The sequence below is a fragment of the Lithobates pipiens genome, unplaced genomic scaffold, assembly GCF_037356315.1.
Source record: "Lithobates pipiens isolate NorthernLeopardFrog02 unplaced genomic scaffold, aLitPip1_a1.2 Scaffold_18, whole genome shotgun sequence".
Classification (NCBI taxonomy): domain Eukaryota; kingdom Metazoa; phylum Chordata; class Amphibia; order Anura; family Ranidae; genus Lithobates; species Lithobates pipiens.
The window spans coordinates 103,877,457-104,021,512 of NW_027507758.1; the positions used below are offsets into that span (position 1 = coordinate 103,877,457).

Below are 144,056 nucleotides of genomic sequence, written 5' to 3' on the forward strand. Positions count from 1 at the left end.
CGTGTGGCTGTCAGCCGCAATGTCCACCAGTGACCACTCCACAGAGAGCCAGAACGGAGATTTGTCAATGAAAAAAAAAACAGATCTCAGTCCTTACCAGGAAGTATAGAGTGATCGTCTGTTCCTAGTGATTAGGAACAGCGATCTCTCTGTACTCCCAGTCAGTTCCCTCCCCCCACAATAAGAAACACCTCCTAGGGAACACATTTAACACCTTGATCACCACTAGTGTTAACCCCTTCCCTGCCAGAGCACTGATCGCTGTATAAATGTCACTGGTCCCAAAAAAGTGTCAAAAGTGTCCGATCTTCCCGCCGCAATGTCGCAGTCCGGCTATGCCATAAATCTATCCCCTATTTTGTAGACGCTATAACTTTTGCGCAAGCCAATCAATATATGCTTTTTGAGATTTTTGTTTTTTTTACCAAAAATATGTAGAACACATAATGGCCTAAACGGATGAAGACATTTGTTTTTTTTTTTGTTTTTTTTTGGGGGGGGGGGGATATTTATTAGAGCAAAAAATATTGTTTTTTTTTTTTCAAAATTGTTGGTCTTTTTTTTATAGCACAAAAAAAAAAATCTGCAGAGGTGATCAAATACCACCAAAAGAAAGCCCTATTTGTGGGAAAATTAAAAAAAGGACATACATTTTGTTAGGGTACAGTGTCGCACACAATTTTCAGTTAAAGCGACACAGTGCCGTAACGCAAAAAATGGCCTGGTCATTAAGGGGGAAAATCTTCCAGTTCTTAAGTGGTTAATGAACTGCTGTGTTGCTGTGCCTGCTACAGCTTTTATTAAATTGAATAGCCAATGTGTACAAAAGTATTGCAGCAAAGAAATAGGACTTTTGCTGACACAGATTTGGAAGACCACTCACATGATATTTCATTAACATTTTCTTCTGAATTGTGTCACTGTGACAGCCAAGAGTTTCTGCAGTGGAGTCATACTTATATTACATTATACCTATATTACATCTGATAGGTTGGGCAATGTCTTAGCAATAGGCAAAAACTGCTGTGCTGTGGTCTCCTAAGGCACTGCTTCCTTTTTTTTCTGAGATAATACAGCATGTGCAGATTCCTGATGTACAAGTTGTTCCTTTAAAAAGAATGCCAGTCCATGCATGTGCCACAGTTAAGCTGGCCATAGATGGTTCGAATTTCAGCCAGTTCAGCAGGGCAGACCGGCCTACTTACATTTTGGGTGTCCCATCAGCACCCCCTTACATCAGAGTGTCCCATCAGCACCCCCTTACATCAGAGTGTCCCATCAGCACCCCCTTACATCAGAGTGTCCCATCAGCACCCCCTTACATCAGAGTGTCCCACCAGCACCCGCCCCCAGTGGGGGGGGGGGAACTTTCAAAAAATGCCACCTCCATGCCCACTCTGATTGGTGTAGTTGTGGGATCTGAATCAGGAAATCGGACAGTGGCTCTTGCTTGAATGAAGCCTGTAATTCCTATAATAACCACTAACAAAAATTGCATGTAAAATCCGACAGGCTGGTTGTACCCAAGTTGATAGATCAATCAACTTGGGTGCTTCAGCGTGCTCATACATGGTTTGAATCTCATCTGTTTCCTACTGAACTGCAGGCATGTACTGGCCATCGGGACTACAGGGAGTTTCCCGGTGGGCCGATGGCTCAGTGGGCCACTCTGATGTAAGGGGGCTGCTGATGGGACACTCTGATGTAAGGGGGCTGCTGATGGGACACTCTGATGTAAGGGGGCTGCTGATGGGACACTCTGATGTAAGGGGGCTGCTGATGGGACACTCTGATGTAAGGGGGCTGCTGATGGGACACTCTGATGTAAGGGAGCTGCTGATGGGACACTCTGCTGTAAGGGGGCTGCTGATGGGACACTCTGATGTAAGGGGGCTGGTGATGGGACACTCTGATGTAAGGGGGCTGCTAATGGGACACTCTGATGTAAGGGGGCTGCTAATGGGACACTCTGATGTAAGGGGGCTGCTGATGGGACACTCTGATGTAAGGGGGCTGGTGATGGGACACTCTGATGTAAGGGGGCTCGTGGTGGGACACTCTGATGTAAGGGGGCTCGTGATGGGACACTCTGATGTAAGGGGGTGCTGATGGGACACTCTGATGTAAGGGGGCGGGTGCTGATGGGACACTCTGATGTAAGGGGGCGGGTGCTGATGGGACACTCTGATGTAAGGGGGCGGGTGCTGATGGGACACTCTGAAGTAAGGGGGTGCTGATGGGACACTCTGATGTAAGGGAGTGCTGATGGGACACTCTGATGTAAGGGAGTGCTGATGGGACACTCAAAATGTAAGTGGGCCGGTCTGGATGAAGTCCAGGGCCAAATTTCTGTCCCAGTCCAGCCCTGGCCTGCTCTGTATACACAACCAACCCATATGTTCAAACTCAGATAACATTCCTGATCTCAAGCACCATATGTTTTGAATGTTCACATGTTAAGTATATTACATGACCTTTTCCGAGTTAATAATCAATTAAACCTACATGTAATAGTATAGGTAATGTTCAAAAGCCATACTAAATGTAGTATGTCAGTAGTATGCCCTGCCACTGAGTAAGTATAGGAAAAAAAAAATCGACATATGCAAAGGGCAAGGCTTTCCAAGCATTGTGTCTGAACAGAGAAAACAAGGCATTTGCTTTTCTCTGGGTTAATAATCCCGGATCAGGGCCCAGAGTCTTCAAAGTGTCTTGGGTGGGATGAAGCCGGGTTCACAAATGTGCGGCCGCGGGTTTGTGCCTGGGGTCCAGTGCGTGTCTGTTCACTGGTTCAGGTGCGATTCAGGTCCAAATTTTTACCTGAATTTGCACCTGAACTGGACTCAAACACGCACAGGACCCTTTTGCAATACAATCCGCAGCCGCCCCCAGACCTGTGTGAACTGTCTCCATTGAGAGCCGGCCACACTCGCCTGTCATGCGAATTGGAAGCAAAGAAAGCAGCATCCAATTCTCACCTATGTGAACTCAGCCTAATTCCCCGTACACACGATTGGATTTTCCGACAACAAATGTTGGATGTGAGCTTGTTGGCAGAAAGTCTGACCGTGTGTATGCTCCATCGAACATTTGTTGTCAGACTTTCTGCCAACAAATGTTGGCTAGCAGATTCTCAAATTGTCCGCCAACAAATATTTGTTGTCGGACTTTCCGATCTTGTGTACACAAGTCCGTCGGACAAAAGTCAGCGCATGTTTGGAATAAATTACTAGCGTTCATAATGGAGATATCACATACGTCTTGTACGTCACTACGTTCATTGTTGGCCAACATTTGTGTGACCATGTGTATGCAAGACAAGTTGGAGCCAACATCCTTCGAACAAAAATCCACGGTTTAGTTGTCAGAAAGTCCAAATAGTGTGTATGGGGCATAAGGCGTCATTCACACTTGTACGACTCCGAAGTTGCTCCGACTTTGGAGTGCAGCTTTGATGCAACTTTGGATGGGTGCAACTTGGAAACGACTTTGGCTTTGACCAGTGATAATGGACAACTGTTGCACACAAGTTGCATCATATAACATTCAGGTACGACTTTAATGCAACTTCTGAGGGTTAACATTGATATCTATGGCCTTCAGGTTGCATGAGAGTCGGACAAATATAGTGCATGAACTACTTTGAAGTTGCTGCCACTTTAAGTCATGCATATATGAATGGGTATCATTGGAAAATATTGGGAAAAACTTGTCATGCAACTTTAATGTCCAAAGTTGCATGACAAGTCGCACAGCCTTAGGCTGAGAAGTTTTGGTGTTTTTGCCAAAAATCCTCAGCTCAACTCCATAAAAGCCTAGGTGTGGATGTACATAGGCTTTTAACAGAGTTTAGGAGCTTCCGCATTTAGATGAGATTAAACTTCCCTTTCCTAAATGCGGAAGAATCGTTTTCAGGATAGGAATGTTTTGACTCCCGGTCGTGGGAAAATGCAAAATGCGTCAAAAACACAGTTTACATTTTTGCTGCATTTTGCATTTTCCCGCAGCCACAATCAGGGTAGGCTACTGTACATGTAGCCCTAAAGTGGTTGTAAACCCTTATGCCGCGTACACATGGCCAGACTTTGCGGTAGAAAAGGTCCAACGGAATCATTTCATCGGATAATCCGATCGTGTGTATGCCTCATCTGACTTTTTTTTCCGAAAATTCTGACGGACTTAATAGAACATGTTTTAAATCTTTCCGACGGAATCAATTTCTATCGGGAAAACCGTTCATCTGTATGCTGGTCCGACGGACCAAAGACGACACATGCTCTGAAGCAAGTATGAGACGGAAGCGCTCGGTGTGCTAAAATTACCGTTCGCATTGGAGCTAGAACATTCCTCACGCTGCTAATTCTTTGATCTTTTAATGCAGCGCATTCTTTTCTTCTTTAGAATGTTAGAAGAATGAAGTTGTTTTGCTGGTCATATTCACACAGAGTTCTCACAAACTTCTTTCTTCATTATTTATCTTCATCTCATAAATAATATTCTATTTTTTAAAAGCCCAATCTCCATAATAATGTTCACAATTATTTTGTATACTCATCTTTTATAATTTTTTATTTCATCAAAATTTATTTTACGATTACTTTAAAATTATTTTCTATGGAAGAGCCCTGGGGCCATCAAAAAAAAATAAAAAATTCAGAATTCTGAGTTTGAAAGTCAGAATTCTGACTTTGAATCTCAGAATTCTGACTTTAAAACTCAGAATTCTGAGTTTGAAAGTCAGAATTCTGAGATTCAAAGTCAGAATTCTGAGTTTGAAAGTCAGAATTCTGAGATTAAAAGTCAGAATTCTGAGATTCAAAGTCAGAATTCTGAGTTTGAAAGTCAGAATTCTGAGTTTCAAAGTCAGAATTCTGAGATTAAAAGTCAGAATTCTGAGATTAAAAGTCAGAATTCTGAGATTAAAAGTCAGAATTCTGAGTTTGAAAGTCAGAATTCTGAGTTTCAAAGTCAGAATTATGACTTTGAATCTCAGAATTCTGAGATTCAAAGTCAGAATTCTGAGTTTCAAAGTCAGAATTCTGAGATTCAAAGTCAGAATTCTGAGTTTATAAATATAGTAGTCTCTATTAAGAAGATTTTAGGACCAATGAGCAATAATGTAGTAACACCCACAGACCATCATTCTGCAGACATACATGTCTGCTCTGTACATGGATATATAAACCTATCTTAGGTTATAGCACACAGTATAGGGAAGCAGTGCTGGGTTCTCTGGTTCTTCTACTGTATAAATAGTTTGCTGTCTTATCATTCCTCTCTGTCTTCTGCTCCAACAAGAAGAGCCATGCTGAAAACGTGTGTATTGTGTGTGTGGGGGGGGGGGACACAGCTTCTATACATAACAGAAAACAATGGCCAGCACAGCTCTGCACCCCAACTTGTAGGAAACATTGCACTATTGTCCCTAAATTGAGGCAATTGTGAATGGCTAGAAGGCAGCATGACAATGTGTTTTATGGCCCTAACGGATTGATCATGGCAATTACTTATCTGAACTAACAGTTGTTTCACAAACAATTAACCTCATATTAAACAAAAATGACAACAAATGTAAGTAATGAGAGTTAGTATAGTGGTTAGAGTAGCAAGCTTTTGTAGGTGAGGTCAAGGGTTCTAATCCAGATGACAATATATTTTTTATATATATTTTTTTTTTTAAATATGAGATAGTGAGGGTTTAAATTGTATTTTATCAATATATCCAAATTGATTTCAAGGTATATTAACAAAGACACACTGATATATTGAGCGCACAAAGTTGTAGTATATGCTGGCTACTATAAATTAGAGAGTAGAGATTTAGAAGAAAAAAATGTGTATATATTCGGGTGATCAAATGAGAGCATTAAGGTGTCATCTTCAGTTTCCCTGGGGGCGGTTCACAATTTCAGGAGACTGGTCATAACAGATCGATCATATCAATTACTTGTCTGGACTAGTACAGTGGTTTCACTGAGAATTAATCTCATATTAAACTTAAAAATCACTCATTAAAAGTCTTTAAGTGATAGCATAATGGTTAGAGCAACAGGCTTATATTGTTGAAGTTGTTGGTTCTAGTCCAGGTCAGAATTAGTTATATATATATATATATATATATATTGATTTTATATTAAACTTATTTTAAAGTATGAGTTAGTGAGGGCTTAAATTGTATTTTATTGATATATCTAAATTGATTTCAAGGTATATTAACAAAGACATATTGATAAAATTGTTCTATATGCTGACTACTATAAGACCCCTTTCACACTGGGGCGCTTTGCAGGCGCTAAGGCGCTAAAAATAGTGCCTGCAAAGCGCCCTGAAAGAGCCGCTGCTGTGTCTCCAATGTGAAAGCCCCGAGGGCTTTCACACTGGAGTGGTGCGCTGACAGGCCACTACAAAAAGTCCTGCTTTGGAACGGTGAAGGAGCGGTGAAGCTTTGTCAGCCTTTCTCAGCCTCTAGTGGGGGCAAAAGCTCCACGCTAATGACCGAATAGCGCCACAAAATTGGCAGTAAAGCACCGCTAAAAATAGCGGTGTTTTACCGCCAACACACCCACTGCGCCAATGTGAAAGGGGCTTAAATTAGAGTAGGGATTTTTTTTACAAATCTGTGTATATATTAGGATGATTTTGGTAACATGGGGCCAGTTCTCAATTTCAGAAGACTGTCCCTGGAAGCTTCATGATAACCACCATGTCTCACGACTCAGCCCTGGGCTCTGTACTATAAGGTAATCTGTGCGTGTGTACTACAATGCACATGCACACGCCGATATCTCCCCTTCACTGATTGGCTGTAGTTTATCCCCACTGACACTGAGGCAGCACCATTTTCCTCTTAGCTACAATGTTGACACAGGGAAATTTTTTTACAGCTAATGACACCACCGATGCAGGGTCATTTTTTCCATCCAGTGGCACCACCGATGCAGGTTCTTTTTTTCCATCCAGTGACACCACCAATGCAGGGTTATTTTTCTTCTTTACTACTGTTAGCCCCTTATGTGTGCGCCAGTTTTAAACTCATATTGCAAATATACTGTATATGCATATACAGGTACAGTATTTTGCTCTGTATGCCACTATTTTCTCAAAATCCCTACCTGAGGGGGGGGGGGGGGGAGCAGGCACAGTTGGGTACTGGATGACCTTGTCCTATCTCAGCTGGGGAGACTGAGGTGACAGTAGGCTACAGTTATCCTCACGGATACATTTTTGGGACTCAGTGCCATTACAATGATCAATGCTAGAGTCACTGAGAACTATAGTCATTGCTAGAGACAGAGCTGTCTTTCAAAATCATAGGGTCCTAACAACCCCCCTTCCCCGCTCAGTGTTATTGTTGGTGCTAATGTGTGTGCTAAGCAGCCATGATATGTAGTCTCCATGCAGAATAGTATGCAGAGATTGTGCAACTGGGGAGGCAATTAGTGACATGCAGTAAGTTTTAGTAGTAAAGATGTACAGGGCCATGCACAGTAACTAGTGTATGTAGTGGCCAGGGCCGTCTTTAGTGCAGGGCAAACAGGGCAGCTGCCCTGGGCCCATTTGCTGCAGGGGGGCCCAAAGTAGCTGCACTGAAACCCATGCTCCTGCCCGCTAGGTCTTTTTTTAAGCCAGAGTTCCACAACCTGCGCTGGTCATTTGCTGTCTGCTCTGCTTTGTTAGCGGCCGTTCAGAATCCTCTCTGCTCTCTACATCTCGACATGAGAGCAGACGAGGGAGAGGGGCAAAGAATCTACACGATCCTCGTGAAGCCAGCAACCTGCATGGACGTTCTGTGTAAGTTATGCTTTTTGTCACAACAGAATCGTGTGACTTCCTTTCCAGTCAGATCCTGCTGCTTTCCGCGACTGCATGTGGGTGGGATCGGCATGGGGGGGGGGGCAATGATGCCATTCTAACTGCACCTGCAAGTGCCCGGGAGAAAAGAAATTCCACATGCTGCTTAAGTACTGTGTGTAAATATGGATGGGGGAGTGATTGTGCACACTGTGACAGCCTGATCTGGGTAGGGGGGTTAGATTGTATTTATGCACACTGTGATCATCCAGTATGTCCTATAATATAACCCCCCCAAGTCAGTCTGTCCTCTAGTACAGTCCTCCCATTTCCCAGGTCAATCTGTCCCCCAGTGTAATCCCCCCACGTCGGTACATACCCCAGTATGATGGATGGGAGAGGAGAGAGCTGATATGCTCCTTTCCCTCTTGCCCCGCTCCACCTTTGTGCACCGTGGGAATTGTGAAGCCCAGCAGCTGAATTTGATCATTCCCACTTCCCAGGGTGCACACAGAGGGAGAGGGGCAGATCCGCTTAGTTCTCTCCAATCCGTGCAAGTAAGGAGGCAGGGGGAACTGTCATTGCAGGCTCTGGGCTCTATGAGAGAGATGCTTTCAGCTCAGAGTTGGCACTGATAGGTGGCATCCATGAGCACTGATAGGCAGCATTGAGAAGCACCGATAGGTGGCACTGATAGATGGTATTGATGAGCACTGAAAGGCGGCACAGGTGGGCACTTATAGGCAGAATTGATAAGCACTGATAGGCTGCACTGGGCATTGATAAGCCCTGACAGGTGGCACTGATAGGAGGCATTGAGGAACACTGATAGGTGGCATTGATGAGCACTGATAAGTGTCACTGATGAGCACTGATAAGGGGCGTTGATGAGCACTGATAGGTAGAATTGATGAGTACCGATAGGTGGCACTGATAGGCGGCATTGAGGAGCACTGATAGGTGGCATTGATGAGCAGTGAAAGGTGGCACTGATAGGCTGCACTGATGGACACTCACGTGCGGCATTGATGGGAACTGATAGGCAGCATTGATGGGCACTGATAGGCGGAATTGAGGAGCACTGATAGGCAGCACTGATGGGCACTAATGGTGATGCACTGATAATCAGGGCATTGATGATCAGTGCCCTGATTTTTTGTGTAAATAAGGTACTGACATTCTTGCCACTTAACGGCTCTCCTTTCCTCACACAGACACAGCATGGAAGGAAAGTACTGCCGATAACCAGCAAGTCTGTTTATATGTGATCAGCTGATCACCTGGTAAAGGGCCGCTGTGATTGGCCCATTACCGTGATCTGTGATCAGCTGTGTCTGAAGGACACAGCAGCTACAGAGTGTGCTGGTTGTGTGCCCCAGGGGGCACACAGGGGGCAGGGCTCTGGGAGTTTGTCCATGAATGCCCTCCCAGAACTGGAAGCCCCTTGGCTTTGGTGCAAAGGGGGGGTCAGGGGGGCCCTTCATGGTTTCTTTCTCCAGGGCCCTAATGTTTCTAGTTACGCCTCTGCCCTCAATCCTGAACTCTGCCCATAGCTGCCCTTCAACCCTGCACATAGAGAACCCCTCAACCCTGCACTCTTAACATAGCGCACCCCTTAAACCTGTACTCTGTACTAAAGGAATCCTCAACCCTGCACTTTGCATATAGTGCACCCCTCAACTATGCATATAGTGCACTCCTCAACTCTGCACTCTGTACGTAGCGCACTCCTCAACCCTGCACTCTGTATATAGTGCACTCCTAAAATCTTGGTATGTAACAATGCCTCACTGTTTAGTGCAGTTTAACCACACCCACAAGTTGATGCAGAGATAATGATGTGCAGTAACCTCTAGCAACCAATCAGTGAACAGCCATATGACAAGTGTAACCACGCCTGAAGTCTTAGGAAGGCAGTCGGATCCTCCGTCGGCTATAGTAGCAGTGAGCGGTAGGAGACGTTGTATCTATCTGGTTCTTCTGACATATTGTGAACAACGCTATGACATTATCCTTTGTTTGTGAGTGTACACTGTGAAGTTATATAAATAGCATTAAAGATGTTTTAAATTAGATTACGCTATGTCCGCTGTTCTTCTCTTTCACTGAATTTTGAGGGGGATGAGCGCAGAGGTGGATAAGAAAACGAAGATTGCTGCCACTTTTTGATTGTATATGTATACGCCAGATTGAACCTTTTTTCTGGTAAGGGTTGTATCAAGGGGGGTCTCTTCCACACGCCCCCTGTTTCAACCTGTGCACGTGTGAAGGTGGTGTTTGTCGGTGTCAGCATTCTGCATTCATTCCGCTTTATGAATCTGCAATAGAATTTTTTATACAGCGTCTGATAGTGATTTCCATGATCTGATATATGGACTATATGTTTAGCTACACAGAGCATGGATTACAAAAAAAGGACTGATGTTAAAATAATTGCTTTATTGTGGCAGTTATTTGTAATTAGCGCTGCTTGAATCTGTTTTTTTATAGATTTGTGTTAATTTAGTAATGAACTGCTGTAATCTCTAGCAACCCATCAGTGAGCAATAATGATGTGCAGTAACCTCTAGCAACCAATCAGTGAGTGTTAAGGATGTGCAGTAACCTCTAGCAACCACTCAGCAAGCAGAAATGATGTGCAGTAACCTCTAGCAACCATTTAATCAATTGCAATGATGTGCTGCAACCTCTGGTAACCAATCACAATCGCTACCTGATCTGCTGCAGTAAACTGATTCTTGAGTCTAGCTGCTATCTGTTGTATTTCTTAGGTGGGGAGGAGGGGGCCCAAGAAAATGTTTGCCTAGAGTCCAATGAATAGTAGAGACAGCCCTGGTAGTGGCAGTGCAGAGCAGGCCATGAGCTGCATGTACTGGCAGTGTCAGGGCAGTCATTAAACACAATGTAGTGACAGGGTAGTGAGCAGTGTGTAATAGCATTTCTGTTCAATCAGCATTATATGGCAATGCAGACATCCCAAGTCTCCCGCATTTGACGACGGGCTGACAGACACCCATGATCTCCAGACTGTCAACCGCAGCGGCCCGAGCCACCCCCTCCTCCAGGCCAGGGGTGCCAGCGGCATTGCGATGGGGATTGATTGTACGAAAGCAGGTGCAGCACGGTGATTTCCCATGTGTCCCAGACTGTTACTCTGCCCTCCTCTCGTAACCCACCCCAGCTCCCTCAATCACGAAGTGCCCGCCCTCTGCCAGTCCAGCTCAGAGAAAGTTAGGAAGCCAGGGCAGCCAATGGAAGGTGAGCAGCAGCTGTCTGAAAATAACCCTGCATCGGTGGTGTCACTGGATAGAAAAAATAACCCTGCAACGTTGGTGTCACTGGATGGAAAAAATGACCCTGCATCAGTGGTGTCATTGTATGGAAAACAATTACCCTGCATCAGTGGTATCATTGGATGGAAAAAAATTACCCTGCATCAGTGGTGTCATTGGATGGAAAAAAAATTACCCTGCATCGGTGGTGTCACTGGATGGAAAAAATTACCCTGTATTGGTGATGTCATTAGCTGGGAAAAAAATTCCCCGTGTCAACGGTGTAGCTAAGAGGAAAATGGCGCTGCCTCAGTGGGGATAAACTACAGCCAATCAGTGAAGGGGAGATATCGGCGGGTGCATGTGCATTGTAGTACACACACACAGATTACCTTATAGTACAGAGCCCAGGGCTGAGTCGTGAGACATGGTGGTTATCATGAAGCTTCCAGGGACAGTCTTCTGAAATTGAGAACTGGCCCCATGTTACCAAAATCATCCTAATATATACACAGATTTGTAAAAAAAATCCCTACTCTAATTTAAGCCCCTTTCACACTGGCGCGGTGGGTGTGTTGGCGGTAAAACACCGCTATTTTTAGCGGTGCTTTACTGCCAATTTTGTGGCGCTATTCGGTCATTAGCGTGGAGCTTTTGCCCCCACTAGAGGCTGAGAAAGGGTTAAAACCACCACAAAGCTTCACCGCTCCTTCACCGTTCCAAAGATGCTGCTAGCAGGACTTTTTGTAGTGGCCTGCCAGCGCACCACTCCAGTGTGAAAGCCCTCGGGGCTTTCACATTGGAGACACAGCAGCGGCTCTTTCAGGCCGCTTTGCAGGCACTATTTTTAGCGCTGTAGCGCCTGCAAAGCGCCCCAGTGTGAAAGGGGTCTTATAGTAGTCAGCATATAGAACAATTTTATCAATATGTCTTTGTTAATATACCTTGAAATCAATTTAGATATATCAATAAAATACAATTTAAGCCCTCACTAACTCATACTTTAAAATAAGTTTAATATAAAATCAATATATATATATAACAAGTTCTGACCTGGACTAGAACCAACAACTTCAACAATATAAGCCTGTCACTCTAACCATTATGCTATCACTCAAAGACTTTTAATGAGTGATTTTTAAGTTTAATATGAGATTAATTCTCAATGAAACCACTGTACTAGTCCAGACAAGTAATTGATATGATCGATCTGTTATGACCAGTCTCCTGAAATTGTGAACCGCCCCCAGGGAAACTGAAGATGACACCTTAATGCTCCCATCTGATCACCCTAATATATATACATTTTTTTCTTCTAAATCTCTACTCTCTAATTTATAGTAGCCAGCATATACTACAACTTTGTGTGCTCAATATATCAGTGTGTCTTTGTTAATATACCTTGAAATCAATTTGGATATATTGATAAAATACAATTTAAGCCCTCACTATCTCATATTTAAAAAAAAAATATATATAAATAAAACATATTGTCACCTGGATTAGAACCCTTGCCCTCACCTACTTAAGCCTGCTGCTCTAACCACTATACTAACTCTCATTACATACTTTTCTAGTCTTTTTTGTTTAATATGAGGTTAATTGTTTGTGAAACAACTGTTAGTTCAGATAAGTAATTGCCATGATCAATCCGTTAGGGCCATAAAACACATTGTCATGCTGCCTTCTAGCCATTCACAATTGCCTCAATTTAGGGACAATAGTGCAATGTTTCCTACAAGTTGGGGTGCTGAGCTGTGCTGGCCATTGTTTTCTGTTATGTATGGAAGCTGTGTCCCCCCCCCACACACACACACAATACACACGTTTTCAGCATGGCTCTTCTTGTTGGAGCAGATGACAGAGAGGAATGATAAGACAGCAAACCGAGGAACTATTTATACAGTAGAGGAACCAGAGAACCCAGCACTGCCTGATTCCCTATACTGTGTGCTATAACTAAGATAGGTTTACATATCCATGTACAGAGCAGACATGTATGTCTGCAGAATGATGGTCTGTGGGTGTTACTACATTATTGCTCATTGGTCCTAAAATCTTCTTAATAGAGACTACTATATTTATAAACTCAGAATTCTGACTTTGAATCTCAGAATTCTGACTTTGAAACTCAGAATTCTGACTTTGAAACTCAGAATTCTGAGATTAAAACTCAGAATTCTGACATTGAATCTCAGAATTCTGAGATTGAAAGTCAGAATTCTGAGATTAAAACTCAGAATTCTGACTTTCAAACTCAGAATTCTGAGATTAAAACTCAGAATTCTGACATTGAATCTCAGAATTCTGAGATTCAAAGTCAGAATTCTGAGATTAAAACTCAGAATTCTGAGTTTGAAAGTCAGAATTCTGACTTTTAATCTCAGAATTCTGACTTTCAATCTCAGAATTCTGACTTTCAATCTCAGAATTCTGACTTTCAATCTCAGAATTCTGACTTTTAATCTCAGAATTCTGACTTTCAATCTCAGAATTCTGACTTTTAATCTCAGAATTCTGACTTTTAATCTCAGAATTCTGACTTTCAAACTCAGAATTCTGACTTTCAAACTCAGAATTCTGACTTTCAAACTCAGAATTCTGTAAAAAAAAATTAAAAATTTAAATTTACAATTCTGACTTTGAAAGTCAGAATTCTGAGATTAAAAGTCAGAATTCTGAGTTTGAAAGTCAGAATTCTGAGATTCAAAGTCAGAATTCTGAGTTTTAAAGTCAGAATTCTGAGATTCAAAGTCAGAATTCTGACTTTCAAACTCAGAATTCTGAAAAAAAAAATGTTTTTGATGGCCCCAGGGCTCTTCCATAATTTTCTAGTGATCTCCATATAATTTTATTTTTTTTGAGTTTCAAGTTACCACAATACCATTATTATCTTGCATTTTTTCTTACCCTTAAGGAGGTTGGTGTCCCTTGTTAATTTGATATAGTCTTTTTGAAATGTACCTGTCTACTCACAAACAAACTGTCCTTTTTGAATAAAAACACATAAGAAAGTATTTTGTGAAAATAAAATATCCATTTATTCTGGGTAACAAAATAAAGAGCAAGGCAAGGCTGGACAAACTCCTAATTTGTGAAGCCTTTTGGCCCCCAGGGCACACATCAAGTCAGTGGAAATCAAAATTGGGATCTTGAGGAGTCCATATAATAGGGAGCACAATCTGGTCCAGGAATCCCAGAGATCAGGACAAGCAGCAGATGACATATCTGTCCCCAGGCTGTGGTACCACAACAGCCTGCGTCTTCTGTCAGACCAGACTGAACCCAGGCCATCGTTTTTTTCTCTCCACGCTGCCCTGCGGCCTTTCCTGCAGGCTGTGGCTCTGGTGGTGGACTTGTGGCAGGAGGAGTAGGAGGGTGGGCTTGCTCATATATGCGGCTGTTCTCAGTGAGCTGCCCCTCAACCCCTTCTGAAGGGCCTCGTAAAAGATTTTCTCACAGAGGAGGCGTTGGACCTTCTCCAATTCCAGCAACCTGGTGCCTAGATAGCAGCCATAGGCCTTTTCAGTATTGGGGGGGGGGGGCTCCTCATGAAATCACTGGCTTCCCTAATGAGGCCCTAATGAGGCCCAGTGCTGTGTCCTCCGTCATTGTCCCCTTCCTGGGCCTTTTGGTGGTAAGACAAAGGGGTGGCAACTGGGATTGGGTGAGGCTCCTACTGGGCCCAGCCACCTCCTGGCTGCCACTGGGCATGGCCTCCTCCTGGCTGCCACTAGGCATGGCCCCCTCCTGGTTGACGCTTTGCAGGCCCTCCTCCTGGCTGACCTCATCCTGTGTATAAAAAGGGGACATAGTTGTAGTTTTTGCTTCATCAATCCCACACAATTTTCAGCTCATGACTTGCAAATTGAATGTTAATAAATAGAAAAGAGTATCATTCTGACCCCATAATTTTTCAAGCTGGTCACCAACATTTTTGGAAATACAACAATGTGTGGCTTCTTCTTTCAATACCAGTTTTGTAAGTCATTTTGTGTTTACAGTGACAATGGGGCTTATTTACTAAAAGAAAATCCACTTGGCACTACAAGTGCACTAGGAGAACCTAGGAGACAGCCAAAAAGAAAAGCAAGCAATAAATCAAATTCTAGATTTTATCAGAAAAAATTTTTTTGTAGTCCGCCATATGGATTGCTGTCAGAAACAGGCGGAACTGGCTGGCCATTATCCTGAAGGTATTCTCAACGACTCTTCTCACTCTGGCCAGCCGGGAGTTAAAAACCCTCCTCTCCGGGTTGAGGGTCCTTTAGGGGAATGGTCTCATCAGGTGCTTGCCCAGACGAACGCTTCATCAGCAATGAAGATGAAGGGGAGTCCTACCACGTTGTCCGCATCAGGTGGTAATGCCAGGCCACGAGTCTGGAGACGCTGGTAAAACTCCGTCTGGGAAAAGACTCCTCCATTTGACCATTCTTCCCCACGTCCACATAGAGGAACTCATAGTTTGCAGACACCCCCTCCATTAACACTACACTATGAAACCTCTTATAATTATAATAGTAAGACCCCGAATGGGGTGGTGACACAATGTTGACATGCTTCCCATCTATCGCCCCTCCACAGTTGGGAAAGTCCCAACGGTCAGCAAAATGAGAGGCCACAGTCTGCCATTCCTGTGGCATTGAAGGAAACTGTGGAGTCAAATAAGGAAAAAAATCTAAGTACTTTTGCACATAACATTGCAAGCAGATTACACAAAAACATTCTTGCACAACAACAGTATAACATTTATTTGAAGGAGTATTTAAAAACACAAAAATATAAGGCCCACTTATCACATTCCTTACCCCCTCTGATGGCCCATTGATAAAATTGTATGGGGGGGGGGGGGGGGGGTTGAGGTGACGTTGGGAGCCCAAGAAAAAAGCCTCAGGATACACATAACATTTGGACACATTTTAGGGGGTGGGGGAGGGTTTTAAATAATTTAAGGACACACGTTACATTTGAACACATTTTAGGGGGTGGGGAGTGTTCTAAATTAATTTAAGCACCCACATTACATTTGGACACATATTAGGGGGTGTTTTGGGGAAAGCAGTACAATGGAGCTGACAATATACATTGTTAAGGGGACTAGGCAATAGGTGTATATGGGCCCAGGATAGCATGCTGGGGAGGTTAATGAAATCAAATATGCATGTAGGCCAAAAAAGGAGTATTAAAAAAGCTTCCAGCATGCATGAGGATAAAGGGGACATTCACAGCATATGCCAATCATGGTAATTAGGGAATGATGAAATAAATACAATACATTAGCAAACATTAAATACATATAATGTAATGTTAAAGGAGAAAATATACCTTAATATAGTCCTTCTGCAGGACCTGGATGATGGCAGAACAGGTCTCTGGAATAATGATCCCCAGAGCCTGGGAGGAGATGCCTGTCGAGAACTTGAGGTCCTGTAGACTTCTCCCAGTCGCCAAGTACCGCAAGGTGACGACTAGCCTCTGCTCCAGAGTGATGGCTTGCCACAGGCAGGTATCCTGCCTGCTGATATAAGGGGTCAGCAAAGTCGATTGACCGTGAAAAACGGGGTCAGTCATCCTGAGATAATTCATGAAATCTTCAGGATTATTTTCTTGGATCTCACTAAGCAAAAGCATGTGCGAGAATTGGTCATGCTGGAGTAACCAATTCTCGGTCCATGAACTCCTCCTCGCCCTGTTCATGGACTGGGCTCCGGTCAAAGTATGAACCCCAACACCAAGCCCCCACACAGCACAAACTGTACGACGAGTACGTACCCGCACCATGATTTCAAAACTGTTGGCTGGTCAGAACGAACCTAAACGAACGCACTGAAGAACAGCAAGGCCTGTGAAGAGCGAGCTGAAGATCAGTAACGAGCGGACCAGAACGCACTGGAACACAGATATGAACTGACCAACACGCACTGAAAGCAGATACAAACCCACAAGCACAAACTGAACAGCAGTAAAACTATCTGAATAAGCTGGAGCCTGCAAATCGTCTCTAACCAAACTTCTACTAACACAAGATAAACATGAGATTAGCAGAAGGAGCCCAAAGGATGGCGCACTGGGTCTTAAACTTCCTTTTTTCTCATACGTGCTGTACGTCACCGCGTTCTAAACGATTGGACTTTGGTGTGATCGTGTGTACGCACGACAGTTTCAGCAGAACTCTGTCGGGAAGTCCGTCAGAAAAAACTTCGGAGTTTATTCTGACGGGAAAACCGGTTGTGTGTACATGGCATTACATATACAGTGAAGGGACTATCCTCGGGTGATACAAAGAGATGAAACAAATCCTCCTACATAATGTGAGGGGTTAGCTCGGCAGCGGGTGTGTGTGACCCCCTGGATGGGTTCACAACACAAAATCAGGCACAGCAGACAGCGTTGTAGGTGCAAAAAAAAACAAAAGATGCGGTTTATTTATGCTACATGCAGTGAAACATATAACAGCCAAACAAAAATAAAACATGAAAATAAATCCTGGTCAGCTTGACCTCTAATTACACACTTAGATTCCCTATCTAACAACTGAGTGCAGCCTTGTGCTGCACCAGTCCCTGTCTCTGTTGTAGAGGTTTGCCACACAGGCGTTAACTCACCGCACAGAACAGGTGTCACACTCCCCAGTCTATACAACACAAAACTGGTTCCAGGATGGAGCATCTCCCTAAGCATGCTGGGGTTTTTTGTAGAGGTCTTAATGAGCCCACTTACTTCAGCTGGGCTCATTAACTCTTCCCCTCTAATTGTAAAAGTCTGCATAAAGCCTGAATCTAGGGCACACATATTTCCCATCCTGGATACAACCAGTTGACTTTACCTGCGTGCTGCCACATACCCCCCCCCCCCCCCTCTTGTTTCAACCTTGGGGTTGTAACACAAGCAGTCAGACACGCATGTATCCGAGACAAAGCATCCACATTCCCCATTTTAACACCAGGGCGATGCTTAACTGTAAAGTTAAATTCTTGTAGGGCCAGGAACCACCTATTTACCCTTCTATTGGTCTCCTTGTTCTGAGCCATCCACTTTAAAGGAGCGTGATCAGTCACCAGGTCAAAGTGCCTACCTAGCAGATAGTACCGAAGGGAATCTAGAGCCCACTTCACTGCTAAACATTCCTTCTCAATCGTGGCGTAATTTACCTCATGGGACTTCAACTTCCTGCTGAGGTAAATGACTGGGTGCTCTTCCCCGTTCCAGACCTGGGATAACACTGCTCCTAACCCAACGTCTGATGCATCAGTTTGTACAACAAAGTCCTTAGAGAAGTCTGGTGAGTACAACACTGGCTGGCTACATAAGGCTGTTTTTAACCACTTCCCGACCAGCGCACGACGATGTACGTCGACAGAATGGCACGGGCAGGCATATTGGCCTACATGTACGTCCAATATTCGTTGCCGCCGTGCCATCGGGAGCGCGCCGCCGGCGGCGCGCTCCCGCGCTGGTCGGGACCCCCGTGAGTCCGGTCGCGGGACCCGCGGACTCGATCACCGCGGGCATCCCCGCGATCGTCTCACGGAGCGGCCGAATGGAGGAAATGCTGTATAAACAACATTTTTCCATTCTGCCTAGCAACTAGTGACGCTGATCTCTGCTCCATGTGATTGGAGCAGAGATCAGTGTACACTAAATGAAAGCCCAACCCCCCCACAGTTAGTAACACACCCCTAGGAACACTTAACCCCTACACTGCCACCCACTGGTTAACCCTTTCACTGCCAGTGTCATTTACACAGGAATCACTGCATTTATATAGCAGTGATTACTGTATAAATGACAATGGTCCCAAAAATGTGTCAAAAATGTCCGATGGGTCCCCCACAATGTCGCAGTCACAATAAAAATCGCAGATCGCCGCCATTACTAGTAAAAAAAAAAAATAATAAAAAATTATTAATAAAAATGATATAAAACTATCCCTATTTTGTAAACGCTATAACTTTTGCGCAAACCAATCAATAATCGCTTATTGCGATTTTTTTTACCAAAAATATGTAGAAGAATACGTATCGGCCTAAACTGAGGGAAAAAATGTTTTTTTTATATATTTTTGGGGGATATTTATTATTACAAAAAGTAAAAAATAATGCGTTTTTTTCAAAATTATCGCTCTATTTTTGTTTATAGCGCAAAAAATAAAAACCGCAGGGGTGATCAAATACCACCAAAAGAAAGCTCTATTTGTGGGAAAAAAAGGACGCTAATTTTGTTTGGGAGCCACGTCGCACGACTGCGCAATTGTCAGTTAAAGCGACGCAGTGCCGAATCGCAAAAAGTGGTCTGGTCTTTGACCAGCAAATTGGTCCGGTCTGAAAGTGGTTAAGGACTGAAATGCTTCTTCAGCCTCTGGGGACCATTTAACCATAACAGACTCTTTCCCTTTTGTCAGGTTGGTGAGGGGCACAGCCTGAGAAGCAAAATGGGGAATGAATCGTCGATAATAGCCAGCGATTCCCAGAAAGGCTCGTACCTGTTTCTTGCTGTTGGGACGTGGCCAACTCTGTATGGCCTTGACTTTATTGACTTGGGGTTTTATCACCCCCCTCCCAATAGTGTACCCAAGATATTTGGCCTCCTCCTGTCCAATGGAACACTTCTTTGGATTGGCCGTAAACCCAGCTTCCCGGATAGAGTCTAGGACTGCTTGTACTTTTGGCAAATGTGAGACCCAGTCTGTGCTATGGATAATCACATCATCCAGGTAAGCTGCAGCATATTTCTGATGGGGCCTCAGAATCTTATCCATTTTCCGCTGGAATGTTGCCGGTGCATTCTGTAACCCAAACGGCATTCTCTTATATTGGAATGCCCCATCTGGGGTTACAAACGCAGTTTTCTCCTTGGCCGACTCGGCCAGGGGAATTTGCCAATACCCTTTGGTGAGATCAAGAGTTGTCATACATCGGGCTGTTCCCAGCCGGTCAATCAACTCATCTATACGCGGCATGAGGTAGGTGTCATATTTTGTAACTTTATTTAATTGTCGAAAATCGTTACAAAACTGCCAGCTCCCATCAGGTTTGGGCACTAGTACGATAGGACTGGACCAGTCACTCTGGGACTCCTCTATCACACCCAATTCCAGCATCCTTTGAACCTCCCCACGTATTGCCTCCCGTCGGGCCTCTGGTATTCTATAAGGTTTTAGTTTTACCCTTTCTCCTGGCGGGGTGATAATGTCATGCTCTACGCCAGATGTTTGTCCCGGCAGCTCAGAGAAAATCTCTTTGTTACGAAGTACAAACTCTTTAACCTCCTGTTGTTGGGCTTTCGATAAGGTGTCTGCTATTCCAACCTCAGGAACTAAGCAATCAGGCTGTACTTGTGACAAAGTCTCTGCGACTAGGGATTCCCTATCCCTCCAGGCTTTCAGCAGATTGACGTGATAGATCTGCTCCGGCTTTCGCCTTCCTGGCTGTCTAACCCTGTAGTTCACCTCACTAATTTTTTCAATTACTTCATATGGACCTTGCCATTTGGCCAGAAATTTGCTTTCAACCGTAGGGACTAGCACCAAGACCCTATCCCCCGGGGAAAAAGTATGTGTCTTGGCCCCACGGTTGTACACTCTCTGCTGTGCTAACTGCGCTTGGGTTAAATGTTCCTTTACAATTGGCATTACCTGTGCAATTCTATCTTGCATCAGGGCGACATGCTCAATCACACTCCTGTGAGGAGAACTCTCATTTTCCCAAGTTTCCTTGGCGATATCCAGCAGCCCTCTTGGGTGTCTCCCATAGAGCAACTCGAAGGGTGAGAAACCCGTAGAGGATTGGGGTACCTCCCTAATGGCAAACATCAGATAGGGTATTAGACAATCCCAATTCTTTCCATCTCTATCCACCACCTTCTTTAACATTTGTTTTAGGGTTTTGTTGAATCTTTCAACCAACCCATCTGTTTGGGGGTGATACACAGATGTACGCAATTGCTTCACTTTGTACAACTTGCATAATTCTTTCATAACCCGGGACATAAAGGGTGTACCTTGGTCCGTAAGCAGTTCCTTACAAATACCCACGCGGCTAAAAACAAGAGATAGCTCTTTGGCTATGGTTTTGGCCGAGGTGTTTCGAAGAGGAATTGCTTCCGGATATCGGGTGGCATAGTCCAATATAACCAAAATGTACTGATGCCCCCTAGCAGACTTCATTATCGGACCTACCAAATCCATTGCGATCCTTTCAAAGGGGACCTCAATGATAGGAAGAGGTACCAGCGGGTTACGGAAATGTGGCATAGGTGCCGACTTCTGACACACAGGGCAGGAGGAACAATAATTTTCTATTTCCTTCATGACCCCAGGCCAATAGAATCTCTGCAATATCCTCTCTCTGGTTTTCTCTGTCCCCAGATGACCTCCCAGAATGTGCCCATTAGCCAATTCTAACACCAACTTCCTGTAAGGTTTGGGCACTACAAGTTGCTCAATGGTTTCTTCTGCCCTTTGAGCCACTCGATACAGCAGGTCCCTTTCCATAGTGAAGTAAGGATAAGTGCAAGTCTTATCTGGGTTCACTAACTCGCCATCTATTTTCACCACATTTTCCCGTGCCTTTATTAGGGTGGGGTCTTTTAACTGTTCTGTGGCAAAATTTTCCCTGTGAACCTCAAGATCCGAAAACTCCACAGACGGCATGTTTTCATCTGAGGATGTTGGCTCCTCCCCAGTTTCTCGAGTTTCCCCCGCCAATACCGACAAGGGAAATTCAGGAGAGTCCTCACCACTCCCAGAGGAATTCTGGTCATCTTCCTGGTTTATAGGGGCACCAGTGGGGGGCTCAGGACAATCCCAGAGTTCCCAGAATTGTGGAAAATCCCTTCCCACAATAGCATCATGTGGTAAGTGAGACACTAACCCCACCTGATGAGAGAGGTTACCTTTGGGGGTCTCAAAAAACACTGAAGTTACAGGATACTCTCGGGTGTCCCCATGCACACAAATAACAGCCACCCTGTTCTTCCCAGAGACCTCTGTAGTAACTAATTCAGCTTTTATCAATGTTACCAGGCTACCTGAATCCAGCAACACATCAACATTTCTACCATCAATACACATTTTACATAAATGTTTCTCAGGTCCCCGAATGGCAGTGCATGCAACTGTCGCAAACAGCGACTGACGTCTTAGGGTAGAAAGTCCGTGAGTCCCTGGAAGAGGTGGTCAGGTTCTCTGTAGCCAAGTACCTCTCAACCAGATCCACAAGTTTATCTGCATTTTCTGGGTCTCCATGGCTTACCCATTTTTGGATGGCAGTAGGAAGAGCTCTCAGGAAACGATCCATAACAACACGTTCCACAATGTTTGGTGCAGTCAAAGTCTCTGGCTGCAGCCACTTCCTGCTCAGGTGAATGAGATCATACATTTGAGACCTGGGAGGTTTTCCAACCTGAAAAGTCCAGTTATGCACACGCTGAGCCCGGACGGCCAGGGTGACACCCAGCCGTGCCAATATTTCTGCTTTTAGCACCACATAGTCTTTTGCTTGGTCAGGCTCTAGGTCATAATAAGCTTTCTGCGATTCCCCAGTTAACAGAGGGGCCACCAGTCCAGCCCATTGCTCCTTAGGCCACTTTTCCCTTTCAGCAGTCCTTTCAAATGTGGTCAAAAACACCTCCGGATCATCCTCTCCAGTCATTTTTGTCAGTAAACGGCTCACACCAAAGGATGCGGTATTATTGTAACCACTTGCTTCATTGGTCTGCGGACGTTGCTGTATTAATGTCTCTATTTGCCATTGAAAACTCTGCTCTTGCTTCTGCAACAGGTCTATGAAGCGGGCTTCAGATTGCTGCTGGGCTTGTTGCTGAGCTTCCAAACTCTGCAGGTGAGCTTTCTGCTGAGCTTCCAGACTCTGCTGCAAAGTTGCATTTGTCTGCTGCTGGGCTGCAAGGCTCTGTTGTTGAGCTGCAAGGCTCTTTTGTAAACCTGCATTTGTTTGCTGCTGATTTGCATTTGCTTGCTGCTGGTTTGCATTTGCTAGAGCCAGCTGTCTCAGTATCTCCTCCATGCTGGCCTTAACAAAAAAACTAAAAAAAAACTGCCCGCATTCTCCACCAACTGTGAGGGGTTAGCTCGGCAGCGGGTGTGTGTGACCCCCTGGATGGGTTCACAACACAAAATTAGGCACAGCAGACAGCGTTGTAGGTGCAAAAAAAAAACAAAAGATGCGGTTTATTTATGCTACATGCAGTGAAACATATAACAGCCAAACAAAAATAAAACATGAAAATAAATCCTGGTCAGCTTGACCTCTAATTACACACTTAGATTCCCTATCTAACAACTGAGTGCAGCCTTGTGCTGCACCAGTCCCTGTTGTAGAGGTTTGCCACACAGGCGTTAACTCACCGCACAGAACAGGTGTCACACTCCCCAGTCTATACAACACAAAACTGGTTCTAGGATGGAGCATCTCCCTAAGCATGCTGTTTTTTTTTTGTAGAGGTCTTAATGAGCCCACTTACTTCAGCTGGGCTCATTAACTCTTCCCCTCTAATTGTAAAAGTCTGCATAAAGCCTGAATCTAGGGCACACATATTTCCCATCCTGGATACAACCAGGTGACTTTACCTGCGTGCTGCCACAATAAATTTTACCCGTCTATTTTCACCCCCACACACACACAACACACAGAAACAGAGTTGAGGCTGTCAATCAGGTGGAGGTCCTCCCGTCACCATTTTTCTCTTGGTGTCAGGAAAAATTGTCAGAAGTGATTCATGCTGATAGCAGAGGGTATGAAGCAGCAGACAGAAATTACACTTGCCACTTTTAATTGAGACAAGTACAATCTACTCGTCAATCTGGAGAAGATGAAAGGTAGATCAGCAATCCTGTTTTGCCCTCCCCCGGACTGCTCCTCCCACATTGCAGAGCAGCACAGGGAGACCCTACCGTGTATGCTGCGCTAATCGCAGCCGACCTTTCTTCCCCGTCCATCCCAGCCGCTTTTGTGTGACATCACAGATGATGAACCAGAGAGGAGAGCCAGCCAGGATCAGTAAAATGCATCTACTACTGAGCTAAACAACCCTCATATTACAATGCGTTTGCGGTGCGCTCACTTGTGTTTCAGTGCAAAAGAAAAAATGCAACATGCTGTGTTTTTTTTTTTTTTTTAAACACACATGAAAACGCAATCATGTAAACTACGCTTATTGAAAATGAATTCGTTTTTCATGCATATACATTTGTACTGCATTTAAAAACAATTCATGCAGCACTGTACCCAAACAATGTTATATCATTTTTTTTACAAAAATACAGCCTTTTGGTACTAGTAAGGAAAAAATACCACAACAATTCTGATGTATTAAATTTTTTTAGGCTATAATGCCTCCCAAACTGTTTAGGTTAGGACATAGAGTATACAGTGCAGTGCTTAGTGTGCTGTGGTCAGGACTATGTAATGCACAAAAGAGCTTGCAGATTGTAGTGGTCAAGAGTTAGAATCCCCTAATGCCACATACACACGGATTTTCCGATGGAAAGTGTTCGATGAGAGCTTTTTGACGGAAATTCTGACCACATGTAAGCTCCATCTGACATTTTCCATCGGAATTTCCGAACACAAAATTTGAGATCTGGATGTCAAATTCTCCGACAACAAAATCCGTTGTCAGAAATTCCGATCGTGTGTACACAATTCCAACGAACAAAGTTCTACGCATGCTCGGAATCAAGCAGAAGAGCCGCACTGGCTATTGAACTTCAATTTTCTCAGCATGTCATATGTCACCGCGTTCTTGACGTTCTGAATTTCCGACAACATTGTGTGACCATGTGTATGCAAGACAAGTTTGAGCCAACATCCAACGGAAAAAATCCCATTGTGTGTGTGCGGCATTAGTCTAAGTTTACACCTAGCATCTTGTGAAGACGTATTTTTGTGCACTTTTTTGTGCGTGTTTCTGTGTGATTTCTTGCTACACACATAAGGCAGCTCATTCATTTCAATGGGTTCCCTACGTTCACAAATGCGTCAAAGAGCATCATGTTCCTTTTTTAGGCATTGAGTTTTAATTAGTTTTTAATGCTTTTGATGCACATCTGCTTGCCGTGTTTGGGTTCCCATTAACAATGGCTAGCAATGCAAGTAATCCCTGTAATTGGCCATTACAAGGTACAGAGCCACTCAGATCATCTTTGTGCCTTTTGTCTGTGATGCAAACTGTTGGGCACACGAGCAGCCTGTGAGTTATTTCTGGAATGCTATTTATAAACGGTACTTCAGAAATAGACATTCACTTTGACTGACAATTACTTGGCAATTGAATTTAACTGAATTTTATTTAATTTTTCTTAATACAGATAAAACTTGCTTTGGTGTTATTTAAAGTGTAACTAAAGGCTGAAAAAAATTGTGAAAAGGGAAGGTACTTTATTACAAGTTTCTTCTGATTAAAATTTACTGACCTACCTGTTTGCCATCCTCTGCAAAATGTACCTGGAGCTGCACATGCACTGATTAGGTGAATAGCAGGCCCAAATATTAGATATACTGGAAAGACGTATAATGGAAAATTTATATCAAATACTTACCGTAATTTTCCTTTCCTGATGGGCTCCATGGCAGCATACGTGTGGGTTAGCCCCGCCTCCATAATTACCCAATAGGACCTCTACTCCCATAAATCTTTGCTCCAAGCTGCTATCCGTGTTCCATAACTAGCCTACTCCAACATTTGGGAGGGAACTCCTGCGATGGAGCCCATCAGGAAAGGAAAATTACGGTAAGTATTTGATATAAATTTTCCATTTTCCTGACAGGCTCCATGGCAGCATACGTGTGGGAAATAACTCGCCAAACACACCCGGGTGGGCTAAAAATGTTGAGCAAAGAAACTAGAATTTTATTTTTCATTGTCCACTGACAATACTTGTAAACCAAAATTAACAGAAGAAAGCGCAGCTGGCTCCACACAATAATGGGAAACAAAAGTATTAATTGAAGACCAGGAAGCTGCTCTACAGATAACTTCTGGTGCGACATGTCGAACTGCTGCCCAAGAGGTCGAGATGCCCCGAGTTGAATGAGCCGTCACTGCCTCAGGAGGAACCATGCCCTTTGCCTTGTATGCCCTTTGAATCGTTTGAACCACCCAAGATGAGATTGATCTTACTGATGCTCGCATCCCTTTATTTTTGCCATGGAGAAGGACAAAAAGAAAGTCTGTTCGTCTGAACAAGGCTGTAGCGTCCAAATATTGCTTCAAGGTGCGACCAACATCCAAGGGGTGAATCTCTTGGTTGTCTGACATTCTAAACGTAGGTAGCACGATCTCCTGATTTTCATGAAATATTGATGTAACTTTTGGATTTGACCCAAGGATAGGGATCAGGACCACTCTGTCCGGAAAGAAGGTTAGAAATGGTTCCACAGACCCAAGATTCCTGATTTCCGACACTCTTTTGGCTGAAGTTATTGCCACCAAAAACACCATCTTGATAGTGAGATCTCCTAAAGACAGGGGAGCGTCCAAACTTTTTCCAAGATCAGAAAGAAAGTCCAGTACTAACGGAAGGTCCCATTTGGGAAACCTGGGCCTTTTTTGAGGCATAAGCCTGATGGCTCCTTTAAAGAATTGTTGTATTAAGGTATGATTCGCCCACGAAACTCCTGTAAAGGCTGAAATGGCTGAAACTTGTACTCTTAAAGAACTAACTGCCAGAGACAAGTCTAACCCTGACTGAAGGAAAGACAAGATATCTTGAACTGCCGGAGAATTATATGAATTTTACCTAGAAGACATGTGGACCATAAACCTGGCCCATATACGTTCGTATACTTTATTGGTACTCTTCCGTCTGGCACTAAGAAGGGTTGGAATCGCTTCTTCTGGGCAACCCAGAGCTTCTAGCCTTCCCCTCTCAAGAACCACGCCCTGAAGTGTAGACAGGACGGGCACGAGTGTAATAGTGTGCCCTGGGACAGTAGATCTGGCCTGAGAGGCAGGGGAACTGGATCTTGATAGCTGAGGAGCAACAGCAGAGGAAACCAATGCCTGTTGGGCCAGAATGGTATTATTGCAATGATCTCCACCTTCTCCCCTCTGAGCCTCCGCAGAAACTGTAGGATTACAGGAACTGGAGGGAAGGCATAGGCTCTCTGGAACTTCCAACAATCTGTGAGAGCATCTGTCCCGAACGCCTGAGGATCCCTGAACCTCGAGTAGTATCTGTGCATCTTGCGATTGTACGGCGAAGCGAACAGATCGACCTCTGGAGATACTCCCAGAGTCAGAATCCACTCGAAGACATCCCTGTGGAGGGACCACTCGTTGTTGTCTATTCTGACCCGTGACAGAAAATCTGCTTGAACATTCTGGACCCCTGGGATGTATACAGCAGAAATGTTGACCACATTCTTCTGAGCCCAGCTCATTATCGGTTCTACTTCTCGTAATAGAGACCAACTGCGAGTCCCTCCTTGTTTCTTTATATAGGCCACCGCAGTTGTGTTGTCCAATCTTAACATTACTGACGACCCTGCCACCAGATGGCGAAATGCTATGAGCGCTTGAAAGGCTGCTCTCAACTCCAGGATGTTGGAGACCACACACAGCGACGGGAACGACCACCTTCCTTGAGCTACTTCCGTAAGGCAATGAGCGCCCCAACCTTTGTTGCTGGCATCTGAAGTTACTATTACCCAGGAAATGGGAACTATCGAATGATGGTTGCGTAGATTCTTCCCTTGAAGCCACCAGAGGAGAGACATCCTCATCGCTGGTGTAAGGAGTATGCGTTGTGTTTGACTGGACGAGTCCCACTGTTGCAGAAACCCTTTCTGGAAGGGACGAGTGTGCCACTGGGCCCACTTCACCATAGGGATGGTGGCTGTCATTGTGCCAATCACCTTCAAATATTGTAGAGCCGAAAGATGAGATGATTCCCAAGCCTTGTGAATCCTGTCTCGGATCACACTGATTTTCTCCTCCGGTAGGGAGATAGTGCCTTTTAATGTGTCGAACTGAGCCCCTAGAAACACGATAACTTGAGTTGGAACCAGATGGCTCTTCTCCAGGTTCAGGAGCCAACCAAACGTCTGCAGAGTGGAGATGACTAAACTCTTGTGTTCCAGAATTTGATCTCTGTCCTGAGATAATAGGAGCAAATCGTCCAGATAATGATGGAGACGAACTCCTTTGACTCGTAAAAGAGCTACTATCGCTAGGAGTACCTTGGAGAAGACCCGAGGAGATGTTGTCAACCCGAATGGGAGACAGGTAAACTGTAGGTGTTGCTCGCCAACTGCGAAACAGAGAAACTGCTGGAAATCCCTTGCTACTGGCACGTGAAAGTATGCGTCCTTCAGATCGATTGAGATTAACCAATCCCCCAGATGCACCGACTGTTGGATCGTAAGAAGGGATTCCATCTTGAACTTTTCCTTGCGAATGAAGGAATTGAGGTGGGTCAAATCTATCACCGGCCTCCATGCGCCGTTTCTTTTCTGAACCATAAACAGAGGGGAATACATGCCTTCGCCACATTCGTTTTCCGGCACGGCTGCGCCTTGATCCAGTAAACAACTAACGTAGGTCAATAGGACCTGTTTCTTTTCCTCTGAGCCTGGAATTGTTGTGGGAACGAACCTTAACCTCAGAGTGTTGATGAAAGTCCACTTGTGACCCGAGGAAACCATCTTGACGGTCCAATAATCTTGAATTGAGGCCGCCCAAACATGTCGGTAGTGAAGAAGGCGAGCCCCCACCTGACATGTTTGAGCGGGCCCAATTTCAAAAAGATTTAGTAGAATCTTGGTTAACTGCGGAACCCCCCTTTGAGGTTTTCTTAAGGGAGGATTGTCTGGACCTCCAAGATCTAGAGAACTCCCTCCTGGGTCTATAACTGCGCGCTTCTCTAGCGCGATCCGAGGTCTGCCTTCTTGGAAAAATACGTTTTTGGTTTTGAAGACGTCTGTCTTGAGGGAGGAACCCAGACCTCCCACCCGTGGCCCGGGATATGGCGCTATCTAGTTTATTACCAAATAAGGAGGTTCCCTCAAATGGTATACGACACCATGCCTGCTTAGATGTTGGATCCGCCAACCAGGGACGGAGCCACAAAGCACGGCGTGCCGAGACTGCTGCCAACATAGCCCGAGACAGAAGGTGGGTAATGTCAATAGATGCCTTCCCCAAAAAGGCTGATGCCATTCTGATCTGAATGGGAGAGTCTTTAGCCGTATTCACCGAGATACCTCTCAAGAACTCCTCAACATTGTTGGCCCATGTTTCAATAGCCTTTGAGACTGCGGCTAAAGCCAAAGTTGGTTTACAGGCCATCCCTGAAGTTAGATCAATTCTTTTCAGATCTGAGTCAATTCTTCTCTCTAACGGATCTTTGAAAGATACCGTGTCTTCCAAAGGGAGAGTCACGTATTTGACTAAATGCATAAGTGCTGCGTCTACCAGAGGAGCTGATTCAAGGTGCTTCACATCATCCTCCTTAAAGGGGTACAGTTTAGACACTTTTGATTGCATGGAGCTCTTCCTATCAATCTTGTTCCACTCTTCAGTAATGATTTCTCCCAATTCAGATAGGAAAGGAAAATATTGCCGTTCCTTTTTGAGTTGTTTGAAAAACTTTCTTTGTTTGGGGAGGGGGGAAGTAGTGGGTTCTTCCCATTTTAAAGCTTATTTCACTGCCTTGACTAGAGCAGGTACTAAAGCGTAATCAAATCCTACTCCTGGATCCTCTGGATCTGAATCACTGTCAGACAAGAGAACAGAGTGGTGGCTTGGTTGAGAAGATTCCCCAGTCACTTGTAAGAGCCCTTAACCTCCTGAAGGACATAATGGGTCTGAAGGGGATTCCATAGAGTGATGAGCTTCCCTCTGCTGCAGGGATTCCTTTACCACCCTTCTCACCATAGATTCCAAGCGTTGATCTGCACCATCTCATTCATCTGCGACTTTAGAAAAGCAATGATCACAGAGCGATTTGTCTGATGGGATGGGCATCTTACAGCCCCAACATGAATTATCTGGTCCTCTGCTTGAGTGCGAGTGACCACTGCGTTGTTCAGATTTGGAAGACCTATGGTAACCAGATTTTGATGATGATTTACGGTGGTGCGATTTTGATGATCCACTGCGACTATGCGCACTGTAATGCGGTTCGGACCTAGAAGGGCTATAAAGAAATACACAAAAGAGAGAGAGAGACACAGACCAGGCTGGTATCAAATGCTAAGGAATACTCCACATATACACAGCAATCCAGCCATGTACATACCTGTTACAAGCGGGCAGGTCACTAGTAGGCAGTGAGGCATCCATGACTAAAGATCGCTGACTGTAACAACAATAGACCCTCATAAGCAGCCATACAAAACACAGGAGCAATAATACATCAGAGCAGATCATAACCTACCTTACACCAACCAGAGAATGGCCCCGGGAAGTCGCTGAATTTCCTGCAATCATTCCCAAATTCTGACATCTCTCACTGTGTTTTAAATATGGCGCTCATGACGTCATCAGTGGCGTCAGACGCGAGATGCCCGCGCGCATGCGCGGGAACCAAGCCTCGCTTTGGATTGGGTCCGCGCATGCGCAGAACGCAGCGCTGGACTCGGAAAACAGGAGGAGAAAGGCTGCTGGAACGCAGAAGCGTCAGCGCCTATGCACAAGAACCAGCTGGCATATGAAAAAGACACAGGTAGAAAAAACACATAAACACTGCTGCCATGAAAAACTGAATTTTTACAGCTCACCACTCCACCAACGATCATCTTGCCGAACAGGTTCAAGCACACACCACCGATCCACCGGGCAGATAATGGCCACCTTACATAGCAGGTAATAAGCCGTGCGCACTTATCTTCGGACAAACCAAGCCTTCAGCGCTACTCTGCCATACACTGCATACCCATGCTTAACAGACAGGGCCTATCGGAGGAAAATAGCTTGATAGTCGGCCGACTTGATCATAGTGAAGATCTCTTCAGATAGGAAACACCTGTCCTATGGAGGAGGACAAAAAAGGAACACGGATAGCAGCTTGGAGCAAAGATTTATGGGAGTAGAGGTCCTATTGGGTAATTATGGAGGCGGGGCTAACCCACACGTATGCTGCCATGGAGCCTGTCAGGAAATACTTGTTTCAAATTGCATAACATATTAAATATATTTTTTTTTTAAAGGAAAAAAAATGTTTTTTTTTTTCAAATAATAACACTGAAACAGATACATAAATTCAGCTCCAGTGCCTTCAAGTTGGATGGTTTGCGCTTGTGAACAGCAATCTTTAAGTCTGACCACAGATTTTCTATTGGATTGAGGTCTGGGCTTTGACTAGGCCATTCCAACACATTTACATGTTTCCCCTTAAACCACTCAAGTGTTGCTTTAGCAGTGTGTTTGGGGTCATTGTCCTGCTGGAAGGTGAACCTCCATCCTAGCCTCAAAACACACACAGAGTGGTACAGGCTTTGCTCAAGAATATCCCTGTATTTAGCACCATCCATCTTTTTTTTCTCAACTCTGACCAGTTTCCCAGTCCCAACTGCTGAAAAACATCCCCACAGCATGATGCTGCCACCACCATGTTTCACTGTGGGGATGGTATTCTTTGGGTGATGTGACGTGTTGGGTTCGCACCAGACATAGTGTTTTCTTTAATGGCCAAAAAGTCACATACATTTTAGTCTCATCAGACCAGAGCACCTTCCTCCATGCATTTTGGGAGTCTCCCACATGCCTTTTCGCAAATTCCAAACATGCCATTTTGTTTTTTGATGAAAGTAATGGCTTTCTTCTGGCTTCTCTGCCATAAAGCCCAACTCTATGGAGCGTACGGCTTATTGTCTTCCTATGTACAGATACTTCAGTCTCTGCTGTGGAACTCTGCAGCTCCCCCAGGGTTACCTTAGGTCTCTGTGCTGCCTCTCTGATTAATGCCCTCCTTGCCCAGTCCGTGAATTTTGGTGTGCAGCCGTCTCTCGGCAGGTTTGCTGTTGTGCCATGTTCTTTCCATTTGATTATGATAGATTTGATGGTGCTCCTAGGGATCATCAAAGATTTAGATTTTTTTTATAACCTAACCCTGACTTTTACTTCTTAACAACATTGTCGCTTACTTGTTTGGAGAGTTCCTTGGTCTTCAAGGCAGTGTTTGGTTAGTGGTGCCTCTTGCTTAGGTGTTGCAGCCTCTGGGGCCTTTCAAAAAGGTACGTATATGTAATGACAGGTCATGTGACACTTTGATTGCACACAGGTGGACATCATTTCACTAATTATGTGACTTCTGAAGGTAATTGGTTGCACCAGAGCCTTTTATGGGCTTCATAACAAAGGGGGTGAATACATACACACATGCCAATTATCAGTTTTTTATTTCTGAAAAATAGTTTTATGTATATATTTTTCTAATTTTACTTCACCAACTTAGACTATTCTGTTCTGATCCATCACATATAATTCAGATAAAAAAAACATTGAACTAAAGGCTGTAATGTAACAAAATAGGTAAAAAGCCAAGGGGTTGAATACATTTGCAAGGCACTGTAGTATGCGTGCTGTTATTGCCTTGTGTGCACTTGTCAGAAACTTTTAGAAAATGTAGTTAAATACCACTTTAAAGCAGTAGTAAACTGCTGGGATTTTTTTTCTGACCTGCAAGGTAAAGCCATAATGTGCATCGCATACTAGCACATTATGTGTAACTTAGCTGAAAACGAAGCCTTCCAGCGGTGCGCTGTCACCGCTGGAGACCACTTCCTTCTTCACCCGTCTTCCTTCTCGGTCAATGGACTCTGGCTGTATGACTGGCCAGAGCCATGATGTCACTCCCACGCATGCATGGAGAGTGTACAGCACAGGACTCGGAAAAGGAGTCAGGGAGGCATTCCAGAGTGCATACGCAGATGACATCATCGGCTGAATATACAGTATATATCTCCTAAACGGTACACGTTTAATAGATATTTACAGTACCTATAGGTAAGCCTTACTATAGACTTACCTGTAGGTAAAAGTCAGAGATGGGCGTTTACTCCCACTTTAAGGGGCCATTTATGGCTTAGTCACACTACAGTGCATACTTCAGCACTGGCATGTACTTTAATATTGACTTTTAACCTTTCACTGTACACGGCAGCGTGTCTTAACGCCAACGTCTTAAAACCAATGCAACGCACTGTAGAAAATAAAGCTTTCTGCCTCATCCTAGCATTGGGACTGTGTTGAGTAATACGCCCAACACTGGTGGTATAAATAATCTTTTAAAGGACAGCTGAAAATACCTTAACCTCCTGGGTTTTGCTGACCCTGTCTAACACTTACCTTGGTCCCCGTTACAGGGATCTTCACTGTGCTGTTCTGCCTGAAGCCGCACAGACTTTCTGCACAAAGTGCCCTCCCCAGGTCCTCTCTTCCTGTGTATGTATGCCATGGCCCCATTCCTATACTCATGGTGGCCTCCCGCTGTCCTGCAAAGTTCAGCTCTCCCTATAGAAATAAACAATGCTGAGGGAGCGGTGACCGAGGTAAATGTTACACTTGGTAAGCAGCACTCACTGGGAAGGGGGAGGAATTGAAAGAACAATTGTACCATAGGAAGGACCTCAATACCTCTGTATTGCAAAAATAGTGGAGAGGCAGACATTTATTTCTGTTGTGCCCTTCAAAAATGGCACTATGGGGGGTTATTTACGAAAGGCAAATCCACTTTGCACTACAAGTGAAAACTGCACTTGAAATTGCACTGAAAGTGCCCTTGGAAGTGCAGTCGCTGTAAATCTTTGGGTTAGATCTGAAATGAAGGGAAGCTCTGCTGATTTTTTTATCCAATCATGTGCAAGCTAAAATGCTGTTTTTTATTGTCCTTGCATGTCCCCCTCAGATCTACAGGGACTGCACTTCCAAGTGCACATTCAGTGAAATTTCAAGTGCACTTTGCACTTGTAGTGCAAAGTGGATTTGCCTTTCGTAAATAACCCCCTATATTTACTACTTGTACACACAATGCCTGTGATTGTGCTGTCATTAGACAGGGCAGATCATAAGCAAAATGCACAAAGCCAATCAGAGTAGCCCTTTGCCATATTATTGCTGTAGTAGCCAAATGTTTACCATATAAAATTCATTTTTTTAGTGGAACTTTACTATAAAAAAAAATTGTTAACAGGCAGATTTAAATGCAGAAAAGACACATGAGCCCTTTCACACAAGCTTTTTGATGAGGTCCACTTGTTGATTTGGCAGGTGGAGGTCCACCAGGCATAGACTGACCAGGCATGCATGTCAAAACACTGACATTTGTCCTGTTTCGCTCAGATTTAGCAGGACATCTCCTGCTGATTGGAGCATATGCAGCTCAATGTGAAAGGAGCTTAGGTCTCTTCTGCATTAATGCTTCTTACCTGCCTCTCCGAACTGTACACTGAGCTGCACATGTGCATGTGTGGGAGTGATATCATCTCAGCCTGGCCAATCAAAGGAGCTGAAGATCAAAACCCTGAGGAAGACTGACTGAAGTTGACAACGGCCAGTGGGGGAGCACGAGACACCGCAGCACTGGATTTGATGGAAGTATAGTTTTACTTCAAGTAATTACATAGGGGAACCCTTCTCTTCCTCTCACAGAGGAAGGAGGATTTTTATCAATGAAGGACTTAAGAAATAAAGGGTAGGTAGCAGCAGCTTAATCAGGTTGTGGGATTGCTTTTTTTACATCCATATACTTTCACCTGACCATGGACTAACACTGACCTGATTGGAATGCCTGTGGGAAAGGGCCTAAGATTTGTGAGCGGCAAACGGGATGTGGAACCTCACCCAAATAAGTGGGCTCCATACTGACCAACGTGTAGGAGGACGTTCCAACAGATTTAAAGTCCAAGGGTCAAGTTCCAAAGAGGTGCTGAACCAAGGATTCCAGAAGGTGGAAGAGACTTGAGGACTGAACCTAGGCAGCTCCGCCATAAACCCAGTTTCCAGATAAAGAACAAGGGCCTCCACTAGAAACTCCACATGAAATCCACACACAGAGCACCAGATGGTCATCTTAAAAGTCCATAAGCATTTTATTATCACTAGTATTAAAATCACAAGAAAACAAAAAAGACAACCACCGCATTTTGTGGACAATATTTCCTGACACAAGTCCATAGAGACGTGTTTTATCGCCAATACATCTCCTGAGGTTTTTTGCAAATAGGATTCCTTTAGAAAGCCCTTTCAGACATTTCCCAAGCCCTGATGAAGGGTGATGGTTTGGACTCTGAAATTCATTGGTTACCTTTTGTCTTCACGTGATCTGAATTTTTTCAACAATAAAATACTTATGGTCTCCTAAAGTGGAACTAAGCCCATTGATTTAAAGTAAAATCCCAGCCTAACAATAGTTAGCCTTAAAAATGTTCCCTCCCCTGATGCTACATATACTTACCTAGCTTTAGTCCACTCTGGTAACATTATCCCCTGTCAGTGAGCAGTGGCTGCAGGGGAAAGGAGGGAGCGCTTGACAATGGCCATGACCTCACACACATGCTCCCATGATCCAGCCATTGACGGCACTCCCACCTCTCCCCTCCAGTCACTGCTCACTGACTGACATAAGGTAGCTAGAGTGGACTAAAAATACTGTAGGTAAGTATACCTATCTTTTTTTTTACACTGATGAGGCATTATAGGTAGCAGGAGGGGACACTTTTAAGACTAGTACTTGTTAGGCTGAAATTCTACATTAAAGCAGAACTAAACCCTCCTTTCTTTTTCAGTACCGGTGCACTGAAATTAAAATTCCAGTGCCGCAACTGGAAAATTCAGGATCCACTTGACTAACAAACGAAACAGACAGTTTTTAAAAAAAAACATTTGTTTTAAATTTAATTAATGTGGCTGACGTATTTGCATTGAAGTCAATGGAATGTGATTTTGCATTAAAGTCAATGGGACGCGATTTTGCATTGAAGTCAGTTGGACGCAGCATGCCATTATTGGCACTTTTTTTTTATCCAGCAAAAGCAGATAACCCTATTTTTGGTCGATATATTGGTGCATCACTACTTTTTAGCCCAGGAAGCTGCCATCTTATGGCCCGTACACACGATCCGAAAATCGGACGATAGATCGTCCATTTTTTAGTAGCATATTGAAAATTAAGGGGTTACTAAAATTACAAAAATTCTTGAACAACAGAATAAAAAATGGGATGTGATGTCATGTGTTGTAGTGTATTTTTATTGTATTTTTATACAACTGTACTGATTAAAACAATAATTGTACGATCAGATTATCGTACGATCGATTTGAAAGCGTTATTTTCTGTCCGATTTTCGGATCATGTGTACGGGCCAATAGCCTTTGTTTGATCTGCAGCTGCCAAGGTGATGCACATTTGATCAGTTATGAAACCAGACATTTGATAGATTGACAGTTTGGTAGAGAACGCAAGCAATTGATGGGTTTACTTCCACTTTAACTGTTTCCCACAAAATTACTTTTAAGGTATGCCATGAAAAAACTGTAAGTATTGCTTGTGCTCTTAACAGAACTGTCAAGTCATGAAATTGTTGGTGTCATAACTGATCACGTGCAGCACCATGTCAACTAATGCCGCGTACACACGATCAAACAAGCGGGTGGAAAAGTCCGGCAAACTGAAGTCCGCCAGACAATCCCCCCGTGTGTAGCCTCCGGCATACTTTTTTGACCTGAAAGTACGGCGGACTTAGAAAGTAGTTTTGCACTCCAATCTTCCTGCCGGACTCGCATTTCGGCGAACAATCCGGCTGTGTGTGTGCCAGTCCGCCGTACTTTTGAAATGAACGGACTTTTCCCGCCTGGAGAAAAGTCCGCTCATTTCAAGCGGGTCTCCAGGTAGGCGGGGCCCGCGAAGGAGATGTCGCTGGCCCCGCCACCTTGTATGGACTTAAAGGGGAACCCCAACGCCAAAAAAAATCGGCGTGGGGGTCCCCCCCAAGTCCACAACAGACCCTTGTCTGAGCAGGCTACCTGGCCGGCCAGGAAAGGAGGGGCGAGCGAGCACCCCCCCCCCCTCCTGAGCCGTGCCAGGCCGCGTGCCCCCAACATGGGGGGTGCCTTGGGGAAGGGGGGCCGCCGCTAGCAAAAGAGCTAGAAGAAGATAGCGGAGGAGTCCGGCGAGAAGACCCCCAATGTCTCTATTTTATCTCGTGTGTTGTGTTTTTTTTTGTACTTTATTTCACAGGTGAATGGGTAGGGGTACATTGTACCCCATACTCATTCACATAGGGTGGGGGGCCGGTATCCAGGGGCCCCTTATTAAAGGGGGCTCCCGGATTCCGATAAGCCCCTCGCCCGCAGACCCCGACAACCAACGGCCAGGGTTGTCGGGAAGAGGCCCTTGTCCTCATCAACATGGGGTCAAGGTGCTTTGGGGTGGGGGGGCCACACGGCCCCCCTTCCCCAAGACACCCCCCATGTTGAGGACACACGGCCTGGTACGGCTCAGGAGGGGGGCGCTCGCCCCTCTTTTCCTGGCAGGCTGGGTAGCGTGCTCGGACAAGGGTCTGTTGTGGACTTGGGGGGACACCCACGCCGATTTTTTTCGGCGTTGGGGTTCCCCTTTAAGTCCATACAAGGTGGCGGGGCCAGCGGCGTCTCCTTCGCGGGCCCCGCCTACCTGGAGACGCGCTTGAAATGAGCGGACTTTCCTCCGCGTGTGTGGGCGAGTCCGTTCATTTCAAAAGTAGGGCGGATATTACGGTGGACTTAGTACGCTGTATTAGTCCGCTGAAAAAGTGCCGTGTGTGGGCAAGTAGCCCGTTTGGAAAGTCCGACGGACAGTCTGGCGGGAAGTCCGCCAGACTAAGTCCGTCGGATAGTCCGCTACGTGTGTATTCACTGTCCCAGCTCTTGATTGGATAGATAGCAGCGCAGCCATTGGCTCCTGCTGGTGTCAATCAAATCCAATGACTTGAACATCGGGGTGCAGAGCCGAGTACGGCATTCGTGTCTATGGACGCAAATGCTGGACTCAGGAGCTCGTCCGCAAGGTAACCCCCGGGAGAGCGTTTCTCCAAGGGTGATATCTGATGCGGGGAGGAGCCGCGAGAGCCACCGAGGGACCCCAGAATTGGATGTTCGGGGCCACTCTGTGCAAAACGAGCTGCACAGTGGAGGTAAGTCTTATTTGTTATTTTAAAAAAATGAAAAACTAGCCTTTACAATCACTTTAATTGTCTGTAAACCCCCTACATATACCCAGTGAAGTACCTGGCCTCAGGTGATACACAGAGATTCAACTAATCCTCCAATATACAGTAAGTTTTACCTCTTTGTTTGCAGCCCTCTCTTATCCACAGATGTTCAAAGTGCTGAAATTACACAGCTTGCCTGAGCTTTCAGAAAGCAGGGGGTGGGGATCTGAAGTTACACGTGCAGAGCTCAGTGATTGCTGTAGGGAAGGAACACACCCCCCTCCACCCAGCGCACAGGAACAGAGCTGAGGCTGTCAACCACAGGCTGTGTTCTGTCACCTTTTTTCACTTGGTATCAGGAAAAGTTGTCAGAAGTGACTCTCGCGGATAGCAGAGGAACCAGGCAGTAGTGCCCTTAAACTGCACTGTGTCTGGCACTTGGGGGTTTGGTCAACATAAGGAGCCACCTTAATGTCCTACTCATTAGGGGTGCTGGCCCCCTAATCAATGCGTCCAGCCCCAATTTTACATGCATGGCGCCGGACGCATTGATTCCAAAGCATGTGATTAGAGCTGGAGACTCTAGTGAGCCCACCCTCTTGTATGACAATAAAGAATGAATATTTGCTATTGTCTTCCTGATTCTTCTCCTGGCCAGTCAGGAAGCAGGTCCTGAGACTCGATTGGCCGAGAGAAGAACGGGCTTCCATTCTCCTTCCCACATTATCGTCATCCAGGCGCTCCTGACACTTTGGCCCGGCTCCCCTAGGGGGGGTGGTGGGGCAGACAGATGAGCAAGTGATGGGGGTGGGGGGACGATCAACCCAAGGGGAGGGGTGTTGGGTGGTATGTTTGCCCCCCTCCCCCAAAATGGAGCACCAGCCGACACTGATCCTACTCCTGAAGGTGGCGCTATAACCCAATGGTCAGAGATCAAGATCTGTGCTGTGTCCTCCAATGAAGGGAAGAGTACAGGTGCCCTTTGGTAATTTTGTCTTATAATGATGTGCAGGTTGGTAATGGAAGGAGGTCTGATGATCTGCACACTAGTCATTGATCAGGCGCCTGTGTGAATGGGATAATGACTTCCTATCATAGTCAGGGTTGTTGCAATCATCCAGTCACATATGATGTCACCCTCCGACACCTCTACAGAACCCAGCGTCACAGAGGTCCCCTGCACCATGCTCCTTATCAGCTCTCCCCTCCTCCTCTCCCCGTGACTGGACCCGGCTTATCCCTAGACCTGCCCGGCAGCTGCCACGTTTCAGTGGTGACGTCAGCCCAAGCCAGCAGATTCCGCTAGGGGGAGCCGGAGCTACCCCTCCAGGAACCAGGACAAGGAGAGGGAGGGGCCGCACACAGGGGAGGGGGTGATGGTTCCCGCTGCGCAGGCGCGGAATGCCCGTGGCTCTCTGGGAAATGAAGTCTCTCCCCGCCCATCTGCCATAACTTGGGGACGGCGTGTACGGGCGCTGTAGGACTACATCTCCCAGGGTGCAGCGCGGGGCCGGCCTTCTGTCGCCAGTGCGAAGCCTTCCTGAGTTGGAGGATTCACTATTTCCTGGTTTGGGCCGGCAGCCATTTTGGGGTTACAGAGAGCTCGGGCTTGCGGCGGCTGTGCTGGTATTTTGGGGGGTAGTTCCTGGGCTGCTGGGGGGAAGAATTCGTTGTCATTATTAGATCGTAGGTTTGTCTCTGGAACCTTCTGTGGAGCTCCGGTCTGCCGCTTTACTTTCCATTCGTCCCCTGGACCCGGGTTTGGTTGGCGAGGCGGAGGGTCTCCGGTATTCGGTGTGTTGTGATTCTGCAGAAGCGGTGGAGAGAACAGTGACATGTCCAGCATGAATCCCGAGTAGTGAGTATAATGTGCGGGGACATCCGGGGGAGGCCTCTGCCTGATACCTGCTCTGTCATTGTCACTGGAGGGAGGGGAGACCATCCTACACACACTGCTACTCCTCATATACTCGGGGGATACAGGCAGGCCCATTGTCACCATCTATGGAGGCACTACAAGTCCCAGCATGCCCTCACACCAGCCTATACAGAGGGGTGCTGGTACTTGTAGTTCTTCTACACCATAAATCCCAGCTCTGCCAGAGACGTGGCCAGGATTTCCTCATGTACTCCTCCCTTCATTTCCTGTATGTCAGCCCCCCTCCATGGAGATGGTTCATTCCTTGTACCCTCATATCTCACCCCCTATCCCCTGGCTTTATGCCAGATACCCCCCCCCCCCCCCATGGAGATGGTTCATTCCTTCTTGCACCCCTCATATCTCACCCCCCTATATCCTGCTTGTGTGTCAGACCCCCCCCCCCCCCATAGAGATGGTTCATTCCTTCCTGCACCCTTCATATCTCACCCCCTATTACCTGTCTGTATGTCAGACACCCCCCCCCCCCCCAGTCCATGGACATGGTTTATTCCTCCCTGTACCCATCATATCTCACCCCCTATACCCTGGCTTTCTCAGACCCCCCTCCATGGTGATTTATTCCTTCTTGTACTCCTATCTCACCTATACCCTGTCTGTATGTCTGACCCCCCCCCCCCCCTTTTCCATATGGATGGCTTATTCCTTCCTGTACCCTCCCTTTCTATATGGGTGGCTTATTCCTTCTATGTCAGACCCCCCTCAGTGGAGATGGTAATTCCTTCACCCCTCATATCTCACCCCTCCATATAGATGGGTCTTTCCTTCCTGTACCCCTCATCTCACCTCCTATACCCTGTCTGTGTGTCTGCTCCCATGTCATGGCAGCATGTGTCTGCCCTGTCACCCAGAGACATGGCAATCAGCATTGTGTGTCCTAGGCTGTCTTATAGTGTCTATCTTATGACATCTGTCTTCCATAGTATCTTGCCTCCATGGCCATCTTCTAGATTACATCAATGGCAAACTTATAGGATCTTAAAAGAGAAGCATGGGTTTAAATTTTTTTTTTTTTTGTTTGTTTTTTTTAGAATCACACTTGCCTCGGTGAATGCAGCATTGGTCCCCTGGCACCTCTACACTGAGAACCAGGCGATCAAACGTCAGTTCTGACAGTTCCCCCGAGCAGAGAGCTGCAGACTGTCGGTCACTGCTCTCTGCTCCCTCCTCGCTCATTGGAGCGCTGAGCTGTGGAGGGGTGGGGAGCAGGCCGGCTCAGTCTCTCAGTGACTTGCTGAGAGGCTGAGCGGGATGTCAGTCCAGGCACCTGGCAGATCCAATTTCCCGTTGTTGGGATGATGTGGTGCCTGGACTGATATCCTTGACGTCAGCAGAGCGCGGACTTCAGGTCGTTCTTTGCTGAAAACATGTCACAGGAATGCAAAACGAATTGCTCTCCTGTGATCCATAGAAGTCCAGCCAAACAAGTTTTGGCTGGACTTCTCCTTTAAGTCTACGGCCATCTTATTACATCCTATGTCTGTGACCATCTTATGTCTGAGGCCCTCGTTTAGGTTACATCTATGACCATCTTATATCACACAGCTTTGTCCAGCCTATAGAATCTTAGATCTATGGCCATCTTGGAACATATTATGACTATAGCCATGTTATAAGATAACCATAGATCTAAGAGGTCAACCGCAGTTAAATGTTATAACATCTTAGGTCTGTGGCCATCCTGTAGCTTACTTCTCTGCCTATACTGTAACATTTTATGTATATAGCTACCTTTATAATGCAGGAGTAGGAAACCTGGACACTCCAGCTGTGGTGAATCTGCCTGTCATGCCCCTGCTTCCTCTGGAAGTCGTACATGTGGCTGAAACAATCCTACATTTTGAGCTGTCATCAGAGCAGCAATCGAGGGGGGGAGTCTTCCTATGGGGATAAAAGTGATAACTCTCACAGGAACATTGGAGATTTCCTCCCTGTGTGTGTGTGTACACACCAGTTAGAAGTTGGGACAAATCTGCCTAAAGGAAAACATAGGCCCAAATAAAACTGACTGGGGTTTTATTAATTTACTATCTTAAATGGAAAAAAGGGGGTGGTGGTGGTTCCATATCGGCTGGAATAGACAGCAGCGCTGGATTCACTGGGCTTGTAAGTATAGGTATACATTATAGCAAGAAGATGAGGTAAAGGGCATATTAACAGTTTTTTGGGGGCGGAGGGTGAATTTTCTCTAAGGAGCCTCCAGGTTTTGGGACATTACAAGAGCCTGCCAGCTGGTGTAACTTTGGTCATTCTGGTACTTGTAGTTTCTCAGGCAGTATTTTATAAGGCCGACAGCATAAAATGTTTTCCACAGGGTGGATTTGATTAAAAAAAACGAGATTTTAATCATAATTTTTAAAGGGCAACTGTCCCGCAGCAGCTTCTCCTCTGACCTGCTGTTGACTTTCCTGCGGTCCCATTCACTTTAATGGGACGGCTGGTGAAGCGGCAGTGACACAACAAGGTGAGGGATGTGGTGGCATCAGGCGAGCGGGTGCCCGCTAACAGGCTTTGCCAAGATTGATCTGAAATGACAGGTGTTCTTTAAATGTAAGGACTTATTTTTGCTGATAGTTAGAATCTTTAATATTTGATAACAAAATGAAGGTTTCCTAATTTAAAATAAGCTGTCAGGTAAGTAAACGGTAATATAAGAACCGATTGAAACATACTGAGGAAAAGGGATCTCCCCTTTATAATGTATCACATAAGTGGAAGGTCCTCCAGCATGCTGGTCACAGTCCCGATGACCTGGTCGCTTTGTGTCCATTGTGGACTTTGATATGCTTTTATGGCTGAATTGTTTGTGAGTATATTTCTTATTTCGTATTAATAAATACTAGAGCTGCACGATTCTGGCTAAAATGAGACTCATGATTTTTTTTTTTCTTAGAAGGTAGATCACGACTCTCTCGCAATTCTCGCGGCGTATGATCTTTCACATTAAAAAAAAAAAAAAAAAATTTGTTAACTTTACTTTTTTTTTTTTTTTTATTGAAGTGTATTTTTTCCCCAAAAATTGCATTTGAAAGACTGCTGGGCAAATACAGTGTGACGTAAAATATTGCAGCAATTGCCATTTTATTCCCTGGGGTGTGTGTATATGTGTATGTGTGTGTGTATATATATATATATATATATATATATATATATATATATATATATATATATATATATATATATATATATAAAAATTATTTGTGTTTTGGGGTTCCAAGTAATTTTTCTAGCAAAAAATATTGATTTTTAACTTAAAGAAGTGTCAGAAAAAGATTTAGACTATAAGTGGTTAAACTGCCTGCATTTACACAGCTTGGCAGACTGCCCAGATTATTTGTTTACACAAGAAGTTCTTTCCCTTTTGATCTAAGACGTTAGTTACAATGTTTCAAGTTCTACACTTGGCAGATTGCCCTGGATGCTTTCTTTGGACAGCTGAGGGAGCAGATAATCTCTCCACATCTTTATATGAAAGAATCGCCTACTCTCAGCTGAATAGATCGTAAGGGGGTGTGAATTGAGATCGTGGTTTTTTAATGTTTAATTGTGCAGCTCTAATAATATTTTGGTAATGTGTAAGGTTGGTGCGCCCTCTCCGTTTTTTTTTTTCTACAGTGTTTCCATTGGGTGTAACCTGAGCCTTGGAAGGCAGCAAAGTCTGTGCATTTACCCAGAGCTATAATGATCTAAGGTGATATCCACCACCGTCGCATCACTTTCGAGTGCAAGAGAAATTGTTTACTATTATACAGTTTGTAGTGTACATAGTTTTGCAAAACCATGGGATAAAGGAATATTCCTGATTTTTGTTTTATCTCATGGTTACTGTGAAATTGTGTGAATGAATCAATGCAGTGCATGTTATCTCAGCTTGCAGGGCTAGGATTCATTGAATGAGTTTACTATAAATGTAAATATTGCAGAACATACAGCCTCATACTACATAACTAAGCTCCATTTCATGCTGAATATACTAAATGAATGTATTCTAAATATATCTTTAGATAGATTTTTATTTTATTTATTTTTTTACTCCAAAGGCATTTTATTAAAATTTGATAAATCGAATCTGATTTAAATTAAAAAATTTTTATTTTTTTTTCCTTTTTAATCAGTGATTTTTTTATTCATCCTGTTTTCCATCTCGTATTAGGTCCGCCTCTTTCCTTTTTTTTTCTGTTGTATTTTAATGTTAATAGGCCATACTTTATCATCTTTCCCTTTACAATGTGTTGTCATAGTCACTGCTTTGTTTTGCTGATGGAAGCCTTTGATGCGTATCAATCAGGATTTTTTTATTTTTTTTGTTGTATTTGAATTGCCTGAGTAAGATTGATTAGTAATCATTGTAATAATTATGGAAATATAGAATGAGTTTCATTTTTTTGGAGGCCTTAGGACTTCCTGCTGCTGACTATTTAAGTGGTTGCACATTTTGCCAGTAGTCCTTCCACCAGCGCTTGTAGCTTGGCCAGAGAAGTCTTTGTTGTAAGTTGTGTTAAAAGACCAACTACACCTTTTCTAATATAGTGTCTGCATCAATTGGACATTGGCAGCCTGCAATACACAGGGCCTTTTTGAGGTATAAGGATACATATCACCCTTTTGCTTCTTACAGACCTTTTATGTAATTGTCATTCGTTTTGTACGGCCTGGTGAAAATGATTAACTCAGTCAAGCAGTGTTTTTAGTTCTAGCTACTGATTGTAAATGTAACTTTAAAAAAATAAATAAATAACAAGCATGCCATACTTGCCTGCGTTGTGCAGTGGTTTTGCAAAGAGAAGCCCCAAACTTCTCTGGGTTCCCCTGGTGGCTCCCCCCCTCCCCTTTGATTGCCCCATAGAAAGCCACTTGCTCCAGGGGCATTTCTGCAAGCCGAAGCTGAGCTCTGTGTGTCCATTGCAACATACAGCGTGGCTAGGCCTTGCTCTCCAGTAACGGGCTTTGACTGACAGCAGCAGGAGCAAATGACTCCTACTGCTGCTTCCATGTCCAGTGAGTGAGGGGAGAGGTGAGAACCTTTGCTCTTGGCACAGAGCTGAATCTTGATATATATTATAAGTTCAACTTACAGATTTCCTGCAGAGAATGCATTGAGGTTTAAAAGAAAAGTCCTTTTAAGGATAGCATTAAAGGTCTAAAAGTCTTGGGATGCTGCCAGGCTGTGATTCTGCTATTTTTAAGCGCCTCCAAATTTTGTGGTCACTAGATTGTCCCCCAAATGGTCTTTTAGTAAACTTGGTCCTCCTATAAAAAGTAACCATGAACCACTATTAGGTGTGTTGGATAATTCAGAAGATGTTTCTCATCCATATCAGATGTGTTACTTTGAAGTTAACCCTTTGGCATTAAACATTTTCATGTTAGCAGTTTTTCAATTCATTCAGAGGCTCTATTTGTTGTACTGTAGATGGTTTCAATTATTTAAAGAGAAATTTCATTTCCCTGCTTTAATTATGATTTTTTTTTTATTTTTTTTATTTTTTTTTATCCATGCCCTCTAACCTTTTTATGCTGGGTTGTCCGTAATAAACATACCAACCCACGCAGGGAATCCAGCTTTGTCCTGCACCGCCATTGTCCTGCCAGACATCATGGGGAGCCGGCTGTCTCTTGCCGGTTCTTGTAGCCAACCCCTTCTGATAACACATCTCTGGGTCCCTCCTGTATACTTCTGATTCCTTCTGGGTTATCCAATAAAGCAGCAGGCTAAAGTCCTTGTCTAGGGCAGAATGGGGGCAGAGTGGATCATGAATACAAAAATAGGTTATACAAATCCAAAAGTGTTGCTTACTATAATGAGGGTTCTTCAAAAAGTTTCCACACTTTTGTTATATTTAAAGAGGAAGTAAACCCTGATGAGTTTATTTCCTCTTTCATTCCCTGCAAAGGTAAAGCATAATGGACTACTATGCATCGCATAGTAGCCCATTATGTGTCACTTACCTGACACAGGAGCCAGCGATGTCACCGCTGTCCCCTGTAATCCGCTGCATCCATCTTCTCGTTTGGTCTCGCTGCTCCGCCGCTGTCATTCGGCGGAGCTGCAATGACGTCACTCCCACGCATGCGCACGGGAGCCGCCAAGCGTGCCATATCGCCGTTGACGGGTGCCGCACTCAGTGCGCTGTAGACAGCGGTGCCTGTCTTTCGGCAAATATCTCCTAAACCGTGTAGGTTTAGGAGATATTTTTTGGACCTACAGGTAAGCCTTAATCTAGGTTTACCTGTTGGTCAAATTGTGTTGTAAGGGTTTACAACCACTTTAATAGAGTTAAAAAAAAAATGGTGTGAAAACCATTAAGGGGGAGAAGCTTAACAAGGGGGAGAAGCTATACAATGGGCAAAGAGATATTTTGCAATAACTGTCACCTTTACGTTTTCTTAAAGGCATAGTCTCCATGTAAGCCTCCTGGTGGAGGCTACATGTCCTAAGATGACCTGATAAAGTTTGAAAATGTATTTTTGGAGACCTGCAGCTTTCCCATGTGTAGTATAGACCCGTTTTATTGGCAGTGAAGCGTTGGGCCTCACACTGCTCTAAAGTTCATTTGACAGATGTCCTTTTTGATATTTCTTATCTGTTATAACTGAAGGATTTACCTCAGTGGTCATCAGCCCTGTCCTCAGGACCCACTAACAGGCCAGGCTTGCAAGATAACTGAAATGCATCACGGGTGAGATGATTTACTGCTCAGTGATTGCAGTATTCTAGACTGCATCTCCCCAAAGAAAACCTGGCCTGTTAGTGGGAACTTTTTATTTTCTACACTGCGCAGAGCCAGCACCTGAGTGTCTCATTAGGGATATACGTTGGGGCTGTGTCTGAGAGTCCGGAGCGGCAATCCCTTTTTGTTTGTCCTGTTAGTGGGCCCTGAGGACAGGGTTAATGACCACTGATTTACCTGATCCATCAATTGTGTAAGGTGGGCCTGTACTCGATCAGTAGCTGCAACATGATGGTAGATGACAGCTGTCATATAGGTTTTGGGTGGTGGAGTCAAAGTAAAAGCTCTTTACTCATTGTAGAGAATGATGAACGGGAAAATGCCTGCTGTTCTCAAGTATCATTTGAAGAAAGATCTTCCCCAGCCTCACCCACCTTGATTCTGGCCTGGGATGGCTGGGTGAGCAGATGGCCTATTTCACTAGGAGTTAATTATACCTACATGGTTTGTAATTGCAATTTATAGTACCTAATGTTAGTTGTCTGAGCAATATAGAACCCAATCTATAGTGATCAATCACCATGGACTGAAGTATTGAGCTGTAAAGGATCTATCTAGCAGAAAGACAGACAATATGGAAACAGAAACCAAACAGTTTTTTTCAGTTTCAGATGTTGGCATGATGATGTAGGCTTTGTATCTACAGGAAGTGGCAGTCCTATTACAGAGAGAATTATACCGGTTCTATAAATACTTTGCAGTGCTGGAGCTTTTCTGTTTTAACATTGTTCTGTGAAGATAGAGGTAGACTGTTTGCTGTTGCTAATAAATGTGTCCTCTGTGGGCTGTGAATGAATCCACAGCCAGCCTTGCGTTTAGCAGCGAGTCATGTGTGTGTCACATGGTTCTTACAAAACACGTTACTGCAGCTTTCGCAATCTGCTGCCTGGAGCTGCCGTTATCACTTCCTTTTTGAAATCTAAAGACATTTAGACACTATTGGGGGGGGGGGGGGGGGGGGGGGTTTATTCCATAGAGTAAGTCATTTTGATTCTGTGACGTGAACCTTTTTATCCAGTTCTCAGTATGCAGCAGTTCTACTAACCATAGAGCAAGGGTTAGTTTAGTTCAGCATTCCTCTTCAGCTTGTTTTTCCAGGCTGGCAGAACACTATTTTCCATCCACCATTTTTTAGCTGGCCAGATACATTGAGGTTATTTTTTTCAGGATTGTTTATTTCAGTTTAGTACTGAAACAAATGACAAACATATAAAAGCCAGTAATACTGTAATAAAATAACACTACAAAATGTTTAGGCTCCTTCTATTGTTAGTGAATTTGGACTTTTGTCCATTCGGTTTATTGCCCATTTTGCCTTATGCTTTAAGTAATGGGGCTCTGGATTTACATTAGCCATATTCCTGGTTAAAGCTGTTCTGCACAAATATTGCAGCTGCTGACTTTTAATTGACACTTGCCTGTCCCAGGATCCAGCGATGTCGGCGGCAGATGACGAGCGATCGCTCATCTCTCCGCTGCCCCTGCCGCCATCCTCTGTCAGGGAATAGGGAAGTGAAGCATTGCGGCTTCACTGCCCGGTTCCCTACTGCGCATGCGCAAGTTGCGCTGCGTGTCTCTGCTGGTCCCCGCTGTGTCCTGGGAACTGTGTTTACCAGAACACAACGGGGGGGCGGGGCATCTGCGGCGGTCTGTCCCGGAAGTGGGTGCAGATACCTGGATTATCCAGGTAACTGCACCCCCTTCCCCCATTAAAGGTGCCGATTGTGGCACCGGAGGGGGGGAGGGATCAGATGAGCGGAACTTCCACTTTAGGGTGGAGAACCGCTTTAAGTAATTTTTAGATTTGGCAAAAACAAAACTTTCTGGGGTGATCTATGCAAATGGAAGCTCGCTGGCCATTGCAAAGCACATACAGTGCCTTTAAAAAGTATTCATACCCCTTGAGATTTTCCATATTTTGTCATGTTGCAACCAAAAATGTAAATGGATTTTATGTGATAGTGGCACATAATTGTGAAGTAAAAGGAAAATTATAAATGGTTTTCAATATTATTTATTTTTTATTTTTTTACAAATATATGAAAAGTGTGGCGTGCATTTGTATTCAGGCTCCTTTCACATGGGCACAGTCAGTTTAGCCACATTAAACTTAACAGTTCTTATCCGTTTCTCCTTCCGTTAATATCCGTTTTCATCCTGTTACAGCAGTTTCTGTGCCTTTAAGGAAATTACCCAGAAAGCATTGCTCCCTCCCATACAGATAAAAAAAAAAAAAAATTTCTTCAAAACGTATTTAACTGATCAGACGTTGTCCGTTAACATCAGTTAATATCTGTATTGACAGAGCTAGACATAGCCTTGTACGTTTAAAAAAAAAAAAAAAAGATAAAAATGGAAGCGGAGGTTAACGGATGGTTATCCGTTTGCTGATAGGAATGCTTTGTCGTCCGTTGACGGATGACAGAAAAATTAATAGATGGTCCATGTGAAAGGGGTCTTACTCTGATACTAAAATCTAGTGGAACCAATTGTCTTCAGAAGTCACCTAATTAGTAAATGGAGTCCACCTGTGTGTAATTTTATTAGCATAAATACAGCTGTTCTGTGAAGCCTTTCTAAGGTTTGTTGGAGAACCTTAGTTAAACTGCATCATGAAGGCCAAGGAACATACCAGACAGTTCAGGAATAAACTTGAGCAGTTTTAAAGCAAGGTTAGGTTATAAACGAATATCCCAAGCTTTGAACATCTCATGGAGCACTGTTCAATCCATCATCTGAAAATGGAAAGAGCATGGCACAACTGCAAACCTACCAAGACATGGTAACTCTGGAGGAGCTGCAGGGATCCACAGCTCAGGTAGGAGAATCTGTCCACAGGACAACTATTAGTCGTGCACTCCACAAATCTTACCTTTATGAAAGAGTGGCAAGAAGAAAGCCATAATAAGCCCCGATCACAGTTTTTGAGAAGCCATGTGGGGAACACGGCAAACATGTGGAAGAAGGTGCTCTGGTCAGATGAAACCAAAATTGAACTTTTTAGCCTAAAAGCATAACGCCATGTGTGGCAGAAAACACCACACATCACCCTGAACACACCATCCCCACCGTGCAACATGGTGGCAGCATCATGTTGTGGGGATGCTTTTCTTCAGCAGGGACAGAGGGAAGCTGGTCAGTTGGACCAGTTGAAGATGGATGGAGCCAAATACAGGGCAATCTTAGAAGAATGTCTGCTAGTCTGCGAAAGACTTGAGACTGGAGCGGAGGTTCAATAATACAGTAATGGTGTTGTACTCCTAATAAAATGTGAATTAATAATCAGTTGACACCAGTTCAATAACAAATAAAATATAAAAACTGTGTCTAGTAAGTGGCAAAAAATAGATCAAAATATATTAATATAAGAAAAAACGGGGCGGAGGTTCACCTTCCAGCAGGACAACGGCCCTAAGGGCACTTTTCATACTGGGGCATTGGTGGTAAAGTGCCCCCCCCCCCCCTTTTTATTTTTTGCGCTTTTCAAAAGCTAGCGGGATCCTTTTAATCGCTGCTAGCGGCCGAAAGAGGGTTTAAAGCGCCACTGTCCATTGATTTAAATGTACAGGGGCGCTTTAGGAGCAGTGTATACACCATTCCTAAAGCGCCACAAAGATGCTGCTTGCAGGACTTTTTTTAGCGTCCTGCCAGCTCACCACTCCAGTGTGAAAGCCATCGGGCTGGGGTGACAGGAGGGGGCTCTTTACAGGTGCTGTTTTTAGCGCTATAGCACCTGCAAAGCGCCTCAGCGTGAAAGTTGCCTAAACCTACAGCCAGCGCTGCAATGGAATGGTTTAGATCAAAACATTCATGTTTTAGAATGGCCCAGTCAAAGTCCAGACCTAAATCCAATTGAGAATTCGTGGCAAGACTTGAAAATTGCTGTTCAGACGCTCTCCATCCAATCTGACAAGTTTGAGCTGTTTTGCAAAGAATGGCCAAAAATGTAACTCTCTAGTCTAGATGTACAAAGCTGGTAGAGACATCCCAGAAAAGACTTGCAGCTGCAATTGCAGTGAAAGGTGGTTCTACAAAGTATAGACTCGAGGGCTGAATACAAATGCACCCCACACTTTTCACATTTATTTGTGAACTATTTTGAAAACCATTTATCATTTTCCTTTCACTTCACAATTATGTGCTACTTTGTGTTGGTCTATCGCATAAAATCCCAATAAAATACATTTATATTTTTTAGTTGTAACATCTCAAAATGGGGAAAATTGCAAGGGGTATGAATTATTCTTCAAGGCACTTTACATATTATCTTTTATTCCCTGATAATTAGTCCAGAAACCCAGTTTATAAGGACAAGAGCTCCTCCCCCCTGTTTTTTTTTTTTTTTTTTTTTTTTTTTCCCTTTTGCCAAGCAGTTATTTTCTAAACTCAAACTCTCTATTTTTTTTCTTCAGTACCATTAAAGCGGAGGTCCACCCTAAAGTGGACCTTCCACTCATTGGAATCCTCCCCCCCTCCGGCGCCACAATTGGCACCTTTCAGGGGGGAGGGGGGTGCAGGTACCTGTACAGTACAGGTATCTGCACCCACTTCCAGGATAGCTCTCTGCGGAAAGGGGCGTAGAATCTACGTCCCTTTCCAAAAGTCCCCCGCTGCCTGCTGGGAAACACACATATCCCAGAGGCAGCGGGTCCATCCTTATTGCGCAGCGCGACTCGCGAATGCGCAGTAGGGAAACCGGGAAATTAAGCCGAAAGGCTCCACTTCCTGATTCCCATACCCAAGATGGCGGCGGCAGCACCCGAGAGACGCTCGAGAGATTGGCTTCGGGTGCCGACATCGCGGGCGCACTGGGCGGGTAAGTGTCGCTATTTTAAAAGTCAGCAGCTGCAGTATTTGTAGCTGCTGGCTTTTACCAAAAAAAATAAAAAACGGCGGAACTCCCGGTGGACTTCCGCTTTAAAGTGGTTGTAAACCCTTACAAACCACTTTGACCTACAGGTAAGCCTAGATTAAAGAGGGATTCCACCTACAAAAAAAATATTAAAAGCCAGCAGCTATAAATACTACAGCTGCTGACTTTTAATAAATGGACACTCGCCTGTCCCGGGTTCCAGCGAGGCCGATCGATCTCTCGGCTGCTGCCGCCACCATTCTAGGTGAGGGAATCAGGAAGTGAAGCAAATTGGCTTCATTTCCCGGTTCCCTACTGCGCATGCGTGAGTCGCGCAGCGCAATAGGAATTGTCCGCGCTGTCACTGAGACCCGTGTGTGTCCCAGCAGACAGTGCAGCAGGACAGGAAATGGCGTAGACTCCCACAGGAGTCTATGCCCGGAAGTGGGTGTAAATACCTGTCTTTGATAGGTATCTCCACCCCCCTCCCCCCTGAAACGTGCCAATTGTGACACCGGAGGGGGGGAGGGTTCCGATCAGCGGAAGTTTCACTTTAGGGTGCAACCCCGCTTTAAGGCTTACCTGTAGGTCCAAGAAATATCTCCTAAACACATATGGCTTAGATATTTACACAAAGACAGCCACTGCTGTCTACGGCGCAGGCAGTGGCTGTCTTTGTGTAGGTCGCAGATCACGGCGATATGCCGCTCGTGGTCGCAGATCACGGCGATATGCCGCTCGTGTCGGCTGCCGTGCGCGGGAGTGACGTCATTGCAGCTCTGGCGAATCGCAGCGAGACCCGTAAGTCACTCCGGGATACATGGCAGCGGCGAACATGAAGATGGAGGACCGCTTCGGGGGCTTCGTTCTCAGTTAAGTTGTTCATAATGAGCTAGTATGCTATGCATACTAGCTCATTATGCCTTTGCCTTGCAGGTTGGATTTTATTTTTTATTTTTTTATTTTAATAACCTTTACTTCCTCTTTTAGGGGTTTTCTGCATTCTGTCTAGAAACTAGACAGCATTATTATAGTTAGCTGTGGGATAAGTTGATTGCATGTTTTAGTTTGTCACATGGATTGTTACTAATTTTCTCTGTCAAGTCATGACTGACAGCTTTCTGTGTTATAGAATTGTAAAAGAATTCTGTAGTATTTCTAGTAAACCACAAAAATATGTATTTTTAGTTCATAGTTTTCACTCTGAGTGACTTGTGATTTTCATGCCCCTAGGCCTTCTCCCCCACTGCAGTCTACATTTAGAATTTAAGCTTCTGATCAAAACTTTCTATCTATAAGGCTCATTAACTCTATGCTCACCGCTGTAATGCTATTTTGTCATTCTTAAAATAGTGCTTTAGGGCCGGTTCCCATTGCTGTGATGCGGGAACGCTGCAAACCTACTGCGCTATGCGAACTGCTGGTAGTGTCCGTTAAAAGTTAATGACGCCTCCAAATCAGTTTGCATATCGCAGTGCTATCTGCAAACTTGGACAGGAATCGGATTGCATGGTGTGAACACCCATGTGATCCTATTTTGCTGTGGACTAAAAAAGGGTCCTGTACATGTTTGGTCCAAATGCGATGCTAATTCCATACTACCTGTATGGCTGAATTTGCATCACATGTGATTTGCACTGAGGTGCGAATCACATCTGATCTCGGACATCGCAGCAGTGGGAACCCTGCCTTTTTAGAAGGCTACAATATATGAACAATGTGGTTGATTTACTAAAACTAGACCGTGCAAAACCTGGTGCAGCTGTGCATGGTAGCCAATCGTCTCCTAAACTCCAGCTTGTTCAATTAAGCTTTGACAATAAAACCTGGAAACTGGTTTCTATGCACAGCTGCAACAGATTTTGCACGCTCCATTTTTAGTAAATCAACCCCAATATTCTCTAAAGCTGGCCATACATCTATAGATTATCTGCAGATTTTCTATGGTTAGATGGAAAAAGTGCAACAGATTTCTCCATGTTCGCTAAACTGTGTGGATGCTTTGTGGATGGAGGAATTATCCACTTTTTCCATCTAACCATAGAAAATCTTCAGATAATCTATAGGTGTATGGCCACCTTTAGAGCCCTTTCAGGCTGGATTCACACCTGTGCTTTTTGCAGATTTGCACTACAGTACATTTAACATGGTTTCCTATGGAACACTTTCTGTATTGCAAATCTGCAAAATGCAAAAAGCACTAAAAATGCATAGGTGTGAATCCAGCCTCAAACTGGGGTGGCGTAGGTGGTAAAACGCTGCTATTTTTAGCGGTGCTATTCGGCAGCTAGTGGGGCGCCTTTACCCCCCCTCCCCCGCTAGCAGCAAAGAGGGTTAAAACCACTGCAAAGCTGTATGCCGGTGGTATAGCTGCGCTGCCCCATTGATTTCAATGGGCAGGAGCGGTGTATACCGCTCCAGAGATGCTGCTAGCAGGATTTCTTTTTCTTTTATTTTTTTACCATCCTGCTAGTGCACCCTCAGAGCTCTCACACTGGAGACGCAGCAGCAGCTCTTTCAGGGCGCTATTAGCACTGTAGCGCCTGCTGCAGTGCCCTAGTGTGAAAGGGGCCTAAAGCTGTGTACACGCTATAAGAAAATCGGGGGGAAAAAAATCTGTAGGAGGCATAATCGTTCGCTTTTTGTTTTAGTGTACACAACTTTCAATAACCAATTCAGACTTTCCAGACGGAAATTTTCGGAAGTGATAAACTCCAAAATTCTTTCGTGAACAGAACTAACGCTTTTAAGGTGTACTTTGTTCGTATGAGAAAAATCTGATACAAAAGACCGCATCCATGATCATAAACTTTCTCCATCCACACAGTTTAGCGAACGTGAAGTTATCTGTTGCACTTTTCCCATCTAACCATAGAAAGTCTGCAGATATTCTATAGGTGTTTGAAACGTCTGTTTTAGAAGCATTTGAAATAATAAAAAAAGTGTGTGGGTTACCTTCCTTTTCTTTTCTTCTGTTGTCAAAACACAGTCAAGGTGGACTCCCAATCCTTCACCGATATTTAAATAGGAGAAAAGAACGGGACCCGTACTAAAATTGAAAAGCATGTTCAAAAAGTGCTATATATGTTTTTTTCAGAATAGGCAAAAATGAAAAATGCCTGTAAACAAAATGTGGCTAAACACAAGTTACTGCATTTGGCGTTGGAAATTTCAGCGTCTGAACTAAAAAAATATTATTTTTTTGCCTTCAAAGAAAAGCCTATAAACGCAGCTGCCTAAAAACATTACACGAACCTCTGTACATGTACACATAAAATAACATTGGATGAGTTCAGGGGGAAAAAATCATCCAACTGCCTCTGATTGTTTTCCAGCAGCAGTGTACATGAGGCCTAAAGAATCTGAAATGTTTGTGAGGCCCAAGCTGTGTTTTTACCATTGACTCAAATACATAACACCACGTGATACGTTTTCTGATAGTTTTTGTAAACTGAAAAAATGGCATGTTGCCCTTCTTCTTTTTTTTTTTTTTTTTTTTTTTTTTTTTTTTTTTTTTTTTATACGTGTTTGCAGTGTGCTCCTTTTTTATTCCAGGATGCTGCTGTGCAGAGGGAGGAATCCTTCAACAGAAAACCTAGAAGTCATGCTTTGCTGCACTTTTGTGACAGTTCCATTTGTACAGCCGACACTATTGCAGCAGGCCGGAACTTCTAAATAGAAGTCACTAGTCCATTTTACTTTGTCTTAAAAGACAAATTTGGGTTTCTTGGACAAGTGGTGTGTGTGTGGTGTGTTTTTATTTATTTTTTATTTTTTTTTATGTATATGTTCAGGTTTTGCTTGGTGTTTTTTTATTTTTTCCTCTCCTATAGCTATTTATATTTTTGTTTGCTTTCTTTGACTATTCCCTCTGTCCCACGGTGTGCATCTGCTTCCCAAGCTCCCTTTGTAGCAAAGAGGCAGTAAAACTGCTTCAAGTTAGCACACTAACAAGCCCATTGTTCAGTCCATGCCAGAAGGTGGATGTTGGTAAATGATATTGCTTTTGAATAATGTGAAATAGAAATGCAGCAGAAAAGACTGGCCTGTTGCCTAGCAGTGCACTGCCGAGCTTCTAATACTTTGCTGTTTTTCAGCCTGCATTTTAAAAATGTTAAGTGCTTTGTGTAAGGCAAAGGTTCAGAGTTCCTCTGTTCCCCAGCTACATGTTGTGCCTGTAATGCATTATTGATGAAATAAGTGACATGTTACACCTTCTCAGACTTTGTACCATGGATGCATCATCAGTATGTTTTCTGAAATTTCTAAAACTGACATTAACTAGATATAGGTTATCATCCTATTCTTCACAGTATCTTAATTTATGGTGTTTGCAGGTATTCTTTAGCACTTACAGACATAGAGCTGAGAACTTCACTGGATTTACCGGTGTTCTTGTTTTAAAATAATTTGATCAAGATACTCGTGGACTAGCTCTTCAAAAAAAAAAAAAAAAAAATATATATATATATATATATATATATATATATATATATATATATATATATATTAGCTAATTTAAGCTGATTTTGACATAATGTTGGTATATAATTACCATGTGACATTACTCCTGCCAGGAGCAGCAGTACAGATTATTGGGGGTTGCATTGTTGCTGCATCCCTTTCATTTGCCTGCAGTGAGAAGCCTTTGTGTTGCTCAGCGAGCGCTTTTTCATATTGAACCATGCAGATGTCACAGATGCATGTTGAGTGTTATGCTGGGATATAATTCTGGATGCCAGAATGTGGACTGTAAATGTCAAGCAGTGTTTACCTAGCTGGATTTAAAGTGATGCAGACCTATAAACAATCTAAATGTATAACGATCTATAGCTTTTGTAGCGTTCACAAGTTAATATTTTGACTAATGACCTCTTACAAATATGTCATACAAAGACTGCCCCGATTTATCCCAATAATTTGTTCTCAGATTCCCCCTCTAACACAGACCTCATATCAGAATTTTTTTCTCAATTATGACTGCAGTAATCCTATTAAATCATTTGCATGGGATTAACAGTCAAGAAGACCTTCTAATATAGTTTAAAGCTAGAGCTGAGCAACACTGGTCACACCTACTGATAGCACGTTCTGATTAGACAGTAAAGCACAGGGCTCAACAAATCCCAGCTTGCCATGGCGACTACAAATTGTGTCCTGGCTCCGGCGCTTTGGTTAGCTCATTCCCATTCTTGAGCAATTCCTATTGCCCTGATTCCCCAGACATGCAGTTCTGGGCAGCTGACCACGTGGTCGACTAGCCCTGGACATCCATTGACTTCCTCCTAAACCGTGGCCCCCCGCTCACCACCACGGAGCGCATTAGGCGCACTTTGATCACTGTGTCCAATCACAGCTGATCACATTGTAAACAGACTCTGGCAGTACTTTCCCCATGCACTGTCACAGCGCGAGGAAAGGAGAGGCTACTTTCCAAAGCGAAATGCATGAGTGGGGGTTTTAACTAGCGGGGGATCAGCAGCCTTCAAAGTTTTGCCAATTATGTTACTATATTGGTTGTGTGGCTTTCTAATTCTCTTGTCGGTAGATGAGGGTGTGGACCCTTAATGTGCACAAAACCCAGAGCTTGCGTTTGCAGCCACAGCACCTTGAGCGCTACTCTATCGATAGTGGAGCCAAGAAAAAAAATCTGGAGGTTAATGTTTAATGGAATTAATATTTTCGCTTCCGGTTTCTGTTCCATGTTCTTGCGAAATATTGATAGGTCACTAAGGGACCATTCATATGTGATTTAAGGTTGGCTTAGGAAAACTCATGGATGCTTGCAACTAATGGTTAGGAAGAGTTGCCCACCCTTTATTAAGTATTTAGGACTTCCAGGCTGCAGCCGAAGAGCCTTTTGAGTTATTTGGAAAAGCGGTTTGAGATTCCAGAAGTACATGCTAAACCTGATGGTTTTCTGAAAGGTGTTGACACCCTGAGAATAAAAAATACTCTACTTTGCCTTGAAAGCCATACATATTAGACAAACCTTGCCTGCTCTTGATGATCTTATTTATTTTTAATCCCTCACTATTTTGAGAGTCGTGGGTTGATTAGATTGGGCCCGGCCTGATCTCACCCAGACTTAGAAGCCAACTTTAACCTCCTCAAGACAGGGCACTTCCACCCCCTTCCTGCCCAAGCTATTTTTGAGCTTGTGCCACGGATGGGTGGCATTGATGGGCAGCAGTAATGGCCAGCACTGACTGGCATCACTAATGGGCACTGATTGCTATCAGTGGTGGGTAATCATTGCTGGCACTGGTGGGCATTTAATTGTAATAGGGACACTAATCAGTGTACCTAGCTGTACCCTGTGAGGATATGCCACTGATCGGCTCTCCTCTCACTTTGTCAGTGTGAGCCGAGGAACACTGATTACCGACATCTGTGTTTACATGTGACAAGCTGTGATTGGATACAGCCTATCGCACGGTTAAAGAGCCATGTGGTGGCCGCCGCATGCCCCGGGGGTGTGCGAGAACGGTCGTTCTGGCAGGCCGCCATGACGTCCACCCAGAATGAGCGCGCGGCAAGTGGTTAAAAACCTTGGGAGCCAGTATATGTCTACATAATTAGCTGAATGGATACATATTAACCAAAAGGTAAGGCAAAAACTATTTTGTTCTCTTAATTTTTGAATAGACTTTAATATTTGAAAATAAAAGTACAGAACATTAAAGTGGTTCCAAGGGTCTAAACCTAAACGGCCCTTTTTTTTTTCTTGTTACTTTGAAGCAAAGTGCCAACCAAAAGTGGAACTTCCGCTTTAAGGGCTCCTAACCCCCTGACACGCCACATCATTTTGGGAGGTAGTCGCCAGCCAGTGAGCCGATGAGAGGAGGCCAAGCCATGGCTCTGTGCGTAAATGGACACGCAGAGCTGCAGCTCAGGGGTGAGCCTGTTCGGGGGCTCCCATTGCAAGCTGTTATGGGGCAGGAGGGAGGGGCCAGGAGCACTGGTGGGAGACCTCAGCAGAGGATCAGGAGTGCTCTGTGCAAAACCACTGCACAGAGCAGCTAAGTATAACATGTTTTTTTGTGTGGGATTTATTTGGGCTTTAGGTATCCCTCAAAGGCACATGGATGCATGTGATGCCCAGCAAGAGCACAATGGCAGCGAAGGTATCTCTGCACCTTGCTGCAAAGGCCAATTCTAGATTGTGGTGTTTGCCACAATTGCACAGAACAGGTAAGTATCTTTCAGGCATCTTTCAATCCTGGAGCTGACAAATGATCTCTCCTCCTGAAAATACTCATTACCTGACTGTTATGTCTTTAGCTACAATGCCTAGTCACTAATGCAGAAAAAATATGCAGGTAAGGACTTCTCACTCCACTTTAACTTGCTTGATCAGTGGACTGAAAGCAGAGACAACCAGGCAGAACAGGTTGTTTGAAGCAGTCCAGTTTTGCAATACAATTAAAGTGTATTTAAGGGGAAAGACCTGTTTTAGTTTCAGAGTTTTGAATAGTTGGAACTGTCTGTAATTATTATTATTTTTTTGTTGTCTATGTCCCTGTTAATGACAGCTCATCTGCTTTTTGTCCTGGAGGTCAATGACCAATCTTCCAAATAGGTACACCTGTCCTATTGTTTACAGCCTAACAAGTGGTTTTCCTCTCACTCCTGTTGTGCCTTGGGGCAGGTGGTCAAGGAAAATTTTCTTAATGGGAAACCAACAAAAAACCTCAAGGAGGTCTAACCATTGTCTGCTTTAGGAATGCATTAAGGCTGGGTTCATATTGCAGCGATGCGGGAACGTCGCAAATCTGTGGCGGGTTCCCGCATCGCATACCTCCCGGCGGCAGTTCACACTGCCCTATGCGAACTGCTGGGAGTGTCAGTAAAACGTTAATGACACCCCCAGATCCATTCGCATATCGCAGTGCAATCTGCAAACTTGGACAGGAATCGGATCGCATTGGTGTGAACACCCATGAGATCCGATTCTGCTATCTGTATGGCTGAACTCGCATCGCACAGAGATTGGATGTGATTTGCACTGCGGTGCGAATCGCATCCATTCTCATAAACCGCTGCATTGTGAACCCAGCCTAAAGCAGTAGTAAAGGTTTAAAAAAACCTACAAGGTAAAGGCATGAAAGACTTGACTTGAAATGAAGCCCTCCAGTGGCGCATTCACTGCTGTGGCGACATCTTCACCCGGTTGTCTTCAGGCTGTGGCCGCTTGAATGGCTGAGCCACAAAGTCACTCTTGTGCTTTGTGCCACGAGAGTCATGGCTGCGGTACAGGGCTTTGTAGGAATGGCACAGGTATGCTCTTCCTTCAGAGCACATGTGTAGGTGAATCCCCCTGGCTGCAGCTCCCTAGAATATCTACTGAACTACATACATACATACATACATACATACATACATACATACATACATACATACATACATACATACATACATGCATGCATGCATGCATGCATACATACATACATTTGTGTATGTACGTACCTGTAGGTAAAAAATGAGTGTGTACCATGCTTTACTCCATGTTTGTGGTTTTAGCCAGTAAACTCATTTGGCTATTAGTAGCTCCTCAGTTTTTGAAAATGGTTAACAGATGACAAACATCTGTCTAGTTCTGCAATTATAAACTGCAGGAAAGTTTTTGTCTAAGGCTGCAAATGGAAGCCAATGACATTTCCATGGACAAATTTGCACAGGCCCTGCAGGGCAATGATCTTAAGCATAGAGACCTCACTGTGGCCAGAGTAGTTGGGTTTTCTGGGGTCCCTAATGCAGGGGCTGACCGCACCCCTCTTGCCATCGTTGTCCTGTTCTTTCTCCAAGTTCTCCTTGGACTTGTGGTTCACCTTCAGGAAACTCCAGTTGCTTCCTTGAGAGATGCAGGTTGGGGGTCACTGTGTGGCTGAGCTATGAATTGCAGCCTCAGATTCATACCGCTTCCCAGCTCTGCCAGTCAACTGAGCAATGCATGTGATGTCACCAGGTAGCAGGTGTGCTTTGGTTCACACTATATTGTGACTCCCATGCAACCTATTACACTCTCTGGTATGAAAGTCGCATCAAAGTAGTGCAGGAAACTTTTATTTAAAATGCTGTAACTTTAGTCACATGGATTGAAATGTGTGCCATTGAAATAAATGAGTTTTGACTTGTCATGCAACATTTGTCATAAGTCCCATTATAAGTGCACTAGTGTTAACCGAGCCGTAGATGGTTCTTTTTTGTTGATCTTTTTACATCATGAGATACCACTCTGACACCTCTGCCAGCAAACCGCATCCCACCTGATGGGCAGAACGTGGGTCTGATGCCACTAAGTAGGCAGATACAGATACCCAATCCTCGGGCAACATTGTGCAGCGCACGCAATCACTAACCCCTGGGTTGCAGAGTGCCTCCTTTCCAAATCTTACCCCAGGCTTCTGCCTTTAGAGATGAGCTTGGGCCAAGAACCAGTTGGTGGCCACACAGCCATTACTGGCGGGCATGTGAGGGAAGAAGCTTTCAGTGGAGAGAATTGGTGTTGGCTTGGCATGTCTGCTTCTCACGGAGGTATCTGACCCCACATTGCAGCCCTGATAACCAGAGAAGTTTTTCAGTTGCCATGACAACCAAGAATTGTCCAGGCCTGTGTTAGATCATTATGCCTGATTGCTATTCTTCCCTGCAGCCATGAGAGCTTTTGGCTGCCCTTAACTTGGGGTATATTCACACCTCATGTATTGCATTTTTTTTTTGGTTTTTATGCGTTCTGTGTTGAGGATCATGGCAAATCGGGTGACTTTGGACTATTAACCGTTTGTCCAACCTTTCTGGTCTTTGGTCATTTTTCCTCTTGCAAAGTTCTACAGCCATGAACTTGTGCCAGCAAGTGGTGTATGACTCCTCAGAAAAGCCAAAACTTTATGAAGCTGAAAATTTTGCTTTGCTGTGCGTTTGAGTTTTTTTTTTTTTGCACATTGTGCTGTGCTTTTTTTTTTTACAGGGAACCATTCTCCTTTTTAATGCTGTGGTTTGGGAATGCACGCCCCAGCGCATCTGATGTGAACCAGCTCTTAAACCTCTATAGGCATAAACAAGCGCAGTCTGGTTGTGCCTGTGATCCAAGGACCCTCTGTGGCAGAGCTTGACATGTACCAGGTCGCCATGGCCACTAGAAATTGTCTTGGTTGCCTGCGCTTTTGTCAGCCTATTCCCAGGCGAGCAATTCACTTATGCCTGATGCCCCAGACATGCAGCGCTGGGCAGCTGGCTGCCAATCCATGGGCTAGAATGGTGTCTATTGATGTCCTCTCTGAACCCCCACCCTCCTATGCACCCCCGGGTTGCACTTTGTGATCAATGTCATTCAGACACAGTTGATCACAGATCGTGGTAAAACGCTAATCAAAGCGGCCCTTTACCATGTGAACAGCTGTGTCCAATCCTAGCTGATAACATTGTAAACAGACTTGCCGGTTATCGGCAGTACTTTCCTTGTGCTGTCACAGCGTGAGGAAATGAGAGCCGATAATTGGCAATTCTGACAGGCACATTTACACAGATAATCGGTGCACATCAGTGAAGAAGAAAAATTACTTATTTGTAAAATTTTTCAACAAATGAGCCACTTGCCGACCAGCCACCACTGCTTTTACTGCGGCAGGTTGGCTCGGCTGGGCAAATCAACATTACCTTGCGTCGCTTGCCATTGTGGCCACTAAGGACGCGCCCGCGGCTCAGCTGATCCGAGTGTCTGGTGGGTGAGATGACTGCCGAGCACCCACGATCGGTTGTGACAGAGTGAGAATCGGGATCTGTGTGTGTATTTAAACACACAGATGCCGGTTCTTTCAGGGGAGATGACTGATCATGAACACTGATCTTTCTCTTCCCCTAGTAAGTCCCATCCCCCAACACAGTGAGGGAACACGGTTAATCCCTTGATCGCCCCTAGTGTTAACCCCTTCCCTGCCAGTGACGTTTTGCATTTTATAGCACTGATCACTGTATAATTGACAAAGGTCCCAAAAATTTGTCCAATTTGTCCTCTGCAATATCGCAGTCCCAATAAAAATCTCAGATCACTGCCATTACTTGTGTGTAAAAAAAAAAAAAAGCCTTAAATCTATCCCCTATTTTTTGTAGACGTTATAACTTTTGCGCAAACCAATCAATATGCACTTATTGCGTTTTTTTTTTTTCCCCTCTCCAAAATATGTATAAGAATACATATTGGCCTAAACCTGAGGAAAAAAATAGTTTTTGTGAAAAAAAGTAGATTTATTAAAAGCAAAAAGTGTTGTTTTGGGGTGTGTGTGTGTGGTGTTTTTCCAAATTTGTCACACTTTTGTTTTATATCGCAAAAAATAAAAAGCACAGAGGTGATCAAATACCACCAAAAGAAAGCTCTATTTGTGGGGGGGGGGGAGGAGAAGTATGTTAATTTAGTTTGGGTACAGCATCGCACAGCTGTGCAATTGTCAGTTAAAGGGACGCAGTGCCATATCTAAAAAAGGGCTTGGTCATTGAGCAGCCAAATCTTCCGGGGCTGAAGTGGTTAAGGAAAATGTTGTGGGGTTTTTTATTCTTGTAGCAAAAAAATAAAGACCCAGTGTTATTAAATACCACCAAAAGAAAGCTGCATTTTGTCTTTAAAGAAATGAGAAATTCTATGTGTGCAGTGTTAAGTGAGGACACAATTGTCATTCGAAGTGCGACAGTGCTGAAAATTGGCTTGGGCAGGAATGGGGTGAAAGGGTCCGATAGGCAAGTGGTTAACGTCTTAAAAAAAAAAGAGAGAAATAGCATTCATTTTCCTATTTTTTTTTTTTTAACTTACCAGAAACCCCTGTTGCTAGGCAGTCTTATCTAATCTGCCTCTTCCTACTCCGCGGTGATCTTAAGTCTTCTCTCCTCCTCGCGTTGTCTTGTGTGTGTGTGTGTAACAGAACGCGCCCCATTCGCAAAAGCATGCGTTTTAGGAAACGGGCAGTGAAGCAGCAAGGCTCCACTGTCTGTTTCACTTGGTGAGGATGACTGTGCAGGGACACAATATGAGGGACGTATCGGCCTCGGGGGTGGCTGACATCACTGGACTCCAGGAAAGGTAAGTGTCCATTTATTAAAAGTCAGCAGCTGTAGTATTAATCGTTGCTGGCTTTTAATAATAATTTTTTTTCCGGGTGGACTCCCTCTTTAAGTGCCCACCACAACTGTATGATAAAAGCAAGTGGAAAAGCTTAGATAGGATTAGATAATGACTACTATCTAATAGTAGTTATTAGGTAATAGATTTAGTGGTACCTGCATAAAATAAGTTTTGAATGAGGGCTGACACAGGCTGAACAACTTGCGCTGGGGGTGTACCAAGATGGCTGCCTACTTCGGAGCTAGGCTGAAGCCATGGCCTTTCCTAAGGCTGCGGCCACGGTCTGATCTGTGGATCGCATGGGGTGCCGATCTGAGCAGGTCAGCCCGTTGGGATCATGGATTGGTCACGATCCGTTGCACCCCTAGTTATTTCTCTATGTAGGCAGTTCAAACAGGCATTCAAACATGACCGGCATCCGACTGTGCATGGTCTGTTATAGGGGCTTTTTATTTTGCCATATTCATAGGTTATCTCAAGTGTCCATGCTATGGGTACTAATCTTTAGAACAGCATATGTGGTTTTTGTTTTGGTAAAGACCAGTTCCAAAATCTAATGTTAAGAGCACATGGACTTTTAAAATCCTTTCCAATGAAATTCCTTTCCAAATGTCGTCGAATGTTCTGAGAATTTTAATTAAAATTTTTTTTTTTTGCCACTTAAAAAGCCTTCCGCTCCTCCTAGGTAGCGTGAATTATTTACTGAGGAAGAGGCAGATGCTTATCGCTGTTTGCTGTAGGCTGGCCTTTAATTTACTATCCTGTCACCTTGTAGTGGGTTTTGGCTGCTGTCCATCTGTTGCAGTTCATAAGGTGTCAGCTGTATTTGAAACATTTGTGTTCTAGTCAGTTACTTGTTTTATTTATTTATTTTTTTCTTCCCACTTTTAGCTCATTATTTCTACTTTCTTCCTTTGTGTTTGTAAGATTATTTTTGCAATGTATTTGGGTGTGTATTGGACATTTTGACACTTGAATTGTGGTCTTTACAATTTCAGCAAAATGTCTGATTAGTAGTTCCTATTGTTTTTGTTGCTTTCCAAACGATGGTGTTAAAAAAAAAAAAAAAAAAAAAGCCTTAAGCCTCGTACACACGATCGCCTTTTCCGGAAAATCCGTGTGTATGCTCCATCGGACAATTGTCCGATTTTTTTTTTTTTTTTTTTTTTTTTTTTTTTTTTCCTCCAATTGTTGGCTAGCAGGTTTAAAAACTTTTCGCCAACAAATGTGTCTTGGATTTTCCAATCGTGTGTACAAAAGTCCAAAGTACAAACCCGAATGCTCGGATGTAAGGACGATCCGCAATCGGTCGGTCTTGTAAACTAGCGTTCGTAATGGAAAACTAACAAACATGTGACAAATTAAAAAATCTTGAAATGCAGCGCACAATTTTCTCCCTTCTCCCTTCTCCCTTCTTCTCGTGATGTCAAGAATACTGTAAGAGCCCTTTTTACGCTGAGGCGCTTTGCAGGTGCTACAGCACTAAAAATGGCGCCTGCAAAGCACCTTGATAGAGCCGCTCCTCACACTCCAGTATGAAAGCCAGAGGGCTTTCAAACTGGAGCGGTGCGCTGGCAGTAAAAAAAAAAAAAAAAAAAGTCCTGCTAGCAGCATCTTTGGAGCGGTTTGTATGCCACTGCTTCTGCCCATTGAAATGAATGGGGCAGTGCGGCTATACCACCGGCAAAGCACCGCTGCAGGAGTGCTTTGCGGTGGTTTTAACCCTTTCTTGGCCACTAGCAGGGTGGTAAAACTACCCCTCTAGCGGGCGAATACCGGTGCTAAAAATCGCAGTTTTACCGCTGGCACCCGCACCGCCCCAGCGTGAAAGGGGATTTTTTTTTTTTTTAGTATTTGGGCAAGTTTTCACAACACCATTATCCTGTCGTTTTTAAGATCAAAGATACAACTATGTTTGTGTCCTCTGTTCATTTTATGTCTCCCTTCATCCTTCAGTACAGCACCTGGAGAGAGCATAGCTCCACATGCTGTCCTGAAAGACTCGTAGAAATAATGTTGCCAAAAAAAAATGTAACTTCCTACTTGCAAACTGTCATTTGAAGTAAAACATATAGGCAAGTATTCTCCACAATTTTTTTTTTTTTGCATTAAAAAACAAAATAAATAAAAATTTGACATGCTATCTGCCAGTACAACTTAACCAAAGTGCATTCTATGCATCCAAAAATAAACCAAATCATTATTCAACTAAAAAAATGTCAAAGCAATAACTCCAAGGCCAATAATAAATAACATGTTATCTCTGATTCCGTAACATGGCTGTTGCGAAAATCAGAGGAGGTAATCGGCATTCAGAAACTAACTGAAAAATGATAAATGAAAAAACGCAAAAAGAAAATCGCGAATCAACACTCGCCAAACTTCTACTAACATGATACAAACAGAAGGAGCCCAAAGGGTCACACTAAAGAGCTGAAAAAACGCATTAGAAATTGTTGGCCAACATTTGTGTGACTGTGTGTATGAAAGACAAGTTTGAGCCAATGCCCTACGGATTAAATTCCATGGATTTGTTGGCCAACAATCCGATCGTGTGCGTATATGGAAAACGAACAAACTCTGGACAGCCGCACTCCGGATTACATAAAAAATGAAAGTGCCTTTCCAATCGTGTGTACGAGGCATTAGGCTGGCCATAAACTATACAATTTTTTTTTATTTTTTTAGTTTATGTGGTTTTGGTAAATCTAAAGGAAAGTTGAACACGAAAATTGTATAGTGTATGGCCAGCCTTATTGTATATTTCCAACCAGTACACATCTGAGCCTGATTTTGACTTGCTGAATGCCCTCATGGTAGGACTTAGGTCCTTGCACCCAAATCCGTAATATTTGAAAAGCCATGGAGACCAGTTTGTCTGCTACAGCAACTGAACATGTTGAGCCTTATATAAATAGGGCAAATGCAGATGAATGAGAGAAATTATTAGGGCCAGTTTACACCATAGAGACACCGTTGAGATGCGTTTCTACATGTGCTTATTTTTTACATTTTTTTACGTATTTTGAACTGTTTCCAGTGCATTTTTTTTTCCTTCGCCAATAATAGACACATGTGCATTTTTGATGCATTTTACTGCATTCCAGTACAGTTGAGTGCAGAAAAAAATGTTCTACTTTTTTTTATTTCTTTTTATATATATATATATATATATATTTTTTTTTTTTCCTATAACCCACTAGCCGTGTGTGTGTGTGTGTGTTTTTTTGTTTTTTTGATGCAGGAAAAAAAAACTATGGACTGCATGTGATGTGAACCAGCCCTTGCCGATGGTGTGTGTGTGTTTTGTTAAAAAAAAAAAAAAAAAGTTTATGCCTTATCTGTTTATTCACGGAGAATAGACAATGGATTAGGTGTTCCGATAAACTGGTACTAAACCCTGAGGCTGCTGGTAATGGCATCAAAATAAGCCACATGCACCTCTCAAGACAGGTTGTGGGTCACTGGTTTGCAAACTTACTGATTACATTTTTCCTTCTCTTGGATATTGTAGAAAGGGATTGTCTGTGTACCTGTACTGCAATTGATGGCTCTGTTCAGTGCAGACAGACTGGGTTATTATGTGGAGTGCCAGCTGTGTGCACAGCCATTAGACCCCTTTCACAGTGAGGTGCTTTTCATGCGCATACACACAAAAAAAGCGCCTGAAAAGCTCACGAAAACCTATTTCCATTAAAATCAATGAATTCTTTCAAAAATGGGTCAGTGGGCTGGCAGGGCGGTGAAAAGAGCTCAAATGTTGTGGAAGGGGCCTTAATAAAAACAGTGAAATAGAGTGGACAGCAACGTATCCTTCCTGCTCGCATGGCTTTTTTTTTTTTTTTTTTTTGTCAGTTTGTGCCCAGTGGACACAGGTGGACCTGTATTGGCGACCGGATATAATGAGTTTTTCAGCACATTTTTGCCTTCGGCTTATACTCGAGTGAGGGTCCCACTTGCCTGTTCTCTGGTCTCTCCCACTCAACTGCAGGCACCTACTGCCTCTGTTGGTGTTCCGATGACTGCTGATATCGCCACTCTTCTTTGGGCAAGAACCTGTTCGCTTCTGTGTGCTGGTACCTGGGGAGCACCCCATCCTTGTCAGATGAATGTATGATGCGCCTGCTCTTCTCCAGGGCTGTGACTAATGACGTAGCCTTTACAGTCTTACCCGTGCTTAACTCTTGCGTTTTCAGCTTGGTTGCTGATTTAGCTAAGGGTTTTTGTACTTTTAAAGTTCTTCTTGATACCATATTGTTTTTGTTGACCTTTTCCACTTACAGAGCTAGTTTACTGTTTTTCTTTCAAATAGGCAAAAACATTTAAAGCGCGAGTCCGCCGTTTTTTTTTTTTTTTTTTTTTTTTTTTAAAGCCAGCAGCTACAAATACTGCAGCTGCGGACTTTTAAAATAGTGACATTTACCCGCCCAGCGCGCCTGCGATGTCGGCACCCGAAGCCGATCTCTCGATCGTCTCTCGGGTGCTGCCGCTGCCATCTTGGGTATGGGAATCAGGAAGTGGAGCCTTCCGGCTTCATTTCCCGGTTCACTACTGCGCATGCGCAAGACGCGCTGCGCAATAAGGATGGTCCCGCTGTCTCTGGGATCCGTGTGTTTCCCAGCAGGCAGCGGGGGACTTTCGGAAAGGGGCGTAAATTCTGCGGAAATGGGCGTACCTTGTGCAGAATCTACACTGGAAGTGGGTGCAGATACCTGTACTGTACAGGTACCTGCAGCCCCCTCCCCCCTGAAAGGTGCCAATTGTGGCGCCGGAGGATTCCAATGAGTGGAAGGTCCACTTTAGGGTGGACCTCCGCTTTAACCTACTGATGCATCAATGTAATTTTATTGGTGTCTGTCTTTAGATTTGAAATTTACCGATAGCTGCCGCATTTCCCACCCATGGCTTATACTCTAGTCAATAAGTTTTCCCAGTTTTTTTTTTTTTTTTTTTTTTTTTTGGGGGGTTTCCTCCAAGTACCTGGCTATGTGGAGAATCTTGCACATCAAACATAACTTTCTGGTAAAATATAGGCAAGCCAAAAATATTTGGGTCTTTGTGGTGGCACTGATTCTGATACCACTGTAGCAGCAGTGCTGAGCTCGAATCTAGGCGCAATGGGGCTGAGCCCTACAGTGGGAGATTTTGGTCAGGCTTTGGGTGTGTCCTTTATGGCCCACGGGTACAGCATTTAACCACTTAAGGCACATTCTGACACTTTTTTTTTTAATTACAAGTAAAAATCCTGTTTTTGTTTTAGTATAGACCCCCTAGAGAGTAAATGATGGTTGCAATTTTTTTGTTGCCTAGTATTTGCCCAGTTAGGAGGTTGGCAAGTGGTAAACAAAGCAAACATTTGCAAAACTGTTTCTTACTGTGGCCCCTTAACTACAGTCTGATTTAGGCTGCTTTCACACTGGGGCGGTATTCAGGCGTTACAGCGCTATAAATAGCGCCTGTGTAACGCCTGAAAAAAACCGGCCCCTTTAACTCCAGTGTGAAAGCCGGAGGGCTTTCACACTGGAGCGATGCGCTGGCAGGACGGTGAAAAAAGTCCTGCCAGCCGCATCTTTGCAGCGGTGAAGGAGCGGTGTATTCACCGCTCCTATACCGCTGCTACCCATTGAAATCAATGGGACACCGCGGCAATACCGCCGGCAAAGCGCCGCTGCAGCGGCGCTTTGCGGGCGGGTTTAACCCCTTTTCGGCCGCTAGCGGGGGTTAAAACCACCCCGCTAGCGCCCGCACACCGCCGCTAAAACGACGGTAAAGCGCCGCTAAAAATAGCGGCGCTTTACCGCCGACGCTGCTCTCGCCCCAGTGTGAAAGCAGCCTTATTCAAAAGATAAACTTGGCCTTTCAGCAACAAGGACAGCGTACATGGACTTGTAGATCTACCATTGCTGGAGATCATTAGTTGCTAATCACTGAACTATTGAACTATAGCTGAAATGTAGTGTTTGACTTTCTTCTGTGCATGTCCTGTTTTCAACGAATGAGAAATGCAAAAAGTCCTTGACTAGGCTTCAAACAACTATTAAAGCCCTAATCCAGGGAAAATTTATTTTAGACATGTTTACTGCAAGTCAGAGACTCAGCATTGATGTTTTTAGCCAAGCCTCATCTGTAGTTATTGCAAATTATACATTTTTGGATTTTATTGGGCAAAATAGCAAACTGGTTGGCCTAATAACCCCTTCAGTTTGTAAGACATCTAATTTAGGATGAACGGTAATCTTACTGTCCTAAATGATGTATTGCACTTGTATAGTTTGTATAGTGTCCATATAATGTGAAACGGTCAATACCATTTTTAATTGGCCTAAAAACTAGTGGAAACAATCAATATATTGCTAATGCCATCAAGCAAATCTCGCAGCTTTTAGTTTTGGGTAGTGTGGAGAAATGTTAGAACCTCCTTAGGCCTTGCCTTGTTTTGTATAGCCCCATTTTATTTCCTGATGCCAACTCTTCCCCACTATTTGAGTTTCTAAAGAGTGCCTCACAGGGTGTGCGGTTTGGTTTGTATTTTGAAGCCTGTTTTATGTAACGTCTCTCTGCTTTTTTTTTTTTTTTTTTTTTTTTTAAGCAGGTTTAATTAGTAGTTCTGAGAGACTTGTTAATGACTCAGATACATCGGAATTTCCTTATGTTGGATGGCAAGGAACATGTACTGGGTTTAGGAGTACATCTCCCACATTACAAAGTTCCAGATTAGCATATTGCATGTACTGTATGTAATTCTTTTCCATTCTTTGTAGCTGTTAACATCTTGTGTGGTTTGCTTTTTCTGCAGTTTAAAGAGGGATTCCACCAAAAAAAAAAATATTAAAAGCCAGCAGCTATAAATACTACAGCTGCTGACTTTTAATAAATGGACACTCACCTGTCCCGGGTTCCAGCGATGCCGAGGCCGATCGCTCGGCTGCTGCCGTCACCATTCTAGGTGAGGGAATCAGGAAGTGAAGCGAATCGGCTTCACTTCCCGGTTCCCTACTGCGCATGCACGAGTCGCGCAGCGCAATAGGAATTCTCTGCGCTGTCTCTGAGACCCGTGTGTGTCCCAGCAGACAGCGCGGCAGGGCAGGAAATAACAGACTCCCGCGGGAGTCTATGCCCGGAAGTGGGTGTAAATACCTGTCTTTGACAGGTATCTCTACCCCCCTCCCCCTGAAAGGTGCCAATTGTGACACCGGAGGGGGGGGTTCCGATCAGCAGAGGTTCCACTTTAGGGTGGAACCCCGCTGTAAAGGTAAATTATTTTAAAGAATTATGAGAGAACCTTGGGCTCGGTTCACATTGTTGTGACATGGGATCTGACTTGTGAGACCCCCAAGTCACATGACATGTCAAATGCAATGTTTCCCTATGAAAGCTGTCTTAACCACTTAAGCCCTGGACCATTTTGCTGGCCAAAGACGAGACCACTTTTTGCGATTCGGCACTTTGCCGTTTTTAACTGACAATTGCACGGTCATGCAACGTGGCTCCCAAACAAAATTGATGTTCTTTTGGTGGTATTTGATCACTCCTGCGGTTTTTATTTTTTGCGCTATAAACAGTACAATAAAGCAACAATTTTGGAAAACGCTTTTTTTTTTTTACTTTTTGCTATAATATCCCCCAAAAATGTGTAAAAACTTTTTTCCCTCAGTTTAGGCCGATATGTATTTTTACATTGCTTGGTTTGCACAAAAGTTATAGCGTTTTTCAAAATGTGGTATAGTTATATGGCATTTTGAGAGAGAGAGAGAGAGAATTTTACTAGTAATGGCGGCGATCATCGATTTAAATTTTTTTGGTGTTGCTAACTGGGGGGGGTGTGGCTGTGTTTTACATATCACTGATCTCTGCTCCAATCACAGTGAGCATAGATCGGGGTCACCGTTGCTAGGCATAACAGGGAGATGCTTGTTTAATTTAGCATCTACCCGTTCCTCCCCTTGAGACGATCCCGCATATCCCCACGGCGATCAAGTCCGCAGGACCTGTGATCGGACTTGCAGAGGTCCCGACTGGCGTGCGCACGCGATGGCACCAAATTTAAAGGAATGTACCTGTACGCCCATTTGCTTGTCCTTGCCATTCTGCTCACGTACATCGGCATGCACCGGTTGGGAAGTGGTTAAAGTGATTGATGCATGTCAATTTTTGTTTGCGTACAGCGTTGCAGTTGGAGCGACAGTGCCGTATCGCAAAAAATGGCCTTGCTTAGGATAAGGCTCATAAATACCTATAGAAAATATTCATGTCATCCTATTGAAATTCAAGATATAACAGTAAGTGGAGGGGAAATCTCTCTCCAATGGGGATGTGTAAAAAAATAAATAAATAAAAACAGCAATAAAACTGACATTATTTCCCACTCGGTTTAAAAACAGAAAAAACATTTTGCCTACATTTGGGCTTTAAAACAATTAAAAACCCTGCAAGGCAATGGCATAATATGATGGTATGCATCACATACTAACATTTTTAAATACTTGGCTTAGAATAAAGCACTCCAGCGGTGCTCTGTCACAGCTGACAGGGCTTCCATGACCCCCCCCCCCCACTAGTCCTCCTCCCGGGTTCGTGGGCTCCAGCTATTCGAGGAGTGGCCGGGGCCACGATGACATCGCTTCTGCGTGTGAACGAGAGAACCCTCAGGCCCCCCCAGCAGAGAGCTCTGAAGATACAGCACGGAATGCCGGACCTTCAGAGCGCCTGTGCCGGTGAGGTCACCAGCTGCATCCAGTGTGAAGATCTCCTAAACAATGTATGTTTAGGGAGATATTCACTATACCTACAGGCAAGCTTTATTATAGGTTTACCACAAGTTCAAAAGATGACTTTACTACCACTTTAATTTACAGTGCTGCCCAAAAATATGCTCTCTATTGAAAATGCTAACTTAAAGCTTGTGCGCAATGCATACAACACAAATGGCAAGACCTTAATGGAAGATGTCTGAAACTTTATATTTCTTAAATAATCACAAGCTCTCTCAGCTGAAGACCAGCAAATTCCAAATTCTGGAATGATGCAATGCAAGCAACGCTGCACTTCTTCTTAAAGAGGAAGTAAACCCTGATGGGTTTACTTCCTCTTTTTTTTCCCTGCAAAGGTAAAGCATAATGGACTACTATGCATCGCATAGTAGCTCATTATGTGTCACTTACCTGACACAGGAGCCAGCGAAGTCGCCGCTGATCCCTGTAGTCCGCTGCGTCCATCTTGCTGGTGGCGTCTCGCAGCTCCGACCAATGACAGCGGCGAAGCCGCGATGACGTCACTCCCGCGCATGCGCACGGGAGTCGCGCCTCGCAGCTCCGCCGCTGTCATACGGCGAGGCCGCGATGACGTCACTCCCGCGCATGCGCACGGGAGTCGACAAATTTGGCAAATCCATTCTTGGATTTGCCGCATTTAGTGCGCATGCGCGCCGCTGTCTACGGCGCATGCGCCGTAGACAGTGGTGCCCATTTTCGGGCAAATATCTCCTAAACCATATAGGTTTAGGAGATATTGCTTGGACCTACAGGTAAGCCTTAATCTAGGCTTACCTATAGGTCCAAGTTGTTTGGAAGGGTTTACTTCCTCTTTAATGTAGTTCTCAAACAAGAGAAATAATAATTTCTGCAGCTAGTGGGCACTGCAGGGAAATTCTCCAGTTTCGTTTTACTTGTGGGCTCCATCTTATACCTCCTACGTTTAGGTCAGTGATAGTTATTGCCCTCTCAGGCCTTAGTTGACAGGTAAGAGGCTACATTTGTCTGAAAAAATATTTTTTTGAACTTAAAGTAATTTCTATTAATTTTCTTCACCATCATGGCATAATGTTTCCCCATAGTCTGCGCAGTAAATTGTTTTTCTCTTCCTCCCCTTCAGTAAATGGTGAGACCAACATCTAGAGTTTGCAAATATTTCCACAGTGCTATTTCTGCTGAGAGCAAAGCGGTAATTTGCAAAAATTATGAGAAGAAATATTCTTTCCCAAATGCTACAAGAATATTAAAACACTCTGTGGCATGCCAGAGGTGCCCTAAAGGCATTAAGACTGTTCTATGGAATGAAATGAGGACCAGAATAAAAGTGGGAGTAGTTTTTTCCTCCAGAATTCTCATTCCAGAAACACTTTGCTGCTTCTGGATTATCACAAAGTGTTTCTTCACCAGCAGCATCTTCAAGTAAGGAAGTGTTACCATGTCCTCCCAAAAATAAAAAATACCTTTATTTTATAGCAAAAATCGTACCGGAAAATTTAGGAACACCTTAGTCAAGCTCCTACAAGAGCAATATATGCTTCTGGGTCAGCATTGTCAAGAACTGCAAATATTCAGTTAGGAAGCTTGTACGTTATTATGAGGGATGGGGGGTGGTTACCGGTTCTCATGTGTTAGTGAAATGCTCTCAACATATACAGTCCTTGTTATTCCATTTGAGTAATAACTCCACACTGATTTTTTATTTTTTTGTTACGTTTTTCTTAACATTTCTATCCAGAATAAAATGGGAAAACTTTTTAAAAATTTATGGAAATTATACATCTCTAAACGCTGAACCAATAATGTCAAAATATAATGGGCATAAGTAATCTTGAATCTGGGTGTGCTTAAAGTGGTTGTAAACCCTTACAAACCACTTTGACCTACAGGTAAGCCTAGATTAAGGCTTACCTGTAGGTCCAAGAAATATCTCCTAAACCTATACGGTTTAGGAGATATTTACCTGAAGATAGCAAACGCTGTCTATGGCGCATGCGCCATAGACAGAGGCGCGCAGGCACACTGGGTATCGTGGCGATATGCTGCGAGTGTCGGCTCCCATGCACATGCGCGGGAGTGACGTCATCGCAGCTCGAGCGAATCACAGTGCCGGAGCAGCGAGACCCACGGAGAGCCACCAAGAAGATGGACGCTCGGAACTACAGGGGACAGCGGTGACTTCGCTGGCTCCTGTGCCAGGTAAGTGACACATAATGGACTACTATGCAATGCATAGTAGTCCATTATGCTTTACCTTTTGCAGGGAATCAGAGGAGGTAAACCCATCCAGGGTTTACTTCCTCTTTAACCACTTAAGGACCGCCTCCTGTATATATGTCGTTAATTTGAAGAGGGATCTCATGGTAACGGCAGCAGCTGCTGCCACAACCGAGATATCCCTCTTTACAGGAGGCGGTCCTGTGTACGATAACGGTGGTCTCCGCGGCGGGTTCGCTGCAAGATCACCGTTGGCGGCGGGAGAGGTGACACCCACCGCTTACCGGAGCTGCCGGTAGCGGCGGAGGCGATCGGGTGCTTTCTTCTGCTGGGTATAGAGACGAGTGAGGCTAAGATGGCTCCCGCTCGTCTCTGTACCATAGGAGGGCGGAAGCGACGTCAAAACGCCACTTCTGCCCATATCTCTTAAAGGTATATATATTTTTTCAAATTACATTTTTTTTTTTTTTTTTTTTTGCATTTAAGTCTAAATATGAGATCTGAGGACTTTTTGACCCCAGATCTCATATTTAAGAGGACCTGTCATGCTTTTTTCTATTACAAGGGATGTTTACATTCCTTGTAATAGGAATAAAAGTGATCCATTTTTTTATTTAAGTGTAAAAATAAATAAAATCAAGTAAAATTAGTTTTTTTTTTTTTTTTTTTTTTTTTTAAACCCCCCTTCGTCCCAGTAGCTCCCGCATATGAAACCGGTGGTCAAACCACACATGTGATGTATATCCGCCATCGATAGAGCGAGAGCAATAATTCTCGCCCTAGACCTCCTCTGTAACGCAAAACATGCAACCTGTAGAATTTTTAAAATGTTGCTTATGGAGATTTTTGAGGGTAAAAGTTTAACGCCCTTCCACAAGCGGGTGCAGTTTTGAAGCATGACATGTTGGGTATCAATTTACTTGGCGTAACATTATCTTTCACAATATAAAAAAAATTGGGCTAATTTTACTGTGGGTTTTTTTTTTTTTTTATTCCAAAAAGTGAATTTTCTCCAAAAAGTGTGCTTGTAAGAATGCTGCGCAAATATGGTGTGGAAAGTATTGCAATGACCGCCATTTTATTCTCTAGGGTGTTAAAATATATATATATATATATATATATATATATATATATATATATATATATATATATATATATATATATATATATATATATATATATATATATATAAATAATTTGGGGGTTCTAAGTAATTTTCTAGCGAAAAAATGTTTTAAACATTTAAACGCCAAATCTGAAAGAGTCCTGGTCCTTAAGTGGTTAAAGGGAATTAAAAAAAAACAAACATGTTATACTTCCACTGTGCAGCTCGTTTTGCACAGAGGGGCCCCGAACCTGCTCTTCTGGGGTCCCTCTGCAGCCTTTCTCGGCTTCCCCCACCCCCGCAAGTATTTTTCACGTTCATGCGAGCTCTCTCGCATGGTGCGAAGTGCTTGTGGTCGCACTCCCGTGATACAGCTGGTGACTATAGCCATTCACTGTATCACTCGGCCCTGCCCCCCTGGAACGCCGCGTCATTGGATGCGATAGACAGCAGCGCAAACCAATGGCTGCGCTGCTTTCAATCCATCCACTCTAGCCAATCAATGGCCTGGCTGGGCGGCGAAGAGGATGTCTGAGGCGAGCGCTGGACACTTGAGGGGCCAGGTAAGAAAAACTGGGGGGGGCTGGCATTGTCAGATGTTTTTTCACCTTTAATGCATAGAATGCATTAAGGTGAACATAATGTTTACCCTTTACAACCCCCTTTAATATTTTTCTTCCAGATATGTGCAGTAGTTAAAGCGGAGGTCCACCCTAAAGTGGACCTTCCGCTCATCGGAACCCTCCCCCCCTCCGGTGCCACAATCGGCACCTTTCAGGGGGGAGGGGGGTGCAGTTACCTGGATAATCCAGGTAACTGCACCCACTTCTGGGATAGCTCTCTGCGGGAAGGGGCGTAACTTACGCCCCTTTCCGCAAGTGCCCGCCCCTTCCCGCAAGTGCCCCGCTGCCTGCTGGGAAACACACAGATCCCAGAGGCAGCGGGGAGCGTCCTTATTGCGCAGCGCGGTTCGCGCATGCGCAGTAGGGAACCAGGAAATGAAGCCGAAAGGCTCCATTTCCTGATTCCCATACCCAAGATGGCGGCGGCAGGACCCGACAGACGACCTAGAGATCGACTTCGGGTGCCGACATTGCGGGCGCGCTGGACAGGTAAGTGTCACTATTTTAAAAGTCAGCAGCTGCAGTATTTGTAGCTGCTGGCTTTAAAAAAAAAAAAAAAAAACGCGGAGTCCCGGTGGACTCCCGCTTTAAGTGTAAAATGTCCTTCCTGTAATATAAAAGAGTAACTGCTACTCTGTCCTTGTGCAGGGTGACTGGTCTTGTATCCACCCCTCCTGTAGTTCTGCCTGTAACACTCTGATCTCTACACACTGCAGCACAGTGATATTGTCATTTGTTCTACATGACTTACATGAATTTTACATATCTAGGTTTGGGTATCGTACATACTAAGATTTATTACTTTTGAGGATTATGTTTGAATCCACTTGGAAAAACATACTTGTTTTTTTTTTTTGGGGGGGGGGGGTATAAAAGACCACTATGATGTATTTCAGTGGGATAAGTCACCAGTGAACCAGAATATTGCACACATGTTGTGCATGTAATTCCTGTGCTGTAACAATCTGCTTCCTTATGTATCCTGACTTAAATGAAGCTGGAAAATATGGGGGCATGTTTTATATTCATAAAATTCAAATTCAAGTGTGGATGGGAAGGCTTATTTTATCTGCATGAAGAGGGCTGTGAGGACTGGCAAAACCAGCTTTTCTAGTTGTATGTGTACATCAGGGCGGCGTTTATATGGACTGCCACACCTCTGTTTAAAGGCAGCTAAACACTTTATAATGTCTCACTTTCTATGCAAAAGAGATTGGTGTAACACAAATCTTATCAGTGTAGTATTAGGTTAAAACATTGTTTTTGTCTGTAATTATCTATGTATAAGGAATGCCCTTTCATCTTTTCTTCACTACTGACTGAAACCAATAAAATCTCTTTAAAGAGAGGTAAAAGGAGAACATGTGATCTAAGCCGGGTGCTGCGGTGAAACAAGTGGTGTTTCTGTTTATGGGAGGATACACTTTTTCTCCTTTTTTTTTATTTTTTTTTATTTATTTTTTTATATGATTGGGGAATACGTATTTATAACGCTATAGCGCCTGCAAAACGCCCTTGGTGTGAAAGGGCTCTAAAGGATAAGTTCTTGGTGTGTGTGTGTGTATAAAACCTCTGATTTTAGTATTCATTTTGAAACCTATTAGAAGCTCTTGCAGGGAAATGAGTAGGGACCTGCAGTTTTTAAAATTAATCTTTATCCAAAGGACTTGGAGGGAGGGGGGCAGGAGAGCCAGAGGGGGGGGCCTGGAAAGAGTGGGCACACAGGGAGAGCTGGAGGGGGTGTGGGCAGAGAGGGGACACAGAGAGAGCTGGAGGGGGGGGTGGGCAGAGAGGGGACACAGGGAGAGCTGCAGGGGGGGGGGTGTGGGGAGAGAGGGGACACAGGGAGAGCTGGAGGGGGACCTGGCGCATTTTATGCATTAAGATAAAAAGCCTTCTGTGTGCAGCAGCCACCCTAATACTTAACTGAGCCCTATCTCTGTCCAGCAATGTCCGTAAGTGTCTCAACTGTTTGAGACTCTCCCTCCTGATTGGCTGAGACACAGCAGTGGCTCTGTTTTCTCCCATTGCTGTCACCCAAAGTCAGTCAGCCAATCGGGAGAGCGATGGGGCTGTGCCGCAGCTCTGTGTCTGAATGGACACAGGGAGCTTTGACTCGGCTCGGGTGCTTGCTGTGGGGGTACTTGACAGGAGGGAGGGGCCAGGAGCACAGAAGAGGGACCCCGAGTAGAGGAGGATCTGGGCTGCTCTGTGCAGTTAGTTTTGCACAGAGCAGGTAACATCTTTATTTTTATAGAAAAAGAAACCAGGCTTTACAATCCCTTTTTTACCTGCCTATTCACTGTACACATGCAGGTTGATGTACCGTTTCAACTCATGTTTAATCTTAGCCTGGCTAATGAAAATGGCCAAAGATGTCAGAGGCTGGTTAGAGCTGCTGGACGCTGCATTGCTGGAGTGGAGATGAGTCTTATTACTGTACTGTGTTGCTGGAGAGGAGGTGCGAGTTTAGTTCCATGTTGGGGAGGGACAACTTTAAAAAAGGAATAGGGGCTCTTTTCTGTGTTTTTCCATGTTGAGGTAAGGCTTCTAATTGGGTATACTAGCATTCACTTTTTTTAGTAATGATAAATGCAGCAAACCAGTGTGTACTTTCCTGTCCTTTGTTTCTCTAATGAAAGACACAGATGTAGACTTGTATACAGGAGCACTCAGACTTCCACACTGAAGAGCCCATTTTGAAGTGTCCTGGGGCTTTGTCCTGGTTGTCGCCTGTTCCATACTGTGTACATTACAGGTGACGGCGCCTCTTTGTGGCCATGGTAACTGTCATACCTCATTATTCCAGCACAGTGCTGTGGGCAGGTCACACTCGGGATGCTTCATGTACTTGAACATGGCTAGTTATTTGTGATCTAGCAAAGACTATCATAGCATCAGGCTTTTCAGCATGTACTTCACACAGATTATTGGTTCTGTGTCTCAGCTGTAAAGCTACATTTATCTTAAAAAAATAAAAGGGTTTAGTTCTTATATCAATGTATGTATGTATGTATTATAATTTCTTGAGGCGCTTGATACTAGACATTGCAGGTGGCTGCATTGCTGTGCAGATCACTTGCGATGTCTGTGCCGTACAGTTTGTATGGCTGAATTTGCATTGAATTCGCACCAAAATGATGCAGGACCTTTTTTTATTTTATTTTTCCGGTCCACACTGGAATCTGATCACATGGGTGTGAACATTGCATCTGCACCATTTCACAGTTTGCACTGCTAACTGATCTGGGGGTGTTATTAACTTTTTTTTTTTGTATTGATACCCACAGCTTTTCGCAGAGGGCAGTGTGAACCACCGATTCAGGTGCGATGCAGGAATCTGCACAAGATTTGCACTGGTTCCTGCATCGGACAAGTGTGAACCAAGCCTAAAAAGTACAGGCAAAGTTTGTTTCGCTGTACTCCTGTGGATCAGAGGTGTGCATTCCATTCACACTCCTGTGATTTCAGCAGACAGCGGGCCAAAGGCTGTTGTCTGCTGAAGTCAGAGCTCAGCCTGTCGGTGAGCTGCTTAGAGCCTGGGCCAGCCACTCCCACTCCATCCACAGCCCGGCAATCAAGTGGGTGGGGGGTGCAGAGCAGACAGCGGTGACCAACAGTCATCAGCTCTCTGCTCACAGAGCAATAAGAACCAAGTGCGCCGTAGATGCATGCGCTGTAGATAGCGGTGCCTGTCTTCAGGCAAATATCTCCTAAACCGTATAGGTTTGGGAGATATTTCTTGGACCTACAGGTAAGCCTTAATCTAGGCTTACATGTAGGTCAAAGTGGTTTGTAAGGGTTTACAACCACTTTAAGGGAGATTATTTTTTTTTAATCCCTGGGTGTCACCAGAAATATGGTCCCTATTGGAAGATTTCCTCTCTATTCCTGCTCTGTTGATGACTTAACTTGAATAGGTAAATCTCCTTAAGGTTGGCACATACCGCCATAAAAACCTGACTGGTATTCTGATGCTTTTCCATGGTATCCAAAGCTACAAAAAAAAAGTTTGCAGTTATACTTGCCTAAAAGAACCCCATTTCTAAAAGCAGAAATGCATGCATTAAATATTTTATTTTACCAAATTGGCAAAAATCATTAAGACACATGCTGTAATTTCAGCAGTTTCATCTGATTAAACTGTCATCTTGGTGAAATCTTCAACAGGAAAAAAAAGTGTACATTAGCAAAAAATACAGGAAAAAACCATACTCTAGCCTTTATTTTTATTTTTTTGGTGTATAGAATTGAGTATAACATTTGCATGATATTTTTTATTTAATTTTTAAATGTATTTGGCCTAACATTTGTGTCTGTGTAGAAGCTGCCAGGTTTTTGCAGGCTTGGCTGGGAGAGGATGGGGGAGGTATCTTCTGGATGGAGCTGTGGAAATTCTATCATGTGATGGTGACACGGGGAAGATGACTGACTTGTTAAGCCTTTCCTATGTATAAACTCTCTGCTCCTTCTCTTTACAGTGACTATTTATTCAAATTGCTTCTGATTGGAGACTCCGGTGTGGGAAAATCTTGCCTTTTGCTTAGGTTTGCAGTAAGTACACCATTTATTTCCTGTTTCTCATTTTATTGAATTTCAGTGGAATTCTTTTTGCAAAATTTTTGGCTGAATGTGTCCTATATTGACTTTTTTATATTTTATTTATTTCTTTTTTTTAACACTGAATTATAAAGCAAGGGCATAACATTTCATGTTGGATATAATTGCAATGTTTATTTCTGGTTATTGAAGTGTTTGTGAATTCATGCTTTGTAGTCTGTAGAGTCCTCCTATTCACAGCTTAGGTACTCTAGTGCTGTGATTCAACCTGCCTCCGAAAACCCCTGAAATAGAAAGTGTGCAACGTGTTGATAGAATAGATGTTCAATAAAGCCGGCCACAATGATCTGTCTACGTTGTACATGTGATATTGTGATGCCCTGGTCAGATGGGCAGAACTGTGTGCACTGGGCGCTTCCGGAGATCACAGGCCAGTGTCTGGTTTTTTAACCTGCTGACATTTTAATGTGAGTTTTACAGTCGCAGAAACCTTTTTGGTTTCATTTGGCTTTAGTGAATATCTGCTTAGGCTATGTAGTTCAGTTATTAAATTTTATGTAGAATCGGTACAATATTAAATTATGTATAAAAGCAGGATGTACATCTATAACCATCTGCTTCGGTTAGAGCACCCCCCACAGGCTCATACTGGCACTGCTTGGTAGCTGGCAGGAACGAGATCCTCCTAAATAGTGTGAAAGTTGGACTACAGTGTGTATGGCTATCGCCTGCATTGTACCCTGGATCTGCTTTCTGCGCTTTAAGTTAGAAAATGTTTTTATACTTTTAAGGATAAAATAGATTTTTGTTAAAATTGAATGCAGGAAAAATATGTATATGCATTTGATCGTGGTGGAATTTTAGGAAATTGGCCATCTAAAGATTTAATTCCCATAGCATACATTAATTTTTAAATAAAATAAAACATATGATATACTTGCATGCTGTGTAAGGATATTACCTCATTCTCTGGGGTCACCCCGCCTGCAGTGTCTGCTCCTCTTCAGAGCATTACCTTAAAGGGATTGTAAGGAGAATTTTTTTTATTTTATTTTTTTTAAATAACAAACATGTTATACTTACCTCCACTGTGCAGCTCGTTTTGGGCAGAGTGGCCCCGAACCTGCTCTTCTGGGGTCCCTCGGCGGCTGTCTCAGCTTCCCACCTCAGATGCTTCTCACGTTCATGCGAGCTCCCTCGCATGGTGAGAAGCATCTGCGGGCGCGCTCCCGTGATACATCCGGCGGCCATAGCCGCTCACTGTATCACACGGCCCTGCCCCCGGCGTTCCGTGTCAGTGGATGTGATTGACAGCAGCGCGAGCCAATGGCTGCGCTGCTATCCATCCACTCCAGCCAATCAGCGGCCAGGCTGAACGGTGGAAGGGACGTCGGGACGAGCGTGGGATTTTCGAGGGGTCAGGAAAGTAAAACGAGGGGGCCAGCACTGTCAGATGTTTTTTCACCTTAATGCATAGAATGCATTAAGGTGAAAAAACATTTACCTTTACAACCCCTTTAAGATGTGTGCTGTGGGGGCACTCCTGAGCAGGGCTGTGTGCATCCATGAACGCACATAGCACAGCTAAAGCTTGCCCCCTCCTCAGAGGAGTTGACAGCAACAGGAGCCAATTGCTCCTGCCTCTGTGTCCTGTGAATGCAGGGGAAGAGGTGAGAGAAGAGATGAGACCTATTCCCTTTTTATAACAACTTTTACGGCCCTGTGTGTTTTGTAAATGTAGTGTGTGATATATTATAATATATATATTCTCTCTATATATCAGTAAAGCTGATTGGATATTGGCACCCAATTTATCCCCAAGAATCATACATTCACAGGTTTTGTCCTACAACTGTTAAGTCTGTATTTCCAGTGTTTGTACATAATGTGTCTAGAGGTATCCTAACCCTTTTCCACAATGTTTTATGGCAGCCTGGTCAATGCGAAGGAAAATAAATTAACAGAATTTGTAATCTTTTTTGTTCTGTGATACTGGCTTTTGAAGAAATTTGATTTTCACTGCGGTACAAATCGCATCCGATCTGACATCGCACCAGTGTGAACCGACCCTAAGGCCCCATGCACACACTGTTGCTGTTAAACTGCTAAACCTTTTTTTTTTTTTTTTTTTAAATGCAGCTTAAGCAACTGTCCTGTCAGGAGAAACAGCATTTACAAGTAACCAGTATGCATGAAGCCATAAGACCCCTTCCACACTGGGCAGATCCCGGTGCGATTAGCTGGCCATCTGTAAGCTTATCCTCTGATCAGAGCGGGGGATGACACATCAGTGTCTGCTCCGTATCTGCAGAGTGGACAATAACACGCTGCTCTATAGGTGATCATTTTACACTCAGCTATTTCTGATCTGCTCTGCTTGAACAGAAGAGGATGAAGTCCTCTCCCACTTGATCGATCCCAAAGTTAGGTGGGTTAAATGGACACGTCCATTTTACACCTACCTGTCCATAGGGATGAATGGAAGTCCCAAACAGGTTTGCCTTAGAAAAAATGATAGGCAGACCTGATCAGAATACTCATTTGAAAGGGACTTTAACCATATATATTGGGAGCAGTTTTATCAGCCAAAGATTTACATTTTTGGAGACTCGGGCAGGACATATACACAGCACAGCCCTGTCTGGGATCAGGAGACCTTGCTTTAAGGCAGTAGTAAACCCTGTCTTAAAGGAAAAAAAAACATAAAAAAAAAATGGGTCCCCTGCAGGCTCATGTCATCTGCTAGTTTGCACCGCGTACTAGCACATTATAGCAGACTTGCTTAAACAGATGACTTCAGTGGTGCACTGTCAACACTGACAGGGATTCCATCTTCACTGGGTCTTCCCTCCAGGTTCGTGGGCTGCGGCCAACTGAATGGTAGAGCCACGAAGAGATCACTCCTGCGCATGCACTCCGGAGTCCTGGTCGCAGCACAGCTTTCTCAATGGACAGCATGTCGTCCATTGAGAGCACAGAACGCATGCGCCAGATGCCAACTGCTGCACTTGTAAATATGTAAACATTTCATGTTTAGGAGACGTTCACTGTACCTAAAGATAAGCCTTACCCGTAGGTACAAGATTAAAGGCAGAGTTTACTACTACATTAATATCATTTCAAGTAGTTGGCTTGGGCCAAGCTGTTGGTGTTGAAAAAATAGTTTTTTTATAACAGCTTACCTGTAAAATCCTCATCTTTTGAAGTACATCACGGGACACAGAGCCGTAGTAGTTACTATGTGGTTTACTTGACAACCAAATTCAAGTCCCAAGGATTTAAGGGTGACCTAACCGCTTTAAGCTTGTCACCGGACCAGGGAATGCGAAGCAAGTGTGTGTTGGAATAATACTGATAAGGCCGAGAACTGGCCCTTGATGCCAGCTTCATTTCTAATCCTATTTACAGAAAGGCAAGGAATATACCTTCTAGGATGACAACCCCTGAACTCACACCAGGAACATAAGTCTTCCAGACTCTATAATGACCCTGGAAGCTGGCTTCCTTGTATTGATCAAGGTAGAGATCACTGAGCCTGAAAGCCCATGATTCTTCAGACTGTGCGGTTTCAATAGCCAAAACTGTTAAATATAGTGCTTGTAAGATGGGATGGAATACTTGTCCCTGCGAGAGCAGGTCTGGATGTGGTGGTAGGGTCAATGGATCACCTATCACCATCCTTATGATCTCTGCATACCAAGATCTTCTGGGCCCCACTAAGGGCACAAGAACCACAGACTTTTCCTGCTTGATCCTGCAAAGAAGTCATGGTAGCAGCAGAATAGGAGGGAATGCATAATCCCACGGGGTCACCGACACATCTGTTCCATATGCGAGTGGATCCCTTGTTTTTTGACACAAGGTTGACCACTTTTTTTTTTTTGTTGAACCTGGACCCAAACAGACCTACGTCTGGAATACCTCCTCTTTGGCAAATAGGCAGAAAAATTTCAGGGTGAAGGGACTACTCCCCTGGGAACAACTGCTGGCGATTTAAGTAGTCTGCCTGCCAATTCTTTACCACTGAAATGAAGATTGCCGATATCGTGGCACCTGCTTTTCTGCCCAGGCTAGGATATGGTTTACCTCTCCCTGGGCTGCATGACCTCTGGTGCTCCCTTAGTGTTTGATGTAAGCCACTGCTGTGGCATTGTCTGATTTAATCTTGATAGGACATCTGCAACCTGAATGTCCAGGCCCTTGGTTTTTATGTGCGCTGCCCGAATCTTTAAACTGTTGATGGGCAAGGTCCTTTCAATTCTGGACCATTTCCCTTTGACAGTCGCCTCTTCAGGACTGCTCCCCAACCCAAATGGCTGGCAGCTGACATTACCATCTTCCAGGTAACTTAACCACTTTCAGACCGGACCATTTTGCTGGTAAATGACCAGAGGTCTTTTTACACTTTGGCACTGCGCTGCTTTAACTGGTAATTGCGCGGTCATGCAATGTTGTACCCAAACAAAATTTGCGTCCTTTTCTTCCCACAAATAGAGCTTTCTTTTGATGGTATTTGATTGCCTCTGCGATTTTTATTTTTTGCGATATAAACGTAAAAAGACCGCAAATTTTGAAAAAAAATGATATTTTCTACTTTTTGTTATTAGAAAAATCCAATAAACTCAATTTTAGTCATACATTTAGGCCAAAATGTATTCAGCCACATGTCTTTGGTAAAAAAAAAGTCAATAATTGTATATTTATTGGTTTGCGCAAAAGTTGTCACATCTACAAACTAAGGTACGTTTTCTGGAATTTACGCAGCTTTTAGTTTACGACTGTCTATCTCATTTCTTGAGGTGCTAAAATGACAGGGCAGTACAAAACCCCCCCAAATGACCCCATTTTGGAAAGTAGACCCCCTAAGGAAATTGATAAGAGGCATGTTGAGCCCATTGAATATTTTATTTTTTTGCCTCAAGCGATTGAATAATGACAAAAAAAAAATTTTTTTTTTTTTTTTACACAAAGTTGTCACTAAATGATATATTGCTCACACATGCTATGGGCGTATGTGAAATGACACCCCAAAATAAATTCTGCTGCTTCTCCTGAGTACGGGGATACCACATATGTGGGACTTTTTGGGAGCCTAGCCGCGTACAGGGCCCCGAAAACCAAGCACCGCCTTCAGGCTTTCTAAGGGCGTAAATTTTTGAGTTCACTTCTCACTACCTATTACAGTTTTGAAGGCCATAAAATGCCAAGATGGCACAAAACCCCCACAAATGACCCCATTTTAGAAAGTAGACACCCCAAGCTATTTGCTGAGAGGCATGTTGAGTCCATGGAATATTTTATATTTTGCCACAAGTTGCGGGAAAATTACAAACTTTTTTTTTTTTTCACAAAGTTGTCACTAAATGATATATTGCTCACGCATGCCATGGGCATATGTGAAATGACACCCCAAAATAAATTCTGCTGCTTCTCCTGAGTACGGGGATACCACATATGTGGGACTTTTTGGGAGCCTAGCCGCGTACGGGGCCCCAAAAACCAAGCACCGCCTTCAGGCTTTCTAAGGGCGTTACAGTTTTGAAGGCCATAAAATGCCAAGATGGCACAAACCCCCCCCCCCAAATGACCCCATTTTAGAAAGTAGACACCCCTAAATTTAGGGGTACACTAGTGAGACTAGGTAATAAATGGCGGGTGCCCTGAAACTATAAAAAAATAACTAACCAACCAGCGTCACCTGTAACAGTTATATGGTGATCACTGGTGAAAGGGTTAACTAGGGGGCAATCAGGGGGCTTTATGCGGTAGTATATGGGGGTCCCTGGCGCTATAAAAAGCTGCGGCGAACCTAAATACCTACCTGCCTAACTAGCGTCACCTGTGACACTAATACAGCGATCAGAAAAACGATCGCTTATTAGGCTGGGTTCACACTGGAGCGATGCGGGAACGCCACGAATGCGCGGCGGGTTCCCGCATCGCATGCCTCCCGGCGGCAGTTCACACTGCCCTATGCGAACTGCTGGGAGTGTCAGTGAAATGTTAATGACACCCCCAGATCAGTTCGCATATCGCAGTGCGATCTGCAAACTTGGATCGCATGGTGTGAACACCCATGCGATCCGATTCTGCTGCGGACCAAAAAAAGGGTCCCGTGCGAGTTTGCGGCGGGTGCGGCGGGTGCGACACGAATTCAGCCATACTATCTGTATAGCTGAACTCGAATCGCACAGAGATCGGATGTGATTTGCACTGCAGTGCGGTGCGAATCACATCCGTTCTCATAAACCGCTGCAATGTGAACCCAGCCTTAGTGACACTGGCGACGGGGGGTGATCACGGGGTTAAACCTTTATTGGGGGGGTTAGGGGGGTACCTTAGAACTAAAGGGGGCTAACCCTAACTGCCCTAACAGTTATTAGTCACAAATGACACCTGCCGGGTGATCAGGGGGTTAAACCTTTATTAGGTAATAAATGGCGGGTGCCCTGAAACTATAAAAAAATAACTAACCAACCAGCGTCACCTGTAACAGTTATATGGTGATCACTGGTGAAAGGGTTAACTAGGGGGCAATCAGGGGGCTTTATGCGGTAGTATATGGGGGTCCCTAGCGCTATAAAAAGCTGCGGCGAACCTAAATACCTACCTGCCTAACTAGCGTCACCTGTGACACTAATACGGCGATCAGAAAAATGATCGCTTATTAGGCTGGGTTCACACTGGAGCGATGCGGAAACGCCGCGAATCCGCGGCGGGTTCCCGCATCGCATGCCTCCCGGCGGCAGTTCACACTGCCCTATGCGAACTGCTGGGAGTGTCAGTGAAATGTTACTGACACCCCCAGATCAGTTCGCATATCGCAGTGCGATCTGCAAACTCGGATCGCATGGTGTGAACACCCATGCGATCCGATTCTGCTGCGGGCCAAAAAAAGGGTCCCGTGCGAATTTGCGGCGGGTGCGGCGGGTGTGGCGGGTGCGGCGGGTGCGGCGAATGGCTGAACTCGAATCGCACAGAGATCGGATGTGATTTGCACTGCAGTGCGGTGCGAATCACATTCGTTCTCATAAACCGCTGCAATGTGAACCCAGCCTTAGTGACACTGGCGACGGGGGGTGATCACGGGGTTAAACCTTTATTGGGGGGGTTAGGGGGGTACATTAGAACTAAAGGGGGCTAACCCTAACTGCCCTAACAGTTATTACAGTCACAAATGACACCAATGCAAAAAAAAAAAAAAAAAAAAAAAAAAATGACATTGGTGTCACTGTGACTGGGGGGCAGGGGTAATTGGGGGGGTGATCGGGGGGTAAAGGGGGGGTGTGAGTGTGCCTGGCATGTTCTACTGTGTGTGGGATGTGTTGGTGCAACTCACTGATCCGCTCTCCTCCGTGTCGGAACGAAAAATACCGACACGGAGGAGAGAATACATCACTTCCTCTCCTGTGTTTACATTACAGGAGAGGAAGTGATGTCACCGGGGATTTCCATTCGTCGGGAGCGATCGCGAGGGGGTGGCCATGAATGAATGGCCGTCCCCTCGTCCGGGATCGCTCCCGAACGAAAACCGACCGCCGCAGGCACCGGGCGGGGGCCCGATCGGGCCCCCGACCCGCGGGAGGCAAAGCACGTACATGTACGTGCTTATGCCTGCCCGTGCCATTCTGATGACGTACATCGGCGTGAGGCGGTCGGCAAGTGGTTAAGAATGATTTCCCCTTCTGCAGATTCTTGGATCTCTGAGGCTCTGGTGCACCCTTTGGCTACAGACGCTTTGGAAATCTAGCGCTTGGACCGTCGTTTTCAAGGTAGACAGGGTACTGTTTTGCAGCAGTCTTGAATGAGACTGAGCATAGGGAATCTCTTTTCCCTGACCACCTGAACCAGCTCCTTTACGGAACTGATCTTTGCCTGGGGTAAAAGCCACCCTCTTCTGGGCTGTATCTATAACCAGATCCAAGTATTCTTAGTCGTCATAATGGTTTTAAAGAAGAGCTCGCTAGCTTATGGACCCAACCTAGGTATTCCAGGTAGCTGATTGTGGAGACCATGCTTAAATTTTTTTAAACACCCGAGGTGCAGTAGCTAGACCGAAAAGGCAATGCTACAACTGAAAGTGACGTTTTTCTTCTTCAAAATGCAGATATTTTTGATAAGCGGGGGAAAATGGGCACATGCAGGTATGCATCCCTGATGTCGACTGATGACAGAAGTTCTCCTTTATAGGATACAGATTAGATTCCACATAGAAAGTGGATATTTCAGAAACTGGATTAGATCCTTGAGATCTCGCATGGGTCTGACATCCCCATTTGGTCTTTGGCACCGTGAAAAGGTTTGAAAAAAAACCCAACCCGCCCCATTGCCTGGACTGCCATGACCCTTTTTGAGGCAAAAGTCTGACTAATGCTTGTAAAAAGGAGCCTTAATTTTCTATGGACCTTTTGCCCTGAGGAAAACAGGGAAACAGTGATTTCTTACAACTCTAGTTTGTAGCCTAGAGCTATTATGGAGACCCTCCATCTCTCTCGAGACTCCTCCCGCCAGACCCTTGAGAACTGCAGAAGTGTGTGTTTGTTTTTTTGTTCCCCCCGCGCCCCAGGGTTGACCCTCAGTTTCCTCTTGAACCCGACGGTGGAGACCGTCACGACTGCCTGGAGGCAGACGCCCCTGGCTCTGGAGAAAAGAGCCAGTTTAAACGAGGGACATTTTACTCGTTTTCTTAACTGGTAAAAGGGTAGCTTTTCCCATCCCCAACAGACTTTCACCATGGAAAGGAAAAAACAGCCAGGAGCTTTTGCATGGCGCTTTTGACTGACCACTTTTCAACCATAAGATTCTACGGATATACGCCAACCCAAGCGTAAAGCGAGAGGTTTGCAGAGTAGAATCTCTGCGTAAATTGCAAAATACCAAGTCCCTGGCTGCTTGGCTAAATCCTGGGCTACCTGTTCAGGGAAAACCTTGAGCGCACCTGTCTCAAATGGTCTCTCCGGGACTGACATACCCCAATTGCTGCCACTGCAGGTTGAGCTGCTGAACCTGCCAAAGAGAAAATATTTTTTAACAGGAATTCCAATTTCTCACCAGATGGATTCCTAAGCATTTGAGCATTGTCAACCAGACAAGTCAAATTTTAATTTACCGAGTAAATAGCAGCATCAATTGCTGTATACTCCACCTTTTTAGTACATTTTTTATTTTTATTTTCTCCATAGGATAAAGTGTCAAACGTTTTTAGGGGGGGGTAAAAATGCTTATTTGGGTGATTCCACTCAGAATAAATAAGCTTTCCCAGCAATGAGTGAACAGAAAAGGCATGCACAGCTTCAGGAGGCTTCAGTGAACCCAAACCAGAAGTGGGATTTTTAACCGACTCGGTTGCGAGTAACTTAAATGTGGAGCGGACCATTTCAGTAAGATTGCACCAGCAGTTTCTCAGCCCGTGAAGCTGAAGAGGGTCCTTCCCCACTTGTTTCCTCAGAAGAGGAGTCATCAGTCTCTTCCCGGTCCCCTGAGGGGGGGATCATTTTCCTTCTCCCAGAGTTTCTCTGTTTGTGGGTCCTGGGCGATAGAAGGGGCCATAATGCGTTTTTTCTTCTACTTGTGGAGATGCGATTAAGGTCACTAATCTTTCCTGCAATCCACTCATGGCTGAGGAAAAAAACCTGTGTAATATACAGGGCTGAAATGCCAGAAGCAGTTGCAACCCCAATCCCCAACGGCTCACTCTGATCAGTCTCCCTGGGTTTTTCAGGGGGAGATGGTGTTGCAGAGGGAGGATCTCTTTGAGCCCCCCCTTTTTTGGGGGGGTATTTGTACCTACCCTTCTGCCCATATTGCTATGGACAAATGCAGAGGTACTACTAGAAATGTGCCCACTGCTGAGCAATCAAGTTCAGCAACTGCTGCTGCTATCAAGGCTCGGTCTGATGTGAAGTAAATGTGCCTGGGAATGCCTGTCAACCACTCGCATGCAATCATCTGCTCTGTGTCCCTCCTTTTAGCTGTGTGCACCTGCAAAAAGCGTACCTTTTTATAGCGAAGCATGGCCCGCGCTTGTAGGCGTGGAACCATGCTGACGCCGCGCTAATGCTCTGCCCCCCCCCCCCCCAATCTTACAAAAAAAACTGCCCCGCGCGAGTGGTTGCTTTGATCCGACCGGATTGCATGTGGGGGGGCTGGGGTGGAGGAGAGAGGAGAGCAGGTGGATGGAGAGCCGCTGTAATGGCAGCAGGAGTTGTGCAGTATACTGCCAACCACCCCATGACCTCTAACCGGGAGGAGAAGCTGGAGGGACATTCCAAAACAGAAAAAAACCTTTCACGCATCCTACCCAAAGTTTGGGCTCGAAGGAAGCATGCAGCTTGTGACACTGAGCAAGCCTGAACAGCATGGAACAGGTACATGCTCTTGACAGCCCCTGGTGGTGACTTTAGGCATAGCAACATTTATTTAAAGGAGAAAACCCACAAGAATTAGAAAAATTCCTTGGGAATCTCCCTTACCTTTTTATCCAGCTGCAGGGTTTTGTGGTAAAACAGACCCAATCTTCACCACTCACGGTGGGCTCCGTTAAACCTTTTCATTGGGGGATCCACAGCCCTGGGCCTGTAAAAAGCACATCGCCAGGAATATGGCAGAAAAGACACTTTCAATGGATCCAGTTGCATGGCTATCCCCAGCAAGGAATATTCCAGCGGAGCTCAGCACAGCACATCTTTATTTGTGACCAACACCTAAGACATTGGTGAAAAAACTGAGGTACTCCCAGTAGGGGGAGGAGTTATATAGGGAGTCTAACTTCCTGTTTAGGGTGTGCCAGTGTCCATCACCTAAAGGTGGCTTATATAACCCACATAGTAACTACTATGGCTCTGTGTCCCGTGATGTATGATTAAGAAAGGTTAGTTTGGGCCATCTTTTTTACTGATATATCTTTTATATCTGCCTGGAGTTCAGCTTTAAAAGAGCAGTATTTTAGTATTTTTAAATTCATACTTGCCTAGGTGAATGCAGCATCAGTCTGTTGCTGCATCTGTCCCCTGGTGTATTGTCACTGAGAACACAGCTCTGTCAGCAGCTCTCTGCTCTCCCCCCCCCCCCCCCCAGCAGAGCATTGGGCAGTAGAGGGAGCGGCCAGCTCAGGCTCCCAGCGACTTGCTGAGAGGCTGGTTCCAGGCATGTGAGCACATCCCAACTCCATTGTCATGATCTTGCCTGAGCCTGGACCGGCTCAGTGACATCAGCGGGCTTCAGCCTACTGTCTGCTGAAAACGAGTCACAGGAGTACAGAACTGAACTGTACTTCTGAGTTTTTCAGAACACAATAGCACAGCAGGGAATTTGGTGTACTAACATTGCATAGTTTGTGCAGCGACCTCCTCTGTTTATTTGTTCTGCCCTCTGCGTTAAATGAACCTCAACTTCCTGTGTGTATCAGGCTTTCAGATCTTTCTTCATTTCCTTGTTCTATAAATAACCATCCTATGTGTACCATTACTGGGCAGTACTCTGCAGGTTATAATTGACTTTTTGTCCTTAATTCATTATTGGAACAATGTGCTCAAAGATGCATTAGGTTTTCTATGTTTTACTTTTAACTGGGACACGGGGCTGGGAAGATGAGGTATATTTTTCATGAAATGAACAATGAAAGGATTAAGGTTTCAGCAGTAATGAAGGTAACCTGGATCCTATTATACTTTAGCAGATCAGGTACCTCTGTGGGCATACATAATTTAACAGGCACTTCACAATTTTCAGTTGCTGTTTTGTCTTATTATTTGAATATTAACATTCCTTAAATGTAACAAAAATTTGAAAGGACTCCTGTGACAGAGGTATATGGGAACTGCCAATGCTGAGCTTCTGAAAATACTATTTGTCAAGCTGTCATACGGCTTCATTGGTCTCTATCCCGAAAAAGTGTGCAGATCAGAAGTTCTGACTTTGCTTGAACATCACAAGTTGCATATTAATTTGGGTTATCCAAAACAATATTCAGGGACCGCATGAATATTAGAATTTGCAGAGGGAAGTCTCCATGTTTTAGTGACTGCTTTACAAAACATTTTAAATGCCCATTAGTTACAGTATTAAAATTGATCGCAGCCTGCTACAGCGCGGCGCTAATGGGACACACCGCAAACCATGAGATTAAAACGTCTGTCACCGCACATATTGTGAATTGAACCTTACTGAAGCTGCTAAATTTTGGCATGGGCATATATGCTTCAGTGAACCCTGGACATAAAGGGTTATGGTACATCGTCATGAGAGAAATATGTGGCCCAATCTTTCTGAGAGTGCTGCAGCATAGCCAGGTAGGCAAGTGGCAAAGTTTAAGGAGATATGCAGCGGGTAAAATAAGTGAACACCTCAACGTTTTTCTAGGTAAATATATTTTTAAAGGTGCTATTAACACAATTTTTGCCACCATGTCAGTAACAACCCATGCAGTCCATAAATGCAAAGAAACTAAAACAAATAAGTTCAGAAATGAATATCAGAGTTCATAGAAGAGGTCCACAGAACCTTCAAGATTTGAAGACTGGAAGAATTGGCCAAAATCACACCTGAGCAGTGCATGTGACTAGTTTCTCCATACAGAGGGCATATTGAAGCCTTCATTACCAACAAAGGATTTTGTACAAAGTAATTGAATACATTTCAGTTTGCGTGTTCAGTACTTTTTTTCCTGTGTTATTCCATTCTTTTACACATAGCTTTATTTCAGAACATATTTGTTTTGGCTCCTTTGTATGTTTGGATTGCATGGGTTGTTACTGACATTTTGTGATAATGTATTGTCAGTAGCACCTTTTTAGAAATCGATTTACCTAGAAAAATGGTGATGCGTTCAATACTTTTACCTGTTGTATGTCCAAACTTGTTTGGCCATACTTCTCCTCTTGATCACAGCAGTGCACTTAGTTCTGTGCTTCTGTGACGCTGATTCAGCTGACAGCAGGCTAAAGCCTGCTGTTGGCTGATGTCAGCGGGTCCAGATTCTGTAGTGATCCTGAAAATGTCAGGATCCACCCAGATGTCTGACTGGCAGCTGGCTCTGCCTCTGTGCGACAGAGAGCCTGAACCAGTCGCTCCCGCCTTTTCCACAGCCCCATGCAACATGCAGAGCTGTAACTTCAGTCACCGCTCTCTGCTTGGTGAAGACACAGACCTGAGCGATCAGTGGTCATACGATTGCTCAGTTGTCAATCTTAGTGCCAGTGAGGGACAGACGATGCTGCATCTACATAGGCGAGTATGTATGTTATATTGTAATTCCGTACGTCTTTCAAAGAACTGATGTAATTCCTTGTCTCTCTAGTCCAGTGGCTTAGAAAGCATTAACATGAAAACCAAGCAGCTGAGAGAAATCAGAAGGGACGGTCTGCATCAAGGTTGCTTGCTTTAATTCACAAATAATGCAGACGAACACAATTTAAAATATATTAAAGGAGGTACTTTTATTATCAAAGGCTTAACCTTAATTCATTTTCTGCCATAGGGTAGAAACAAAAACCTTTTATACCAGTGCCCGCCTTCCCTAACACTAACATTTATCGGAGTCCTGTATTGATACAGCGCTGTGCCTGTTGTCTACTGTTCTTTCCCTTCTCTGTGCTCTCAAGTTTGGCTGATAAGTGGGAGACATTGGCTTCTGCTGTGGTCAGTCATATGTGATGGGGTGGGGCTGAGACCAGACACAGCCTGGCTCGGGATCGTGGCTGCATGTGTGCCTCCTATAGCTTGCTGTTTGTTATGGGGCTACACAGAAGAGCATCAGCAGGGGACCCCAGTAAAGGAGATTCGGGCTGTGCAAAATGGTTGCAAAAAGCAGGTAAGTATTGCATCGTTTTGGGGAAAAAAAATACCCATGCTCTCTCCCACTTGTAATCATGCAGAGCTACCTAAAGACCTACTGTACTAAAGTCTAAACCAGTGATGAACCTTGGCACCCCAGATGTTTTGGAACTACATTTCCCACGATGCTCCACTACACTGCAGAGTGCATTAGCATCATGGGAAATGTAGTTCCATAACATCTGGGGTGCCAAGGTTCGCCATCACTGGTCTAATTCAAATTCAATTCAAATGCATATTCTCCTTTAATGGAATGGTCACATAAATTAGAAGTACGTCCAAAATTTGTTGGATGGAATGGGTAAGAGTTTGATCCTTTCAGGTTTAATTGCAGTCTTTAGCTAAATTGTGCAGATTTTGTTTTAATACCTGTTGTATCCATGTGGCAGGATGTGTGAAAATCTCTTCAAAAGATACTGACCACGATCAATAACTTTTTTTTTTTTTTTTTTTTTTAACTGGAAGATTCAGAAAGGGTTAAAACCTCTTTTTATTTACTCCCCACTCTACAGAAGAGTAAAATATTGGTTAGAGTTCTGCAACACCAACTCCAAAAAGTCAGGATACTGTGTAAAATCTAAACAGAACGCAATGATTTGTAAAATCTCAAACTCGGGTTGTATTCACAATGGAAAACGTATTGATGTTTAAACTGACAAAAAGGAACCACTTGAAGAAAAAAATCAGGGAATTTGCAAATTGATGGCAGCAACACGTCTCACATTTGGGACAAGGCCATGTGTACCATGGTGTAGCATACAGTCTTCTTTTTAACAACTCTGTAAATATCTGGAAATGGAGGCGACTGGTTTCGGGAGTTTTGGGAGAGGAATGTTGTCCCATTCTTGCCTGATATAGGATTTCAATTGCTCAACAGTTCTGGGTCGTCTTGTAATTTTCATTTCAAGATGCACCAAATATATGCAATTGGTAAAAGGTCTGGACTGCACCTGAACTCTTCTACTACAAAGCCATTCTGTTAGATACAGTATAGCATTGTCCTGCTAAAAAATGCAATGCCTTCCCTGGGAAAAAAAAGCATTGTATGGGAGCATATGCTGCGCTTAAACTTGGATATAACTTCCAGCTTTGGTGCTTTTCCAGATGTGCAAGCTGCCAATTCCATATGCACTAATGCACTCCCAAACCATCCGAGATGTAGGCATTTGAACTGAGCGCTGGCAACAAGCCGGAAGGTCCCTGGCACCCATAGCTGCTGAAAAATGGCAACTTTCAATTTTGACTGACGACACAACAGTTTTCCACTTTGTAACAGACCATTTTAAATGAGCTTTAGCCCAGAGAAATTGCAGTGTTTTTGGATCATGTTCATATATGGCTTCTTTGCATTAAAGTTACCCTGCATTTTTGGATGGCACAGTGAACTGTGTTCAAACAGTGATTTTTGGAAGTATTCCGGAGTCCATGCAGTGATGTCCATCCCAGAATCATACCAGTTTTTAATGCAATGCTGTCTGAGGGCCAGAAGATCAAGGGCATCCAACATTGCATAGCAGCCTTGTCTTTTGCGCACAGATTTCTCCAGATTCTCTGAATCTTGTGATATATATATATATATATATATATATATATATATATATATATATATATATATATATATATATATATATATATATATATATATATATATATTGTGCATGATATATTTAAAGTCTTTGCAGTTTTAGATTAACAGTATTCTGAAATAAATTTTTTTATAGACGCAGCTTTTTAAAGATGGGCAGAGGTTCCCCAATCTGTACTTTGGAGACACTGACTCTCTAAGATGCCCTGTTTATACCCAATCATGTTACTGACCTGTTGCCAGTAAACTTAATTGGTTGCAAAAAGCTCTCAACACCACTCAATTTGCAAGCTTTTTGCTGCCATCAATTTAAAAATCGCTTCCCCAGCCACCCCCCTTCTCAGTTGAACCACTTTCTATGTCCAATATCCGGCTTCACAGTCCTTTGTTAGTTCTGGGAGGGCTGAAATCTGAAAATTGGTCTGGGCAGGAAGGGGGTTAAAGTGTCCAGTACTGAAGTGGTTAAACATTTGGTTTTTTTTTTTTTTTTTTTTTTTATATTTTCTATTATGAATAAAATATGGGTTTGATATTTGTAAATCATTGCATTCTGTTTAGCATTTACACAGCGTCCTAACTTTTTTTTTTTTTGGAATTTGAGTTGTACTTTAACGGTAACAAAGGTCTTTTTCAGCATTACTTCTAATGAGACCGTTGCTGACTCACAGCTTTGCCAATATGGGAAATCCGGTTTGCTGTCTTCTGAGTCAGCTGTGTCCTCCTCCCTGCACTCTGGTCTCTGTTCCTGTTTACACCTTAATCACTTCCTGGTGATTTAAAGTGGCTGTGATTGGACGATTCGGATTGCTTTGTTTCAGGATAGCTTAAATGTTTTGTGGGAGGAGTTGTTTGTTCACGCTTTTACACTTTCCCGTCCACTCTGAAATGTGTTTTTAAATTTTCTGAACACCGGGGACAGGAAAGATCGACCGATCACATCACCACTGTGGCTGTGACAGTGGCCCCTCCCAGCTACCAATCATTAGACGGACTAATATCTGTATTTCGCAGCTTGGTTGCTGTGCTGCGAGCAGGGTGCTTGCTCTCAGCACAGAAACCTCAGCCACCCAGCAATACATAAGATAATCCTGCCTTACTTTGCTGCTTAATTGGCTGAACTTCAAACCGTGGGTGACCATACCAACACCACCCAGTTCGACATTCAATAAAAATACAGAAGGAGTTTTGGAAAACTGTTGTCCTAACAATGCTTGCACCCTATCGGATACAGTCACTGCTATGGTATTCAGACAGCCACAGGTGGAATGTTATCGGAATACAGTAGCTGATGGGATTCCCCTGTGCCTCTGCTATTTAGCATAGGTGGAGGAATCTTTTTAGAATTGTCTTATTCACCCTGTGGCCTGCATGAGAGACGTATACATTCGGGGGCCCTTTCACACGGGCTTTCGCTTTCAATCAGGTCCGCTTGTCAGTTTTTCAGGCGGACCTGATCGGACAGTCCATTCACTCCTATGGAGCGCTGACATGTGAACATCCGCTACTATCCGATTCTGTCTGCCAAATCCAGACGGAATGGTGACCCTATTTTCCATCCATCTGGTGTATCGGATGAAAATCTCCCCGTGCAGGAGAGCGGGACTCTGACAGGTTTGTCTCAGCACAGTAAGTGGCGAAAGACCTGTCATCCACCTGATCAGTGGCTCAATCCACTGATGAGCAAGCGTAGTCCACCGGATGGTCCGCCCGTGTGAAAGGAGCCTTATAGCTAGCCCTAGTTTATACTCAGACAGGCCAAGAATTTATATTCCCTGGGTAATGGCTTTAGTGATTGGCAATTATATGGCTGCAGAGAATACGGGGAACACCCCCCCACCCCCCCTGCCTCTAAACAGCAATGGTCTTTAACTTATTACTGAACTTTGTATTACCAATAATTATCTATTTACATCTCTTTTTTTTTTTTTTTTTTTTTTCCTGCAGGATGACACATACACAGAAAGTTACATCAGTACAATTGGTGTGGATTTTAAAATCAGGACTATAGAATTAGATGGGAAAACAATTAAACTTCAGATAGTAAGTAACAAAGTATTCTGAAGACATGCATTGATGTTTGCATTATTGGAACCCTGAAAGATGTATTTTATTGTGCCGGATTATTCTTTTCTTTTGGAAAGGTTAGCATATGTCCATCCATCCAGAATTTTTCTTAGTTTTTGATAGACCAAAAAACTGTAAGTGTATATGTGTGTGTATGTGTATATAAGCAGAACTAAACTTTTACGGTTTGAAAAAAAAAAAAGTCTTTAACTTCAATACATGCTGGGATTGCCATCTTGTTTCCTCAACCAACTGTCAAACTATCAAATGGCTGGTGTCAGATGAAGAATAGTTGGGTAAAAAATTGGAGGGGGTGGACATGGCCTTTTGGCTTAGTTCGCCCTCTTCCTTAGGGTTGGGGTCTTGCTTCGGGGGAGCCTCACCTAGTATTTGGGTGGGTCTGTTTCGGCAGACCTTCCAAAGAATGGGGTCTGACTGGTTTCGGCCAGGAAGACCAAGTTTTAAGTGTCCTTGTCCCTGTCAGGAGCCTAACGCCCCGGGGGATTCAGGACAAGGTCCTCTGATTTTAGAGGACTTATGTACCCGTCTGCACTTTTTTGTGTCACTCTTTGTGTGTGCACATTTTTTATGCACCGCGTGAAGTTTTTTGGAGTGTTTTGCACGCCACAGGCTTAAAAAAATAAAATAAAAAAATAGTTGGGTAAAAAAAGACGGTAGTCACTCTTTATTAAGGCTACTTTCACACTGAGGCACTTTACAGTGTTAAATAGCGCCTGTAAATAGCCTCTCTTGTCTCTCCAGTGTGAAAGCCAGAGGGCTTTCACACTGGAGCGGTGCACTTGCGGGACAGTAAAAAAAAGTCCTTTGAGCTGTATCTTTGCAGCGCTGTAGAAACTGTGTATACACAACTCCTTAAAGCGTCCCTGTCCATTGAAAACAGTGGGGCGTAACGGGCAAACTGCCGCGGCGCTTTGCTGCGGTTTTAAACCTTTTCCGGGCACTAGCGGGGGGCTAAAACCAGCCCATTAGCGGCCGAAAAGCGCCACTAAGACAAAGCTGAAAAATGTTTCAGCTTTACCGCCGACGTCCGCCCCAGCGTGAAAGTAGTCACGGTGGTAGTTTCAGGGCTGTTACAATATTACGCTCTTAACATCTTAGAGAATTACTGACCTGTAAAAAGCACGTGCAGCTCATTGTTCTTGTTCTAGGTCAATGATCCCAAATTAGTGAAGCAAGGATAACCTTGTCATCACCAGATTCTGCTCCCTCTGCAGGTCATCTGTAGCGATGCACTGAAATTTTGGTGGGCGAAAATGGTGTTGGCATTTTGCTGATGAGAGAAAAAGGTGGCGAAAAGGCACAATTTTAATGTGCTTAGGGCAAGTTTACGCAGTAGAAATGCAGCCTGGATGCATTGTGTGCTTTTCTGCATGTTCTTTTATATGTGTCCCTGTGCATTTTAGATGCGGTCCAGTGAATTTTACTCCCTCTCCCTTTAAGGATGTGTGGTCCGGTGCATTCTGGTGTATTTTTGATGCATGTTACCACGTTCCAGTGGCGGAAAGAATGCAGCTTGTTCTACTTTTTTTTAAAAAAAATTTCTGGAACTGACTGCGCTGGTATTTGAACTGTCATTGAAAATGAAATAACCTACTTATCTCTGCGTTTTTTGATGCAGAAAAAAATGCACTGGACTGCATGTGTTAACTGGCCCATGGTTTTGTATCTCTTAGGTCATGTAACTCAAAAACGTAACGCCGGTGTTATTAATGCCTTCTTGCTGCGTTTTCAATCCATTTCAACAGGAAGGTGCATTTTTTTTTTTTAACTGACCAAAAATGCAGCAAGCAAGATTTTTTTTAATTCCACAATGGAAGCGCAACAGACCAGTGTGAAGACATGCATAGAATTTTTAAGTAGATGCGTTTTTTTTTTTTTTTTTCTTGGGCTAAAGGTACCAATAATGGCTGACGGTTCATTCATTTAAATTCATGCTATTTACAAAGTTAAATAATACAATTCTATCTCTATAAATATACACTCCTTTTCGGTCATGTGCATCCTGCATTTCGGTTTTGTCACCAAAATTTCCATTCGGTACACCTCTGGTCATCAGTGGAAGCTTCTATAGCCCTATCCTAATTCTTTGTTTTTGTACTTGTAATGTCAACTGTAAGTTTGAGAGCCGCATTGATAATGTACAGAATATCAGTAAGTATGTTGGTGTTATTTACTTAGCGCAAGTCTTGAATATGTTATTTTGTTTGTAGTTAGCTGAAAGATTCCTAGGATGCAAATATGCAAGAGCACTGTGGTCTGTAACCCTCTTAGCAGCTATTGTCTCATACTGTTCACCTACCCAGGAAAAAGTGTATGGTAATATGTAGGGGAAGGCTAATGGTTGGGCTCATGGTGACCTCTTATGTTCTGAGACTGGCACAGCTCTTCAGGTAAGGGAGGCACCCTCTACCTGTAGGCCTTTTATTTTAAATTGTGGCAGAAGGTTGGCCATATGCTAGAAGTAAAGCAGACAGAGCCTGGCACTCACACCGCTAAGAACAGTAAGAAATGTGTGTTCAAAATATTTCTTCATTAGACTTCAACCCTCCGCTGCAGAACTGCTCCAGCCCGGTTCAACTCCAGCCTTGGAATTCTATTGAAAAGAGGGTTGTAGATTCGAAATGCTGCTAAATCTGCTTTTAAAACGGGAACATCTGAATGCAGAAATTATCTTGTGGGTGGCTTTTAAAAATGGTTTATTCTTCCCAGATGCTTTCTCTTGCATTTAGGAAATCTAAACACAGGCATTCCACTGTGAGTTGGGCCTTGCATTGCCCTCTGTGGGCCCCCATACTGATACTGACGTTTACATAAAGATTTCTCCATGGTCTTACTGTTAGTACTAGCATTCCTTCATTGCAGACCTGCAGCTTTTACTACTATTGTGCTTCCTTTGCTGTCCAGACTTTTGACAACAGTGGAGACAAACCCCTGCTAGCTGCCACAGTGGGGATCGGGAGGTGTGGGGTCGGTGCAGTCATAACATGTTACACCCTGAATATGGGTGTAATATGTTATTAAAGGAACTTATACTTTTAGACCCCTTTCACACTGCAAAAGCTGTTTTGCTGGCCGCTAGTGAGGCGCTTTTAAACCCAAAGGGGTTAAAGTTGCCAGTGTTGTGGCGCTTTGGAAGCACTGTCAAGTCATTTCAATGGGCAGGGCATTTTGGGAGCGTTAAATACAGCGCTCCCGAACCACCCCAAAGAAGCTGCTTGCAGGACTTTTCCGAATGTCCCACAAGCGCACCATCCCAGTGTGAAAAGATACACTGAAATAAATGGGGATGTGGTTTTCGGGCACTTTTTAGACTATTTCTAGTGCTGAAACGCCTGAAAACTGCCTGTGTAAAGGGGTCTTAAGTCTATAGCCAGAATTTCCCTTTAAGTGCATGTTTGGTTATATGTGGCTTTATTCTGCACTTTTAGTAACACATTCCACCTCTTGCAGTATACTGACATAAGGAAGCAGGCACTATAAGGGTATTGTACCAACCGAATCACTGACAAACTTGAATATTAAACGTGTATTTCTCTCAATACAGTGGGATACAGCCGGCCAAGAAAGATTTCGAACCATCACATCCAGTTACTACAGAGGCGCTCATGGCATCATTGTTGTGTATGACGTTACAGATCAGGTAATTTGTGTCTTCGCATAAAGTTGGTTTACTACTTAAATACCGGACACTTAAACCCCCTTCCTCTCCTGACCAATTTTGGGTTTCAGTGCTAATTAGTTAAGCAACACTGTACCCAAATTAAATTTGTATATATATATATATATTTTTTTTTTGACAGCTATCTTTCTTTTGGTATTTAATCACCACTGTTTTTTTTTTTTTTTTTTTTTTTTGCTATATAAACAAAGATACTGAAAATCTTTGTTATAAAATTTTGCTGATAAACTTGATAATTTTAGGCCTAAATGTTTTCTGCTACATTTATTTGCAAAATAACCCAAATCTGGGTATATTTACTGATTTATTTACTAGTGTTATTTATATTAACTTTTGTGTAAAGAGTCTACAAACTATGGGATATATATTTGAAAATTGATCAATCCTGATACGCTGATGGCCTTTTTCATTGGCCCTAAAATGGCAGGGTAAGTAGGCACCCCAAGTCTTTAGTAATAGGCATGGTTAAATTGGATTGAGCTTGTTTTTCCAGCATGTCCCACAGTTTCCCAATTAAATTGAGATTTGGAGTATTGGGACGTCAAGTCAACAAGTCAAGCTCATGTTCCTCAAACCGTTCTTGAAATTCATCAGACCAGGCCACTGTCTTCCATTGCTCTGTGGTCCAGTTCTGATGCTCATGTGCCCACTGTAGGCTTTTTTGGCTGCAGAGACAGGTCAACATGGGCAATTTTACCAGTCTGTAGCTATGCAGCCCCATACACAACAAACTGCGATACACGGTGTGTTCTGACACCTTTCTATCAGAACCAGCATTAACCTTTTCAGCAATTTGAGCTACAGAAGTTGTTTTGTTGGTTCAGGCTACATGGACCATCCTTGCTTAGACAGCTTTTGGTCAGTCCTGACCACTGCAGACTGTGAACATCCCGCAAGAGCTGTAGTTTTTCAAAAAGATTTTTAAAGAGGTTTCCAGTCTTCAAAAAATGCTAATTTCATATTATGATTTTATCATTTAAAACCCATGTACTAAGGTCATAGCTCTTTCACATTGGATAAAATGTGTTCTTTCCTTCGGGTTTTCTTCGTCTTTAAGGCAGGCTGAGCACTAATGACAAACTTGTGTAGGAATCGCTCTTGTTTGTGTACCACAAACCTTCAGAAACAGAGAATTGTTTTTTTTTTTTTTTTTAGTAGGGATCTAGATATATATAGTGCTGCTTCTTCATTATATATGCAAAGGTATTTTTTTCATTAGCTGGGAAGTTATCATGATTCGAGGGTTCTTTTTTGCTTGGGTAGCCACTTTGCAAAATTGGCTGACGACATGAGATTACATTGAATGATACTGGGCGGCAATTGAAATTAGGAGTCTTACTGCTTGTCTTGGATCTGCAAAGGTTATACAGAGTTTTAGGATGGGGCCTGTTTCCGCTGCTCCTTTAGACATATACCAGACATCCCCTAGGATGGTTATCTAGTACAGGTCTGTGTATGTGCCATTCTACATATTGTGATTACTGTGATACTCAGTTGTATTTGCTATAAGCCGCCACTAGAGGTCATATGTAGAGAATGGTTCTTGGTGTTATAGTTTCAAGTTGTAGACTTGCGTGAATACTTTTTAGTAAATGTGTTTTTAATTCCTTTTTTTTTTTTTTTTACCACCCCCCAGGAGTCATTCAACAATGTAAAGCAGTGGCTTCAGGAGATAGATCGTTATGCCAGTGAAAATGTTAACAAGTTGTTGGTAGGAAACAAATGTGACCTAACTACAAAGAAGGTAGTGGACTACACAACAGCGAAGGTAAGAACACCTCTAATCCCCCCCGTTTCCCATACTTGCACTACTTTTTGGTAGGTCCTGACCACTGCAGATTGGGAACATCCCACAAGAGCTGTAGTTTTTAAAAAAGTTGAAGAAATTGTTTCCAGTCTTCAAAAAAAATGCAAAATATTCATTATGATTTTATCATTTAAAACCCATGTACAACCCAAGTCATAGCCTTTTCACATTGGATACAATTTGTTCTTTCCTTGGCATTATTCTCAGTATCTCATAGGCCAGGTTAAATTGGGACCAAGAACAAGGTGCCATTGGTTACATTTAGAGTTCAATAGACCCCCCGATATCTCCTTAGGAAATCTGATAATATGGATTATTTTCTCACCTAGGTGGGTAACTCACTTGTGATCACAAACTATTAAAGTTTTCAAAATGAAAGTTAAAAAGGAGGGGGTATTTAAAAAAAAAAAAAAAAAAAAAAAAAGTTGCCAGACCTAAAATGAGTATTTTAGCATGTGTTCAAAAAATGGCTCAGGCAGAGAGGATTAAAAGAGGATTACAGATGGTACAGCAAAATATAGTTATAGTTAGGACTTTTAATCCTCTGAGCGATTTTTTTTTTTTTTTTTTTTTTTTTTTTCTTACACATGTTAAAATACTCATTTTAGGTCTGACAATTTTCCTGCAGCACTTCTAGTACATAGCCCACAGCATGGAGTTAAAATATAAACTCCTGTCTGCTACATCCAATACCTATGTCTGCAGCAGGAAAAAGTTTAAACATGCATGGTAATTTTTTTTTTTTTTTTCTCTGCACCTCCTACTGCTAATTCCAAATATCGATTTTGGCTCAGACTTCTAATGTTTTATACCTTGTAGTCCAGTGCATAACTGTTCTAGAAGAGCATACTAAAAATGCAAGTTGTCTAATGGAGGAACTATAAATTGCATTTTATATTTAGTTGAAAAGGCATTGGGTGATTTTTAGTACTGATATAACTTTGGCCCATCAGGAGAAACTTTGTGTACAATCCTCAAATATGACCCTACAGTGAGCTGCTCATCCTGACATGGCTGATGATTATAGAAGACTTTGTCCTTACAGAAGGTGGTTGTTGAGTGATTTTACATTCCTGAGAATATGAACTGCTACAGAGGAGCCGAGAGCTAACGTTCAGGCTATGGGTGTGTGTTCCATCCCTCCAGTAGATGATTCTTTTCAGGAAGCCGGATATTCTGTAGCCTCAACTCTCCACTGTAGGAAATATGCTGAGAGCTGTAGAACATCGAACCTCTGTGAACGAAGAGGTTAACTTTTATTTTTTATTTTTATTTTTTGCGCAAATTAACCATTTCTATTTTCTAAAATTACTGAGGGTTGACTATGGAGGGATACTGATGGGTTTAATCACACACTTTAAAAAAAAAAAAAAAAAAAAAAAATAGTTTGCTCCGATTGACTTCAGTGGTGAGAGCTCCTTTTTGTTTTTCCCAGCTTCCTCCCACCCATCTTACTTTTTCCTGCTGCTTGGGTATACGGATGAAGGGTTTTCCTCCCCAGTGTGTTGGAGTTGGGAAGTTCAGTGATTCACACCATTTCCTTAAATAAAAGCTTTATAAAATGTATAATAATTCCTCCCTCCGTGCCCAGGCTTCTCTATTGATATTAATAACCTAAATCAAGTTCCTTTTACTTATGTCAGAATGCTTTGTGTGTTCCCGGACTCTGACCTCTCCTTTCGGCCCCACATCCAATAGCCGTCCAATCTCACTTCCCTAACATTTTCAAAATATACCCCATCTTAACCAGTGACCTTAGCAAGCTAATTCACTCACTTGTTTTTCACCTAGACTATTGAAATTGCCTCATTGACCTACCTCTACACATGCCATCTTGTATATATCATGAAGGCTACTACCAGACTCGCCCACCTTACCAGCTGCTCAGTTTCTACCACCTTTCCCTGCTGATCCCTCCACTGACTTCTGCTCACCAATTAGATAAAATGCAAAGTACTAATGCCTTCCACTATTGTCACCAGCTACATCATCAACCTTGTTCCAAAATCTCACCCAACACCCCTTTTTGCTCCTCCAAAGACCTTTGGCTGCCTAGTTCTCTCATCACCGCCTCCTTTACTCACTTCCAGAACATCTCCATCTTTTGGAACTCCCTACCCTAACCAGTGTGGCTATCTCCTAGGAAATCCCAAAAAACATTTCTTTATCGTACATCATGGGACACGGACCACAGTAATAACTGTATGGGTTATATGGCACCTTCAGATGGTGGACACTGGCACACCCTAAACGGGAAGTTCAGTTCTCCACATATCCCCTCTCCTTACCGGTAGTACCTCAGTTTTTTCCGCTTGTGTCTTAGGTGTTGGTCATCAGTAAAAATGTAATGCGCTGAGCTCCGCTGGAATATTCCTTACTGGGGCAAGCAGATCCATACAAAGTGTCTTTTCCAGACCGAATTGAATGGTACCCGGTCCTAGTGTCCGAAGAAACAAGGTTTTACCTGTAACGCTTCTCTTTTTAGAGAGCTGGACCCCGGTATCCAGTATTTTTTTTTCAGCCATGTTCCGTGCAGGATGCTTTTACAGGCCTAGGGCTGTGGATTCCCCGATTTTAAAAAGGGGGCTCCAGTCCCTGAAAGTTTAACAGAGCACACCATGAGTGGTGAAGACTGGGTCTTTTACCACAAAACCCAGCAGCTGGATAAGGGGAGGGAGATTTCTAAGGAATTTTTATAATTCTTGTGAGTTTGCTCCTTTAAAAACCACTTCCCTACTGCACATAGTCAAATGACGTCCTTGACTTTTTGCCGGGATATCTGAATGATGCCTGCAGCTAGAGGCATCATTCAGATATTATTTTCAGCTGGCGATTCTGTGCACCATAAGAATGATCATAGCGGCAGTTCCGCCACTTGATCGTTATTATAGGCGACGTCGTCCCCCCTCCAGCCACCATCTGGTGCTTTTTCGGGCTCTCCAGTGCCATCGGGGACTTGGAGATAGAATTGTCTGGCGCCGGATGACTACGATAGAGATTTCCGATGACCAGATGGTCAGCAGTCATCTTATTGACCTTGCATCTCTCCATAAAGAGGACCTGTCGCACAGATTCCTATTACAAGGGATGTTTACATTCCTTGTAATAGGAATAAGTGATAAAAAAAAAATTAAGAAAATAAATATTTTTATTTTACTTATATTTTTTTTATTTTTACAACTCCCCTGTAGCTCGCGTTTAGAAGCAAATGCACACGCAAGTCCTGCCCACATATGTAAACACCGTTCAAACCACACATGTGAGGTATCGCCGCGTGCGTTAGAGCTTGTGCAACAATTCTAGCGCTAGACCTCTAACGCTAATCTGGTAACCTGCAAACATTTTCAAAGTGTTGACTATGGAGATTTTTAAGTAACGAAGTTTGGCGTCCTTCCATGAGTGTGCACAATTTTGAAGCGTGACATGTTGGGTATCTATATTTACTTGGCGTAACTTCATCTTTCACATTCTAGCAAAAAATTGGGCTAACTTTACTGTTTTATTTTTTTAATTCATGAAACCGTTTTTCTCTTTCGTTCATTGACTGACACGGCTCCAGTAATCTTGACCATAGGGTTATTACGCCACCTTCAGGAGGGGACTAGGCAGAACATGTAATACATGTGAAAAACAGAACTTTACCAGAGGGACCGCCCCCTGGGCAGAACTGTAATAACCCCTCAGCCTGCTTCCTGCAGCTCAGTTTTTTTTTCTGCCTAGTGAAAAAGGACCTAGGCTCCCTGCTGGGACCATCGGTCCTGGGAATCTCTGGATTTTTGCCTTTTGCGCAAGATTTTAAGATCCTGTGATCTGATATCAACAGCCAGCAGGGTGACGGGCTGGATAATCTATATCCTTGTAGTCTCCCCAGCCTGGCCATTGAGCGTGTGCAGACCCTAGCTATGTGCTGGGTCGGCCACATGTCCCTCAGGCTCCAGGGACGGCCGGTGAGTGCAATGCTCCGGGACACACATGACCAGACTACCGATGTCGTTGTCAGTGTGCCGTGGCCAGCAGCCACCCTATACTGCTCGAGAGTGGGTCTGTGATGGGGTGTCCTCAGCTCGTCCGGTTGTCAAGTACAGCGATTCCTGCCTCAGTTGGATTGAGCAGCTGGACATTCCCTGGGAGGTCGATTAGGGGGTCCCTCTTCTCCCTCTCTTCTCTCCATGTCCCTATTTTCTTCCCCCCGTGGGGAATGCTGCATGGCAGGGCTGCTGAGCAGTACATGTACATGAGCCAGGGGTCCTCCGGGGGGCTCTGATCCTGGATTGGGGGCTGCGCTGGTCGTCTGTGTCCCTGGGTGTCTGTGGCCTCTCCGCTGGGTGCCTGGAGGCTCTGCATGTGCTGTTGCCATAGCGCTGTTCTGCCACAGCGCTGTTCTGCCACCATTATCTCTGTTCATTCACTGTGTACAGTTGCTTGTGGGCCATTTTCTGTGTGTCTAAGTGGAAAGCATGGTCGGCAGCCATTTTCCCTGTGATTGTCCCTTATACAGGGCGGCCATTTTGTTGTAGCTCAGCACGGTTTTTATCCTCGGCGCTGGTCCCTGTTGTTCTGGACCCCTGGGCGCTGATATTGGAGGCAAACGCCTGTTACAGAACGGCACACTGCTCGGTCAGGGTGGTGAGTCCTGCGTGCGGGCCCCTAAGTCTGCAGCAGCTAGGAGGTTGGGATGCACCTGTCCTAAAGGGTGGCAGACAGGGTGGGTCAGCATGGCTTCAGAAACTGTTTTTTCTTCCCCAGAACTCCCTACAATTGCAACAGCTCGTCTGAAAACCGTGCAGTGCCTTTGGACACCTTGTCGGAGGTCCTTGAAATGTTTGTTGCCAGGGTGGAGGTGGTGTGCGGGAGCTAAGGTAGTAAAAAGCGGCCCCTGCCCCCCCCCCCCCCCCCCCCCCCCCCCCCGGGGAGAACTCTGACTCAGACTTGTGCCCTGGATACGCTTCCTTTGCTCTCTAGGGCTTCAGTGTCTCACAGGTGGCGAAGCTCAATGTGTTCCAATGCAACAGTAGTAAGAAGAGCCGGGGCAACACTGTTGCCGGTTCTTACTACTATTTTTAAGAATGTCACAGGTGGGAAGAGCACCTTGCTCCCACAGGCCAGGAAGAGTAAGGAGCCAAGCCACAGGCAAGGGCCCTCATTTTCCTCTCAGAAGAGACTTTTTTGTCCGCCTGGGACTTCGTCTAAATGCTCCCAGTTCAACAGGGAGACTACTGAGTGACAGAAGCGTCTCTGGACTCACAAGCCAGCGAGCAAAAATGCTTCCGGATGAAGGTTTGCCACCGCCCGTCACTCGGGTGGGAGGTCGCCTTCGAGAGTTTGCAGCCAGGTGGGCCTCTTGGCTGTCCGACCAATGGGTCTGCAAACTGATTTCATCAGGCTACATGATAGAGTTCTTCTCTTGGCCACCAAACAGATTCTTCCCCTCCAGCACACCCTTACTCCCGGCTCGCCAGGAGGCCCTGTTGGGGGCAGTAAGGGACCTGCTAAGCCCTGGGGTGATAGTGCTTGTTCCGGAAACTGAAAGGTTTCAGGGGTTCTTCTCCAATCTGTAGTCCCCAAAAAGGAAGGGGTACGTCCAATCTTGGACCTAAAAGCCCTCAATTGCTTTGTAAAAGTACAAAGGTTCAGAATGGAATCAGTTAGTTACAGTGGGTCTGTCATTTATGAACTAGCACCAGATGGACCGATACAGCTCTTCTCAGTAACAAATGGGTTGTTAGCCTTATCACTAAGAGAATACTAGGTGTAGTTGTAACACCACTCAGAACTTAGTTCCGCCCAGGGGGTGGTCCCTTGGGCTATACACCTCCAGTCTGGCAGACAGACTTCAGTTTTATTTTGCCTAGTAAAGGAGAAGGACCTAGGAACCCTGCGGGCCCATCGGTCCCTGCATTTTTTTATGCAGAAGCTTGGCTTTTTGCGCAAGATGAATGATCCTGTGATCAGCTATCAACAGCCGCCTGGGTGACAGGCTGGATACCCTTATCCTTGTAGTCTCCCCAGTCCGGCCATCAAGCGTGTGCAGGTCGCAGCTACGGCTCGGCAGGCCACAACGAAACCTTAGCTCCAGAGGTGGTCGGTGAGCTTTTATGCTCCGAGGCGTACATATGCCCGGGCTACTGATGTCTGCGTCACAGTATGCCGAGGCCAGCAGCTACCCTGTACTGATCAGTAAGTAGTTCTGCAATGGAATGTCTCCCAGCTCTTCAGGACTGATAAGTACAGCTCTCCCTTCCTCGGCAGGGCTGAGCAGCTGGGTCAATTTGGGGGTCCCTCAGCTCCCTCTCTTCTCTCTCCTGTCCCAATCTTCCCTCCCCCCCCCCCCTCCCTGGGGGGATGCTGCATGTGGCTGCTGAGCGGGTGTATGTGTGCTCTCACCTGAAATGGGGGGGGGGGGGGGCTGCCTCGCTGGCTAGCGGTGTCCAGGGTTCTCTGTGTTAAGCTCCCGGAAGGTGCCTGTGAGGGTCTGCTGTGGTCGGGTGTGGCACTGTGTCTATCACATTGCTTTCTTTCTGTACCTCCATGGAGCTGCTGGTAGCCATTTTAGGTGTGGGCAAGGCAGATGCCCTCCTGGGCTTCAGCAGCCATTTTCCAAGTGATCTCCTATTCAGGACACTGGTGGCCATTTTCTGGAAGCCTGAACACGTTTTTTCAGTGTTATCTAGCAGCAGTATGGCTTAGGTGCTCTCTCAGCCATGTTTCCTGTATGTGTACTGGACACTGGGCGGCCATTTTATTGAAGCCTGAACATGTTTTTCAGAACGTTTAGCGCTCATTCTGGCGGCTGCCACAGACACAGCATTTGTTTTCTCTGCACTTGGGGTCTACAGGCACTACTTGTGAACGGCGCAGAACTGTCGCTGTCCTAAGTCCCCTTCGGGTGGCAGACAGGGTAGGGTCAGCATGGCTTCAGAAACTGGTGTTTCTTCCCCCGAAATCCAGCCAATTGCAACCGGGTCACCTGCGGACTGCGCAGTGCCCATGGACACCCTGATGGCTGTCCTCAACTCGTTCATTGCCAAGTTGGAGGTGGTGCCTTAAAGAGGCCCCTGGGCCCCCCCCCCCCCCACCCGTCCGGACCTGGGCCCGACAGCGCTTGTTGGAGCACTTATCACAGCTGTGCGTGATACTCTGAAGATTTAGGAGCCAGCGGATCCCTATGCTGATGTACTGGTCTCTTTTGGGTCCCGCAAGCCAGCACGTTCACCTAAGGTGTTCCTGTATCTTATTTTAACAAGATAATTTACAAGGAATGGGGTTGCCCACAACGGACCTTTTCGGTCCCCAAATACATAGCGGTGCATTACCCTTTTGAGGAGAGCCTTCTCAAAAAATAATCGGCTCCTTCGGTCGTGGACCCCCCCCCCCAGTATCCAGGTTAAAGTAACCACAATCCCGGTTGAGCGGACAGGAAGGCCGAGGCAGTGGCTCGTTCGTTGTTTGCGGTTGTGGGGGCGGTGGTGTGTGTCAGTCGCGTGACCAGTACTGGCATCCACACGTGTGTCGCAGACACTGACTGAGTGGGCAAAACATTTGCACTGCGAATTGGGAGAGCAACAAGCTTCCCCTGTCTGCGTGGAAGTAGCAGACCAACTAGTGCAAGGCCTTAAGTATGTCTGTGACGTGGCCCTGGATACTCTCCCTCTACTATCCAGGGCTTCATTGTCAGCTGTTGTGCTAAGGCGCCTAATTTGGCTAAAATTCTGGTCTACTGACCAGGCATCCAAAAAAGCCCTGACGGATCTTCCCTTCCTTGGCGACCGGCTCTTTGGAGCCTCATTAGATGACATTATTAAAAATGCCACCGGTGGTAAGAGTACCTTACTCATACAGGCCAGGAAGGCTAAGGAGCCACGCCATAGGCAAGGACCCTCTTTTTTTCCGCTCGCGGCTTTTTCGTCCGCCCGGAGCTTTGACGAAACGTCCCCAGCCTGACAGGACGCCCACGGACGGTCAAAAACGTCCCTGGAACCGCAAGCGTAACAAGCCTGCGACTAAAAGTGCTACCGCATGAAGGTTTGCCCCCACCCATGTCTCGGGTGGGGAGGTTGCCTTCGGGAGTTTGCAGCCCAGTGGTCCTCCCGGTTATCCGACCAATGGGTCTGCGATCTGATTTCCACAGGCTACAAGATAGTTTCTCTCTTGGCCGCAAAACAAATTCTTCCCCTCCAGCATACCTGTATACCCCGGCTCGCCAGGAGGCCCTCTTGGGAGCGGTAAGGGATTTTCTGAATCGCGGGGTGATTGTACATTTTCCGGAATCGGAACACTTCCAGGGATTCTACTAAAATTTTGTTTGTGGTTCCCAAGAAGGAAGGGGTACGTCTGATCTTGGACCTAAAGGCCCTCAATCACTTTGTAAAAGTACAGAGGTTCAGAATGGAATTAGTTCGCTCAGAAGTCGCTGCACTCCCTGGCGTCCTTAGACATCCAGGATGCGTACCTGCACATACCCATATGCCTCCGGCATCAAAAGTTTCTGCGGTTTGCAATCGGGGAAGCTCACTACCAGTTTGTGGCTCTTCCCTTTTGGCCTGCCTTCAGCCCAGAAACCCCCCCCCCCCCCCCAGAGTCTTTACCAAGGTATTGGCTCCTGTTTTGGCATGGCTACGGCAACGTGGGATCTCGATCGTGGGCTACCTGGACGATCTCCTCCTGAGAGCATCTTCCTCCTCAGAATTAGAGGAGGATGTGGCGATCACCATGCAGACCCTGCAAGAATTTGGGTGGCTGTTGAACCTAAAGAAGTCGGTGCTTGTGCCGACCCAGCGTCTGGAGTACCTAGGCTTGCTGCAGACTCTCAGATCCGCGGTAAAACTTCTGATGAACCGCAGGTGGTCGTCGCTCCACTTTTGCATGCGAGTCCTGGGACTTGTGGTAGCATCCTTCGAGGCAGATCAGGCTGTGCCCCTCCACATGGTCGATGAGACTGCAAGGGCGTCCAATCAGGATCCAGTCGGACAATGCCACGGCCGTGGCATAAGTCAATCACCAAGGAGGAACAAGAAGCTCAGCCGCTGCACGGGAGGTCGCTCACATACTTCGGTGGGCAGAGCGGCACATACCGGCCCTGTCGGCCATTTACATCCCAGGAGTGGAGAACTGGCAGGCGGACTATTCGAGTCGACAGATGCTGGACCCAGGAGAATGGGCATTGCATCAGGAGACATTCAGGTTGATGTGCCTGAGGTAGGGCACACTGATACGGGAGGCCAGCAGATCCACGTCTAATCGGAAGGTGCCAAGATTCACGTCCAGGACAAGAGATCTGTGGGCCGACGCGGCAGACGCACTGGTGGCTCCGCGGGATCGGTACCAGCTGATCTACGCTTTTCCTCTGCTGAAACTGTTACCACTGTTGCAGAGTGGAAGCCGAAGGGATCCCAGTGATACTGGTTGCCCCAGATTGGCCTCAGCGTCCTTGGTACACAGACCTGGTGCGTCTGGTGGCAGACGCTCCCTGGCGACTACCGTTGCGAGAGGACCTTTTGTCTCCAGGTCCAATTCTCCATCCTGCTTTACAATCGCTGGCTTTAACGGCATGGCTATTGAGAGCCAGGTGTTGAGGAACCGGGGTCTGTCGGACTCGGTGATCCCAACTATGGTGAGAGCACGGAAATCATCTTCTCGGAAGATATACCATCGTAGCTGGAAGGCCTAAATCTCCATGTGTGAGGAGAAAGGATGGCATCTGCGTCACTTTTCCATATCCAGGATCCTGCTGTTTCTTCAACAAGGAGTAGACCAGAAATTGGCATTAAGTACCATCAAAAAGCAAATATCAGCCTTGGCTGTCTCTTTTTTTTTTTTTTTTTTCCAGCGACCCCTGGCATCGCACTCCTTAGCGAGTACCTTTTTGTTCAGGGGGTACGACATATAGTCCCTCTCGGTGCACCCACCGTTACCACCCAAGGGATTTGAACCTAGTGTTGCCACTTCAAAAACCGCCGTTTGAAAATTTCACTGAGATTCCCCTGTTGACTTTTTCCCAGAAAGTGGTCTTTCTAGTCGCCATCACCTCGGCTAGGAGGGTTTCGGAACTGGTGGCCTTGTCCTGCAAGTCGCCCTATCTGGTTATCCACAAGGATAAGGTGGTGTTGCGTCCGCAACCATCTTTTCTACCGAAAGTGGTCTTGTCTTTTCATATCGATGAAGATGTTTTATTGCCATCTGTGTTCTAAGCCGAAGCACCCTAAGGAGGTGGCCCTTAACGCTTTAGACGTGGTTTGGGCTCTGAAGGTGTATTTGTCTGCCACAGCTCCTTTTTCAGAAGTCAGACTCACTATTTCTTGGTGGTTGGTCCAAGGAAAGGCATGGCCGTCTTGTCGGCCGCCATTTCCAGGTGGATCAGACAGGTTGTAGTACAGGCCGGCGCCTTGAAGGGGCAGGTGCCCCCCTTTCCGGTCACGGGCTACTCCACAAGGGCAATCGCAACATCTTGAGCCTTCCGACACAAAGCGTCGGTTGCTCAGGTGTGTAAAGCGGTGACCTGGTTGTCTGTCCACACGTTTACCAAGTTCTACAAGGTAGACGTCGGTGCATCGGCGGCTGCCTGTTTTGGCCGCAAAGTTTTGCAGGTGGCCGTATAGTTGCAATTGAATATGTAATATTTCCTTTTTTATGGTTTTCGAAAAACATTCCGCAGGTTTTTTTGTGCGGTTATGGGTAGTCACTGGTTTTTGTGATGGTTTTTTCCACGCACTGTTTTTTGTGGGTAAAGTTTCACTAGTTCTCACTTGCCATGGTGGATGAAGTTTCTATGCTGTTTTCCCACCCCTCGTTTGGCACTGCTTGGGGACATCCTATTTGTTACAAAGAGGAGCTGTGAATATAAGAGAAAATAGGATTTTTTTGTACTCAAATCCTTTTCTCTGTAATTCACCGACCAACAGCACCCACCCCTCCTTTTTATCTTTACGTTATACTGCTTGTTGAGGTACTGAGGTCTGTCTGGCAGACTGGAGGGTTGTAGCCCAAGGGACCACCCCCTGGGCGGAACTAAGAGTTCTGAGTGGTGTTACAACTATGCCTAGTATTCTCCTAGTGATAAGGCTAACAACCCATTTGTTACAGAGAGGAGCTGTCTGTCGGTGAATTACAGAGAAAAGGATTTTACGGTGAGTACAAAAAAATCCTATTTTTTTCACTGACAACCAAAGCTCTCTATCATTTAACTCTAGGACGCTTTTAAACTACATGCGAGACAGGAAGGAAGGAAGTCGGTAGTTCTTGTTGCCCAGAAGATCTTGGTATGCAGAAATGGTAAAGATGGCGGTAGGGGCCCCTTGGACCCGACCACTAAGTCCAGACCTGCTATCGCAGGGACCAGTGTTCCAGGCTACTTTACAAATGCTAAATTTAACAGTTTGGCAATTGAAACCCACATTCTAAAGAATCGCGGTCTTTCAGGCTCAGTAATGCCTACCTTGATTGATGCAAGGAAACAAGCTTCCAGAGTCATTTATTATAGAGTCTGGAAGGCATATCTTTCCTGGTGTGAATGCAGGGGGTTGGCATCCTAGCAAGTATGTCATGGGTAGAATTCTTGCCTTTATGCAAATGGGGCTAGAGATGAAACTGGCCTTGGGTACTATCAAAGGCCAGGTCTCTGCCTTATCAGTATTGTTTCAACATCTGCTTGCTTCACATTGTTTGGTCCAAAGCTTTATATAGGGGGTAATGCGGCTTAATCCACCTGTTGGCGCACTCCTGAACTCTTGGGACTTGAATTTATTTCTGTCGGCAGTACAGAAACAGCCTTTTGAGCTGATGCAACATATTCCTTTGGTCCTTTTTGACAAGGAAGTTTTTTCTGGTAGCCATTTCTTCTGCAAGAAGGGTAACAGAGCTGGTGGCTCTTTCTTGTAAAGAGCCATATTTAATCGTTCACAAGGATAGAGTAATATTGCGTCCTCATCCTAGCTTTCTGCCAAAGGTGATTTCAGGTTTTCACCTAAACCAGTATATTGTTTTAGCTTGATTTTTTTCCAGAACCCTGTTCTAAGGAAGAAAAGTCACTATATTCTTTGGATGTCGTGAGAGCAGTCAAAATCTATTTGAAGGTGACTGCTTAGATTCAGAAAACAGATGTTTAGTTTGTGTTGCCTGAAGGTCCTAGGAAAGGACAGGCAGCATAAAAATCCACTATTGCCAAATGGATTCAGCAGGTAATTCAAGCTTATGGCTTGAAGAGGAAGGTTCCACCTTTTCAGGTCAAAGCACACTCCACCAGGGCGGTTAGTGCTTCGTGGACAATGCATCACCAAGACTCCATTGCTCAAATCTGCAAGGCCGCAACTTGGTCTTCAGTCCATACGTTCACTAGATTATATCAGGTGGATGTAAGAAGGCATGAGGATATCGCCTTTGGGCGCAGTGTGCTGCAGGCAGCAGTATAGGTCCTCCGGTCTGATTGCACCCTACTTTTGTTTCTGTCCTCTCCCCTCAGGTGGCATTGCTCTGGGACATCCCATACAGTTATTACTGTTGCTCTGTGTCCCGTGATGTACAATAAAGAAAATAGTTTTTTTTTTTATAATGGCTTACCTGTAAAGATCCTTTTTCTTGGAGTACATCACGGGACACAGAGGTCCCTCCCCTCTTTCTGGTTACATGTGTTGCTTTTCTACAAGACTGATGTACTCCCGGTAGGGGGAGGGGTTATATGGGGAATTGAGCTTCCTGTTTAAGGTGTCCGTGTCCACCAACTGAAGGTGCCATATAACCCATACAGTTATTACTGTGGCTCTGTTTCCCGTGATGTACTCCAAGAAAAGGATTTTACAGGTAAGCGGTTATAAAAATCTCATCTCCTTCAGGGAAGCTCATGCTTCCTTTAGCTAGCAATTGATTTTTACTTTCTGTACACCAACCAAGTATTGCCTTTCATATAATTAGACATCTGTTTGAGATTGTAAGCTCTCATGAGCATGCTTGAATTGTATGGTAACTGCACTTCCTCCCGTTATATTAAGTGCTTCAGAAACTTTTGGTACTATATCAATCCTGTATAATTATAATAATGATGATCCATTACTGGTCAGAACTTTAACATGCTCAGTGTTCATAACTCCAGCATTGTATGTAAAGTTTTGCATGTACAGGAGTTTATACTTGCCATCTGCTTATTTTTGCAGGAATTTGCAGACTCTCTGGGAATTCCTTTCTTGGAAACAAGTGCGAAGAATGCAACAAACGTAGAGCAGGCCTTTATGACAATGGCTGCCGAGATCAAAAAGCGAATGGGTCCTGGAGCTACATCTGGCGGCGCAGAGAAATCCAACGTCAAAATCCAGAGCACTCCAGTCAAGCAGTCCAGCGGAGGTTGCTGCTAAAACGGCCTGCCCCCTAAATCGCCCCATTCCCTCCTCACAGCAGTGAAATCTCAATCTGAACCTAAGTGACAAAACAAAAATTGCCTGAATTGTACTGTATGTAGCCGCACTACAACAGAATCTTACCGTCTCCCCAAAGGTCAGCGATTGTAAACGCTCAATACTGACTTTTTTTATGCCCTTGACTCAAGACAGCTAACTTCATTTTCAGAACTGTTTTAAACCTTCCCCCTCCCCCCCCTTCCTCTGTGTGTCGGTTTCTCAATACTGTGTGTAACCCTTGTTGCTTTACTAATACCAGAAGCCCCATCCTTGTGGTTGGTTAAATAAACCCCCTCTCCCACTTTTTTTTTTTTTTTTTTTTTTTTTTTTTTTTTTTTTTTACATGTTTCAATTGGCATGTTTAGGAGTCAGGTTTAGTCTTCTGAAGATGAAGTTCAGCCATTTTGTATCAAACAGCACAACAGTGTCTGTCGGTTTCCATGCATCAATAAAGTTTAGTGAGATGTTATATGTAAGATCTGATTTTGCTAGTTCTTTTCTTGTAGAGTTATAAATGGAAAGATTACACTTATCTGATTGGCCTCATTGGTTGTTGGAAGAGCCTACAGCACGATGTGCCTCAACGTGCCGCAGGGCCCTTCAGCAACAGAAGCGAGACTAGTTTCTTCATACTCTGCATATAATTTGTGGCTGCAGAACATTGTGATTTGTTGCACAACATGTAACAAATAACTGAAGAAATGTTTAATAAATATTGTACGTATTGGAAGTAATATCAAACCGTATGGTGATAAGTATTGTCTTAATTTGTCTAGAAATGGGGAAAAACTAAGGCATTTTATTTTATTTTTTCTTGACCAACACTGCCCTGCATGTAATGAAAGTTTATGTATGGGTACTCTTATACCAAACTAACAAGTGCTTAACTAACCCAATCAACGGCAACCACTATATTGCTTCACTTGTCTGTTTTGTAATGTTGAATGAGTAGGTGACTTAGAGAATTGTACAAGTGAGAGAAATGTCTTGGTTTGAATGTGCAGTGTTGCCCTAATGTAATCAGGAATACATTTTCCTTAGCTCTCTCCTTCCGGTTTTTAGATTCTGCAGAGGTGTACAGCAGTGCAAGTGTGACGGTGATGTGATTTTTTTTTGCCATAAACTTTATATACTCGGTTCCATTTTCCCACTAAAGTGCACCTGTTTTTGTGTACATGGAGGACATCCAATATTTACCCGCAAGACCTCACAAGATGGCAGCTTCCTGTGCATGGGACAGGTCCACTTTATTCATTTGTTTTCACTGTATGCTCATCCCCCAATGACATGTCACTTAAGTCCTAGGCTCAAACGGCAAATGTAAGGAGTGTAAACAATACAAGCTATATAAAACGGAAAGCTCGCACATGGGGAAAATTTTTTAAAAATCACTGCGTAAAAAGAAAATACATGACTTATATTTAACAGTGGTTTGAAAGATGAATCAGTCTTGATTGTATATAGCAATTAAACGTCTGTGGATGGCTTATAAGTCTGCTAACTTATGCTACCTATACAGGTTGAAATTTGGAAGCCTGTGTGTGTGTGTCTTAATAATAATAAAACTTGTTAACACTGAATGTGTAGTAGTCAGACTTTGGTCATAAGCTGTAGGTATATTGTGGGGGGTGCTGCTTTGTGGGTTATACTAGATACCCCTAGTCGTGTGCAGTAAATCTGAGCAACTTTCATACATTTATTCTTATCGCATAAAGTAGACCATTTCTGATGGGTTGCGTTAATGCCATTATTGTACATCGATCAGTGCCCTATTCAATGGGTACCTGTCAGTGCCTGAACATACCATTAGAAACTCCCATCTACAGTCTGGTAGCTTCCTGTCTTGGGATGCTGTAATCTGCGAAATTCAATACTTTTGGTCAGTCACTGCCCCATCCCCTATATTCATGTGGGCTAGTAAGGCTGCCTGTCATATGAAAGGACAATAGGATGTTTAAGGGGCTGGAACTAAGATTAAAACCACCATTAAGGGCAGAAATTTGTAGCTTACAGGAACCCATGATTTGTGGCTCTGGGTCAGTGCGTCCAAAAGTATCAGTTGTCTGCCCTGACCTAGAGCTTGTTTGGTTCCTGTAGAGTACTAATAGGAATAATTAACCTGCAAAGGGTACGGTCATGTGAATTATAGTTTATGGTAACACAAACGTGTACATAATCCTTTTGTTGACTGATACCTAGGGCAGGTGTTCACATTTCATTTTAATCTCACATTTGTTCATGCCTAGGTGGTATTATAACATTTAAGACCAGACTGAAGCATTTCCACTTCAGTGTATTTCTGCATCTTTTTAAAAGATGTGTGCTGTAAAGGCCCTTTACCAGGATTGCAGCCTCAATGTTAAACCTTCACTGGTCTTGTTGAATGTAACCTCTCGGTATTAAGAACCTACAGAAGGTGGTAATGGTGTGCCAAGCTCGCAGTGCAGTCACAATATTTATCCTCTTACCAGCTCTGTACATTCCTTTTCACTTGATGTGTAATCACCAATAACACACAAGATTCAAGAATATTTCTTTATAGTTTCCATAGAAAGACACTTTAGATACAAATGGAAATGAATATAAAATCGGCAAGGTAGTTTCAAACATTCATAAAGTCACACTTTAATATTTATATAACTGGAATTTAGGTTCTGCAATGGATATTCATCTCACAGCAGTACAGGTGGAATATAGTGGGAGGAAATTCACTACAGCAGTCTTTTTTTTTTTTTTTTTTTTTTTTTTTTATACTTTCTCCTGAATGGGTATTTATTTTAAACAGATTAGCTGAATTCCTTGAGTTTAGCTTTAATCTGTCAAATGTGCTGACATACTATGAGTTAAGTCCAACAAAGTGCTTGCCACCTCATGGACATATTTCTTTAATTTACTTCTGACCCTTTTATGAAGCTCAGGTAGCACTTGAGAGATGCCATCTCTGCCTGTCCAATCACGGGAGCCGTTGTATTTTGTGAATGGGTTCATAACACAAAGAGCTCTGTTATTGGGCTGCTGGAATGGAGACTAGACTTTGCTGTGCCCAAAATATAGCAATGACTGCTTCTGATGCTCCAAAAATGTCAGCTGTTAATAAGAGATGAGTCCATGAGGTGGCATGCAACCTTATTAAAAAAAACGCCTCCTAACACAGAACATTTTCCAGAGTGACTGAATTCCTAGAATTTAACAGTCTGGGATTGCCATGTGCTTGAAGTAGAAATTAATATATGACCTTATGGCAAGTATTATACCTTCCTAATCCAGACATTCAGTTCAGGGGCAATATAGGTGGATTTTTTTGTGCATCTGTGCATTAAAAAAAAGTGACTCCGACAAGCTGCCATTGGCTCGGTAATGCCACCTGTGCTGCTCTGAAGCGATCAACATTGCAGGAAGAATTGTAAGACTGCATTCAAATATATTCCGATATAAACCGTTCTCCTTCAGCATTGGACGGATCATTTCTTCGCTGTACTTAGTCTGTGGCACAGCGCCACAGCTGAATTGAAGTGAGTGCACTTTAAGATTTAAACCATTCCAAAAATCAAGTTTCCACAATGTGTCAAATCCATCCTCCAGTGTGCTTTATCTGAAACACAAAAGTGGTTAAGATTTTGATTATCAAAAGTTATAATAGTATATTAATGGATATTTAATTTTACATTGTAGTTTAAAGCATGAAAGGTGGGAACAGAACAAGTGATGTTACACCCCCCCCCCCCCTCCCCCCAGTATTCCATGTACTTCTGTAACTATTATTTGGGTATTACAGCTAATGGGGAACAGTGTAAAAAAGACAATATGTAGTTAGAATAACACACTTGTCTGTCTTTTCATCAGCTAGTTTTAGGCAATGTTTTCCAATTTTTCTGTCTGTAAATTAATATAAATTTTTATTGGAAAACCATTTTTCTGGCAGGGTGGCAGGACTGTTTCTTACCAGCAAAGCAATCTGCATGAGTACTGAATTCCATTTTGAGAGCCTTATGTTGGCTTTTTGAGTTTTGTCTTGTCCTCATGTGTGCATAGTCTCATGCACTACCACTGTGGTCTGCCATAACTGTGCGTCCTCCACATTCTTTAGACTGTAAGCATTTGAATAAGGACTCCTCTGAAATCGAATGTGCTTGTAAAATCTTATCCTACTGTTACTTGTATTTGTTCCATCTATGTATACAAGCTGTCATAATAAAAGTATCAAAACTGATATATTTGGTAGTTCCATATAATTTAACTTTAAAAAAAAAAAAAAATATCAAATACAGCAAGAGCCTCTGTCTTTATTTGGCTTCCATGGTAAAACCTTTAACAGTGATGAAATTATGAGTCTGAGGTGTAATGTAAACAGTTGTGCAGATTAAAAATAAATTCTTTACATGAGTTTTTATTTTAATACTTGTCCCAATTATGAAGATCAGTGGGGCTGCTCAGATAACTGGTCCATGCAGGAGCTTTCCTAGTGAACACTGCCCCTGTTAGTAAATGATTCTAATCTGTGATGGTGAAGCAATTACCGTCTAAAGGGTGAGAGGATGACTCCCTTTCCCCAAGGTACGAATGCACATTGTGAAAGGGTAAGATGAAAGCGGCTTACTGCATCAAACCTATGCTGTTTTGCAGAAAATTCACATCTTTTAAATAGGTAGAAAAACATTGGCTATAAAATAACCAGTGCATGCAACTTGTGTGATATTAGGCCTCAGAGAAAGATCACGTCCTTTTACCGCCAACCACTCAATAGTTTAATGGAAGGAAGAATGTGGATGGTTATGGACAGGTCCTCCTTCAAACACATTCATGTATTATCTTAAAAATGTGTGACTATTTGTAGCAGCTTAGCCTAGCCAATTGTCTTAATAGGAATCACACATTTCTGAAGTACTAAAATATTCTTTCTAGGCCCCATATAATCTTAATGTACAACACCTGAGTTGGCTGATGCAGCAAAAATGGATCTTCTGCAAGGCAATCTGAAATGTCCAAGTGCTTCTATATCACCAAAAACAAAAGTTTTTTTCCTTGCCAATCTTTGGCTGTATTCATATTCAACAGGTAATCCTGCCAATAACATTTCTTGTGGTAAATCAGCAACACAACTCCAGCGCTAAAATTTTTTTGGTCTTAGAAACAACTTATCAAAGTCAGATTAAAAACTAGGGATTCCGAATGGTATCCAGTGCAGCTGAAAACTTCTGGAGAGGGGTTCACATGAATACAAATTAAAATCAGCATTCAGTGGAACTCAACATAAAGTACAATACATTAATTAAAAAGATCAAATTTAATGGAAAAAGAAGCACAGAAATCATTAGTATCCAGCACAACAATAAGGAATCTACTTATTGTTCAAAGAAGTAGAAATCCAAATGTAGGAAAAAAGTTATAGTATACTGTACCGCCTTCCTTCAAGAAACAAGGGGTTAATTCTCAGCTATAGATCTATTGACAGGTAGCCAAAGCATAGAGGACTCATAGCTCCATGTTGCAGTAACTTGGCAATCCACTTGTCGCAGGCCGCTGTCCACTTAAAAAAAAAAAAAAAAAACATATGCGCTATTTTGATCTCAAGTGGGGATGACCAGGAATCGGGCTGCGCTACGCCGCGCCAAAACAGTCACCAGAGTACCTCTATTCACGATGAGTGTGGTAAAGAGGGGAGGAGCCTGAGTCGCCGGAAACAAACGACCACTACCGTTCGGAAAATGAAGCTCCCGTTCGGAAGGAGAGGGCAGTCAGGTGCCGTGACTGACATGTTTCGCGCGCCTGCGCTTTGTCAAAGTCACGGGAGTCACTGGCAGGGTGGAAGATAAAGCATAAAAGACACTGGGATGAACCGATCAGCTGTCTGAAGTAACCTTAGATTTAACCCCTTGTTGAATGAATGTATATATATAAAAAATATATCAAGGCTAAGAGATGATACTATTAGACACTTACTACAAAAATATAGATAATCTAACATATTATATAAAGTGTGTGTGTGTGTGTATATATACACACACACACCAATCTGAATCTAAAAGGCTAAATTTAATTGGTAAAAAATACAAATTATAATATACATTTAAATATGGGAAATTCTATATTTACATATAAGATAAACTGGATAGTAGGTAGCTTATTTTTCATCCCTCAGTGTCTGTTATGCTTTATATTCCACCCTGCCAGTGACTCCTGTAACTTTGACAAAGCGCAGGCGCACAAAACATGTCAGTGACGGTCGTCACGGCAACTGACTGAGCTTCACTGACTGCTCTCTCCTTCCGAATGGGATCTCCTGTTTCCGGCGACTCAGGCTCCTCTTCAACACATGGCGGACATCATGGGACGCCAACCCGATGTCTCTCAGACATGCACGACAGGATGCCACTCATCGTGAATAGAGGTACTCTGGTGACTGTTTTGGCGCAGCGCGGCCTGATCCCTGGTCATCCCCACTTGAGATCAAAATAGCGCATATGTTTTTTTTGTTTTTTTTTAAGCGGACAGGGGCCTGCGACAAGTGAATTGCCAAGTTACTGCAACATGGAGCTATGAGTCCTCTATGCTTTGGCTACCTCTCAATAGATCTATAGCTGAGAGTTAACCCCTTGTTTCTTGAAGGAAGGCGGTACAGTATACTATTGCTTTATTCCTACATTTGGATTTCTACTTGACTGAACAATAAGTACAGTGCCTTGCGAAAGTATTCGGCCCCCTTGAACTTTTCAACCTTTTGCCACATTTCAGGCTTCAAACAAAGATATAAAAATTTTATTTTTTTGTCAAGAATCACCAACAATTGTGAAGTGGAAAGAAATCTATTGGATTTTTGAAACTTTTTTTTAACGAATAAACTGAAAAGTGGGGTGTGCAAAATTATTCGGCCCCCTTGCATTAATACTTTGTAGAGCCACCTTGTGCTGCGATTACAGCTGCAAGTCGCTTGGGGTATGTCTCTATCAGTTTTGCACATGGAGAGACTGAAATTCTTGCCCATTCTTCCTTGCAAAACAGCTTGAGCTCAGTGAGGTTGGATGGAGAGCGTTTGAACAGCAGTTTTCAGCTCTTTCCACAGATTCTCGATTGGATTCAGGTCTGGACTTTGACTTGGCCATTCTAACACCTGGATACGTTTATTTGTGAACCATTCCTTTGTAGATTTTGCTGTATGTTTGGGATCATTGTCTTGTTGGAAGATAAATCTCCATCCCAGTTTCAGGTCTTTTGCAGACTCCAACAGGTTTTCATCCAGAATGGTCCTGTATTTGGCTGCATCCATCTTCCCCTCAATTTTAACCATCTTCCCTGTCCCTGCTGAAGAAAAGCAGGCCCAAACCATGATGCTGCCACCACCATGTTTGACAGTGGGGATGGTGTGTTGAGGGTGATGAGCTGTGTTGCTTTTACGCCAAACATATCGTTTTGCATTGTGGGCAAAAAGTTCGCTTTTGGTTTCATCTGACCAGAGAACCTTCTTCTACATGTTTGGTGTGTCTCCCAGGTGGCTTGTGGCAAACTTTAGACAAGACTTTTTATGGATATCTTTGAGAAATGGCTTTCTTCTTGCCACTCTTCCATAAAGGCCAGATTTGTGCAGTGTACGACTGATTGTTGTCCTATGGACAGACTCTCCCACCTCAGCTGTAGTTCTCTGCAGTTCATCCAGAGTGATCATGGGCCTCTTGGCTGCATCTCTGATCAGTCTTCTCCTTGTCTGAGCTGAAAGTTTAGAGGGACGGCCAGGTCTTGGTAGATTTGCAGTGGTCTGATACTCCTTCCATTTCAAAATGATCGCTTGCACAGTGCTCCTTGGGATGTTTAAAGCTTGGGAAATCTTTTTGTATCCAAATCCGGCTTTAAACTTCTCCACAACAGTATTGCGGACCTACCTGGTGTGGTCCTTGGTCTTCATGATGCTCTCTGCGCTTTCAACAGAACCCTGAGACTATCACACAGCAGGTGTATTTATACAGAGACTTGATTACACACAGGTGGATTCTATTTATCACCATCAGTCATTTAGGACAACATTGGATCATTCAGAGATCCTCGCTGAACTTCTGGAGTGAGTTTGCTGCACTGAAAGTAAAGGGGCCGAATAATTTTGCACGCACCACTTTTCAGTTTTTTTATTTGCTAAAAAAGTTTAAATTATCCAATAGATTTCGTTCCGCTTCACAATTGTGTCCCACTTGTTGGTGATTTTTCACAAAAAATTAAAATTTTATATCTTTATGTTTGAAGCCTGAAATGTGGCAAAAGGTTGAAAAGTTCAAGGGGGCCGAATACTTTCGCAAGGCACTGTACATCCCTTATTGTTGTGCTGGATACTAATGATTTTAGTTCTGTGCTTTTTTTTTTTTCGATTAAATGTGATATTTTTAATTAATGTATTGTACATTTCTTGTGGTGACTATACCCCTTCACTCTTCCACTGAATCAAAAGAGGGACCCTTGGCTGCCATAAAGGCTATATTTCAAACATGTCTGCCTGTTCATTTGCATTACATGGACTTGGGAAATAAGTTGTTTACAAAGGAAGACAGTTGAGGTTGCTTTCAGTTCAGCTCACGGGGAGGCAACGGCTGCATTTATGTGGGCACAATCCTCCATGTATTAAAATTTGGCTGCTTTGCTCGCATTTCATGCAGGTAATTTTTTTATTTTTTTTGATTTACAAAGGTGGGCTAGTGCTACCTTACATATGTGATTTGAATGCAGTGTACATATGTGTGCGAGCATAAGGAGATGGGGGGTGCTTTAATAAAAAAAAATTTTTTACACTTTACTTTTAAAGTGGTTGTAAACCCTTACAGACCACTTTGACCTACAGGTAAGCCTAGATTAAGGCTTAACTGTAGGTCCAAGAAATGTATCTACTAAACCTACACGGTTTAGGAGATATTTGCAAAAAGACAGGCACCGCTGTCTACAGTGCAGGCGCACTGAGCGTGATGCTGCTAACGGCGATGTGCCTGCTCCCATGCGCAAGCACGGGAGTGACATCGCGCTCCAGCCAATCACAGTGCTGGAGCCACGATACCCGGAAAGAAGATGGACGCTCAGTGGAAGAGGGGACAGCGGAGAGTGGTATTGTCTGTATGACATCTTTTATGGCTTAATAAATGTGCTTTGAGTTTATGGAGAATCTCTGCTGAGCATTTTGTTCCTGTCATAGATCTCACAATGAAACTTAGATTTTTCACTGACCAAGGGTCCCAAGCGCTGTAAACAACTGAGTATTTATCTGTCGAGTGACTACTCCAAGCACTCCTCACAGCAGTTGGGACAGTTCAGTGTCGTTTCCCTTGCACCTGTGCCATCATTGACCTAGCACTTGGAACCGTTTGGGTTTCTGTTTAATTTAGGTGCATTTATGGAGTGCAAGAAATAGCATATTTATTGATCAAAATATATTAATATTTGCTCCATAGTGGACGAAACATTTCCCAGGTGTTTATGGCAAGCTCTGTGCTGTGAATGAGTACATGTAGCACTGCTCGGGTTTCCACACTGTAGTGTCATGTCAGATGACATTCCTTCCTTGCTGTCTTTCTTACCTAACTTGACTCCATCTCCAGGGAAACCGGTTGTTTCGGGTTACTGTTCCTCCCCAAGCCTTTTATCGGTGATGGTATCCATAGCTTCAAGAACAGAGGCATACAGGCGCTCAGTGTGTCTTTCAAGCTCTCCGGATTGTTTGGAAATTAATGCCAGGGTGTCCTTCAACACTAATGAGGGGTTACAGAAAAGATCACTGTAGCATCTCCAGGAAGCAGATGAAGACTCCACTCATAATTCTTAATATGTTTACTGATAAACATTCACAAACCGAGTCCCTGACCTACAAGTCATATTTGCTAAGCATCAAGACCCCTTCCACACTGACAACACGCTGCTTTAGTGCTGCTAGTTTTAGCAACGCTTTTCAGCTGCTAGTGGGGTGCTTTTAACCCCTGCTAGCGGCCGAAGAAAAGGTTAACAGCGCCTGAAAAGTGCCGCTGCCAAAGCAGTATGGCAGCACTGCCCATTCATTTCAATGGGCAGGGGCGGTGGAGGAGCAGTATATACACTGTTCCTCCACTGCCCCAAAGACGCTGCTTGCAATACTTTTTCTAACATTCTGCAAGCGCACCACCCCAGTGTGAAAACACTCGGGCTACAGGGGAGGCGCTTTACAGGCACTATTTTTAGTCCAAAAGTGCCTGAAAAACACCCCATACACTCAACCAGCTCACAGCCTAATGACTAAAAGCTCATTATTTATGTGTATATAGTTCAGTAGAAAACAAAAATGACGAATTGTTTTGTAGTCGCCCTGTAGCCTTTGATTAGAGATTTCTATTGTGTGCATACAATGGAGGTAGCTATTTAGCATGTCATGGCTCTGGTGTGATCAGCATCATTGCTACCTTTATTCAAGACATTGCTACTGTATACTTCCACTAAGCTGGAAATCAATTGCTAAGAGTAGCTGACTGCATATTAAATATATATGAACATTTAATTGTAGAAGCTATATTTAAGTGGAAGAAAAATTGCAAACACATGGCAATTAAAGAACATCTGTTTTTTGGAGAAAACGTTTTATGGTGTCCCATGGCATAGTGGCATAGTTACACAGTTACTAGTCTGATAAGCTATTCTTAAAGAGGACCTCCAATCTCCAAATACTGTAGTTGCTGACTTTTAATGCAAGGACACTTACCTGTCCACGAATCCCGGGATGTCCTCATCCAGACCAATTCTTCAATGGCCTTTGGGTGCAGGCAGCACCGTAGCAAGTAAAGGAAACCGGAAGTGAATCCTTGCAGCTTCACAGCCAGTTTCCTGGAGGGAAAATGTCTAAACTTCTGCCTTATTTGAAACCTCTGCGATAAGTAACTGCATATAGTTATAGGAGTGGATTATTTTTCATGATGGTGGTCTAGCACTGCAGAAAAATAACATGTACAATGGGGGAGATTTACTAAACCTGGATCACACAGAATCTGGTGCAGCTGTGCATAGTAACCCAGCCAGCTTCCAGGTTTTATTGTCAAAGCCTAAAGCCGGTTTCACACTATACTACATGACATGACATACAATACGACTTTCATCCTACTTTGCTCTGCGACATCAGTCCTACATCCATCCGACTTTCATGAACGGAATACAACTTTGATCCGATTTTTCAGATAGTACAACTTGTCCTTTGTGCCCTTTTAGCCCCTCCCATTGTGTGTTAGTTTTGATTTGGTCAATGGACAAGTTGTACTAACACACAATGGGAGGGGCTAAAAGGGCACAAAGGACAAGTTGTACTATCTGAAAAATCGGATCAAAGTTGTATTCCGTTCATGAAAGTCGGATGGATGTAGGACCAATGTAGAACTGATTTCGCAGAACAAAGTAGGATGAAAGTTGTACTACTGTCAAGTTAGAAGCTGATTGGTTACTATGCACAGCTGCACCTAGATTTTTTAAGTCTCCCCCACTATGCTACTGCAATGGCCTGGTGTTAACGGGCCCTTAGGCCGGGTTCACACTGGTACGACACAACAGTCATACGACTGTGGATCCAACTTTGCCCTGCGACTTGAAGTCGGACATCAGGCACTTTGTGTCTGGTATGAATCTTTAGGCTGGGTTCACACTATACTACATGACAGTAGTACGACTTTCATCCTACTTTGCTCTGCGACATCAGTCCTACTTCCATCCGACTTTCATACATGTGCCTTTTCAGATACTACTTTGATCGACTTTTCAGATAGTTTTGATTGGTCAAAGGACAAGTCGTACTAACACACAATGGGAGGCGCTACAGCAGGGGGCAGGAAATAACACAATGTCGGATGCCAAAGTCGGAGGGTTAGGACAAGGATCCTACTTCAATGATAGTCAATGGGCTGAAGTAGGATCAAAGTCAGACCAAACTAGTATAGGGAGCATTTTCAAAGTCGGACCAGTTAAGACGGCTCCCATAGGGAAACATTGATTTTCACACGTCATGTGACATGAGCTCCCTTATGTCGGAGCATTTATCGTACCAGTGTGAACCCGGCCTCAGGGGGAACTCCACGCCAAATAATAAAAACGGAATGGGTTCTCCCTCCAAGACCATACCAGGGCCTTTGGCCTGGCATGGATTTTAAGGGGAAAACCCCACCGAATAACGGCATGGGCCGCCCCCCCCCCCCCCAAATCCATACCAGTCCCTTATCTGAGCACGCAGCCTGACAGGTCAGAAAAGGGGGTGGGCACAAGTGAGCTCCTCAAACCCCCCCTCCTGTACTGTACCAGGCCGAATGCCCTCAACATGGGGGGGGGGGGGTGGACTTACACTCCCCAACCCCAGAGCACCTTGTCTCCATGTTGATGAGGACAAGGGCCTCTTCCCAACAACCCTGGCCATTTGCAATACACACGTTTTTTAAATAATTTATTAAGACAGTTCCGGCGTCTCTTCCAATTTCTTCACCCCTCTCCGGCTCGTCTGCCTCCTCCGCTGATGTCTTCTGGCATGGGGCGGGGTCACTGGGTGGCATCCCAGATGATGGCACCCGGTGACCCCGCCACATGCCAATATAAGTAGTGCCACACCGCACACCAAGCATTAGAGCGGGAGAGAACGTGGAGTCAACATCAGAAGAACAGATGGAGAAGACAGCAGACAAGACCCGGCAGAGGACAGCAGACAGAGGGAGAAGAACCGGAGAAGCCTAGAAAACATCAGCAGAGAAGACCTGGACAGGAAGAAGAACCGGCAGAGACAGAAGAGCTGGAGAGGGGAGGAGAAAATCGGAAGAGACACATGAGCGGTCTTAATAAATTATTTTCTTAAAACCTGTGTAATGCATTTTATTTTTGGTGAATGGGTACCCCCCTACTCATTTATATAGGGTGGGGGGCCCCTAGATTCCGATAAGGCCCACGCTCGCAGACCCCGAAAACTTTCAAGTACACGTGGGTCTGCGAGTACCTGTGCATTGTCTCGTTGAATACCTGTGTAGTGTATTTTTGAGTATTAGTGTCAGGAAGCTAATTGTTAGGCAATTTGGATAGCATATAATCCCCAATACTCATTAAATTGGTAGGTAGTATGCCTGGCAGATGTGGAGATGTGACTCGGTGTATATCTTGCGGCATGTATGCTTTCCTTGATTATCTGATCAAGGGCGAATACTGCTGTGCAAAATGTAAGCACATTGTTTCCCTGGAAGCCCAGGTTCTGAATCTAGGGAAGCAACTGTCAGCACTAAGAAGACCCTCCATATTAAAAGGAGAGCCAGGAACGTACCCGGCAGGGGCCAGTGCAGAGGCGGGTTGAGACAAAGAGGTGCAGGCACTGGAAAAAGAGTAGATGGGTGACTGGAAGGATGGGGGGGGGGGGGGGGGGAGGGAGTGTGCCGTGTCAGGGAGGCCGATCCAGGGTTACAGCATCCCAATAAGTACACTCCATTAAGTGACATTGGTGAAACCAGTCAGTGACCACCACTGCTGGAGCTGAGGCTCTCTCCTAGCTGCCAGGGGAAGAACCCCTCCAGTGATAGAGTGAGAGGGAAAGAATAGACAGATTCTGGTGGTAGGGGACTCAATTCTTAGGACAGAGAGGGCAATCTGTGACAAAGACCTGAAGCGCCGAACTGTATGCTGTCTACCGGGCGCTCAGGTTCGACACATCATGGATCTGGTGGACAGATTACTGGGAGGGGGTGGGGAAGACCCGGCTATCATGGTGCACGTTGGCACCAATGACAAAGTCCGAAGCAAATGGAGTTTCCTAAAGAACGATTTTAGGATTTTTGGGAGTAAAGATGGGCAAAAAAAGTTAGAGGGGTTTTTAAACTAGGCGGCAGGGGGGTTCCAGAGGTAGAGATGGTCAGTGCGGAACATATTCTAGAGGGTAGTATTGGGGGCATTAGTGCTAGGTTGACTAAAGCACATGAACCCAAGGCAAGTATGGTAACAAGTCCTAGTTGCACTCTCGGAACACCCAATAAGAGGAGTAATATGCGACTGGTCTAAACGACGTGGCACATTTACCAATGCCAGGAGCCTGGTGAACTAGAGATACTGTTGTACGAGGAGGTTCTGGATTTTGTTGGAATTACAGAGACCTGGTTCAACAACTCTCATGATTGGCTGGCAACCATTCAAGGGTATACCCTTTATCGCAAGGGATAGAGAGGGTAAAAAAGGGGGCGGAGTATGTCTATATATCAAGTCAAGAATAATGTACAAGTGAATGTAAGAGACATTACTAAAAAGGGAGCTAGGGAGGAGTTGAATTCCTTATGGGTAGAGCTCCAAAAGGGATGAAGCTAAAGGGGAAAATAATACTGGGGAGTATGCTAAAGGCCCCCTAACCTGGAGGGGGAGACGGGCCTCCTATCACAATTTGGATTAGCAGCAGGGATGGGAAGTGTTATAATGGGGGATTTTAATTATCCAGACTGGGTGGAGGGAACCTCGCATTCGTCTAAGGCTCGCCAGCTACTAAATGTCTTGCAGGACAATTTCATGGGTCAGATGGTAGTTGCACCAACTAGAAATAAAGCGTTACTAGAGCTCCCTACAGACCTGATCACGGATGTGGAAATATGGGGCAATTTAGAAAAAAATAGCGATCACAGGTCAATTGGCTGAATTTCAAAAAGAGCCAACTTTCCTAAACTACGAGCCTTGCTAGAAGGCATATATTGGGATAACATCTTAGGAACAAAGAACACAGAGGGCATTAGGCAGTGCATCCCATTTGGTAATAAATTTAAAAGAGCGAACAAAAGTCCTGGATGGCTAACAGATGCAAAATTTGAATTAGACCAGAGAAACTTAAAGAGGGATTCCGCCCAAAAAAAAAAATTATTAAAAGCCAGCAGCTATAAATACTACAGCTGCTGACTTTTAATAAATGGACACTCACCTGTCCCGGGTTCCAGCGATGCCGAGGCCGATCGACCGCTCGGGCCTCGGCTGCTGCCGCCATTCGAGGTGAGGGAATCAGGAAGTAAAGCGAATCGGCTTCACTTCCCGGTTCCCTACTGCGCATGCGCGAGCTGCGCCGCGCAATAGGAAATCTCCGCGCTGTCACTGGGACCCGTGTGTGTCCCAGCAGACAGCGCGGCAGGGCAGGAAATGGCGTAGACTCCCGTGGGAGTCTATGCCCGGAAGTGGGTGAAAATACCTGTCTTTGACAGGTATCTCCACCCCCCTCCCCCCTGAAAGGTGTCAATTGTGACACCGGGGGGGGGGGTTCCGATCAGCGGAGGTTCCACTTTAGGGTGGAATCCCGCTTTAAAATTAATAAATCACCAGGACCGGATGGCTTGCACCCGAGGGTACTTGGGGAAAGTTAAATAATTGCCAGACCATTGTTCCTAATTTTTACTGACTGGAATGGTAACAGCTGATTGGAGAAAAGCCAATGTAGCACCAAAATTTAAAAAGGGCCCAAAATACATCCCTAGGAATTGCTTAGTACTCTATCCAAAAAGTTTTGCCTTTAGTTGCGCTACAACCCTGTGAATAAGCCCCCAATGTTTTAGCAGAATCCAAACAAGTCTTACCAGAGGAATTAACTGCCATACATTTGGCCAGGGATTCTCCTTCCTTCAGAATTGCATTAGCCAGTGTTCTCTGCTCCGCAACATCCTTCTTCAATTTCTACAACGGAAGGAGAACGTTGTATAAAACTTTGTGCATACAACAGGGAAACCTTGCAAATCTGCATATTTTCCAGCTGACGAATAATAACTTTCTTTGAATGACCTGTAGGCAGAGCCCCTCAGTTTTTAACCACTTTCAGAACGGACCAATTTGCTGGTCAAAGACCAGACCACTTTTTGCGATTCGGCACTGCGTCGCTTTAACTGACAATTGCGCGGTCGTGCGACGTGGCTCCTAAACAAAATTGACATCCTTTTTTTCCCACAAATAGAGCTTTCTTTTGGTGGTATTTGATCACCCCTGCGGTTTTTATTTTTTGCGCTATAAACAAAAATAGAGCGACAATTTTGAAAAAAAACGCATTATTTTTTACTTTTTGTTATAATAAATATCCCCCAAAAATATATAAAAAAAACATTTTTTTCCCTCAGTTTAGGCCGATACGTATTCTTCTACATATTTTTGGTAAAAAAAAAAAAAAAAAAAAAAAAATCGCAATAAGCGATTATTGATTGGTTTGCGCAAAAGTTATAGTGTTTACAAAATAGGGGATAGTTTTATAGCATTTTTATTAATAATTTATTTTTATTTTTTTACTAGTAATGGCGGCGATCAGCGATTTTTATTGTGACTGCGACATTGTGGCGGACACATCGGGCATTTTTGACACATTTTTGGGACCATTGTCATTTATACAGTAATCACTGCTATACAAATGCAGTGATTCCTGTGTAAATGACACCGGCAGTGAAGGGGTTAACCAGTGGGTGGTAGTGTAGGGGTTAAGTGTTCCTAGGGGTGTGTTACTAACTGTGGGGGGGGGGGGGGGGTTGGGCTTTCATTTAGTGAACACTGATCTCTGCTCCAATTACATGGAGCAGAGATCAGCGTCACTAGTTGCTAGGCAGAATGAAGAAATGCTGTTTACAACGGCATTTCTTCATTTGGCCGCTCCGTGAGACGATCGCGGGGATGCCCGTGGCGATCGAGTCCGCGGGTCCCGCGACCGGACTCACGGGGGCCCCGACCAGCACGGGAGCGCGCCGCTGGCGGCGCGCTCCCGATGGCAGGGTGGCAAATTTAAAGGGACGTACATGTACGCCCATTTGCCTGCCCGTGCCATTCTGTCGACGTACATCGTCGTGCGCTGGTCGGCAAGTGGTTAAACCCTGTTATAGGCAGGAATAAAGCCAGATGCCAGCAACCAGCATTTTCAGAAGAACTCTGTAAGGGCAGCCTCTATGTTTCACCCACCTACCTACTGCATGCATTTACAGTTCTCACAAGTGATGCCCAATCTGTTGTGCTGTTTTGCTTTAAAAAAAAAAAAAATGAATAAAATATAAAAAGAAGGAACTCCTCATAGTGTAGCATTATAAAACCAGGGTCATATTTATTCAAAGAAAAATCCAGGGTACTCACAATTCATCAGATAAAAACGAGCATGTAAAAAACAGCAGTGTGTACAAGCAGCATTTGTTTTCAACCTCAAAGATGGCTGGTCAACACATCGCATTGTAGTGACGTCAGAACTCCTCCCAACGTGCGTTTCGTCCAATTGAATGTTGTCAGGGGCCTGGTTAGAGTTCATACTGACTTCTATATAAAGAACCCTTGATTTTTATTTGAATAAATATGACCCTGGTTTTATAATACTACACCATGAGCAGTGCCTTCTTTTTTTATTTTATGCATGCACCTCTGATTATTTGGTGGAAATACAAGACCCAGCCATCTGCGATCTCCATTAATGATTTTGTGGCTTTGTGGATTTATCATGCCTGTTTGACCACCTGTGATTAAGTGATCCATTCTTTTTGGTGAGAGGCCTGGTGTGATGATGTTCAGTGGAGGATAAGTCCGTATTCACCCAATTTGTATCTGTCTACACTGTGGGTGATTCCAGCGTTTTCTCCTGAACAAGAACTTTATTTCAAACACTATGGACTTTTTTTATTTGTAATACTACATTTATAGCGCTGCATATCATATTTTTCAGGCTTCTCATTGTCACCAGTTTATGCAGCTGCTTTATTACAGTTACCAGCGCAGTGAGTAATCTTGAATTTATTACTTTAAAACTACATGCTTGAGATCCAAAGCATATCTAAACCAAAAAAGAAAATATCTTGCACCTCACCAGTCCATACACAAGGTGGCTGTATTCCTTTTCATTTTCTCCGGCTTTTGCCATTTATTTTTACCTTTAGATCCTACAAATACCACGCTTTCTGTTCCTTCATGTCTGTACTCATTTCTCCACTGTATCTATGAAGACAGTTATCACGCAGACAGGACTTCAAACATATCTTGCCTTTGTTCTTCTCTATTACATGGTGGATAGATGGGACTAGCGGTTTAACCTCTTGGGTGCAGCTGCAGGCAAATATATGTATATATCTCAGCTGGTGGGCCTTGGTGCTGAGCGGCTGCATATCTGAGTGCAATACCAGCTCTGCTGAGGACGCACACGCCTGGCACAGTTACCAGGGACTAATGGAAAGCTTCTGATTGCTACTTGCGATTTGGGAGCTTTCTGATCATGTAGCTCCAATCCCAGCATTCTAAACCCCTTAAAGGGCCGGCAGTATTTAGTTAAAGCAATCTAACCCCTGAAACAGTGAAGGCAAGCAGTTCATCTCTCCGTAACATTTGATTTCAACATGTCTGACGTAGATATAAATAAAAAACAAAACAATAAAAACATACCAAATAAAGACTGAGCGATAGCTGTATGCTCTCCATACTGGGCTTTGGGGCGGTCCAGTTGTTTGTTACTTCCGCAACACTGTACAGCCATTGTATTAACTTGTCCAATTCGACACAGAAGTTCTAGACCAAGTGCAATAGATCAGAATGAGTATAGCAGTATATACAGCCCGGTAACACTATACAAGCTCATGTATGAGAAGTACCAGGTCTTCTGACCTGTTAATGCTATTAATTACAGTTGCAATAAAAAGTATGTGAACTGTTTTGGAATTATATGGATTTCTGCACAAATTGGTAATATAATGTGATCTGATCTTCATCTAAGTCACAACAATAGACAATCGCAGTCTGCTTAAACTAATAAAACACAAAGAATTAAATGTTACCATGTTTTTTTTTTTTTATTGAACACACCATGTAAACATTCCCAGTGCAGGTGGAAAAAGTATGGGAACCCTTGTATTTAATAACTGGTTGAACCTCCTTTGGCAGCAATAACTTCAACCAAACGTTTCCTGTAGTTGCAGATCAGACGTGCACAACGGTCAGGAGTAAAACTGTTTCAGTTCAGCAATATTCTTGGGATGTCTGGTTGAATTGCTTTCTTGAGGTCATGCCACAGCATCTCAAATCGGGTTGAGGTCAGGACTCTGACTGGGCCACTCCAAAAGGTGTATTTTCTTCTGTTTAAGCCATTCTGTTGTTGATTTACTTCTATGCTTTGGGTCATTGTCCTGTTGCAACACCCATCTTCTGTTGAGCTTCAGCTGGTGGACAGATGGCCTTAAGTTCTCCTGCAAAATGTCTTGATAAACTTGGGAATTCATCTTTCCTTTGATGATAGCCATCCGTCCAGGACCTAGCGCAGCAAAGGAGCCCCAAACCATGATGCCCCCACCACCATACTTCACAGTTGGGATGAGGTTTTGATGTTGGTGTGCTGTGCCCCTTTTTCTCCACACATAGTGTTGTGTGTTTCTTCCAAACAACTCAACTTTGGCTTCATCCATCCACAGAATATTCTGCCAGTACTGCTGTGGAACATCCAGGTGCTCTTGTGGAAACTGTAAACGTGCAGTAATGTTTTTTTGGACAGCAGTGGCTTCCTCTGTGGTATCCTCCCATGAAATCCATTCTTGTTTAGCGTTTTACGTATCGTAGATTCGCTAACAGGGATGTTAGCATATGCCAGAAACTTTTGTAAGTCTTTATCCGACACTCTAAGATTCTTCTTGACTGCAAGAGCACAGCGCATGACTGCTCAATGAAGTGATCTTTACAGGACGCCCACTCCTAGGGAGAGTAGCAGCAGTGCTGAACTTTCTCCATTTATAGACAATTTGTTTTACCATGGACTGATGAACAGCAAGGCTTTTGGGGATACTTTTATAACCCTTTCCAGCTTTATGCAAGTCAACAATTCTTAATCGTAGGTCTCCTGAGAGCTCTTTTGTGCGAGGCATCATTCACATCAGGCAATGCTTCTTGTGAAAAGCAAACCTAGAACTGGTGTTTTTTATAGGGCAGGGCAGCTGTAACCAACACCTCCAATCTCATCTCAATGATTGGACTCCAGTTGGCCGACACCTCACTCCAATTAGCTCTTGGAGATCTCATTAGTCTAGGGCAGGGGTTGACAAATTTGCTTGGAATCTAGGAGCCAGCTTAAAAAGTTAGGAGCCGGGTCCGTGACGGCGATCTGGACCTGTCCCTGGCCTGACATGGAGACGAGTGAGGGGAAGATAGCCCCCAGCCCCCCACCTGTCTCCAAGTCATTGCCCATAGCTCTTAGAGGGACATTTTTAAATTGCATTTTAGTGTAAATATGAGATGTGAGCTCTCTCTGACCCCGGATCTCATATATAAGAGGACCTGTCATGCTTTTTTCTATTACAAGGGATTTTTACATTCCTTGTAATAGGAATAAAAGTGACACACTTTTTTTTTTTTAAAGAACAGTGAAAAAAATAAAAGTTAAAATAAGAAAATAAAATTGTTTTAAATGCGCCCTGTCTTGCCAAGCTTGCGTGCAGAAGCGAACGCATATATGAAAGCGGTGTTCAAACCACACATGTGAGGTATCGCTGCGATCGGTAGAGTAAGAGCAATAATTCTAGCCCCAGACCTCCTCTGTAACTCAAAACGTGCAACCTGAAGAATTTTTTAAACGTCGCCTATGGAGATTTTAAAGGGTAAAAGTTTGTCGCCATTCCATGAGCGGGCGCAATTTTGAAGCGTGACATGTTGGGTATCGATTTACTCGGCGTAACATTATCTTTCACAATATAAAAAAAAAAAATTGGGCTAACTTTACTGTTGTCTTTTTTTTTATTAAATAAAAAAATTTTCCCCCAAAAAAGTGCGCTTGTAAGTCCGCTGTGCAAATATGGTGTGACAGACAGTATTGCAACGACCACCATTTTACTCTCTAGGGTGTTAGAATAAATAATAATATATATATATATATATATATATATATATATATATATATTATTTTTTTTTTGTTTAAGGGTTCTAAGTAAGTAAAGGGATGGAGAAAGACTGGCCCATTAGCATTGTTGGTTGTAATTCCAACGGCCACCACAAGAGGGCGCCAGATTCCAGAAGGAACCATAGGATCACAGAAGGCCTCAAAGCCGGGGGCTAAATTACCGGCCGCCTGCGGCGCGGCCCGACGCGATTGCGCGGGGGGGGGTCCACGGAGACGGGATACCCCCAGCTATGCTGCCCCAGGCGCAAGGTCGCTGATTCTAGTCGCCAATGCGACCTGGCGACCGGGTTTTGTCGAGCACTGGTCTAGGGGTTCACAAACTTTTTCCACCCACACTGAATGTTTACATTTAATTCTTTGTGTGTTAATAGTTTAAGATTGTATATTGTTGTGACTTAGATGAAGATCAGATCGCATTTTATGACCAATTTGTCCAGAAATCCATATCATTCCAGGTTTCACATACTTTTTATTGCAACTGTACATGTATGGTCAGGCAACCACTGAAGCAATTCATGTGTGCATGTATATAGTCACTAAAAGCAACATGCAATTAACTATATGTAAACATATTTATAGGGATACTACTGCCACATTCACCAGGTGAAATTAGATATATATATATATATATCTATCTATCTATCTCCACCACATCTAAAGCCTGGAACACAATATTGTTTTTTTCGTTCAACCCAGTAGGCTGAGTGAAAAAAAATAAAAATTAAGTGCTCAGGAGGAACAACATGGAGGTTATTTACTAAAGGAAAATCCACTTTGCACTGAAAGTGCACTTGGAAATAAAGTCGTTGTAGATCCGAGGGGGGACATGCAAGGAAAAAAAAAAAAAAAAAAAAAAAACAACAACACACAGCATTTTAGCTTGCACATGATTGGGTGATAAACATCAGAAAAGCTTCCATTCATTTCAGATCTATCCCTTAGATTTAGAGCGACTTCACTTGCAAGTGCACTTGCAGTGCAAAGTGGATTTGCCTTTCGTAAATAACCCCCTATGTGATGTTAGTACAGTGATCTCCCTGCTGAGCTAATGTGTTCTGACAGGGGAATTGCCCCCCTGCAAGAACATACCGGTCAGTGCCGCTGGCTGAGAGAACGGATCAGATGCTGGATTGGCAGACCTTTTTTTTGGTCACTTCCCAGAAGCCAGCCATTCGGACCAGCTGCCGTACTCACGGGCCTAATGTCACCCAATATTCGGTTTGTGCGTTCAGCCCTTAGACCCCTTTCACACCACACCGCAACTTGCGTCGGCGGTAAAACGCCGCTATTTTTAGCGGCGTTTTATCGCCGGATTTGCGGTGCATTTCGGCCGCTAGCGGGGCGCTTTTACCCCCCGCTAGCGGCCGCGAAAGGGTTAAAACCGCCGGCAATACGCCGCAATAGCGGCCTTTTGCCGGCGGCATTACAGCGCTGCCCCATTGATTTCAATAGGCAGCAGCGGTGGAGGAGCGGTAAACACACCGCTCCTTCACCGCTCCAAAGAAGCTGCTGGCAGGACTTTTTTCTGACGTCCTGCCAGCGCACCACTGTAGTGTGAAAGCCCTCGGGGCTTTCACACTACACACAATGGTGCAGCTTCTTTAGGGCGTTTTGCAGGCGCTATTTCTAACGCTATAGCGCCTGCAAAACGCCCTGGTGTGAAAGGGGTCTTAAGGAGTGGTATGAGGCAGTATATTACACTTTTGTTCTTAGATTTGCATACACTTTAACATGTTTGGTACCTGTGTGGTAAATAAGAACTAGTGGCAGTACTTGTCCTCGCTATAACAGTACTTTGAGTTCACGACATACATGTGCAAGATATACTGTAAGTCGTGCATGCTTCTGGTCGGCATAATGATGCTTCACAATGCATACTGCTTGTGGTAGAATATGCCCACTCTTATGGTGGCTTCCTTAGAATATAGAGATTTACCCTATGAGCGGGACATGCATTCTTGTACATAAAGTCATCGTTCCTTACTGGCAGCTGATTGTCTTACAAGGCTGAATGCTTGAGATGAAAATAAAGGTGACGTGTGGCATTAACCTATAGACACAGGTATGTCGAGGACTACACAAAGACAGACGGCAGCAAGTATAGATAAAAGATAACTATGAAGAGGAGAGTGAAAAGTTGTGATAGTGGTAGCGGGATTTACAGGGTTTATTTTAATTCTTTTATGTATGTATTTTTGCCCAATTTTTGACTGACTTCTACAGAAAAAAAAAAAAAAGGTGGAAGGATTAGCACAAATAAGGTAATGTATCGTACCTGAATTTTTTGGACGAGAGATTTATTTTCTTGTATATTTGGCATTGATGGACATCTAATCAGTTCTACAAGCGATGAATTACCACCATCAAGCATGTCCCTTAGCGAGGAAAACCTTTTCATATCAGAGTCATTGTGTTTTTGGCAAGTTGACAATTGACATACAAAGCTTATATCCTTGAAGTCATCACCTGCGGTAGTTCTGCTGTTCAATGAATCCAATAATTCTTGATCTACATCAATACCAGCCAAATTCAAGGTCTGTTTACTAGCATTGTTCTGATCACAATTTGTGCTTCCGGCCTGACCTACTCCTAATGAAAGGTCCTTCAAATGGGTAGCCAGAGCATCCAACTCTTTCAGGGAAGATGGTAAGGAAAGATACTCCTCATCACTATCCAGATCCCCCTGTAATGTTAACACACTTGTGCTTGCCAGAAACTGACCTGGCTTTTGTAAACCTTCTCTAGTTGGCCTGTCTGTTGTCAGTTTATCAAACACATTATATTTGGGAAGACAAAAAGACTCTGTGGACTCTTTGGCAAGGTCTATTTTGCTGGTGTAAGGTGAAAAGTCCCCATAGAATGTTAAAGGCGAAGACTTAGAGGGGTTTCGGACACTTTGCTGATAACCAGTTCTTCTACATAAAGGCGTTGAAAAGGCATTTGGTGATTTCAGACATTTTGTATGTGACGAACTACTAATCTTTAGTTTATTATCTTCGCGATAAGAAGAGCCAAAAGAGTCAAACTTACTCTCGCATGAAAGATTATAGCTACCAATATCTACTCCAGAATCTTGCAAAAACTCATCTGTTACTGCGTCTTCATTACCCTTATTCCAAAAAACACTTTGAATTCAATGGATATGTATAATCTAGCAAGTCTTGGTACTCTTTATCTGGGTTCCAGTTGGGAGAATCCCGATCAGGACGAGGTGGAGGAGTGTTTGGAATTGCACACGCCCAATACTGTTCTTGCAAGGTTTGCGGCTTTTGTGAATGTTTTTCAAAATCAGCACTCCGATTAAAATTAGAACTTAAAGAATTGTAAGCACCCTTCGACTGGGCTGATGAAATGTCACAATAAGACCATGAAGAGTCATTAAAAGTCCTTAGTTGATCCTGCTCAAAGTCGTCATTTTCATCTAAAGTTTTATTTGTAGGTTCTCCTCTTAAAGAATAATGTCCTGTATTGTATAATGGCTGATAACCGCACCTGCGAGACAGAAAGTCTTTATCAGTGGAGGAATCCATGTCATGAAAGCTTTGTGGCCAGAGTCACCAACCATAGTATGGGGGATTTCCGGTCTCCTTCCCTAAAAAGAAGAGGAAAAATAAATAAATAAATAAATAAAATAAAAAAGAAGAATAAAGAAGAGTGTTTCTATTAAATGGTGTATCTATTTCTATCTGTATTGAAAAAGGATCACAATTTAGCTAGAGTGAGGACAACTGACCAGTTTTGACTCATTACCTAAGCCACTGTAGTAGTGACCATGTGACCAATGCTAGAACATTGGTCACATGGTCATATCATGGGGGGAGGCTGCAGCATAGTTTTCTTCAGGAAAGGGAAGTCTATAGTAGTAGTTATCCTTTACATGTTTAATTGGGCACTTGTGTTTCTTCATATGTATACAAATGTGAGCAGTTTGCATCCAGAGTATCTGCCATTTAAGAAAAAAAATCTTTGAACTTCTTACCCTGCATGCAGATATTGTGAACGGGTTATTAATTAATGCCAATCCAAAAGGTTACAGAAACATCTGAATTTATTTTGATTATAATAATATTTTGATATAATAATAATAATAATAATAATAATAATAAGCCCGATCTCTATCCAGCTATGCTTCAAGGCTTTGGCCATTTGCTCCTGCTGCGGTCAGTGATGAGGGAGTGGGGACACACACAAGAGGACTCAAGAGCAAACATGCACGATTGCTCCGATAGCAAGCAGCTTGTTATGGGGGGGCTGCTTTATACAAACAGCTCAGCAGGTAAGTAAAACATGTTTGTTATTTTAATAAAAGACAAGCATGTTTTACAGATCACTTTAAAGCGGTAGTAGACCCGCTGATTTTTTTTTCCCCCATACCTGTAAGGGAAAAGGCATAATGAGCTAGTATGCAACGCATACTAGCGCATTATGAAATACTTACCTTAGAACATCTCCGACAATCCACACCGATGGAGCTGACATGTTCCCTCGGCGTGTCTTTCCGGATATCGTGGCTCCGGCACTGTGAGTGGCCGGAGCAGCGATGTCGCCGCTCCCGCGCATGTGCGTGGGAGGTTTTTTCCCCAGCAGGGTCCGGCCTCTGCCGGGCTTCCAGCCAAGAAACCCCTGTGCGCATGCGCTGCTACAGTCAGCGGCTCATTGCCAGAGGAATATCTCCTAAACCAGTGATGGCGAACCTTGGCACCCCAGATGTTTTGGAACTACATTTCCCATGATGCTCGACTACACTGCAGAGTACATGAGCATCATGGGAAATGTAGTTCCAAAACATCTGGGGTGCCAAGGTTCGCCATCACTGCCCTAAACCATACAGGTTTAGGAGATTTTATTTTTACCTACAGATAAGCCTTATTATAGGCTTACCTGTAGGTAAAAGTAAAAAAAATAGACTATACAACCGCTTTAAGGGAACCTGTTGCTCTGCCCTTCATTAGCAATGTATACATACTTTACACAAGTGCTCTTGCCTGCAAAGCTGAGATCTAAATATAACACATCAGAACATTCAGTTTATTGTTCATGGCTCAATATGCATAAAAGAAACCAGCAGGGCCCATTCACACTTGTTGTCGTACGCACTGCCAAAGCACACATATGGTAATGCACCTGCTCGGTGTGTTGTGCAGTGCGTTTCATTGTGACAAGCACCCCAATGCATTGTACAGCGGAGCCCATCACACATACTGTTTATCGTGGTGTGCTCTGCATTGTTAATAAAAAGTAATGCACATTTTTCTGCATTGGCAGCCCTTTGCATGCATGTGCAATAATGCACCACAGTGCTTAAGTGTTACCAAGCCCTTAAGCGTGAATGGGCTCTCAGTTTAAGATTGTATTTATCTAAAAATCTTTCTAGGTGCATGGAAACTAGACGTTTTAATTTCTTTTTTTTTTCAGAAAGCAGCCACAGTCCTAGTAGAAAAGCCTATCCTCTGTCACCATCCTGTAGAGAAGGCTGCTTGCTCTGTTTGGAGGTAGTCAGACCTAAAGTTCTACAATCAGCAAATCCATTCTCCCTGCTGACTGAAGAGCTCTAGCTCTGACTTAGCAGAGGGCGTTTGTCTGCTTCCACAAACAACATGGGTCCTTCCTTGCAGAATGCTGGCAGGGAACAGGTGTGGGCTGCTTTCAGTTCAGGGGCAGTGAGGCTTCTATGCAAAGTGACATGCAGTGCCTTCCAATGGCAAAGACGAGAGAGAGAGAGAGAGAGAGAGAGAGAGTGAGAGA

At 44.0% G+C, this 144,056-nt stretch overlaps 2 protein-coding genes across 2 annotated transcripts in view; one reads left to right on the forward strand and one right to left on the reverse strand.

Moving 5' to 3' along the window:
- Nucleotides 1–39,741: 39,741 nt before the first annotated feature.
- Nucleotides 39,742–121,682, forward strand: RAB1A (RAB1A, member RAS oncogene family). The gene is made up of 6 exons (XM_077485959.1): nt 39,742–40,070; nt 81,023–81,095; nt 98,464–98,559; nt 102,149–102,244; nt 103,920–104,051; nt 117,233–121,682. Exons 1-6 carry the CDS (start codon nt 40,048–40,050, stop codon nt 117,428–117,430), a joined length of 618 nt encoding a protein of 205 aa, XP_077342085.1. The 5' UTR covers nt 39,742–40,047; the 3' UTR covers nt 117,431–121,682.
- A 5,335-nt stretch (nt 121,683–127,017) lies between these two features.
- The window catches only part of CEP68 (centrosomal protein 68), a 23,484-nt gene continuing 6,445 nt past the window's right edge, over nt 127,018–144,056 (reverse strand). Inside the window, 6 exon segments of the mRNA XM_077485958.1 lie at nt 127,018–127,080; nt 127,082–127,188; nt 133,009–133,105; nt 135,818–135,940; nt 140,587–141,426; nt 141,428–141,903. Of these exon segments, the coding sequence (XP_077342084.1) occupies nt 127,018–127,080; nt 127,082–127,188; nt 133,009–133,105; nt 135,818–135,940; nt 140,587–141,426; nt 141,428–141,841 (1,644 nt within the window). The 5' untranslated portion in view covers nt 141,842–141,903.

Excerpts from the sequence above, each read along its gene's own strand:
- RAB1A (XM_077485959.1), top strand. The coding sequence starts at position 40,048 with ATGTCCAGCATGAATCCCGAGTA. Across the intron at positions 81,096-98,463 it reads GCCTTTTGCTTAGGTTTGCA|GATGACACATACACAGAAAG; the intron begins GTAAGTACACCA and ends TTTTTCCTGCAG. Across the intron at positions 98,560-102,148 it reads AAACAATTAAACTTCAGATA|TGGGATACAGCCGGCCAAGA; the intron begins GTAAGTAACAAA and ends CTCTCAATACAG.